Source organism: Sciurus carolinensis, chromosome 6 (genome assembly GCF_902686445.1).
Source record: "Sciurus carolinensis chromosome 6, mSciCar1.2, whole genome shotgun sequence".
Taxonomy (NCBI): domain Eukaryota; kingdom Metazoa; phylum Chordata; class Mammalia; order Rodentia; family Sciuridae; genus Sciurus; species Sciurus carolinensis.
The window spans coordinates 62,717,692-62,851,269 of record NC_062218.1 but is presented as its reverse complement, the minus strand read 5'-3'; the positions used below and the strand labels follow the sequence as shown (position 1 = coordinate 62,851,269).

Here is a 133,578-nt window from a genome sequence, read left to right as displayed (position 1 = left end):
ACTGGGAATACAAATCATATCACAATAATAACCCTGAATGTTAATGGCCTGAATTCATCAATCAAAAGACACAGACTGGCAGATTGGATTAAAAAGAAAAATCCAACAATATGCTGCCTGCAAGAGACTCATCTCATAGAAAGAGACACCCATAGACTAAAGGTGAAAGGATGGGGAAAAACATACCATGCACACGGACACAGCAAAAAAGCTGGAGTATCCATCCTCATCTCAGATAATGTGGACTTCAAACCAAAACTAGTCAGAAGGGATAAAGAAGAACATTACATGCTGCTTAAGGGAAGCATAAATCAGCAAGACATAACAATCATAAATATCTATGCCCCGAACATTGGCTCATCCACGTACGTCAAACAAATCCTTCTCAATTCCAGAATTCAAATAGACCACAACACAATAATACTAGGCGATTTTAACACACCTCTCTCACCACTGGATAGATCGTCCAAACAAAAATTGAATAAAGAAACTATAGATCTCAACAACACAATCAGCAATTTAGACTTAACGGACATATATAGAATATACCATCCAACAAAGAACGAATACACTTTCTTCTCAGCAGCACATGGATTCTTCTCTAAAATAGACCATATTTTATGCCACAAAGCTACTGTTAGCAAATACAAGAAGATAGAGATACTACCTTGTACTCTATCAGATCATAATGGATTGAAATTAGAAATAAATGACAGAATAAAAAACAGAAACTTCTCCAATACCTGGAGACTAAATAATACACTATTATATGATGAATGGATAACAGAAGACATCAGGAGGGAAATAAAAAAATTCTTAGAAGTAAACGAAAACAAAGACACATCATATCAAAATCTCTGGGACACTATGAAAGCAGTACTTAGAGGAAGATTTATTTCATGGGGTGCATTCAAAAAAAGAAGTAGAAATCAACAAATAAACGACTTAACACTACAGCTCAAAGCACTAGAAAAAGAAGAGCAGACCAATACCAAAAGTAGTAGAAGACAGGAAATAGTTAAAATCAGAGCCAAAATCAACGAAATCGAAACAAAAGAAACAATCGGAAAAATTAACAAAATAAATAGTTGGTTCTTTGAAAAAATAAATAAAATTGATAAACCCTTAGCCACACTAACAAAGAGAAAGAGGGAGAAAACTCAAATTACTAAAATTCAGAATGAACAAGGAAACATCACAACAGACACGAGTGAAATACAAAACATAATTAGAAGCTATTTCGAAAATCTATACTCTAACAAAACAGAAAACCTCGAAGACATCAACAAATTTCTAGAGACATATGAACTACCTAAACTGAACGAGGAGGACATACACAACTTAAATAAACCAATTTCAAGCAATGAAATAGAAGAGGTCATCAAAAGCCTACCAACAAAGAAAAGTCCAGGACCAGATGGGTTCTCAGCCGAGTTCTACAAAACCTTTAAAGAAGAGCTCATTCCAATACTCCTCAAACTATTCCATGAAATAGAAGAGGAGGGAACCCTACCAAACTTGTTCTATGAAGCCAATATCACCCTGATACCTAAACCAGACAGAGACACATCGAGGAAAGAAAATTTCAGACCAATATCCTTAATGAACATCGATGCAAAAATTCTCAACAAAATTTTAGCAAATCACATACAAATATATATTAAAAAGATAGTGCACCACCATCAAGTGGGTTTTATCCCAGGGATGCAAGGTTGGTTCAACATTCGGAAATCAATAAATGTCATTCACCATATCAACAGACTTAAAGTTAAGAATCACATGATTATTTCAATAGATGCAGAAAAAGCATTCGATAAAATACAGCATCCCTTCATGCTCAAAACACTAGAAAAAATTGGGGTAGTGGGAACATTCCTAAACATTATAAAGGCAATCTACGCTAAGCCCATGGCTAATATCATTCTAAATGGTGAAAAACTGAAAGCGTTCCCCCTAAAAACTGGAACAAGGCAGGGATGCCCTCTTTCACCGCTTCTATTCAACATCGTCCTTGAGACTCTAGCCAGAGCAATCAGACAAACCAAAGAAATTAAAGGGATACGAATAGGAAAAGAAGAACTCAAACTATCCCTGTTCGCTGATGACATGATTATATATTTAGAGGAACCTGGAAATTCCACCAGAAAACTTTTAGAACTCATAAGTGAATTCAGTAAAGTAGCAGGTTACAAGATCAATGCTCATAAATCCAATGCATTTTTATACATAAGTGATGAATCTTCAGAAAGAGAAATTAGGAAAACTACCCCATTCACAATAGCATCGAAAAAAATAAAATACTTGGGAATCAATCTCACAAAAGAGGTGAAAGACCTCTACAATGAGAACTACAGAACACTAAAGAAAGAAATTCAAGAAAACCTTAGAAGATGGAAAGATCTCCCATGTTCCTGGATAGGCAGAATTAATATCATCAAAATGGCTATACTACCTAAAGTGCTATACAGATTCAATGCAATTCCAATTAAAATCCCAATGATGTACCTTGCAGAAATAGAGCAAGCAATTATGAAATTCATCTGGAAGAATAAAAAACCTAGAATAGCTAAAGCAATCCTCAGTAGCAAGAGCGAAGCAGGGGATATCGCAATACCAGATCTTCAACTCTACTACAAAGCAATAGTAACAAAAACGGCATGGTATTGGTACCAAAATAGACAGGTAGATCAATGGTACAGAATAGAGGACATGGACACAAACCCAAATAAATACAATTTTCTCATACTAGACAAAGGTTCCAACAATATGCAATGGAGAAAAGATAGCCTCTTCAACAAATGGTGCTGGGAAAACTGGAAAACTATATGCAATAGAATGAAATTAAACCCCTATCTCTCACCCTACACAAAACTCAACTCAAAATGGATCAAGGACCTTGGAATCAGATCAGAGACCCTGCATCTTATAGAAGAAAAAGTAGGTCCAAATCTTCAACTTGTTGGCTTAGGATCAGACTTCCTTAACAGGACTCCCATAGCACAAGAAATAAAAGCAAGAATCAACAACTGGGATAGATTCAAACTAAAAAGCTTTCTCTCAGCAAAGGAAACTATCAGAAATGTGAAGAGAGAGCCTACAGAGTGGGAGAATATCTTTGCCAACCATACCTCAGATAGAGCGCTAATCTCCAGAATCTATAAAGAACTCAAAAAACTCTACACCAAGAATACAAATAATCCAATCAACAAATGGGCTAAGGAAATGAACAGACACTTCACAGAAGAAGATGTACAAGTAATCAACAGATATATGAAAAAATGTTCAACATCCCTAGTAATAAGGGAAATGCAAATCAAAACTACCCTAAGATTTCATCTCACCCCAATTAGAATGGCGATTATCAAGAATACAAGCAACAATAGGTGTTGGCGAGGATGTGGTGAAAAAGGAACACTCATACATTGCTGGTGGGGTTGCAAATTAGTGCAGCCACTCTGGAAAGCAGTGTGGAGATTCCTCAGAAAGTTTGGAATGGAAACACCATTTGACCCAGCTATCCCACTCCTTGGCCTATACCCAAAGGACTTAAAATCAGCATACTACAGAGATACAGCCACATCAATGTTCATTGCTGCTCAATTCACCACAGCCAGATTGTGGAACCAACCTAGATGCCCTTCAGTTGATGAATGGATAAAGAAACTGTGGCATATTTATACAATGGAATATTACTCCGCAATGAAGAATGATAAAATTATGGCATTTGTAGGCAAATGGTCGAAATTGGAGAATATCATGCTAAGTGAGATAAGCCAATCTCAAAAAACTAAAGGACGAATGATCTCGCTGATAAGCGGATGAGGACATATAATGGGGGGTGGGAGGGGCTAGCATTAGGTTTAGGGTTAGGTTTAGAGTTAGGCTAAGGAGAGCGGTAAGAATGAAGGAAAGAAGGACTGTGTAGAGGGAAAAGAGGGGTGGGAGGGGTGGGGGGGAGGGGAAAAATAAAATAAACATCATTACCCTATGTAAACGTAAAAAAAATAAAAAAAAAAATAAAAAAAAAAAAAAAAGCTAGCCTCAGCAACTTAGTGAGGCCCGAAGCAATGTAGTGAGAACTGGTCTCAAAATAAAAAGGGCTGGGGATGTGGCCCAGTGGTTAAGTGCCTCTGGGTTCAATCCCCAGTACTAAATAAATGAATAAATAAATAAGAAAATAACAAAGAGCTTGGGATATAGCTCAGTGGTAGAGCATTCCTGAGCTCAATCCCCATAACAACAACAACAAAAATGGGTATTCTCCGCTCTGCCTTTGAGTCTGGGGTTTGGCCATGTAATTTGCTTTGGTCAGTAGAATGAGGTGATGTGCCAGAAGAGGGAATCCCTTCTAAGCTTAGTTCTCAAGAGGACTCAGTAGTATTCTTGCTCTCTGAGATTCCTGCTATTGTCATCTGCTGGACTCAGGAGGAGAGTGATTTCCACATGGAACAGATCCATCCCAGCTAAAATGCTCCACAGCTAAGTCCAGCTAGAACAAAGGCTCCAGGGAACCCTCAGAAACATTAGCAATGCCAGTGGTGATCAGTCAGCCCCCACATCACCCTCAAGCTTGTAAGAAATAATAAGTTGTGGTTTGAAGTCATTAAACTTTTGGGTGTTCCCTAGGCAGCAATAGCAAATTGATGCTCAGCCGGACTAAAGTCATTCCAGGAGCTGTGAGTTTCAGCAGATGGAGTCCAAATACCTGAGATACTACAGATTCCGCAACAGAGGAATACTGTCAACTCAACAAGGACTAACTTATGTCCAATGTCTTTTAAGAAGTCATTAATTATTTAATGAACATCTACCTGTCATAATTTACATTTACCTGATCCTGCTGCCTGATAGCACAGAAGAATGTCTGGGGAGTCACAGCATTTCAATAGTTCTGATTTATTGCTCCATATTATCTTGGTCAATTGCCCATTACCTGTTTCCTCCCCTAGAGGTCCAAGAAAAAAAAAAATACTGAGTGTGGCATTAAAACACTGGAGTGGGGGCCAAGTAGAGCAGGTCAGCCTAGCAGCTGTGTGGTCACAGCTCAGAAATGGGTAGCACTTGCAGCGTGGCTGACCAACTGATTGACAAGCTGACCAACTGACTGAAGAGCAGATTGCAGAATTCAAAGAAGCCTTTCACTATTGGACCAGGATGATGATGGAACAGAGGAATTGGAAACTGTAATGAGATCTCTTGGGCAGAATCCCACAGAAGCAGAGTAACAGGACATGATTAGTGAAGTAGATCCTGAATTTCTAACAATGATGGCAAGAAACAAGAAAGACAGACAGTGAAGAAGAAATTAGAGAAGCACGCCATGTGTTAGATAAGGACGGCAATGACTGTATTAGTGCAGCAGAGCTTCGCCACATTATGACAGACCCTGGAAAAAAGTTAACAGGTGAAGATATGACAGACCCTGGAGAAAAGTTAACAGGTGAAGAGGTTGGTGAAATGATCAGGCAAGCAGCTATTGACGATGATGGTCAAGTAAACGATGAAGGGTCTGTACAAATGCTGACAGCAAAGCGAAGACATTGTACAGAATGTGTTAAATTTCTTCTACAAATTGTTTATTTGCCTTTACTTTGTAACTTATCCGTAAGAGGTTTCCCCCTACAGTCAAAAAAGTATTCCTGTATAGTAATCAGGACTTCATTCCCCCATTTTTTCTTCCCTTATCTTACTGTCATTGTCCTAAAACCTTATTTTACAAAATTGATCAAGTAACATGTTGCATGTGGTTTACTCTGGATATTTCTAAGTCCTTCTGCACATCCAGACTTTAGATGGAGTTTGTCAAATGAGGAAGCACTCGAGTTATGCCTCTTTTGAAAGTTTTTTCTTCCTTTAGGAATTGTCAGCATGTTGTTGTTGAAGTGTGGAGTTGTAACTGCGTGGACTATGGACAGTCAACAATATGTACTTAAAAGTTGCACTACTGCAAAACAGGTACATTATCAAAGTACTAATACACAATTTTTTTTTGTACTGCTGGTCTTGTACCAGAAACATTTTCCTTTATTGTTACTTGCTTTTTAAACTTTGTTTAGCTACTTAAAGAAAATCTGCTTATGGCACAATTTGCCTCAAATCCATTCCAAGTTGCATATTTGTTTTCCAATTTAAAAACTAGAATTTACCCCCAAAATAAAGATAAAACACTGGAGTGATGGTAAAGGAAGCCAAAGAAAACTCCACCCCCAATTGAATGTAAATTCATAAATTTATTTTTTGATTGTATAATGATTTAAAAAATTATTAAGAGGGGCTGGATATATATCTCATTTGGTAGAGTGCTTGCCTTGCAAGCACAAGGCCCTGGTTTCAATCCCCAACACCGCAAAAAAAAAAAAAAAAAAAAAAAAATTAATAAGCTGAGTGTGTTGTGCACACCTGTAGCCTAAGTTACTTGGAAGGGAGAAGCAGGGGAATTGTTTGAGGTCAGCCTGGTCAACACAGCCAGAGCACATCGCTAAAGCACAAAATATGGGCTGGGGATGTAGCTGAGTGATAGTGTCCTTCACTGGGATGGGGTAGGTGGAGGGTGGAGTCCCTGGGCTTAATCCCCAGCACCATTAAGTAAACACATTACTATATTATAAATGTTCCAACACTTTCCTCTCCTCTCTCTTCCCCTAGTAACGAGAATGCTGACCCTCAGAGGACAGTCTGTTTCCATAGGACTAATCCTAGGTCCGCCAGGTGCAAGATCAAAGATTTCTCCTGGAGCTGAACCTCTCAAACTCTCTTTGGTGAAGGACTATGTAATAAAATATTCCAATTCAAGTTGGATTGATGTATTTGTAATATGCAACAAAATGTGTGAGTTAACTGGGCGGGGAGGGTGCATAAAGAACATGAATGCAGAAGCACAGCTGGATACTATGAAATGGGCCACCTCTGAGAGTTTAAGAGGTGCAAATTAAGTTTGGAGTTCTAAAAAAGTTATGATTTGAACTGTGCTTCTTTGAATGTGACTGGCTTATTTCAGGCAGAAAATTGCCAGTATTGAAATTGGCTACAAAAGACAAAAATTAGCAATCCTGCATCACTGTTAAATTCTTTTTGAAGGCGTTCATTACACCAGGAGTGGTGGCACATGCCTGTAATCCCAGGGGATAACATGCCTGTAATCCCAGGAGGCTGAGGTAGGAAGATCACAAGTTCCAGGCCAGTCTTGGCAATTTTGTGAGGCCCTCAGCAACTTAGAAAGACTCTGTCTCAAAATAAAAAATAAAAAGGACTGGGGCTGTAGCTCAAAGTTAAGCCCTGCTGGGTTCAATCCCAAGTACTAAAAACAAAACAAAAAAATTTGCTCAAGTCAGTCCATCCATGCTGAACTTTAATATCCCTTGGTAGGAACATAGGTAATATCTTTGGCCAAAACCTGTAAAAAACATTTATTCAAGACCTTAAATAAATCATTCATTTTCTCAGTTTCCAAACAGCCTGTGAGTTGACCCACTCTAATTTCTGTTGATTGATTGATTGATTGATTGATTGATTGATACTGGGGATTGAATTCAGGTACGCTCAACCACTGAGCCACATTCCCAATCCTCCTCATTTTCAATTGTGAGACAGGGTCTCCCTAAGTTGCTCAGGTCCTCATTGCATTACTGAGGCTGGCTTTGAACCTGTGATCCTCCTGCCTGTCTTCCCAGTGGCATGCACCACAAAGCTGGCTTCTGAATTCTATTTTTAAAACTTTTTTGGAGATAGACACTGCTAGGTTGTTAACCTAGTAGCCATTCTCCCCACCTCCCTACAAGGAACTCACATTTTGTTTAAGGTGGGAATACACATAACAAAGTCGGTATTTCTTATCCTTCTTAGCAGCTCGTTGACCATGTGACAAAGTTATGGCCAATGAGGTATAAGTAGAAGTCTAGAGGTGAGACTTCTGGGAACGCTAACAGATTCAGGCTTTTGTTTTAACTTTCTTTTCTTCTGATTCCCCTTACATGAAAGGTGGATATTATATTTTGGGTAAAGCAGCTATTTTATGACCAGGAGGCAATCATGGAGGTGACCACCATGATGAATGAGAGGAAGCTGAGATGTTAATAGTACCGTGAATTACCAGTCTCTGGACTTCCTCTTAAGGAAAAAAACTAAACCGTATTTGATTCAGTTACCATATTGGATCTTCATTTCATTCAGCCAAAGGGAATGCTTTGTTAGATGTCTTAGTAATTTTTAATAATTTTTAAATGACTAAACTACTCACTATACTAGTCTCTAGACATGCTTTATGAGAATTTCAAATTCAAAGAATGATTGCTGAAGCCAGGTGCAGTGGTGCACGCCTGTAACCCCAGCAGCTCAGGAGGCTGAGGCGGGAGGATCACGAGTTCAAAGCCAGCCTCAGCAATTTAGCAAGGCCCTAAGCAACTTAGCAGGACACTCTCTCCAAATAAAATATAAAAATGCTGGGGATGTGGCTCAGTGGTTGAGTGCCTCTGGGTTCAATCCCTGGTACAAAAAAAGAAAAAGAAAAGAAAAGAAAGAAAGATTGCTGACGTTACATTTAAGAACCTTTGCCTGTCATGGCACATGAATATAATTTCAGCAACTTAGTAAGACCCTGTCTTAAAATAAAATCTTTTTTTAAAATAAAGGACTGGAGATGTAACTAAGTGTAGAGATTAACTTGAGTTAAGTCCCCAGTAACACACACACACACACACACACACACAAAGAGAAAGTGGTGGTGGGGGGGGAGGGTTTAGAATATGCAGGGCTCTTCTTGTCTGTCTTCTCTCTTCATTAATGTGAATAATTCAGAAACCTTCCAATCAAAAAACATTTCAATTGGCTTGGAGTAAAAGTTTTATTCCCCCAACACTTTCTTCTAAAGTAAAATATTAATTGACAAGTCTCCAGCAATTAACTTAAAATTTGCATTAACATTAACATTAAACTTTTTGTCTAATGTTTAACATTTCATTCAGCCAAACGTTAAACTTTTTGTTTAATGTTTCCTAATAGTATGACATAAAAATGCTCCTGTTGTGTTTTGAAGTTTTTGGTTTTTCTTCTTCCCCTTTAATCCAAGAAATGGTGTCCAGAAGAAGTGTAAATGCTAGAAAAAGGATGCTGAGCTGGCATGCAGTGGTGCACAAATGTGACCCCAGCAACTTGGAGGCTGTGGTGGGGAGATCACAAATTTGAAGTTAGTCTTGACAGGTTGGTGAGATCCTGTCTCAAAATTTTAAAAAAGTGGGGGCTGGGGAGATAGCTCAGTTGGTAGAGTGCTTGCCTTGTAAGCACAAGGCCCTGAGTTTGATCCCCAGCACCCAAAAAAAAAAAAAAAAAAAAAAAAAAAAAAAAAAAAATTTTAAAAAAGTAAAAATATAAAGGGCTACGGGTGTGGCTCCATGGTAGAGCATCCCTGGGTTCAATCCCCAGTACCACAAAAGAAAAAAAAAAAAAAAGAGGAGGCTGACTGTGTGTGTCTGTGTGCATGTGTGTGTGTGTGTGTGTGTGTGTGCGCACATGTGCGCACACTCAAGCACATGCATGTGTGTATACATGGGTTCCTTCGAAAACTGCAGCTTGTTACATTTGCAAATACCTGTTTGATTCAGACTTTTGAAAATGAGCAGTAAATTTTTTTTGTTACCCTAAAACTTCTCCAAAAAAATAAAATATATCAAAAAATGAGTAGTGGAGGCTGGGAGTGTAGCTCAGTGGCAGAGTGCTTGCCTATCATGAGAGAGGCTCTGGGTTTAATCCCAGCACCAAGGGGGAAAAAAAGTGAGTAGTGAACAAAACTCACTGAGTAGTGCTCAGTATATGCTGCTCAATTGAATTGAAAAAACATTAAGTGCAAAAGAAAGCAATTATTTACGTATAGATAGCTTGAGTGGCATTGAGATCACAGAGCTTACAACCTCAAAAAAGTTGTGAGAAACTGGGTAAAGTGGTGCACACCTATAATCCCAGCGACCTGGGAGGCTGAGACAGAAGAATCATCATGTGATTGAGACCCTGTCTCAAAATAAAAAAACAAAAAGGACCGTGGATGTAGCTGAGTGGTAAAGTGCCCCTGGGTTATATCCTCAGTACCAAAAAAAAAAAAAAAAAAGAATCAGAGAGCCGGGGCATGGGAGGATAACACCTTTAACCTGGGTCTGCTGATATTCTTCATCTTTTTTTTTAAATATATATATTTTTCAGTTGTTGATGAATTTTTGTTGTCTTTTTTATATGTGGTGCTGAGAATTGAACCCAGTGCCTCACACATGCTAGGTAAGCGCTCTACCACTGAGCCACAACCCCAGCCCCTCCTCTTTAACTTTATTATTAATGTGGATACATTTTCAAGAACTCATTCAAAGACAAAATAGAGAAACATTATCTGTTGAACAAATATTAAGGAAACACTATGTCCCAGACCTGTTGCTAGGTTCATTTCACTATAATGGTGAGTTGAAAACAGGTTCAGTCTCTCATCGTTTAGTCTAGTGGAGGAGACATCCAGACATTTGTTAGAAATCACACAACTAAAAGCACAGCTGTCAAGTGAGATTATCAGCATTAGAACCCCATCATTCATTGAATGCACATCATTCCAAGGAGCACTGTCTGAAAACACAATGGGAGTTATAGTTAAAGGACAAGAATGATGATAATTAGAGAAAATAGAGGAAGGGGATGATAGCAACAGATTCTTCAACTTTACTAACTAAATGATAAGTTTTTTTTTTTTAAAGGCAATTCAAATTCTCTTTTAGAGGATCAAAACAGACAACTATGACAGAATACTCTCTCGTTAGGGAAACAACATCTCAAAACATTCCCCACCATAATCCCACATCTGAGCAGTTATGTTCACATTAGGTTGTTTGGAAAGGTAAGAATGTTAGACCAGTTTCATATAATAATATACAAAAGTAATACATTAAACTTAGGTTTTAAAATTTATAACATTAAGATAATACAAGATTTTTTTTTTTTTTTTTTTTTTTTTGCTGTACTGGGGATTGAACTCAGGGCCTTGTGCTTGCGAGGCAAGCACTCTACCAGCTGAGCTATCTCCCCAGCCCTAGTATAAGAATATTATACGTTAAAATATAACAGTTAATATCATAAATCATATAACAATTTTATCAGAAAATAATAATAGTATAGCATTTATAGGTTAACAAAATCCAAATATAACATAAAATGCTATAAAAAATTTTATATCATTATAACCATGATAAGAAGAACAATTAATACAGAATGATTTTCCCCTATCTTGGAAGGGTCTGACAGTCAATTCTCCCTGTTATGAAAGATAAGGGAAGGAATAGGTTCTCAGTCTAATGTACTTCACTCTATCATGAAAGAAATAGACTAGGTTTGAGGAAGAGAAAGAATAATTCTAGGAAAGTTTAGGAAATTTAAAATAAAGCAAGTCTTTTTTCTAAGACTATATGCAGGGATGAGGGAAAGAGGAAGCAGAATTTGTGACTGGGCTGAAGGCCAAGAAAAGTTGTTCAAATATATAGAGCATGATGGTGCATGCCTGTAATTTCAGTGACTTGGGAGACTGAGGTACCAGAATCCCAAATTTAAGGCCAGCCCAGGTAAATTAGCAAGATTCTATCTCAGGATGTTAAAAAAATAATAAAAGGGTATGTAGTTCCATAGTAGAATATCCATGGGTTCAATTCCCAGTACCATGAGGAAGGAGATGAAGGAGAAGGAGAAGAGTAGCTAGAAGCTATGGTTCAAACCTGTAATTCCAGCAGCTCAGGAGGCCTAGGCAGGAGGATGGCAAGTTGGAGGCCGAACTCAGCAATTTAGTGAGACCCTCAAGCAACTTAGCAAATCCCTGTCTCAAAATAAAAAACAGAATGAACTTGGGATGTAGCTCGGTGGTAAAGTATTCCTAGGTCCAATCCCCTGTACTCCCAATGTGTGGGGGTGGAGTGGGGTGGAGAACACATCACTCAGGAAGACTGGGTGGATGGATCTGAGAAAGAAGCACCTCTGTGAGGCTTATTGGTCCTGGGCCCAAGAATGTCTTGGGAGCTCAGCCATCACCTGCAGTTGATCTGCTTTCATTTAAGACTAATTCTTTGTCGGGGTTTCGGCCGGACCCCTGGCCCTAGGTGGAGCCTGGCCAAGATGGCGCCTGGCAAGCTGCCAGTGCGGTTGAAAAACTGCTATTCTGCACGTATACAACTAACTTCACCTTGAGGAAGTCTCAGTAATTGGTCAGGGCCTCTGCATGATTCTTGCATGATTCTTAGGTGCTTCAAGTTATACCCATATACGTCTATCTTCTCCCCACATATCATGAATATTCTAATTAGTTGATATAAGCTATATAAGTGACAATAACTTCCCTAAAAGAAGGAAGAAGAATCTGCTGTTAATAAAGAAGTTTGCCACCCATCACGTCTCCGGGTCGTTCTTGCTGGCGAGAGCGACAAGTGGTGCTGAAGCCCCGGGAATCTTACGTGCCGCGGAGAGGTGAGTGAGGTGAGCAACGGATCGGTGAAAGTGTGCACCCAGATCTGTCAGTGGACAGGGAGGTTTCCTAGAGACGAGAATATTGTGATTGCGATAAAGTTCCTAGGAACGAGAGGTGAAAGTTTCCTCAAAAAATGGGGAACAAGGTTGCTAGATATCGAATGGAAGGTCCCTTGAAAGAAATTCTTAAAGCTAACGGCACTTCCTTAAAGACAAAAACCGCTCGGGCATTTTTAAAGCAGGTAGAGGAGATTTCACCTTGGTTTCTGGAGGAAGGATTGTTAACTATCCCACAGTGGGAACACCCGGGGGAAGATTTAAAGCGCTGTCCGGTAACGCTCCCAGGGACGTTAGCAGTTTGGTCATTAGTCAGAACTTGTTTGCGTTCCCCTCGGGAGGCGTTACAAAAGGCAGTTGCGCAGGGAGAGGAAGTGTTAGAAAAGGTAAAAGAAGAGTCACAAAAGGGCTCTGTTAGCGCTCAGTCAGATTCTGATGAGAGCGAAGAGGGACTCTCAGAAATGGAGTTAAATAAAATTAGTAAAGAAACAAAGTGTTCTCAAGCTGGTTCAATTAGTCAACAGACATTAAGGGAATTGGAGGGCATAGGACAGCAGCTAGAAGACAAAAAAAAGGCGTTACAAAAGGCTTTACAAGAGTTGAGCTTACAAAAATATATAGTGGCGCAGTGGAAAAAAAAAAAAAAAAAAAAAGGAGAAAGTACAAACAAAACCACAAACAGAGCACAAAGAAAAAAAATCAGTTTAGGGGAGGGTCCCCCTAGGCAGAGAGCTCAGCAGCTCCATTCCTTAAAAGTAGTAAAAAGTAATGTTTTGTGATTTTCTGCATTCAAACCTAACCTGATTTCTCAACCAGGTAAAAAAGGGTTAAAAAGTCCTGGGTAATCCTTCCTCCCCCTGCCTGGCCTTGCTGAAGCCACATTGGAATGTGGCTACAGCGTCTCAAGGAGAAAAGGGGGGTAGCCTGAAGATAAGAAGAAAAGAAAAAAAAAAAAAAAGAGAAGTGTCCGTTTTAAACTCCTGGGCCGCTACACAAAACTAACTTATTCTTCAGGATTCTTGTTTTGTTTTGTTTTTTCTTTAATGCTGTATTTTTGAGCTCATAATTTTGATCCTGCATACCTAGGTTAATGATTTTTTTTTCTTTTTGATCAGTTCTATTTTTTATTCAACTGAAGTTTTTGAACAGCTGTTTCATTGCAATGAACATTTACCTATAAAGTTACAAGGCCTTTGATTTTGTGTTATGTGTTATGTTGTGCTGTCTAATGTCATGTTTTGTCTGCATCAAAACTGAGCGCTCTTAAAATTAAAATTTAAAAATGGATCCAAATACTTTTATTCACATGATTTAAAAAAGGTTCAATTTAAATTGGGTAAACTAATGAAAGTAAAATATCTTTAAAAATAACTTGCAAGTCTCCAGGTGGTCAAACTAATGAAATGTTAATGTTAAACAATGTCTAATATCAATTGCTTCTAGGACTTTTCTTCAGCAGGAAAGAGACAACGGATCCTGTTCAGGACACTTGTCTGATATCTCGGTTTTTATAAAATAAATAAATTGGAGTTAACATGTATGGGATTACTCAAATGTGTTTGTAGAGACGTCTGGTTAATTTACAAAGTTAAAATGCTAATTGTTAAATAACATCAAGTACTTTTAACTCCTTAAATTACATGGGGTATCATACTTAAACATTATTGGTGTTTTCATAGGTTGGTAAATAAAAAGGGTTTAAACTTGCTTTGTGTCATCACTAAACTAAAAACAAGGTTATTAGAAGTTATGTCCTAACAAGTGGAATTCTATATATAAAGGGTCCCAAAAGTTTCAACTGTGTTTCAATTAAGAGTACTATAAACAACAAAATATTTAATCTTATTAAAATAGAGTGATTTATCTAAATTCAAAAATTTCATAAGAGTTGTTTCAAAATGTGAACAAAAAGGTGTCAACAGATAAAATAAATAAATAAATAAATAAAAGGTTTTGGGTATAGAAATATATTTAGTAAAAGGTAAAAGGAAATGTTTCTGGGTAAGAAAGTCTGTGTGTAACAAAGGACAAGTTTCAACAAATCTGTGTGTAACTAAGTTGGTTGTATGTATGTAAAACAGCTAAAGCTATTTAAGGTTTTTCCTAAGGTAAAATACTAATGTTCTGATATAAGCCAAAGTTCAATCTATATGGTAAAATGACATGGTAAAATGACAAAGTTTTCTTAAAAACACCAATTCATTCTTAACTTTGTGTCTCTTAAGTTTTATTCTTTAAAACAATTGTCTTAAAAATAGGGGTTTATACAATTATGGTTAAGCAACTGTTAAAGATTGTACTGCATTATAAAGTCTAAATTTTTCTTTAAAAACTAAAATTGGTAAGAACCAATTCCTCATTAAAATTAAAATAACTCTAACCACAGATGTACCTTATAACCCACAAAAACAAGGTATTGTTAAACATACACATCTCACCCTCAAAAATGCTCTTTATAAACAAAAAGGGGGAATAGAGGAGACCTTCAGGTCCCCTAAAGATAAACTTTCTCTTTGTCTCTTTGTTTGGGGTTTTTTAACTCTGGGTAATAAGGGTAACTCGGTGCTTTACTGGAGCTGCGGCTCAGTTTGTGTGTTTCCACGGAATAAACTAACTTACAACCTCTTTTTAGTCTCTTAGGAGGAACAGTTCAACTATGTAACAAAACAACTGCTTCTCTCAATTGTACTTCAGATTTGTGCTATCTCTCAATGTTAAAATGCTTCTAGGTTCCTGCTGGCAGACTTAATGTGTGTTCCTACCTTCCTACCAGTCCCAGTTTCTGTTACAGATGATGAATTGCCAGTATTGCTTTCCAGAAACAAGAGAGACTTTGGAATCACCGCAGCAGTCATTACCACCATAGTTGCATCAGCGGCAGCAGCCACTGCGGCAGCTGTAGCCTTAACTACGTCTGTACAATCTGCAGCCACAATCAATAAGGTGGTTCAACAGACTGCTACTGCCTTATCTACTCAGCAGACAGTGGATCAACACTTAAAAGCAGGGATTCTTTTAGTGAACCAGCGAGTGGACTTACTCCAGGAACAAATGGACATCTTGCAGGAACTGTTAAGCGTAGGATGCATTTATCACCTAAGAGGACTTTGTGTTACACCCATAGCTTATCATAACTTCAGCTATGCAGCAAATTTGTCTAGAATCTTGTCTGTTCAGCTACGTTCCAACTGGTCTTACGAATTTGATAATCTTACTGCTATTCTTAGATCTCAAATTGCTAGCCTTAATGCTACTAGAGTTGATGTAGCTCCAATGTCTGAAGTGCTAAATTGGTTATCCTCCTCTTTCAGTTTTATTAAGCAGTGGGCTGGTACGGGAGCATTATGCATGCTTATGATCATTGCTGTTATCTTCCTCTCACGCACTATCATGCGTGTGCGCCAGAGTCAAGCGAGAGATCGTATCATCTTCCATCAGGCCATGGCTGCCCTAGAGGCCGGCAGCTCCCCACAAGTGTGGCTCGCAAGGCTGGACCATTGACCAGACGGGTAAGGAAGGCGGTGACTCCGTACCGACCTAAGACAGGAGCTGTAGCATGCTCTACAGTTATCCGATGACGGGTAAGGACGGTAGTTGACCACTCCGCCTAAGACAGGCTTGGTCCCGAGCTTTTCTTTTAAAAGAAAAAAGGGGGAACTGTCGGGGTTTCGGCCGGACCCCTGGCCCTAGGTGGAGCCTGGCCAAGATGGCGCCTGGCAAGCTGCCAGTGCGGTTGAAAAACTGCTATTCTGCACGTATACAACTAACTTCACCTTGAGGAAGTCTCAGTAATTGGTCAGGGCCTCTGCATGATTCTTGCGTGATTCTTAGGTGCTTCAAGTTATACCCATATACGTCTATCTTCTCCCCACATATCATGAATATTCTAATTAGTTGATATAAGCTATATAAGTGACAATAACTTCCCTAAAAGAAGGAAGAAGAATCTGCTGTTAATAAAGAAGTTTGCCACCCATCACGTCTCCGGGTCGTTCTTGCTGGCGAGAGCGACAATTCTTCACTGTCTGTCCCAGGGGACAGTGATAACTGTTCTCCCTGGGGTCCATGAGGGTGTCATTCCTCCATCATCTACCCCCACCAATTGGCTAAGAACATTTGCAGCCAACACTGTCTGCCCACTTCAGTACCCAGTGCACATAATACCACGGACGCCAAAGTGGGGGGAATGACTAATGGGTCTGGACTGGGTCCCAGTGGAGCAGGGGTGAGGGAGCATCTACTTGGGGAAGTGTTGCTCAATGAAGGCACCTTGAATCTGTAGATGTCTTTTCTCCTACCTTTTTCTCTCTGATATGGAACAATATTTATTGAAAACTCTCTTATAATAATTAAAAATATTTACAGATATAAAAAAGGAAATGGAAATCATTCAAAGCTGAGCTAGGGCTGTAGTTCATCGGTAGATCAACTGCCTAGCATGCATAAGGTCCTGAGTTCAATTCCTAGCAAAAGAAAAAAAATTCAAAGTATTCGAATGCAATGGTTTTATGTTTACCTTTTGGATGTTTCAAGAGCCTTATAATGATCCTATTGTTTGTTGAAATATATGGACTGTCCCAGGTGAGATGGCAAAGGCCTGCCATTCCAGCTGCTCAGGAGGCTGAGGCAGGAGGATTTCAAGTTCAAGGCTGTTTCCAGTCTATGCAGTTTAGCAAGACCTTCTCTCAAAATAAAAAATGAACAGGTCGAGAATGTAGTTCAGTGGAAGTATCCTTGGGTTCAATCTCTAGTACTAAAAAGAAAAAAAAAAAAGAAGGAAAGAAAAGAAATAAATATTTGAATCTCAACTGGCTGTGGTGGCACATGCCTGTAATATCAACAACACAGGAGACTGAAGCAGGAGGATTTCAAGTTTGAAGTCAGCCTTAGCAACTTAGCAAGGCTCTCAGCAATTTAGGAAGACTCTGTCTCAAAGCAAAATAAAAAGGACTGTAGATATGGGTCAGTGGTTAAGCACCCCTGGGTTCAACCCTGGCGACAGATAGATTGATCTATAAAAATATCTATCGATCTATTTTTCTATCTACCTACCGACCTATCATCCATCTGTCTATCTATCTATCCTTCCCTCCCTCTGGCCTTGCTTTAATTTAGGAGGATTCAATCTGAGGTCATATGAATAAATATTAAATCACCAGAGTAAATAGATTAAATTACTGAAGTAATTTCCTTAAAAGCACTATGATGGGCTGACAGATCTGGCTGCATGAGAACGTTATAGGCCAGACTCTAAGGGAAATGACTGAACAGACTCCATTTTGCTCTAAGACTCCATGTTATGTAGGAAATAAGCTTCCCCCATGAGAACACCCCGCCTCTGTGCCCATCATTGTTTACTTAGTGTGATATGTTTAACAATACAGAATGATAATTCCTATGTAAAGAAAAATTACTCTCAGGGGCTGGGGAGATAGCTCAGTCGGCAGAGTGCTTGCCTTGCAAGCACAAGGCCCTGGGTTCAATCCCCAGCACCCCCCCACAAAAAAAAAAAAAAGAAAAGAAAAATTGCTCTCTTTTGATTCTTATTGCTCCTAAACAATGTACCATGTGAACACTGATTGTGTGGATGTTAGTAACCATTCTTTAGTTTGTACCTAGGAAGGGTCATTTTAACCCACTTCCCTCTCTGTCGATGATCTCACGATTTCAAATCATAGCAACAGACACTTATGATTGTTGTGATTTTTGGTATAAGAACCCCTACAACCCTATGGTCGGGGCTGTTCTCCCAATAGCCATTTTTTGGGGGCATTGTGTGAGACAGTCAGCCGGCCGGCTTAATAAAGACTCTCAAATTTGGATTTCTCAGTGGTGATCAGTCTGTTCTTAAGTTGCGCCCCATAACAGCGCAGACAGAATTTTTGTGAGTCTAACAATGTCTTTGTTATCATCATAAACTTTTTAAATACAGCTATGGTATTTTGTTCACCATTAAATATATCTAAGCCAGGCATGGCCATGCATGCCTGAAATCCAACAACACAGAAGCGAGGCAGGAGAATCAAGAGTGTGAGAACAGTCTGGACAACATAGGAAGACACTGTCTCAAAAATATGTGTATATTTGAATATTAAAATACATGAATAAATTAAGGCTTATCTCAAAAGTTATAAAAAATTAGAAGAGAATGAGAAAGTTGAATATTTATGCAGCTCATTAGGTTTATAGAGGATCCCAAATTGTACAGAATCAACTTGATCAATTAGTACAATGGTTTAAATATGACAGGGCAATGAGTTGGGTAGTAAATTAACTTCTAGAGACAGGCTAACTCAACCTCTATTCTGCTGCACACTAGCTGTGCCACTTTGGACAAATTACTTGAGTACTCTGGGTTTCAGGTTGCCTCATCTGTAACCCGGAGATTAAATAATAGCACTTTATATAGAATCCTGGGATAATGTAGAGCAATAATGTGTGCAAAGTACTAAATTTGGAACCTGGCACATTGTAAGTTTGCAGTGAATATTCATTATCATTGTTTTGTTTAACAAATATTTACATCATGCTTGCTACAAGCTAGGCACTGTTCTAACTTAACGAAAATTTATGTGCTAGGTGCTATTTTAAACACTGTACAGATATTAATTCATTTGATCCTCATAACAGTCCTGTGGGATAGGTACTATCATGATCATGATCATGATCATCACCTCACATAGATAAGGAAACTGAAGTCCAGACAGTAAGTAACTTGCTTGAGACAAAACAGTCAGTAAGAGTAAGAGCCAGGAATGCAAATTCAAAGAATCCCCTTCCACAAACTGTGTTTCCCCCACACCCTGTCTGGCACTGGGATTGAACCCAGGGACGCTGTACCACTGAGCTACACCCCCAGGCTTTTTTATTTTGAAGCAGGAGCTCTCTAAATTGCCCATTCTGGCTTGGAACTCAGCCTCCCTGGTAGTTGGGATGAAAGGCAAGCGCCTACCTCTGTGCCTGGCCAGAGACCACGCTCTTAACTAAGTCAGGCTTCATCATCATCCTTGCTGTTATCGTCACTGTCATTTCATCATCATCATCATCATCATCATCACCACTATCATCTTGAACCATAAACTGAGGGTGATGCATGAGGCATTAATGTGTACATGTTAATTGGTTATTAAAATTTTGTCTACATAAAAAATGTTTTCATAAAATATGTACATCACTCATGTAAACTAAATTATATTTTAAGTAAAAATTTGGACTTGCAAATGAAAAAGTACATATGGAATCATTCTAGAAAGGTTAAGAAGATTGTTAGGTCAAAAAACTGTAAGAAGGGATGGGGTTGTGGCTCAGTGGTAGAGCACTTGCCTAGCATGTGTGAGGCACCAGGTTCAATCCTCAGTACACATAAAAAATAAATAAATAAAATAAAAGTATCATGTCCATGTACAAGTAAAAATATTTTTTAAAAATTATAAGAAAACTTAGGGCTCATTCCTTCTCTTCTTTTGTTTGTTTTGGTACTGAGGATTTAACCCAGGGGTCCATTACCACTGTATCACATCCCCAGCCCTTTTGTTTTTTGAGACAGCAACATTAAGTTGCTTAGGGGCTTGCTGAGGTGCTGAGGCTAGTCTTGAATTTATAATCCTTCTGTCTCAGGCTTCCGAGTTGCTGGGATTACAGGCATGCGCCACTGGGCTTAGCTTCCTTCTCTTCTTATGGGCTTGCTACAAAAATCATTCCATTAGTATTTCCTACTTGTGCTGGGCATGCCTGTAATCCCAGCAACTCCAGAGCTGAGAGAGCAGGATCACAAGCTGGCGATCAAACTCAGCAACTTAGCTAGGACCTGAGCAATTTAGTGAGACCCTGTCTCGAAATTAAAAAATAAAAAAGGGTTAGGGATGTGGCTAGTAGTTAAACACCCTTTGTTTAATGCCTGGTACCAAAAAAAAGGAATATCTCCTTGCCCTCAAGTTAACAGAATGACCAAATACAACACACTTTATAAGCTATTCTAAAACAACAAAAAAACTATAGAAAGGTAAATTATAATTACTTATATAATAAGTACTTATAATTACTATAATTATTATACCCCAACAGAAACCACAGTGTTCGTTTGAATCAATTATGAGTGGACACATGCTGCATATGTTAGCACAAAAAGAGAGACCGAGTCAGCTCTTTTATTCAGGAACAAGGTCTCACACAGGAACGGGGGGTGCAGGAATGAAATGGCCTCATGGAACTCAGCTTCCTGGTGGAAAGTGAGCCCCCGAACAAAGAAAAGGACTAGGTTTACATAGGTTGTTTTGAGGGGTGATCTATGAACATATGTCTGTTTTGCTTCGTCAGGCATGTGGGCCTTTCAGTCAAGGTCTGTGGACAGGGCCTAGAAAGGATTTTGCTTTGGAGGAGATAATTCCTCCTAGAGACTATTTTATTTTGAGGATGAAAAAACATCCTCTGTGCCTGCAGCCAGCATCTGGAAAACATTTGTCTTGGGAGATGAAAGCTGTCAATGCACGGCCTTCGTGTTTACTCCCTTTTCTTTTCTCAGGTCTCATTATTTTGGGAATTTCCTATTCTCCATATCCATTAGCATACACATCCTTGGAAGAAATCCCAAAACCTATATAATATTCAGTCATGTTGATTGTCACTGGGGAAATGGAATCACCACTTTGACAGGGACTTAAATTTTCTTGAACTTTTTTTTTTTAACTGAGAACAAATAATGATATTAAAAAGTAGCACCAGAGCTGGGGTTGTAGCTCAGTGGTGGAGTGCTTGCCTGGCACATGTAAGGCAATGGGTTCAGTTCTCAGCACCACATATAAATAAATAAAATAAAGGTCTGTCAACATCTAAAAAAATTTTTTAAAATAGCACCAAACACAATTTGACCAGAGGGACAATAAAGAATTCAATGTCTGTGCATTTCAGTAACACCCACCCATAATTCCAGCTGCTAGGGAGATTGAAGCAGGAGAATAAAAAATTTTAGGCAAAGTTGGGAATTTAGTGAGACTCTGTGTCAAAATAAAAAGGGCTGGGATGTAGCTCGGTGGTAGAGGGCTTGGCTAGCATGTGGGAGGCACTGAGTTTGAGCCCTAGTACCACTAAATAAATAAATAAATGAAATGTATATTTTCAAAAGTTCCAGGCACAGGTTTAGTAACTTATTTACAGTATTGGATGAAAGCACCCAGAAACCACTCCAGACTCGGGAACTCAAGCAAGAGATTTTATTAAGCGGATAGGCAGAGTGCCCACAGGGTGAGAGAGAGAGAAAGTAAAAGAGAGAGAGAGGGAGTGAGAATGAAAGAGAGAGAGAGAGACAGAAAGCAAATGAAAGTGAGGAGGGGAGAGAAAGAGAGAAAAGTGAGAGAGTGAGAAAGAGTGAGAGTAAGAGTGAGTGAGAGAGTGAAGCAGAGAGAGAGAGAGAGAGAATGGCGGTGGAGTTATTTTTAAGTAGTGGAATTTCACGGGCTAATAACAACTGACTAGGGAGTTCACGGGCTAACAATCTGGGTTGTAAAGTGGTGTAGGGGGGCAGAATAATGGTGGCGGCAAAATAGCAGATCTGATGCTAGTATTCCTCCGTTTTTGTTTTTATTGAAATCGGGTGTATCTATAAAATGATGGTCTTTCTTCTGTAGCTTCTTCCTGCTGGTTAGGAGCAAAGAGTTTCATTCCTGTAAAAAAAAAAAAAAAAAAATTGGGAATTAGGGAGGGCTTTAGGTGGGGGCAGAGTTTTTGGAACCGGAGGTGTCAATAGTCAATTGTGGGGCTGGAGTTGTGGCTCAGTGGTAGAGCGCTTGCCTGGCATGTGTGAAGCACTGGGTTCAATCCTCAGCACCACATATAAATAAATGAATAAAATAAAAGTCCATTGACAACTAAAGAAATAAGAAAAAGAAAAAATAGTGAATCACAAGTCTCAGCTTTGGGTGTCAGGGGCTGGTAGTCTTGAAGGAGAAGCGATTGATTGACTGATTGGTTGGTAAACTTGTGTATTTGATCTTGTAGGAACTTCTGTAGGCAATTTAGCAGGCATGGTCCTGTTTAGGAAGATCTGTAGACCTTAAAACGACCAAAAATTTCTGACTCTGGCAGTTTAGTTTGTGCAATAGCTATCTTAAATTTTGACTAAGCTATATATTATATCCCTTGTATGAGATCACAGTATTTTTACAACAAAAAACAATCTTTTGAATATAACTTTAAATAAGCTGAAGTCTGGCTTATTTTGGAGCCATTCTCACATGCAGCAGGGTGGGAGGCAGAGTCTTATCTCAGGTAAGGCAGGGCTCTTTACAACTCTTAGGTAAAGTGTTCAAGTTCTGAAGTTGATCTTTGCCTCCTCTTTAAACATCACTTTACAAAGTTTACATGTATTGTTTCCTGAGTCTATGTGAATGTTAGTTAACCCAATGACATTACATCCAAAACATAAATCAAGGAAAGGCTGAGAGAGCTTTTAACTTTCCTTTTATGTGGTAAAGTGGCAAAATGCTTTCATGTTTCAGGATATTAACCTTTAAACAAATCAGGCTCTAACAGGTCCTGTTATAGAACACTAAATGATATAAATAAATTCCCAATACTATTCTTATTGACACAAAGAGGGACGAGAGCAAAGACAAGGTTTGAACATAGAGAATCTTTACCCACTTGCTGCTGCAGTGACAGAAGTTGTATAAGTCCTATTCTCCTGCCAAGAGGAGTCATTATCTAACTTATATTGGGGTCAGAAAATGAGCCTGTGAAGTTTGAGTTCTGGAGTCAGATGGAGAGGTCGAATGTTTTTGAGGAGACAATCAAGAGGGTAAGTGTCATAGAGAAGATTGGGCAGAGTCCATGGCTAAGAGTTCTCAGGAAGCCCAGAGAAGGGAAACAGGAGAGAAAGGGGCACCCCCACAACCTCTCTGATTTCCCACGTAGGAGCAGACCATCAGTGAAGGTCACCAATGTCCCTAACAGTCTGTGGCTGAAACCAAGGGAGACCCTGCCCCAGCACTGCCGTAGAAGAGCTCTGAAGACTCACCACCAGCAGAGGGAGGGCTGTCCAGAGTCAAATTCCTATCTGTTGACTCCTTTTTGTTCACATTCTGAAAAACTCTTATGAAATTTAATAAGATGAATTATTTGTTATGTACAGTACTCTAATTGAAACACAGTTGAAATTTTTGGATCCCTTTGTATATAGAATTATATCTGTTAGGACTTAAGTCTTAGTAACCTTGTTTTTAGTGATGACACAAAGCAATTTTAAACCCCTTTTATTTACCAATCTATGAAACACCAATAATGTTTAAGTATGTTACTCCATGGAATTTAAGGAGTTAAGAGTACTCGGTGTTATTTAACAATTAGCATTTAAACTTTGTAAATTAATCAGATGTCTCTAACAAACACATTTGAGTAATCCCATATATGTCAAATCTAATCTACTTATTTTACTGTAAAAACCAAGATATTAAGATAAATGTATTGAACAGCATCTGCCTTCTCTTTCCTGTTGAAGAAATGTTGGTTAAGAATGTCTGTTAAATTCAGATGTACAGATAACATTGGAACAGACCACCTTTGAAATTGAGAGCAGCATCCTGATAACTTATTTTCAGCATCCCCAACTTCTTCACGTTCTGAATGCAAACTGAAAAACTACTCCTTGGCCAAACTGGTGCCAAGGAAGCTGAAGTTGACACAGTCTCTGGCTACACAGCCAAGCTCAATCTGTACATGTGTATCTTCTGGCTTTTATTTCTATAAATTGTAACCAATTTGTACAGGGCCTGGAGAGAAACAATCTAGCTGCGTCTCCCCAGTTTGGTCAACAGGCAGAAAATTCATCTTTCCTTTTTATGTTGCTTCCTTATTTCTTATGCATTGAGGCAGCTGAGTCTTGCCAGTAAAGGTTGCTGGCCAGGCAGGTTCCCTGGATGACTGCCAGTAACAGCGTCACCACCTAAAGTTGAAGCAGAATCTGACTGGGCCCGGAATTGTCTATAATCTAGTTACTTTGGAGGCTGAGACGGTGGGATCAGATCAGGAACTTCAAGGTCAATCTGGGCAATCTGGTGAGACCCTCACTTGATATAAGAAAAAACGGGCTAGGTAGGTGTAGCCCAGTGATAGAGCATTTGCCTAGCATGCACGAGTCCTGGGTGGAATCCCCACTACAACACCACCAACAGCAACAACACAGGATCTGGCTCACTTCAGGGGTCAGTTTGAATTGAATTCTTGCCTATCTTGGAGAAGGGAAAGCAATAATCAAAATTTGGAAGTGCAACATGCCCTCCGTTTCCCAAAAGTTTTCAGCTGGTGTGCCCCCAGCCACCCCCATGCTCTAGTGGAACTCAGGGCATGACCCATGCTAGGCGAGCACTCTACCACTGAGCTACACCCCCAACCCTAGTTTTCACCTGTTTATTGTCAGGGGCTCACCAAACCGTCTTTGAATCTTGGGGTCTCAGCAGCCCCTCTACATTATTAAACCCCTGTGAGTCTTCTGTTCTGCCACCTTCAAGAAGCACCAGGCCCCACTTGCATAATCTGCCACACCTGTTTATCCTTCTGACCTTTAGACCTACTAACATGTACATTTTTCTCTTAACCTTTTCAACTTTTAATGGGCTTGAGACTTTTCCTCTAAGTACACAGATTTCTGGAGACTGTGTGGGCAGCTCTGAAATGGTGAATAAGCAAGAAACGAATCAGAAATCCAACCAAGGGAAACCCTGGAAAGGAAGTTTCCAGAGCTATTTCTACCTCTACCCTGCTGGCCTCTACATCTCTGGTTGTGCTGTTTCTTCAGAGTATTTACCTACCCAGGTGACAGACACCCTGTGGGCTATTCTTGACTCCTCCTGCAGAGGAAATTTATTCATTCTCAGATCCCTGAGAGCAGTTTATTTTAGTGAAACCTTAGTGTTCCCCGCTTCCCCACGCTGCCTCATCCCTGTAACTGGGGATTGAATCCAGGGGTGCTCTACACTGAGCTACATTCATGGACCTTTTTGTTTGTTTACTTCAGGACAGGATCTCCCTAAGTTGCCCAGGCTGGACCTGAATTTGAGATCCTCCTGCCATAGACTCCGGAGACCCTGGGAGTACAATGAGCTACCATTCTTGACTGGAGTTTTTATTATTAAATGTCTTCCATGTGTTGTCCTGTGACAATAGGTTTTGTGTCACAATTTCTGCCTAATTATATATTTAGTTGAATTTCCACTACGGTGTTGTGGGAATTAGACCAAAGGCAGTAAATGCCACTCAGTGGGCCAACTCCAACTTTATTTTATGAAGTTTATTTTATGCTGGCGGGCCCAAAGGAGATCAGACCCCAAATTCTGGGCCCCCATCTCCAGTTTCTCACAACATTTATAGGCTATCTGGTGCCATAAAATTTCTAGTCTACACCCCAGAAGGCCTTGCACAGAGTTCCTAGCAGAAAACATGTTTAGAGAAGTGGTGTGTGATAAGAACTGGCTCCTCTCTAAGGCCTTTGATAAATTTCTAGCCTCAACAGGGGAATTTACATAGACTTAGGGGTCTGTGATGTTAATTAGGTTTCCTGAAGAAGGGGTAACTAAAAGGGGAGGAGAACTCACCCTTGCCCCCAGGAACTAGTTTTCACAAAAGTGTTCTCATAGTTTATTTTATATCCAGTCCTGGTTTGTCAACCATCACAATAGGATACCTTAAAGTGCCAAAACTGAAGCAAATTCTTTTGATTATAAAATTGATTTTATTTGTAGAATATTTGAAAAATTCTTGGGAAGCAAAAGGAAGAAAATTCAGTTGTCTTTTGGTTCATATCTGAGAGCAATTGTTAGTATTTTGTACTATTTACATTGACTATTTAATCACGTGTAATAAAGGGATATTTATAAAGACCAGAATGTTGTTGTAGTACATTCTATTTCTAAATTTCCTTTTCCTTTCTGTATCTTGTTGCTACCTCCTCATCATTTGTTTTCCTACCATGTTCATAGGAGCTGTACATTTATATGATGGAAAATTATAGTTTGGTTATTAAACAGGGAGTTAATATGTAACTTTTTTTTTTTTTTTTTTTTTTGGTGCTGGAGATTGAACACTGAAGTGCTTTACCACTGAGCTACCTTGCCAGACGTTTTTATTTTTTATTTTGAGACATGGTCTCACTAAGTTGCTGAGGCTGGCCTGGAACTTGGGATCCTCCTGTCTCAGCTTCTGGAGTTGCTGGAATTGCAGGCATGTGCCATTGTGCCCAACTCAACACTTACTTCTAAATTCAAAGGTGTTGCTATAAAACTGAAAGTTTTTAAAAAATAAAGATAAATTTTAAAAATGAACGTGAATAAATAAAAGCTTTTGTTTGGAGAATGGGGCCATTTTCTGTAGTTTTTGTATAGAACATATCCATACTACCCACTTTCAATTTGGTGAGGAAAGTGGAAAATGTAAAATATTTTTAAAGATGCTGAATGAGTTTTCCTAGATTGTTTTCATGTTTATCTACATTTATTAAATAATAAATACTGCTGGTATAAACAGGTAAGATGAACATGACTAGGTCTTGACTGACATCCTGCTGAACTTTACAGAGGTGCAGATTGTCCAGACCTAGGGTTTTATAGGAGAGTAGATAAAGTTTGTGAATTTGGTAAATCAGACACTAGAATTAGGACAACACCTGCCCTCCCGAGTGTGGATATGCCCTAAATAGGATGTGCCCTGGTGGTGAGGATTTCCAGTGGTTTTCTAGTTAATTCTCTCCAATTGGAATAAATACATGAAATCCACAGCATTAACTCTTGAAGGGGTAACTGAGTATTTAAAGACTTTTGTACACATGTATGTGTGTGCACAACCATGCAGTGTGTCAGTGAAGAATGTCAGATTGTTTTCCAAACAATTGTGCTGAGTTATACCTGTTTTAATGTTTCCTCGTCAACTTTTGGTTCAGTAATAACAACTGAAAAGTCCATAAACCTTGCTCAGCTGGATAGATGAAATTTTTAATTGCATCTTGTTTAAGTTGGCATTCTCTTGAGGTGGAAATGAATATTTATTTTATGTCCCGACCCGCGGGACATCAACGCGGACGGCAAACCTAAGAGAGAAGGAATGAAGGGACAAGAGACGCAGGGAGAGACAGCAAGACAGGAATTCTGATCAAGCTGCAAATTTTTATTGTTCACACAGGGGTATTTATATGCTCAGGGAATGAGGGGTATGACGAGGTGCAGCCTGGTTGGCTGTGTTCTTCTATTGGGCTCCTGATAGGCTGCAAGTTCGCGCCGGCGGGAAGGTGAGGTTCGCAACGGCGGGAAGGTGAAGTCCCGGAAGAGAAGCAGGGATGGCACCATAGGCGCCATACTGTCAGAATTATCAGCCAGGAGGTGGGAGGGGCGCTGCTGCTTATTGTAAAGGTCAGAATGTTCTCAGAATGAGAACTTCTTGGTCCCTGACAATTTTAAAGGATGACACTTCTTCTCAATTGTCTTACATAGCTTCTGCTCACTTCTCCTTTCAGGTGTTTCTTTTGTCTGTTAATTTTCACCTCCTTATAAACTAAGTGGATTAAATTTTGTCCATCATGGACAGCAAGATGTTTAACATTATGTTTCCTTCTGTTATTTAGCAAGAGTTGGAAATATAAACTCATTTTAATAGAAACCTAAGAAAAATACACTCCGAATTGTAATGTTAAGTATGGATGATTTCAGTGGGTTTTCCCCCCATTTGGTTAACAGTTCTTCATCTTCATTTGATGTGAGCATCTAGATTCTCTAAGACCCAAGCCCAAAACAAGAACTGGCATATTTTTGGCACTTCTGAGGTAAATGATTGCAGTATAGCATAAGGGATAGCCTGTCGTTTATTTTCAGGAATTGCATTACAATTTGTCTTCCTGTAAATACTAATCACTAAAGTACTTTAGATGAGTCCTATTTTCAGACTCTGCTGTTTCTTTGGCCTTTAAGACAAATCAGAGTTTTAATTAAAAAGTCTTATGCTACCTCTTTTCATAGAACCCACACTATATTTTGTAGGGAAGAAGCATGAAGAGGGAAATGTTTAAGGGGATGAGTTCAACATCTTAATTGGAGCACCAATTTGGAGATTAGTTATAGCATCAGCTATCTTTGGTCAGGCATTATTTTTAAATGAATCTAAGTACTTATTTATCCAGCTATTCTTTTTCTTGGACATTTATTATTACTTTAGTGCTTCTTTTGAATATCTGCCTTTCAACATCCACACCCTGTTTGAAAGAGTGTACCTTGCCAGGTGCAATGCCACACACCTGTAATCTCAGCAGCCTGGGTAGGAGGATGGCAAGTTCAAGGCCAGCCTCAGCAAATAGTGAGGCCCTAAGCAACTTAGTAAGACCCTGTCTCCAAATTTTAAAAAAGAGCTGGGAATAGCCAAGCTAACAATGCTTGAATTCATTTCCTTGAAGGTTGTTGCAAGGAGATCCTCAGTTTCTAGTTGACTATTGGCTGAAGGCTGACTGCTGTTCCTTGCTTCAGTGGCCTCTTCACATGACTGTTTACTTCACAGACTGTTTACTTCATCAAAGTGTGCAAGCCAAGGAACCAACTTCTAGCAAGATGGAAGTCTGCTAGCAAGATGAACATGATGAATCTTGTGTTATCTAATTGTGGAAGTAACAGCCTATCACCTTTGCTACCTTCTACTGACTAGAAGCAAATTACTAGATGAGCCCACACTGGAGCAGTAGATTACTTGGTGTGAATACCAGGAGACAGGAACCATTGGGAGCCCATTAAGACTCAGTTTATCACACTGTATAATTGTTATGGGGCACAACTTAAGAACAGACCCATCACCACTGGAAAGTCCCAATTTGAGAGTCTTTATTAAGCTGACCAGCTGACCGTCCCACACAATGCCCCAAAAATGGCTATTGGGAGAACAGCCCCAACCATAGGGTTGTAGGGGTGCTTATACCAAAAATCACATCAATCGTAAGTGTCTGTTGCTATGATTCGAAATTACACATTAACATCATGAGATCATCAACAGAGGAGGAAGTGGGTCAAAATGACCCTTACCTAGGTACAAACTAAAGAATGGTTGCTAACATCCACACAATCACTGTTCACATGGTACATTGTTTAGGAGCTATAGGAATCAAAAGAGAGCAATTTTTCTTTACATGGGAATTGTCATTCTGTATTGTTAAACATGTCACACTAAGTAACTGATGATGGGTACAGAGGCAAGGTGTTCCCATGGGAGATGCTTATTTTCTACATAACGTGGAATCTCAGAGCAAAATGGAGTCTGTTTAGTCATTTCCTTTAGATTCTGGCCTACAACATTCTCATGGAGTCAGATCTGTCAGTCCATCACAGTAATATAGTTATTGTAAGAATTAAGTAGTTAATACTTAGAAGAAAGCCAGTCACATAGCATGTACTCTGTAAATACTGTCTATAAGTGATATTAACATCATTAGTATTAGTGAATTCTTATGAAAGATTCTATACAAGTAATAAATATAGAAATGCCTCCTATTACATCTCTTCACTTAATAAAATGAAAATACCTTGTTTTAGGTAAAATCTTAGGCAATTATAGTGAATGGGACTTTAGAACATCAGCCATGGCCCCCTTCTTCCTGCCGGGAGAAGTCTGTATTATTAACTTTAAATAAAACCTACTTAATATGCTTGCCTTGGCGTGCTTCTCTACTGTTCAATCTTCAACATTAGAGGGAGCAGAACTCGTCACCGGTAAACGGCGGTATCGCCTTTATATTCTCCAAAGAAGTAGCCTAAGAGATGAGATGCTTGTGGATTAGTAAGTATCTTTTCTATCTGGTTTGGGGATATCCTGAATGTACCCTCTTCCTCTTCCCCAACTCACATGCAGCTGGACTAGACGTGGGCAGGAATTCCAGTTAAGCAATCTCTGGAGTTTTGCACTTCCAGAGAGCTTTGTGCTCCTGGTTTGTAGACTTGGGTCGGCAGAGCTCTTCCAGACCTCCTGCAGGGGACCATAATGCAATGATTTCTTCAGGAAGGTTTAGCTTTGACAAATGGAAAAGTGACTCCCCTTGGAGCTCAACTCGTTTTGGGGAGTGGTGGAAAGGGGTAAGTAATCGTTAGTGTAGAGGTGATTTCTTTAACTTGATCAGTGATGCCAGTCTGCCTTCATTCATCCTCAGTGTTTTGCATTACTAGATGTGGTAAAGCCATGATTCTGCTCCTCCCCATATTTTTGGGAATCATTTGGGTGTCATTTATTATGATACTTAGTGTGTTGTTTCCTTTTTGTTCTTATGTGATGGTGTCTGTCTAAGTGCCTTGGCTTGCCTTGAGCTTGCAATCCTCCTACCTCAGTCTTCTGAATACCTGCATTACAGTTATGCCATGGCGCCCAGAATTTAACATGTGATTTTTGAACATTCCTTCCCTAGGCCTCTGATTAATGCTTTAGTCTGAAAGGAGTCTATTGTGATGTTGGCCTGTCCTAAGCGGCCACACAGCACTTCATGGTAGATAGTCTAGGACCCCACTGCCAAGGGTGCCCTGCAGTTCTACTGCTTACACCAGGTTTTGGGTTCAGGTTGGCATCCGGGGCCAGATGGACACTTCCAAGGGAACAAGGATTGTTGCTCTGCAATGAGCCCAGACCACTGGCCTTTGGGAGGCACCTCTTGGAGAATTTTGGAGGCCAGTGGGTTCCTCTGAATGCCTAGCCTTGGATGACCTGGTTTTTGTTAAAATAGAAATTTCACTTCTTTCTGAAAGTGTTATGGGGCACAACTTAAGAACAGACCAATCACCACTGAGAAGTCCAAATTTGAGAGTCTTTATTAAGCCTGCCGGCTGACTGTCTCACACAATGTCCCCAAAAAATGGCTATTGGGAGAACAGCCCTGACCACAGGGTTATAGGTGTTCTTATACCAAAAATCACATTAATCATAAGTGTCTGTTGCTATGATTCGAAATTACACATTAACATCATGAGATCATCAACAGAAGGGGAAGTGGGTCAAAATGACCCTTTCCTAGGTACAAACTAAAGAATGGTTGCTAACATCCACACAATCACTGTTCACATGGTACATTGTTTAGGAGCTATAGGGATCAAAAGAGAGCAATTCTTTATTACATAGGGGTTGCCATTGTGTATTATTAAACATGTCACACCAAGCAACAGATGATGGTCACAGAAGTAGGGTGTTCCCATGGGAGAAGCTTATCTCCTACATAATGTGGAGTCTCAGAGCAAAATGAAGTCTGTTTAGTCATTTCCCTTAGAGTCTGGCCTATAACATTCTCATGGAGTCAGATCTGTCAGCCCATCACAAAAGGAAGTATCCTAAAATAAGTTTTCCACAGAAGAGTTCAATTACTGTCTTTTTTCCTCCCTCCCTCCCTTCCTTCCTTCCTTCCTTCCTTCCTTCCTTCCTTCCTTCCTTCCTTCCACTGGGGATTTAACCTATGGGTGCCTTACAACTAAGCAACATCCCTAGGCCTTTTATTTTTTTTATTCTGAGACAGGGTCTTGATACATTGCTGAGGGCCTTGCTAAGTTGCTGAGCTGACTTTGAACTTGTAATCCTCCTGCCTCAGTCTCCTGAGTCGCTGAGATTATAAGCATGACCACCGCACCCAGCTGTATTTCTTTTTTGAGACAGAGTCTTGCTATGTTGCCCAGGCTGGCCTTGAACTGGCCATCCTGCTACCTCAGGCTGAGACAGGAGGATTGAGTTCAAAACCAGCCTCAGCAACTTAGTGACGCCCTAAGCAACTTAGTGAGACCCTATCTCTAATTAAAATATAAAGAAAGGGTTGAGTATTTGGATCAGTAGTTAAGGGCCTACATTCAATCCCTCAGACCAAAAAGAAAAAGAACCCCCCCACCCCCAAATTTCACTGTATCTCACCTGTTTTCCAGGCACATTGAAAGATGCTACAATTGCCAAATAGAGACAAGGCCACAAATGTAAACATTAGGAACCTGCATCTAAATATTGACCTCACAGCCTCAGGAACACATTTCATAAGGTCAACACCCATTTGAACCAAACAAGAGTTTAACACATGTCCAAATGAATTCTATAACCAACCTCATGGCTACTAGCTAAAGGTCAGAAGCACTCAGCAACCAGACAGGTGCGCTGAAGAACATTAATATCTGATGGCACCTGTACAAATTACACAAAGCATCAAAAAAATTAAAAACTTAAAAAATTGAAAAAACTTTAAAAAAATAAAAATTTAACATTTCTTATTCTCATGAAAATCATTAGAAAAATCATTGTATCAGCAATAACCTGGTATAAAAGATAAAAAACAAATCCCTTTCACAGTGGACAAAAAATTTCAAATCCACATGAACAAACTTAACATAAAAAGTATGTGGAGCCAACTTCAGTGATGGGCACATGCAGTGACTGGAGCCAAAGAAAGCATTCACACCAGGTCCCCATTGATCACAGCTGCTCTTTACAAGGTTGGCCTCCTCCCCACACCTCTTCAAAAATCTTTCCCAACAACTTAACCTTGCTCCCAAAGTTTGTGATATTGATCAAAATCACATTTATTATGATATCTTGTTTTCAAAATTAATGGTCTTTTTGGTTCATACAGAATATGTGTTCACTCCAGTCACCACATGTACCCCTCACTGACTTTGGCTCCGCTTATTTTGTATGTTAAGTTTAGTCCCAAGGATTTGAAGTTTTTATGTCTATTGTGAAAGGAACTTAATTTTTATCTTTTATACAAGGTTATTACTGATCCAATGATTTTTCTAATGATTTTCATGAGAATGAGGAATGGTGAATTTTCATTTTCTTTTTTGTTGTTATTCTTTGTGTAATTTGTACAGGTGCCATCAGGTATTAATGTTCTTCAGCACTCCCGTCTGGTCACTGAGTGCTTCTGACCTTTAGCTAATAGCCCTGAGGCTGGTTACAGAATTCATCTGTACCTGTGTTAAACTCTTGTTCAGTTCAAGTGGGTGTTGACCTTATGAAACGTGTTCCTGATGCAGGTTCCTAATGTTCACATTTGTGGTCTCGTCTCTAGTTGGCAATCGTGGCCTCTTTCAATGTGCCTGGCAAATAAATACCTGTAGGTGAAGATGAGATATATTGAAATTTTCTTCTGGGACATTCTTTTCTTTTTTCTTTTTTCCTTGGGGATTGAACGCAGGGACACTTAAGGACTGAGCCACATCCCCAATCCTTTTTAATATTTTACTTAGACACAGGCTCTCACTGAGTTGCTGAGATTGGCTTTGAACCCACAATCCTGCCTTAACTTCGTAAACTGCTGGAATTACAGGTATGAGCTACCACTCTTAGCCTGGGGCATTATTTTCAGGCTTTTTGGTCAGTGTTATTTTTTAAACCTCTGCCATTGTTATAGTTGTTTTATTGACAGATCCACCCAACACAATCATGGCATTTTCCTCTGTACTTGAACTTCATTTCATTTGGGAAATGACTACCTGTGGGTAACATTTGAACTGCCACATGTTTTTCTAAGTAAGGTTTTACTGGAGCACAGTCATGATCACTTGTGATCATGGCTGCTTTCTTGGCACAGGAGCAGAGCTGAGTAGTGGTGACAGACTGGATGACCCTCAAGGCTGAATTATTTACTGGGTGGCCCTTCAAGGAGGCACTTTTAGTTGATGCATTCCTGTGTCCTTCTCCTTCCCTAGGAAAAGCTTGTGGCCTGTGTCAGGTTTTTGTCACTGAGACCAAAATACATGACTTAGAACAACTTAGAGGAATAAAAATTTATTTTGGCTCACAGTTTCAGAGGTTCAGTCCATGGTGGACTGACTCCATTGCACTGAGCCCAGGATAAGGCAGAATATCATTGTAGAAGGACATGATCGTTTTTCTCCAAGAGAGGGGAAGAGGCTGATATTGGACAGATGAGGCTGGACACCCAAGGAATTTTCAGGAAGCAGGTTTATTTAAGTTGCAGTGGTCCAAAAGGGCTAATGCCTGAAAAGTCTCTGGAACCCAGGTCTGAAAATTCTTTTAGATTTATACTCAGTGGGGGTCTACATCCAGTGGGTGGTTACATAGCAGTTACTCTTTATCTCATGTTTTTAGGTTAGACAGAAGATTCATAAATTTTTGCCAAGGAAAACAGAAATAGTAACTTTTTCACAGCAAGCTCTTTTGAGGCAGAATCCATTACAACATTTGTCTGCAAACTTGGCATTTAGAACAAAAAGGAAGCTTCAAACCACAATAAACTCTCTACAAAAATCCTGCTGACAGTCTTTGTAAAAATCTTGTTGACTACAAAACTACAATATATGGTACATTTGTAGTGGGGGTCTTTGGAAAAGCTTAATCATGGTGAAGTTCTTTTTGAGTGGCTACATCATTCCCCCATTTGATGCTCATTATTTAATCCTTTAAATCAAAGAGTATCATCATCTTTTTGTATTTCTTTCAACAATTGCTTCTATAGTAGACCTAATAGTTCTAATGCAAAGGGATCCAAACATGGAAGCAATAAGCAAGTTAACTGTATAATACCTGCTATGCCAATTAAACTTTTGAATCCACCAGGAGTAGAAAACCATCCTCCAAAGTGTGAGCTTAGATCCTAAGCCTTAATACCCTTCCAGGTTTTAACTGGTTACGTGTGCTGGTTTTCTGATATTGCTAGCTATGTCTTTGACTGTCCATTATCATCTATTTGGAGACAATAATCTGAACTGTTGAACTTTACACATACTCTTCCCTCTTCAGCCAGCAGATAATCTGATAGTCAGTTTTGATAGCTGACTGCATCTGGGTTTGTTGTGTGGCTAGGAGGTCAAAAGCTGTAGCAGTTTAATTAATTATAATTTCCAGTACAACTTGGAAGGGAATAATCTGGTTTAGCATATAGGCAGGAGTTCTATAGCCCCAGCTGCTGTCCTCTGCCCAGGCAGCAGGACCATAAGTGGCAATTATCCTCTGGGGTGACCAGCTGTTTTCACCCCAAGTTTGTTGATCTTCAAGGTCAAGTTCATCACCAATGAACCTCCTTTTATTTTTGGCCCTTGGCCTTCATACAAGTTGATTCCTAAGTCTTTTCCAGTTCTATTTGTCAGTAGAAAAAAATTCTGGTCTAATAATAGTACAGGCCCCCCTCCAATTTTTTGGGAGTATATATGTGTCTTTTCCCCACAGATCCAAAACAACCCATCTGGGGCTTTCCATTCAGAACAGACTGGATTATACCATAATTTATGGATCTCAGGGACACCCCCAAAAGAACTGACCCAGTGAGTGTCTGAACTGGTGCAGTTAAAAAGAGCTCGTTTCTTTCAGGAAGTTTTACATTTGAGGCTGCTTGGTTAATTCTAACCAAGTAGTTTTCTTTGGCCATCAGGTGACATTCCAGAACAATATTCTGTTACATGGGGTTTCATGGGCACAATGGGTGTGGTAGGGTCCATTCCTTTCCAGGTACTTTTTTTTTTTTTTTTTTTTTTTTTGCAGTGCTGAGGATCGAACCCAGGGCCTTGTGCTTGCAAGACAAGCACTCTACCAACAGAGTTATCTCCCCAGCCCCTTTCCAGGTACTTCTCAAGTGAGAATCCAGCCTTGGGGTCTTTCACCCTCTTGTTTAGTGCAGGTCTTATTCCACGCTAATAGGGAATAAGCATCTAAACTTATTCCTGTCTGGGGACATTCTTCACTCATGAAGGGTCCTCAACAGACCCAACAATTTTTAACCCCAAGAATTTTGACTATTCTTTCTGTTAGGTCCAGAAAGGAATTCTTTCCCAAAAAGGGAAGGTTAAGATTTGGGCTTAAGGGGCTGGGGAGATAGCTCAGTTGGTAGCGTGCTTGCCTTGTAAGCACAAGGCCCTGGGTTCAATCCCCAGCACCCCAAAAATAAATAAATAAATAAATAAAATTTGGGCTTAAACTTGCATATAGTTTAGCAGCTGGACCAGGGCTTGTGGTAGAGCTCAGGGTGATTGATTTTTGAATCAGAATTCTTATTCCATGTTAGAAGCTGAGGATCCAGGGGCCAGCAATACCAAGTTCCCTTAGTGGGAGGGAAAATTCCTGGGTAAGTTATGTCTCCTGCATACTGGGATTTGACCCTAGTTATATGGACTCTTTTTCCTTCCCAGAGACAAGTGGCCACTGAACTACAGCATCTCTCTGGTGGGACAGGTCCTAAATATATATTTTGGTTATAATGAATTAGTTGAACACATGGATCATTATGGTAAAAAGATGTGGCCGTAGTGGGGAAGAGCCCTCTAAGATTATCAAAGGAAACCATACTAAACGATAGATTAACATTTTCGCTAGCATAGGTTAAACTGTGTAAGTCAATAAAGTCAAATTAATATCACCAACCAAATCCTAGAAAACCTATGTAAGCAAAGTAAAAAAGTACAAATAAAATTTTGTTATTAAGAGTGCAGTCAGCAGGAATTACCTCGATCAGTCTTGTAATAAAGACCAAGGAAAGGACTACATATATGTCCAGAAGTAAGAGGTGGCAATGCATTAGAGTATAAGAACTGTCTTAGAGGACGAAACAGTTCATTTTGATACCGCCAATTACCGGTGACGAGTTCTGCTCCTTCTAATGTTGAAGATTGAACACTAGAGAAGCACACGCCAAGCAAGCATATTAAGCAGGTTTTATTTAAAGGTAATAATACAGACTTCTCCCGGCAGGGAGAAGGGGGCCATGGCTGATGTTCTAAAATCCCAAGAAGTGAGCGCACCCGACATCTTTTATAGGTTAAAGTCTCTTTTGTTCTCCAGTTTTCTCCCCCCTTATCTCTCTCTCCTTCCTGCCTATGTGACTAGGCCTGGTTTTGCATTAAGTGAGAAGCCATGGGCAGGGGGAGGGCCAAGGTGATTCAGGCAGGTAAGGGCCCAGGGGCATTAATTAGCAGCTCCTTGCTTGCAGTCCTTGATAAAGGCAGGTAAATTTGGTCATCAATGGGCTCCGGAGATCCTTGACATTCCATTCTTCCAGGGGCAGTCTCCAACTTCCAGAGGCAGATGGCTTCATGGCTTCATTTCCTCGAATTGACCCGATTTCCTATTTCTACACTAACTACCTGTCCTTAATTCTGGCTTCAATTTGTCCTGTTAGTTTATCTTCCACGGTGCAATGATCAGCTAGGCCCTGAGTGGCTGAAGCAGGACTGTTGTTTCCCCAAGCTTTGGCTGTGCACAGGCTAGTCAGCTTCCGGAGTGACTAGAGCAGGCTGATGTCCTTCTGATCCTCAAGCTTGTCCTGTGTGTCCTTCCTCCAGATGGTCAGCTTAAGGGGTACAGTGGGGTCTGGATTGTACTTTCAGTCCATAGCTGAAGACTTGAGCCTGGTGTAATGAGTCCCGGGGCCTATCTGCAACTTTTACTGCAGTTGGGGTGGATAAAATAACCATGAAAGTGATACTGCTCTTTACTGGTGACGAGTCCTGCTTCCTCAGGTGTTGAAGTATAATGCCAGAGAAGCACGCCGAGGCAAATGTAGAGTGGAAATGCAGCTTTATTAAAGGAAAGTAAAAGCAGACTTCTCCCGGTGGAAGAAGGGGACCCAAAGGCGGAATCCATGGGAGGAGCAAATCTTGTCCTTTTTATGGGTTTTATTCTCCCATTCTCTTCCCCTTATCTCTTTCCTTCCTGCCTACGGGATTAGGCCTGGTTTTGCAGGTGAGATGTAAAAAGTGAAAAGCGGATGGGGCAGGGGGAGGGCCAAAGTGATTCAGGCAGGTAAGGGCCCAGGGGGCATTAATCAGCATCTTCCTGCCTGTAGTCTCTGACAAGGGCAGGTAAATTTGGTTATCAATGGGTTCTGCAGGTCCTTGACATTCCATTGTCCCAGGGCGGTCTCCAACTTCCAGAGGCAGATGGCTTTCATGACCTCCATTTCCTAGATCTGACCTAATTCCCTATTTCTACCCTAACTGCCTGTCCCCAATTCTGGTTTCAAAAGGATACTTCCAAAGAGGTTTTCAGGGTTGAATATTCCATTCTTTGACCTAGACTGAATCTCCAGGCCTTAAGGAGTGTGCATCTGTGGTCAAAATTACCAGCAACCTTCCCTGACCCGTTGGTTGAGAGTCTGTAAGGTTTTTGCTAAAGCTTGAAGCCGTCTTCTTAATGTTAATTCTCCTATTTCCTGCAATCACCTGATAAGTGGGGAAGGTCCTCCATACATTATCTCATAGTGCTCTCCCATCTCTAAGAGGACCCTATCCAGTTCTCTTAATGGGAGAGGATCTAATTCTCAACAGTGCAACAGGGAGGATTTCATCCCAATGCAGGTGAGTTTCCTGACACAGTTTACCCCATTGAGCCTTTAAAGTTCTATTTGTTCTTTCTACTTTGCCAGAACTTTGTGGCTTATAGGCAGTATGTAATTTCCATCTAATATTTAAACTTTGGCCAATAATTGTATCACCTCTGCCACAAAAATCTGGCCTGTCATCTGAGCCAATGGTTAATGGGATGCCAGATCTGAGAACAATTTCCTGGAGGAGCATCCTGGCTACCTCTTGAGCCTTTTCAGTGTGGGTTGGAACGGCTTCCACCCAGCCAGGATAAGAGCACACAAAAACCAAAAGCTATTTATATCCTCGCGGACATGGTAGTTCAGTCAAGTCTACTTCTAGGTTCTCAAAAGGTGCTCCTTCTATAGCTTGGATTCCTGGTGGGTCCCTTGGCCCCTAGTTGTTGTGGACACAGGTTTCCCATTGTTCACAAATCACCCAGGAGATGCTTATCAGGGGTGTGGGACATAGTAATGCTGACTTGGAATAGTTTCAAGTGCTGTTTGACCAATGTGTGTTTCCCTTTGAAACTTTTCTAGGAAGGCAAGAGCTAGTCTCAGGGATGGCTATTCAGACATCAGAATCTCCACCATCCACCTGGAAGATAACTTCCCTTTTCAGTCTTAAACCAATTATTTTCCTACTGGGATTATTTTGGTTCCAATCCTGTTGAAGCCAGAATTAAGGACAGGTAGTTAGTGTAGAAATAGGAAATAAATCGGGTCAATTCGAGGAAACGAAACCATGAAGCCATCTGCCTTTGGAAGTTGGAGACTGCCCCTGGAAGAATGGAATGTCAAGGAGCTCCGGAGCCCATTGATGACCAAATTTACCTGCCTTTATCAAGGACTGCAAGCATGGAGCTGCTAATTAATGCCCCCTGGGCCCTTGCCTGCCTGAGTCACCCTGGCCCTCCCCCTGCCCATGGCTTCTCACTTAATGCAAAACCAGGCCTAGTCACATAGGCAGGAAGGAAGGAAAGATAAGGGGGGAGAAAACTGGAGAACAAAAGAGACTTTAACCTATAAAAGATGTAGGGTGCGCTCACTTCTTGGGACTTTTAGAACATCAGCCATGGCCCCCTTCTCCCTGCCGGGAGAAGTCTGTATTATTACCTTTAAATAAACCTGCTTAATATGCTTGCCTTGGCGTGCTTCTCTAGTGTTCAATCTTCAACATTAGAAGGAGCAGAACTTGTCACCGGTAAACGGTATCACTGTTAGAGGATTAGGGAGATCTGAACAGTGTGTAAGACTAGGAGCTGAGTGTTCTGTTGGCTTTTCATAAACTTTTCATAAGCTGGAAATCTTGCTTCTTGGTCTGCCCTTTGGTGGCCACAGCAATGCAAAACCACAATTTTTTTGCGGGGGGGGGGGCCCTACTGCATCTAAAAGATTAAGAAATTTCTGGCCATACTTTATGCCTTTTCCTCCTGAATGAATTAACCCCTTTTCCTTATATAAGGCCCCATAAACATGAAAAGCGGAGAAGGCATAATTTGAGTCAGTATAAATATTGCCACAGATTTCTGCTGTCAATTGGAGTGCTTGGGACAGAGGGAATGGTTCTGCCTTTTGGGTTGAAGTTCCATGAAGCAGAGGCTGTGCCTCAACAGTGGAGTTCAGAGTGACCACTGCACATCCAGCAAGACTTATTCAACCTTCTGTAAAGCTGCTTCCATCTGTGCAGTACTCCACATAAGGGTTTTAGAGGGGCTGCTCTCTGAGGTCTGGTCTACCTGGATAACACTTCACCCATGACCTCAATGCAGTTGTGATCAGGCTGTCCAGTCCCAACGGGCAGCAGAGTTGCTGAGTTGAGAGTCCGTTCTGAAAACTTCAATACGGACAGGTGGATTTTCCCATAACATGCCCTGGCAGCTGATCATCCTCTCATTAGTAGCCAATACTGTTGTTTGTACTCTAACAGCATCAGTACAGAGTGGGACTACCTGGACTGTTAGTTACTGTACCATAGTCAGTGTCTGCCTCCCACACCAGAAGAGCCTTGGCTGCAAGGGCCCATCCATAGACAAGGTAGCCAGCCAGCCTTGAACCACAGATTCCAGCTGTTTAGAAGATAGGCCACTAGATGGTGCCATATCCCCAGTATTTGAGTTAGGACTCTATAGCTGGAGCCAGAATTGAGGACTGGTAGTTAGTGTAGAAATAGGGGATTGGGTCAAATCGAGGAAATGGAGGCCATGAAAGCCATCTGCCTCTGGAAGTTGGAGACCGCCCTGGGAGAATGGAATGTCAAGGACCTACAGAGCCCATAGATAACCAAATTTACCTGCCCTTGTCAGGGACTACAGACAAGGAGATGCTAATTAATGCCCCCTGGGTCCTTACCTGCCTGAATCACCTTGGCCCTCCTCCTGCCCATTGCTTCTCACTTTATGCAAAACTGGGCCTAATCATGTAGGCAGGAAGGGAAAAAGATAAGAGGGAAAGAATGGGAGAATAAAGCATATAAAAAGGACAAGATTTGCTCAACCCGTCCGCCTTTTACTTTCTTCCCCCCCCCCAGAAGTCTGCTTTTACTTTTCTTTAATAAAGTTTACTTTCTACTCTACACTTGCCTCGGCGTATTTCTCTGGCGTTATACTTCAACACCTTGAGGAAGCAGGACTCGTCACCGGTAAAGAGCAGTATCACTTGTATAGTACGGATAAGGCACTAAGTTTGATCCTCAGCACCACATAAAAATAAATAGATTAAATAAAAATATTGTGTTCATCTACAACTAAAAATTTTTAAAAAATAAATTCTCATCACTTAAACGGTTCTAGTTCCTTTAGTTTCTTTCCTTTTTAAAAAATGCTTTTAGTTGTAGATGAACACAATACCTTTATTCCTTGTTCAGTGGTGCTGAGGATCAAACCCAGTACCTCACATGAAGGAGGCAAGTGCTCTACCACTGAGCTACAGCCCCAGCCCATAATACTTGTTTTTAACACAAGTATTTGTGGCATGTAAAAAACTTTCCATCCATAAATTTAAATGTGAATAAACATATTCAGGGGCTGGGGACATAGCTCAGTTTGTAGAGTGCTTGCCTTTCAAGCAGAAGGCCCTGGGTTCAATCCCCAACACCACCAAAAAAGTAAATAAATAAATTAAATAAATAATGTATATATATATATATATATATATATATATATACACATATATATAAACAATTTATTTATATACTATAAATAATAATTTAGAATTTATTTATATATTCAGAAGGTTGGTAACTTAACATTGTGCTTTACTTGTTTTCCTGAGTGATGCCTCCTTTGTTTCTTAGAAAACATCTTTTGTTTTTTTTTATTCCCCCTCTTCTCCAGTACTAGGGATTGAACCCAGGAGAGTTCAATCACTGAGCCACAACCCCAGCCATTTCTTTTTTTTTTTTTTTTTTTTTTTTTAACATCTTATTGAGAGACAGGGTCTTGGTAAGTTGCTTAGGGCCTTGCTAAGTTGCTAAGGCTGACTTTGAACTTGCAGTCCTCCTGCCTCAGTCTCCAGGGCCGTTGGAATTATGGGCAAGCACCATGGTACCATCATTTTAAAAAAATTGTTTTGGTAGTTGTAATATGGACAGAATGCCTTTGTTTTGTTTATTTCATTTTCGGTTTCCAGTTTGAATGGTTCCAGCTGACGATATTCAAATATCACACGATTTACTTGTTTCCACTGGAGACCATGCGCACCACAGTGTTCTCACAGCCAATTTTCACTTGGGCTACAATTGATGGAAAAAAATAAAAAGTTTCCAAGCAGGTTAGAAACCATAGTCAACTCATTGGTGTTGACTTGATTATTTAAACAACGAAAGCCAGGCGATAAATCTTCATCTTACATATTGACCCACTGTGGTTTTTATTATAGTATATAATTAATTAGAATCCTGAAGTTGAACTCAGCCTTTCTCCTCGTGTGCAAGAACACTGTGAGACAAAACTGGCTGGAAAGAGGCAAGAGAACGTCTCCAGGCCTTTTTCTTATTTTCCTGCAAGCCTAGGGTGGTAAAGAAGGTGAAGGCAACCAGTTATTTCTGCGCAGGGGTTCTGGGTCAGAGTTTTTGATTGGGACAATACTGCCCTCCGGGGAGAGGTTTGAATTTTGCAGGAAGTTTATGGTTATTGATACGGCCATTACCGGAGACGAGTTCTGCTTCCTTTAATGTTGAAGAGACATTAGAGAAGCATACCAAGAGAAGCATATTAAGCAGGTTTTACTTAAAGGTAATAATACAGACTTCTCCTAGGAGGAAAAAGGAGGCCATGGCTGATGTTCAAAAGTCCCAAGAAGTGAGCGCACCCTACATCTTTTATAGGTTAAAGTCTCTTGTTCTCCAGTTCTCTCCCCACTTATCTCTCCCCTTCCTGCCTACAGTGACTAGGCCTGGTTTTGCATAAAGTGAGAAGCCATGGGCAGGGGGAGGGCCAGGGTGATTCAGCCAGACAAGGGCCCAGGGGGCATTAATTAGCAGCTCCATGCTTGCACTCCTTGATAAAGGCAGGTAAATTTGGTAATCAATGAGCTCTGGAGATCCTTGACATTCCATTCTCCCAGGAACAATCTCCAACTTCCAGAGGCAGATGGCTTCATGGTTTCATTTCCTCGATTTGACCCGATCCCATGTTTCTACACTAACTACCTGTCCTTAATTCTGGCTTCATTATCACAATATCTGGGATCGGGAAAGGAAAGTACGGCTGGATTTTTTTTCTTTTTCTTTTTCTTTTGGTACCAGAGATTGAACCCAGGGGCCTTTTACTACTGAGCCACATTCCCAGTCCTTTTTATTATTTTTTTTTATTTTGAGACAGTCTTGCTAAATTGCTTCTGGCCTAAGTTGCTGAGGCTGGCTTGAACTTGCAATCCTCCTGCATTGGCCTCTTGAGTCACTGGGATTAAAGGCATGTGCCACCATGCCTGGATGATATTTATATAGGTGAAAATATCACCTTTTTATCACTTTCTGAGTTTAGATAATAACTGACTTACACATTAAGAATCATTTTGGACCAGGGCCTTTGTTCCCAGCTGCTGTGGGGTCGGGGTTGGGCAGGGCAGCGAGGCCAGCGGCAGCCTTCCCCAGCGCGTTTAGTCCCAGTCACCCCTTGGGGGCGGGGTTTGTGGGGGGGAGCCACCTCCTGGGCCAGCTGATGTCCCAGGCGCTACTGCCCCACCCGACCTGAGAGGAGGAACCAGCAGGCTGGGGGCCCTGGTCCTCCCGGTGCTGCCAACCCAAGGCTACCTACCCCTGGGCACTCAGGCCAGTGTCGGGAAGACCAAGGATGGTTAGACACACTATTTCCCACGATTTGACATGGACATTGGGGGAACTCTAGTAAAGTGCTCGTATATTTCGAACCTATTGATATCACAGTAGAGGAAGAGCAAGAAGAAGTTGAGAACTTAAAAGGTATTCGGAAATATTTGCCTTCTAACGTAGCATATGGGTCCACTGACATTCCGGATGTACACCTTGAACTGAAGGATTTAACACTTTTTGGCCAAAGAGGGAACTTGCACTTTATCAGATTTCCAACCCACGACCTGCCTACTTTTAGCCAAATGGGAAGAGACGAAAGCTTCTCAACATTACAAGCAGTGCGGTGTGCTACAGGAGGTGGTGCTTACAAGTTTGAAAAAGATTTTCGCACAATTGGAAACCTCCATCTGCACAAACTGGATGAACGTGACTGCCTTGTAAAGGGCTTGCTGTATAGAGATTCTGTCAGCTTCAAGGGACAAGCAGACAGCTATTATTTTGCTGGGGGCAGGGCTAAATGATTCAGCCAGGCAAGGGCCCAGGGGGCATTAATTAGCATCTCCTTGCTGCAGTCCTTGATAAGGGCAGGTAAATTTGGTAATCAATGGGTTCTAGAGATCCTTGACATTCCATTCTCCCAGGGGCAGTTTCCAACTTCCAGAGGCAGGTGGTTTTCAAGGCCTCCATTTCCTCCATTTGACCTGATCCCCTATTTCTACACTAACTGCCTGTCCCCAATTCTGACTTCAGTGGGCAGTGAATTACTGCTACCTCTTTGAGTAAATGAACAGCTTCTAACAATTTTAAGATCTGTTCATAGTTTTTTATAGATGTTCCCCCCAGTTGTTTGAAATTCTCTTTCCAAATTGCTGCAAGTGCATGCAGGATTAGGTAGGCATATTTAGAATCAGTATAAATATTAACTCTGTTGTTTCCCTAGCTCGAGTGCTCTTGTTAGGGCTATCAATTCTGCAAGCTGTGCACTTGTGCCTAGTGGCAAAGATTTTGCCTCTAAGGTATGATGTAGAGTTACCACAGCATACCCATCCTTGTGTTCTCCTTGTTCCATGAAGGAACTCCCTTCTGTGAACACGGTGAGGTCTGGATTAGACAGGGGAAGTCTTTGAAGGTCTTCTCAGCTGAGCAATTCATAGCTAGGACCTGTTGGCAGTCACATTCAGGATTTCCCTCTAATGTTTCTGGGAGGAAAGTGGCTGGGTTTAAATTAGAGCAAGTTCTTATCTGAGTTATGGGTCCTTCTAGAAGTAAAGTCTGGTATTTTAGAAGGCGACTGTCAGAGAGCCATAGTCCTCCTTTTGTATTTAAAATCCCTAAGAAATCATGGGAAGCGTAGACAATGAGATCTCCTCCCAGGGTGATTTTGATTGCCTCAGGGACTAGTAGGACTACTGCAGTAAACTATTTACAAACAGCACCACGTTAAGTTCCTTTCTGAGATAAGCTACTGTCTGTTGAGCAGGCCCATTCCTCCTTATTAGTGTCAGCCAGGCTAAATTTTTCTTCAGTAGGTAAACTGAGAACAGGGGCTTGGAGTTGTTGAGAAAAAGGTGACATCTGTGCAGCCATGTTGTATGAACAAGCCATTTCGGGAACTGGCCCATAAATCCCCCCAGGAAAGGGCGCGCAAGTATTACTGAAGCCAGAATTAAGGACAGGACAGGTAGTTAGTGTAGAAACAGGGGATCGGGTCAAATGGAGGAAATTGAAGCCAGAATTAAGGACAGGTAGTTAGTGTAGAAATAGGAAATCGGGTCAAATCGAGGAAATGAAGCCATGAAGCCATCTGCCTCTGAAGTTGGAGACTGCCCCTGGAAGAATGGAATGTCAAGGAGCTCCGGAGCCCATTGATGACCAAATTTACCTGCCTTTATCAAGGACTGCAAGCAAGGAGCTGCTAATTAATGCCCCTGGGCCCTTGCCTGCCTGAGTCACCCTGGCCCTCCCCCTGCCCATGGCTTCTCACTTAATGCAAAACCAGGCCTAGTCACTTAGGCAGGAAGGAGAGATAAGTGGGGAGAGAACTGGAGAACAAAAGAGACTTTAACCTATAAAAGATGTAGGGTGCGCTCACTTCTTGGGACTTTAGAACATCAACCATGGCCCCCTTTGCCTTGGCGTGCTTCTCTAGTGTTCAATCTTGAACATTAGAAGGAGCAGAACTCGTCACCGTTAAATGGTGGTATCATTACCCTCAAGAGCCAATACAGGACAGTTCTTAGCAACTTGATGAGACCCCGTTTCAAAACAAAAACATTTTTAAAAGAGACTGAGAATGAAAATCAATGGGAAAGCACCCCTGGGTTCGGTCCCCAGTACTGGGTTGGGGGTGGTGCAATAAAAGCAATACTCAAAAAATGTAAAATACAGTTTTTTCCTTCAACAGTCTAAAATCTAATTATAGAAGCCAGACATTCAGACTTTAAGTAGTTGATAAACGAGGCAGAAGAAATGATTAAGAAATGATTAAGACAGTGCTCCAACATGTAGGAATTAGAGTAATTTGAAAGAACTAGGCCTTCGTCTGGACTTCAATTACAGTAAATATTTAAGTGAATTAAAGGGAATGGGGAGGGCATTTCGAGTAGTGAACCACCCTGGGGGCATATCTAGAGTCATCTAGAGTCACTATTGAATCTGATTTGCTTAGAGATGGAACTACTGTTTTGTAAATGAAAATTCTCTCTCTCTCTCTCTCTCTCTCTCTCTCTCTCATATATATATATATATATATACATATACACACAAAAAATTATATTCTGTATATTTATTACATATTAATATACATTTATTCATATGTTAATGTATATACTTATTTATATATATATATAATATATATATATGATGGATGTAACAATTTACCTCACACACTTATTGCTTCAAACAGCATGAATGCATTCTCTTAAAGTTCAGGAGGTTAGACCCGTGAATTGTAGGGCAGCTGTCAGGCCCAGTGGATATGCTGTGTGCAACCGTGGTGCCCCCTGACCCAGCCAGGATGCCCCAGACCCTGTCCTGAGCTACGTGGGTCTGAAAGCCACTGGGAAAAGCTCATCCAAGGCCCATCCCAATCCCTAGGCACCATGCTGGACATGATCTGGGTGAAGACGAAGGACTTCTCTCCCTGGTTGGCAAGAGGAAGCGGGGACTTGCCAAGGGGTCAGTGAAGACGCTCCGGGACTGGCTGTACTTGCACCGACACAAGCCCTGCCCCTCAATTCTGGAGAAGCTGAGCCTTTCTGGATGACCAACCTCTCAGTGCTGCACGATGTAACTGGTTCATCAACCTCTGGTGGCGTCTTCTCCCAGACATGCTTTAGAAGGACGGCAAAGACCTTAATCGGTTTACCATTTCCCGTGATGGTGGTAAGGCCTCAGACGTGGCCCTGCCAGGTGGTAACAGCCCCGCAGTGCTGACTGTAGCTGTACCGGCCCCCAACCATGTGCTCTATGCTGCTCCACGCAGGCCAGCAGCTCTCCCAGGTTGCTGAGATTACAAGCATATGCCACGGTGCCCAGCTCTTTTTGTGTACTTCTTAGTAACCAGAAAATTGCACACACATATGTGATCACCTCTAAATAAATATGCAATTCAATGTGAGAGCATTTTTTATTTTTTGCCTCCTTTTTAAAAATTTTGTTCTTTTTAGAGATACATGACAGTAGAGTGTATTTTGACATATTATATATATATACGGGGTATAACTTATACTAATTAGGATCCCTTATTGTGGTTGTACATGATGTGGAGTTTCACTGGTGGTGTATTTATACATGAACATAGGAAAGTCACATCCAACTTATTCTACTATCTTTTCTGTTCCTATCCCCCCTTTCTTTTATGCCCCTTTGTCTAATCCACTGAACTTCTGTCCCCACTCCCATTGTGTGTTAGCATCTGCATATCAGAGATAACATTGGACCTTTGGTTTTGGGGGATTGGCTTATTTCACTTAGCATGATAGTCTCCAGATCCATCTAGTCATTCTTTTTATGGCCGAGTAATATTCCATCACATATATACTCCTCATTTTCTTTATCTACTCATCTATGGAACTAGGTAGGTTCCATGGCTTAGTTATTGTGAATTGAGCTGCTATAAACATTGATATGGCTGTGTCACTATAGTATGCTGATGATTTTTAAGTCTTTGGGTATATACTGAGGAGTGGGTTAAGTGGATCAAATGGTGGTTCCATTTCAAGTTTTCTGAGGAATGCAAGAGCATTTTAAAAGTCAAAATTTTTAAGAATAAGGCTTTGGGTACAGCTCAGTGATACAGTGCTTGCCTAACATGTGCAAGGCCCTGGGTTCAATCTCAGCATTGCAAAAAATAAAATAAGTTAAAAAATTAAAACCCCAGATTATTGTCATTTGAAAAATGATCATTGAACTCACTGATGAAATTGTAATGCAATTTAGGGAGGAAACAGTTCAATTGTCGAACAGCTTTCCAAGGAAGCAGCACTGTATAAAGAATGGTATCTCTATGCACGTTTTAATGGCAAGTTAAACTGCAATGGAAATGGATGTTGCAAATGAGTTAGACTTACCTACAGATGAATAGAAACATACCACTTTCTTACTAGCTTGAGGAAGAGATCAGCCTGCTTGCTAAGTAAAATGGATAGGTTTATTGTTAGTGCTTGAGAAGTGGGATAAACTCTGAGAGGTCCCAAATTCACAATGCTTAGCTGCTGCTTTGTGCATGTTTTATTGAATTCAATTTTGTTCTTTGGAACAGAAAACTCAGCCTTTAATAAATTGCCACAATACTACTTAGTATTACACAATCAAGAAAATGATCTTGAGGGGCGCACACCTATAATCCCAGTGGCACAGGAGGCTGAGGCAGGAGGATTGTGAGTTCAAAACCAGCCTCAGCAAGGTGTTAAGCAACTTAGTGAGACACTGTTTCTAAATAAAATACAAAATAGGGCTGGGGATGTGGTTCAGTGGTCTAGTACCCCTGAGTTCAATCCCCAGTATCCACCCCTGAAAAATAAAGAAAAGAAAAAAAGAAAATCAGTCCTTCTGTCACAGAATGCACAAACTTACCGTTGGAAAAATAATAAGAGTTCTTGAGCCTCTTAAGGAAAGCAGAATGAGCAGTAATGCAAGTATGGAGTGAGATGAGAGGAGATTCTTTGATGCTCTTTTAACATAGTTCATTTTCTGATGTACTGATCTGCTGACCCCTGCTGACCCCTATGTAAGAGAGCATCAGTCATCTTGACCCACTGAACGTTAATGATTTGGGTAATTATCAATTCCATTTGCTTCTTCCTTTTGACCGTGCAATTGCACTCCAAGGATAGAGAAATTTTGCAGCTGTGTCTGAAATTGAGCAGAAAAAGATTGATCTCATTTAAAACACTTGGGTAAGGAGAGGAGCGAACAGTGTGCTAGTAAGTAACACTGGCCCTGCTGGATGTCTGCATGGACTCCAGATGAGATCCAGGCCTTATCAACAGTCATAGCCACAGTCTCTCATTGTGGCTGCTTGCTTCTCTTGGTCCCCTGAACACCTATACAGGGCAAACCAGACGGAGTCCCTAGAAGGAAAAAGTTTATTTTTCTGCTTCCCTCAAATTGGCAGCCAGGCTGTACTGCTCCTGCGTTAGTCTTCCACACTTCATCAGCTTGTCTGCTGTCATCGCCCACTGGGTACTGTACCCTGGGAAAACTGTCAGGCATATCGGCTGAAGGGATGAGAAATAAATTGCATCCTTTAAATGACAACACAAAAAAACATTTCCTTATAAACTCACAATACCAGACACCAGCAAGTGTGTGGATTGCTTCAATTATTTACCCCTAAACTGTTCAAGAGCCTGAGCACGAAGTTGGCAGATTTCAGTGGAAGACAGAGCGTAGCTCTTAGCAGCAGTGCTCTGAGCCTCTCAGTGTGGCATGAGTGTGGAGCTGTAACTCCAGAGCCAAGGCGAAAGGCCATCTTCTCATTCTGGTCCTATTATTTTGTGGCTGTGTCCTGTTAGCAGTCACCAACTTCTTCCTCTGTCTTCCCACGGCATGTCTTTTGTGCTTTTCCTGGGTCATTCTGCCTTTAGGGTAATTTTGGTTGCTTACATTGGGCCTCAGCTACTACTGAAGATTAAGCTCCTTGACAGTCAAGAATCGATTACTCATATTGGTCTCCCTCGGGACATATCAAAGCTCCGTGCACATACATGTTCACTGGGTATTTACTGAGTGAATGATGGCAACTGATTGGATTGTTAACTTTCAGATTCCTGTAGTGCCAGCTCCGTCATGGCCTGGAAGAGTTACTGGTGGATGCTTACCTAGGATCCTTACTGTATCCTTAAAAAAATATGTAGAATGTGATTTAAAAAGCTATACTTATCCGTCAAATCTGCCTTATTTTATTTTTTGCCATGCTTGGGATTGAACTATGGCCTTGCACATACTATGAAGCACTCCACCCCTTCCTAATCCCAAGTAAATCTATTCTTCCCCCACCCACTTATTGTGAATTAGCATCTGTATAACAGAGTAAACATTTGGCCTTTGGTTTTTTTGGATTGGCATATTTTGCTTAGCATGATGTTCTCCAGCTCCATCCATTTACCTGCAAATGCCATAATTTCATTCTTCTTTAAGGCTATGTATGTATACTACTTTTTTTTTTATCCATTCATCTGTTGAAGGGCATCTAGGTTGGTTCCATAATTTGACTATAGTGAATTGAGCTGCTATAAACATTGGTGTGGCTGTGTCACTGTAGTATGCTGATTTTAAGTCCTTTGGTATAAACCAAGAAGTGGGATGGCTGGGTTGAATGGTGGTTCTATTTCAAGTTTTCTGAGGAATCTCCATACTGCTTTCCATAATGGTTGCACCAATTTGCAGTCCCACCAGCAATGTAGGAGTGTACCTTCTCCCCCACATCCTCACCAACATTTATTCTTGTATTCTTGATAATTGCCATTCTGACTAGAGTAAGATGAAGTCTTAGAGTAGTTTTGATCTGCATTTCTCTAATTGCTAGAGATGTTGACAATTTTTTCATGTATTTGTTGATCAGTTGTATTTCTTCTATGAGGTGTCTATTCAATTCCTTAGCCCATTAATTTATTGGGTTATTTAGGTTTTTTTTTTTTTTTTTTTTTTTTTGGTGGGGGTGTTCTTTATATTTCCTGGTGATTAATGCTCTATCTGAGGTGCATGTGGTAAAGATTTTCTCCCATTCTCTAGGCTCTCTCTTTACATTATTGATTGTTTCTTTTGTTGAGAAGAAGCTTTTTAGTTTGAATTCATCCCATTTATTGATTCTTGATTTTACTTCCTTCCTTTAGGAATCTCGTAAAGGAAACCAGGTCCTAAGCCAACATGATGAAGATTTGGGCCTACTTTTTCTTCTATTAGGTGCAGGGTCTAGAAATAGAAAATAAATAAATAAATAAATAAATAAACAGAAAATCTCGAAGACACTGACAAGTTTCTAGAGACATATGTCCTACCCAAACTGATGCAGGTGAACATACACAATTTAAACTCATCAATTTCAAGCAAGAAATAGAAGATGACATCAAAAGCCTACTGACCAAGAAAAGCCCAGGACTTAGCTGAGTTCTACAAGACTTTCAAAGAAGAACTAATACCAATACTCCTCAAACTATTCCATGAAATAGAAAAGAAGAGAACCCTTTCAAACACATTCTATGTGGCTAGTATCACCCTGGCTCCAAAACCAGATAAAGACAAATCAAGGACAAATCAAGGAGCTCAGTTGGTAGAGTGCTTGCCTTGACAGCACAAGTCCCTGGGTTCAATCCCTAACACTGCAGAAAAAGAAAAAGAAAAAGAAAAAAAAAAAAAAAACGCTGTCTCAAAATTAAAAAAAAATATTTTAAAAAAGACACATCAAGGAAAGAAAATTTCAGGTCAATATCCCTGATGAAAAAAGAAAAAAAATGAAAAAAAAAATATCCCTGATGAACATAGATGCAAAAATTCTCAATAAAATTCTGGCAAATTGCATACAAAAACATGTTAAAGAGATAGTACACCATGATCAAGTTCATCCCAGGGATTCAAGATTGCTTCAATAGACAGAAGTCAATAAATGTAATTCAACACATCAAGAGACTTAAAGTCAAAAATCATATGATCATCTCAATAGATGCAGAAGAAGCATTTGACAAAATATAGCACCTCCTCATGTTCAAAACACTAGAAAAACTAGGGATAGTAGGAACATACCTCAACATTGTAAAAGCTATCTATGCTAAGCCCAAGGCCAACATCATTCTAAATGGAGAAAAATTGAAAACATTCCCTGTAAAAAATGGTACAAGACAGGGATACCCTTTTTCACCATTTCTATTCAACATAGTCCTGGAAACTCTATCCAGAGCAATCAGACAGATGAAAGAAATTAAAGGGATACAAATAGGAAATGAGGAACTTGAACCATCACTATTTGCCAATGACATGATTCTATATTTAGAAAACCCAAAAAATTCCACCAGAAAACTTCTAGAACTCATAAATGAATTCAGCAAAGCAGCAGGATGTAGAATTAACACCCACAAGACAAACGCATTCCTAAACATCAGTAATGAACCAACTGAAAGAGAAATTAGGAAAACTACCCCATTCACAATAGCCTCAAAACAAAACAAAAAAAAATCTTGGGAATCAATCTAACAAAGGAGTGAAAGACCTCTGCAATGAAAACTATAGAACACTAAAGAAAGAAAATGAAGAAGACATTAGAAGATGAAAATATCTCCCATGCTCTTGGAGATGCAGAATTAATATTGTCAAAATGACTATACTACCAAAAGCGTCACACAGATTTAATGCAATTCCTATTAAAATCCTAATGACATTCTTGACAGAACTAGGAAAAGCAATCATGAAATCATTTTGAAAAATAAGAGAACCAGAATAGCCAAAGCAATCCTTAGCAAGAAGAGTGAAGCAGGAGGCATCACAATACCAGAACTTAAGCTACACTACAAAGCCATAGTAATAAAAACAGCGTGTATTGGCACTATAACAGACACATAAGCCAATGGTACAAAATAGAAGACACAGAGACAAACCCACATAAACACTATTATCTCATACTGATACCGCTGTTTACCGGTGACGAGTCCTGCTTCCTCAGGTGTTGAAGTATAACGCCGGAGAAGCACGCCGAGGCAAATGTAGAGTGGAAAATGCAGCTTTATTAAAGGAAAGTAAAAGCAGACTTCTCCCGGGTGGAAGAAGGGGACCCAAAGGCGGAATCCGTGGGATGAGCAAATCTCGTTCTTTTTATGGGTTTCATTCTCCCATTCTTTCCCCTTATCTCTTCCCTTCCTGCCTGCGGGATTAGGCCTGGTTTTGAAATGTAAAAAGCGAAAAGCTGATGGGGCAGAGGGAGGGTCAAGGTGTCTCAGACAGGCAAGGGCCCAGGGGGCATTGATTAGCACCTTCTTGCCTGCAGTCTCTGGCAAGGGCAGGTGAATTTGGTTATCAATGGGTTCTGCAGGTCCTTGACATTCCATTCTCCCATTGCAGTCTCCAACTTCCAGAGGCAGATGACTTGATGGCCTCTATTTTCTTGATCTGACCCGATTTCCTATTTCTACACTAACTGCCTGTCCCCAATTCTGGCTTCAATACTAGACAATGAAGCCAAAAACATTGGAGAAAAGATAGCCTTTTCAACAAATGGTGCTGGGAAGACTGGAAATCCATATGTAGCAAAATGAAATTAAGTCCCTATCTCTCACCCTGCAGGAAGTTCAACTCATTCATCTGTTGAAGGGCACCTAGGTTGGTTCCATAGCCTAGCTATTGTGAACTGAGCTGCTGTGGACATTGAGCTACATGTACTCTTAGAAGGAACCATTACCCAGGGATTTTCCTGTATCCAACCACACTTTGTTCAAAACATATTTTCCACAGATAATTTCTCAGATGTGGCTTAGGAGAACTTGATCATGCTATAAAAATTTCAAAACAATTATCTAAGTGGAGGATAATAGGACAATTGAGAACATAATTTACAATACCTTGAAAGCATTACCTAATCCCAAAAGACTATAATTCTATGGTCAAAATGTCCAAGGTTAAAAGAAGTTTTTCATTCCTATTACTTAATGTTTCTCAATTTTCTGCATCAGTAAAGTTCTTTGGGACATTTAAAATCATTCTTGTGGGCTTGGGTTGTGGCTCAGTGCTGGAGCACTTGCCTGGCATGTGTGAGGCACTGGGTTCAATTCTTAGTATATAAATAAATTAAATGTCCACTGACAACCAAAAAAAAAAAAAAAAAAAAAAGAAAAGAAAAAAATTTAGATGTCATGAAAAAAGGTACAGCCAGAAAATAAGAAAGAACTGTGGGAAATTATAATTGCTGAAATTTTAAAATACTATTGGAGAACCAGATGTGGTGGTGCATGCCTATAATCCCAGCAACTCAGGAGGCTGAGACAGGAGGATTGCAAATTTGAGGCCGACCTCAGCAACTTAGCGAGACCCTGTTTCAAAATAAAAATAGAAAGGGTCGTCCGTGGTAGAGTACCTCTGGGTTCAATCCCTTATAAGGAAAAAAAAAAAAAAAAAAAAGGAAGAGAAAAAATTCTATCAGTGAATTGGAAAGCAAAAGAGGAAATCCAGAAAGTAAAGCAAGGACACTGAGAGAATATTTATGAGGGGGAAGAAATGGAAGCAATCGATAAAATTCCCACCTGAAAAGTAAGAATACCAGAAAGGATGAAAAAAATACAGACAGAAGGAAATTATCAAATAAATAATAGAAGATAATTTCCCAGGGTTGATGGGAGACCCAAGTGCTCAGACTGAAAAGGTCTGTGGATTTCCTAGTACAGTGAATATGGAAAGACCACCTAGAGGGGCTGGGGAGATAGCTCACTCGGTAGAGTGCTTGCCTTGCAAGCACAAGGCCCTGGGTTTGATCCCCAGCACACCAAAAAAAAAAAAAAAAAAAAAAAAAAAGACCACCTAGATACAATGGTTTGTAATTTTATAACCCCAAGAAAAAAAGAGAAGATCCCGAAAGGTACCAGAAAGACAGAAACTTGTCAGGGTTAAAGACTCACACTAGCAACATAACTATTAACCAAATTGCACAAAGAGAATTTTTTCCTGTTGTGGGAATTGATGTTTTATTTTTCCTTTTTGGTCCTGAAAGGGTTAGTTCACTAACTCTGTTGACTCAATACCTTAGCACATTTACTGGTGACTTTTTTGTGTGCAATTTTTTTTTTTTTTTTTTTTTTTGAGTTTTAGTTCCTCAAATGTTTTCTCAGGACTTTCCATTAAAGGACAAGCACAGAGCATTTGTAAGCTGTAAGTTTTCTCATTCTCTTTCCAATTAGTCGGCTTTCTCCTTCCGTTTGACCTTGACTCTGGACAAATTTCAAGGTAAGTAAGTGACCTCTCTGGCAAAGAGACTTTTCTTCTACATTGAAACTTATGACCCCCTTCTTTCTCTTGGTCTTGTTTCTCTCTTTGGAGGAAGGCTGGTATGGAGGAAAAAGGACAGGTGCTGAAGTTACATAAGCTTGAGTTTAAATCCTAGCTCCATGGCATATTTGCCTCAATGGCATTCTTGGTTTTTATAGTCAAAGAGCATTGGAGAGGGCCTTGGAAATCATGTCTTCTCCCCAGAAATGACCTCACAGCCGGCCAAATTGACCACCAAACTTGTTGAGTCAATATAGGACTGATCTCAACTAGTTTGTTGCATCCCTATGCTTATTTATTTCCAGGGAGGTCTGTAGCTTTGGTGGCATTTGATGGACAAACCTGAATGAAAGATACTATTTATTAACATGGTGCTGTGCTGGGCTGTGAGACAGACCAGGGGCCAGCCTTGTACCATCTTGTTTATGTTTCCGCACCTGGTTACGCATCCTAGTTTGGGCCACCTGGACTCAGAGGGGTATAAAAGACCCCTCTCAGATGATTTATGGTTTATGCCTTATGATTATGCATCTGTTAATGGAATTTGAAGGTGGTAGATCTAAAACCAGAAGAAGTAACTAAATTGATTAAAAAAGAAATCCAGATACAGAGGAATTCTGTCAAGAATATTATATATTGACTGGCATTGGCGAAAGTGAAAGTAAGAAAGAGTCCTAGTTACCAAACCATGACCACTTCCTTCTGTAAAGGGAAAGAACGTGATGCCAAAAGAGAGTTGGGAAGAGGTTTCTTTTGATGGGACTATGACCCTCAACTTATAGATGATCACTAAAGAGACTCTATAGGGTAAGACATCAAGAGACAACTAAAAATAGAACTATTCAAAGAGCTAAGTAAATTGCGGAATGATACAGAGAGATTCTTGAACTATTGCTAGTTTATTTATTTTTTGTTTGTTTTTTGCTTTGTTTTTCATGGTGCTGGGGATTGAATGTAGTGATGCTCTACCACCCCTTTTTTTTTTTGAGACGGGTTCTTGGTAGTTTCCCAGGCTTGAACTGGTAGATCCTCCTTCCTCAGCCTCCCAAGTCATTGGGATTGCAGGTGTGTGCCACCATGCCCAGCTAAAGTAGATTTTATACATTAATGACAAAGGAGTTCTTCCTCTTTTAAAGTACCGTCAAATGTACTTTCACATGAAAGGGCATGCTTGGTCTTGATAACAATCTTCAATTTGCTGCAGCTTTTGTAGAAGTGTGGGCAAATTCCAAACTGGATGAGCTGGAAAAAGATTGGAGTACATGAAACATCTTGTAAAGGGGAACTGTGAAACTCCACCTGCAGGTGAGGTTATGGAAATGTAGCCTTAATGTTATGCCTTTGGCTTAAGCGATGCTGTGGTAAGAGGTCCTCCAAATGCTCAGACTATGTGACTTGAATGTGTGGAGACAGTTAAGAAAGGCTGTTGCCGACCAACTTGCTCATTTGATCCCAGTTGTGCTGAATGAATAAAAGATGAAAAAAACGCCTGTAATCCCAGCTGCTCGGGAGGCCGAGTCAGGAGGATTGCAAGTTCAAAGTTAGCCTCAGCAATGGTGAGGTGCTAAGCAACTCAGTGAGACCCTGTCTCTAAATAAAATACAAAATAGGGCTGGGGGGGAAGTGGCTCAGTGGTAAAGTGCCCCTGAGTTCAATTCCCCACACCAAAAAAAAAGAAAAGAAAAGGAAAAAGATGAAAAAATCCTCAGGACAAGTGAACCACATGAGAATGTTCAGATGGATAATTACAAATGATATGAAATGGCTGATTGTACCTCAATGGTATAGCACGGGCCTAGCTGTACAAAGCCCTGAATTTAGTTGCCAGCACTGAAAAACAAAACAGAACTAAGAAATGACATGAAAAGGGAGGAAATAAGGGGAGTTACTGCTGGAATTTCAACATACTGCCATAAGATGATTCATTATAGTGGTTAGTCTGTCTGTTCCATTAACTCCTTAAACTGTGAAAGAACCACAATGGATTTCTAATTTATACTAGCCTCGACGAATTAAAAACTGTATGATGACAGGAAAGTGAAATCTACGGTCCTTCTAAAAAATGTGAGGGCTGGGGTTGTAGCTCAGCGGTAGAGCACTTGCCTAGCACATGTGAGGCACTGGGATTGATCCTCAGCATCACACAAAAACAAATAAATAAAATAAAAGTATTGTGTCCATCTACAACTAAAAAATATGTAAAAAACCAAAAACAAAACAAAACCAAAAAACCCAATGTGATGTGAAGAAGAGGTCACTTGGTGTTGCTCCCACTGTGGACCTGATGACACATGCACTGTTATGGACAAAATGACCTGCAGGTGGTGAAAAAATTTTACTGGCATTATTGGACCACAGTGCATAATGTATTGTCATACTTAAACCTACTGATGAAGGTAAAGTGCAATTAAATTAATTAGTATGATATGAAAATGTAACTATGGGTTAAGAACAAAAAATGTCTACACAAAATCTTATACACAAATGTACATAGTAGCATTATTCATCATAGCCAAAAAGTATAAATAAGCCAAATGTTGCTGAATGGATAAATAAAATATGGTATATCCATATAGTGGAATATTATTTGACAACAAAGAAAATATGAAGTACTATGCATGCTACAACCTGAATGAATCTTGAAAACATTATGCTAAGTGAATGCAATCAGACATTAAGGACCACATATTGTATGATTTATATGAAATGTCCAGAATGGGCAAATCTAGCAGAGACAGAAAGTAAAAGGGTGGTTGTCTAGGGCTAGGAGGGTTGGGGGAAAATGGGAAACAACTGCTAAGGGGCATTTCTTTCTGGGGTGATGAAACTGTTTAAAAATTGATTGTAATGAGGGTTACATGAGTCTGAATATACTATATATTCAGAATTATATGTTTTAAACAGGTGAGTATTATGGTATGTGAATTACATCCTAATAAAGTTGTGATTTAAAAAATGAAAGATGACAAGAATTTATGAGGAAAAAAACTTGTTGTACAATAACTGTAATTATAATATTTCCTTGATATATTATTGGAATGGATGAGACGTCTGAATGGGGGACATGTCCCTCACCCAAGCCTTTCAGGAAAAGGATTTCATGAAAATCTGGTCTTCATATGATTTTATTTGGAGATGCTAGAATGGAACCTTTAGAATTACCTAAGCCTACTCAAGTGTTTAATATGAAGCAATGCAGGATATTTGGGAGATGTCAGGAGATTCAGCCCCAGTTAAGGACATGTTAAATGCAGTTGTAATAATGATGATGAATTCTTTGAAAAAAAATCTGGTATGGCCTGTGATAAAAATTGATGATACAGGATATTCATTGTGGACTATAAAGAATGTAATACAGCTGTGCCTCCAATATCTTCAACCATGTCTGATATGGTTTTAAGAATGCAATATGGCCAGTCATGGTGGCACACACCTATAATCCCAGGGACTCAGGAGGCTGAGGCTGGAGGACCACAAGTTCAATTTTTTAAGGCTCTAAGTGACTTAGCGAGACAATATCTTGATATAAAAAATAAAAAGGGCTGAGGATGTGGCTCAGTGGTAAAGCACCCTTGGGTTCAATCCCACATGTAAAAAAAAAAAAAAAAAAAAGTACATTGAAGACGCTTATTTATTTATTTATTTATTTAGGTATAGGGATTGAACCCAGGGACACTTAACCACTGAGCTACATCCCAGCCCTTTTTTATTTTTTATTTTGAGACAGGATCTCACTAAATTGCTGAGGCTGGCCTCAAACTTGTCATCCTCCTGCCAGGATTACAGGCATATGCCACAGTGCCTGGCTGAAGAAATATATTTATTAATGTGATAATATTTTATAATTTTTAGTTAGGATAATAGCTTAGAAAATAAAATGTATCACACACAAAACCATAAATACAGTGGGTCACATATAGCTTGGGTATAGAGTTCTGCAATTTAGAAAGTGAACACAATCAGAAAGTGAAAACAATAAAAATAATAACTTTTTAAACATCTAAGCCAGAACTGGGGATATGGTTAAGTTGGTAGAGTGCTTGCCTTGCATGCACAAGACCCTGGGTTCAATCCCCAGCACCACAAAGAAATTTTTAAAAAATTAAAAATCTAAGCCAGATATATTGATGCACACCTGTAATCCCAGCTATTTGGGAGGCTGAAGCAGGAGGACAGAAAATTTGAGGCCAGTCTCAGCAATTTAGCAAGACATCTTTTTCAAAATGAAAAGTAAAAAAGGGCTGGGGATGTAGCTCAGTAGTAGAGCACTCCCAGGTTTAACCCCTAATACAGAAAAATGAAATCGAACAAACAAAAAAAAGCTGAATAATTTTATTAAATCACCACTACTGGGCTATGCAGTTTTGTATATATTTTCGCTTAACACAAATGTAAATTTATGTCCATGTTACTGCATTTTTCCATAATTGACATTTGGAAGGCTTCATGAATGGAGCTAGGTCTGTCTGTCTCTCTTGTTGCCGGATCCCTAGTGCCTACACAGTGCTTGACACACAAGTAGGCATTTAGCAAATATTTTCAGATTGATAAAGTGGATGGGTACTGACATTTTATAATTGTTCGAGCAACAATTTTGCCTTGAAAATCCAGGTAATTTCTGAATTCCTTCCATTTCTGTCTTCTTCAGAAACAATGAGCAAATGCTGTTGCCACTAAAAGCATACCATAGCAAATCAACCTACATTGTTCCCTTTTTCAGAAAATGGCCACCGAGGGGAAGGCCTCTAAGGAGAGGATTCCTGCATTTGACTATGATTTACTCCCAGAGCTGAGTACCCTTCTGGGCATAGATGCAGTTCAGATGGCAAAGGAAATGGAAGAAAATGAAGAGGAAATCCGAGCAAAAATGCAGAAAGGTTTTAACTCAGAAATGCGCAGTGAAGCCAAAAGGTTGAAGACTTTTGTGACCTACGAATCCTACAGCTCATGGACACCACCCGAGATGGCAGCCGCTGGGTTCTACTTCACTGGGGTAAAATCTGGGGTTCAGTGCTTCTGCTGTAGCTTGATCCTCTTTGGTACCAGCCTCAGGAAATTCCCCATAGAAAACCACAAGAAATTCCATCCACATTGTGAGTTCCTTCTGGGTAAAGATGTTGGTAACATTGCCAAGTACGATGTAAGGGTAAAGAATCCAGGGAAGAAGCTGAGAGGGGACAAAGCAAGGTACCAAAATGAGGAGACCAGACTCGAATCCTTCAAGAAATGGCCGTTTTATGCCCGTGGGACATCCCCACATGCCCTCTCAACCGCTGGCTTCGTCTTTACAGGTACCTTGAAATCTTTTTCTGAAGTGTTTCTCTAAGTGTTTATTTAGCTTCCATATTTTGGTTGCATTTCTCAATATTTTGTGAACCCTCCCTTGCTAAGATATACACAGATATAAAGTCTGTTTTATTAAAATTGAACTTCAAGGCTGGACATGATGGCCTATAATCCCAGCGACTTGGGAGGCTGAGGCAGGAGAATGGAAAATTCAAAGCCAGTCTCATCAATTTAGCAAAGCCCTAAGTAACTCAGTGAGACCCTGTCTCTAAATAAAATATAAAAGGGACTCGGGATGTGGCTCAGTGGTTAAGTGAGGTTCAAAACTCGGTACCAAAAAGAAAAAAAAAGAAAAAAAATATTGAACTTCAAGCAGCAGATGTTAGTGCATGCCTGAAACCCCATCAACTGGGGAAGCTGAGGCAGGTGGATTGCAAGTTTGAGGCCAGTCTCAGCAATTTAGTGAGAAACTGTTCCAAAATAAAAAATAAAAATGGCTGGGGATGTAGTGTAGTGTAGTGACCCAGGGTTCAGTCCCTAGTACTGCAAAAAATAAGTAATATGTAAATAAATAAAATTCAAGTTCAGTAATTTTGCTTTGATTTGCATTTAGCACAATGTGTATTAATTTATCAAATATATATAAAATAAGAATGCTACTGGTCCTTAAATTTGACCTTAGATAATACTGGTTTTGTTGTTGTTAGTAGTAGTAATAGTAGTAGTAGTAGTAGTACTGGGGATTGAACCCAAGGGTGCTTAACCACTGAACGCATCCCCAGCCTTTTTTTGTATTTTATTAGAGACAGAGTCTCACTGAGTTGCTGATGCTGACTTTGAATTCGCAATCCTCCTGTCTCAGCCTCCTAAGTTGCTGGGATTACAGGCATGTGCATCATGCCCAGCTTCTATTTTTTTTATTTTGAGACCGCATCTTGCTAAGCTGCTTAAGGTCCCAATAAGTTGCTGAGACTGATCTTGAACCTGTGATCCTTCTTGACCCAGCCTGCCAAGTCACTGGGATTACAGGTGTGCCATCACCCCTGGCTTGTTGTGTACTTACTCAAACATATAGGGCAAGTCGCGTTTCAGAGCATGGCACTTCGCACTGCCTTAGCCATGCCATAGATGCTATGATGGATGTGAATGGAAATTATAAGAACAGCTACCATTTACTGAGTACCTCCTTCATGCCGGGCACAGAATGAGCATTAATTCTAATCCAACCACTATGCCCCCTTTCCTCGCATTTCACAGCTGTTTTCATTTTGCTCAAAGAATTAAGAAATGTGCTGCGTTTCTACAGAAATGGCACAGCAAAAGGAAAACTTAGATCTTCTCACTGATGTTTGCCGCTTCTCCATCATTTTGGTTCTGAAAGGTTGAAGAGCAAGATGTCATTCATGCCAGCCCTGGGAAGCACCTGGGGCAACATGTTGAGTTTTAGAGCCTAGAGTCCTCCGTGCAGGGTGGCCATGGCCAAGGGATCAGTTTCCAGGGCTCAAAAGTGGTCATTTAAGGCAGCAGGACTGAGAACGAGATTCAGCCAGACAAGTTATGAGAGGACAGGCACACTGGAGCATGTCCTGTTCACGCACAAAATGATCACCTCTGGTGGCATTGCCTGGCTAGCAAAACATTTTCTTTCACATGTAGGTAAAAGGGACACAGTACAGTGTTTTTCCTGTGGTGGATGCTTAGGAGACTGGGAAGAAGGAGACAATCCTTGGAAGGAACATGCCAAGTGGTTCCCCAAGTAAGTAGATAAGTGTTTTCCGATAAAAGTTTTCAGTTTTGAAAAAAGATCAGACAAAATGAAAGACAAAAGAGCCACCTTGCTGGAGTATCAGTTTTGATCTTTCCCTATCCAAAATTGGACTACCCCAGAATTATTTAAGCAGGAAAGGCGTGGTCACAATGTGAAAAATTTTGAATTATGTCATTTTAAACAGTTTTTAAATGTTGTTTTATTATCCCCAATACAAAGATAGGTTTTGCCAACTTGAAGTTTCATGATTTGCCTCAATTAATAAACAAAATATTTTGCATAGAGATGGTGGAAAATGGTTTATAGAGGAAGTTAGAAAGTAAATAACAATGTTTAAAACAGAATTACAAATGGTTTCACATACTGCTGATGTATACCAAATGAAAGTGTTTCATCTCATAAACTCAAGAAAAATTTTGTTATTTGCAGTGGTCTTTACTTAAAAAGGAAATGAATTTTGATTATTTTACTACTATATTTATTAGTATCTTCTACATGACTTTCTCTGTTTCTACCACATACTGATTCATTCCTTTAAAGTAAACTTTAATTGTGGAAAATTTCATACAAAGGTAGAATAGTATAATGAACACTTGTTAACATATGGCTAAATCATATTTCATCCACCTCCTGCCCATCTTCCCCTGCAAATAATATTAACTAGGTTATTTTAAAGTGAATCCCAGCTATTACATAATACATTTAATATTTTAGTATGTAACTGAATTATGAGTGCCTTTTTTAAAACCATAATCACAATATTATTACTGCTCTTTAAAAAAGATGAACATTAATTCCCAATGTCATCAACTCTCTGAGTCAGTAATCAATGCTAATCTCTCTCCTCTTGGGATTTTTAATTTATATATTTCATCCTTCCCTGTCTTTTTTTCCTTGTCGTTTATTCATTAAAGAAGCCACATATGGCTGCGGATGTAGCTCAGTGGTAGATCATTTTCTTAGCTTGTGTGAGGCCCTGGGTTCAATCCCCTGAACTGCCAAAAATGGAAATAAAAAAAGTTGAAAATCACACAAACGATGTAGGAACTTGTTTGAATATATATAGGAAAAGGTACAAACCGAACAGTAGATACCCTTGGGTTTGGTTTGTCTGTGGGTAAGGTGGTGTGGGACAATTTGAAGATCTAATTTTAAATAACTACATATATTTTCAGTATAGAAATAAAAAAAGAATTACATCAGAACAGTGATAATTCTCCCAATTCAGTTTCAGGGTAAAATTTTTTGACAGCTTTATTGAAAATCCAATAATTCAATATATTTTAATAAATATTCATTGTGATACAGGACCACTCTATCACAGTATTGGGGTAATTTTTAATTATATTTTTATTATAGATGTGAATTTCTTCAAAGTAAGAAATCCTCCGAGGAAATTGCCCAGTATATTGAAAATTACAAGGGATTTGTTGATGTAACGGTAATTTAGAACACCAAAGTTTTTTCCAACTTGTCTTTGATTGCCTATAATATCTGAATCACAAGGTGGGAGTGGCATTCTTTTTATGTCATGGGTTCTATTTCTTTTTTCTATCCTTTCATTCCCAGCTTCTCTTCTGCAGAGTGAAGAAGGGGGAAATCACATTCTTTTGTTAATTGTGAGCCCTTAGACTTTCTTTTTCTGGGACTGGCTTTTAATTGCCTGCCTTCCTGATAGTCTTTGCTCTCTTACTGCCGTCCCTTCCCCCAGCTTCTCGGAGCTTTCCCCTTGCAAATGCCTGAGTAAGTTCTTCTGATCAGGCACCATCACCCACAGAGGGTCTTCCACTTGGTTACTTAGCCTCAATCAGTAAGGACTTCCTAGTGGCAAGTACAGGAAACCCAACCCAAACTGACATAAACAAAAAGGAATTAATTAATTCCAATGTCATGGCTAACATGACACAGAAGCCTGGAAGCCAGCAAAGAACCTGGACTAAAAGTGGGGAGGAGGGGTGCTTCTTCAGGCAATTTTCCCAGAAACATCTGTTGCTAAATACCTAATGCATTTCTGAACTTAGTTTCCTTCCTCTGTCTTGTACTTCCTCTTTAGTCAAAATGAATCTGTGGTCTCTAAATGCAATTCTGTTATTGAGCCAAGTCTCTTGAAAAAGTGACCCTGACAAGGTTTCCTGTTGGGTATGTTACAGAACTGGGACCTTCTGAAAAACTGAGCCACAGCAAAGACCCCCCTCTTCAAACTCCAATTCTTGACCTAAAGTCAAAAAGATTTCAGACATGTCACTCAACATAACAGGAATGAGTTTATTGACAGGATAAGAAAAGGGGAAAGGAGACACTCTCAAGGGAGACAAAGAGGAAAAGGACAATTTGCTTCCCCTGAACTCCAGTTTTATTGGATCCCAGAGAAGTTTCCAGAAAGTCCTGCCAGGTCCACCTCTTGACTTTTGACTGACAGCAGGGTAACATCAGACTTTCAAGTTCCCACTGCCGTGGCAACTCTAGGTCACCTTGGCCCATGCTGACCAGTTCTAATTGGCTCCTTAATCGTACATTGTCACAGATTTTATGGTTAGGAGGAACTATCTTAATTTCCCGGAGTTTCAGAATCTGGTCACAGAAGTCTCCTCCCCAGGTTCCTCTTACCAACATTATTTAGGTCCTGCATTTCTCCCAGTGAATGGGTAGTTTGTTGAGGAAAGTGACATATCCTATCCACTGAGATCAGGCAGGGCTACCCACAAATTGCTTCTTTGAAAAGAAAGCATGTGGGGGTCAGCACAGTGGGCCCATCCTACAGAATTATTCTCTTAGCCTCATGTTCCCACCATTCATGTCTGTCTGTCCCCTAACAGGTATAGGTAAACAGTCACTAAAAACATATTCAGCATTAAGAGAATTAATTAAAAGAATGTTTTTCCAACAACTCTGCCTGTTTATTTAATGGATTCTTCATGGTGTGGGGAGGGGGGTTCTTCAGTTCTTATTTACATATAGGTATAGATAAGCTAAATAATCAATAACATGAATTTAATTTTCCTCAGGGAGAACATTTTATGAATTCCTGGGTCAAAAGAGAATTGCCTATGGCTTCTGGTAAAAACTCAGACATATTCCAAAGGCTTTGCTTGCTTATTTCTTTTACTTTTTTGTTCCCATCTTTTTTTTTTTTTTTTTAAACCCTCCAGTTTGCTCCTCATTTTACAGCACTTTATCTCTCTCTCTTTCTCTCTCTCCCTCTGTCTCTGTGGTACTGGGAATTGAACCCAGAGGCACTTAACCACTGAGCCATATCCCCAGCTCATTTTTTATATTTCATTTTGAGACAGAGTCTCACTAAGTTGCTTAGGGCCTCGATAAGTTCCTGAGGCTGGCTTTGAACTTGTGATCCCCGCTTAACTTCATTCATTTTCTTAAGAGATTTCCGCTCTTATGGAGTGAATTAGGTTTAGTATAGATGAACATAGGGAAAAACAGTAGGATTCGTTCCTTAACTGCCACTTCTTTGAAAACAACTAAAATTTCTAGATAAAATGTTTGGAAAACAATTTTAAGTGGCTCAAAGTACTGTTAAGAAATTAGAGCCAGGCATGATGGTGCACACTATAATCCCAGTGACTCGGGAGGCTGAGGCAGGAGGATTGCAAGTTTGAGGCCAGTCTTAGCAACTTAGCAAGGTCCTGTCTCAAAATAAAAAATAAAAAGGACTGGGGGGCTGGAATGTGGCTCAGTGGTAGAATACTTGCTTAGTATGCATGAGGCCCTGGGTTCAATCCCCAGCACCAACAACAACAACAAAAAAGGCTGGGAATGCAACTCAGTGGTAGAATATCTCTGGGTTCAATCCCCAGTACCAAAAAAAAAAAAAAAAAAAAAAAAAAAGTTAAGTGGAACATGGGAGCAAGCTTTCATCTTAAGGAAATTTGCAGAACAAAGGTAAAATAACTTATTTTTCAAAGCCTGTTAGCATGCTGAAGATAGGAAGCAAAGCTTAGGGCTAGTCTGAGGCAGAAAGTCTAATGGAGACCACCAAGAGTATATATCCCAAAGAGTAAGAGATATAACTGCCTGTTAAGGGGCTTACAAGGAAAACTTCCTTTTTTAAATCTTGACACTGACTTTGGAAGGAAGGGAATTTACTCTAGCTTTTTCTTATTTTATTCTGGTGTTAGATGATGAAGAAATAATTTAAAAATATATTTTATTATGTAAAATTTCAAACGCATACAGAAATTAGACAATTGAATTTATACTCACGCGATATCCAACATTCTGCTTCAGCCATTCTTACAAGTTGTCAGTCTTGCTTCATTCATATCACTTTCTGCTTTCCTCGCCTCCCCGCGTTGTTTTGAAGCAAACTCAACATGTCAGCTCACTTTGTCTGTAAATATGGAGGGATAACTCAAACTCTGCGTTACCAAAGCTTATGGTCTCACCCTCTTTTTTATTCAAGCTTATTGCAATGACAGTGTCTTTGCTAATGAAGAACTACGGCTGGACACATTTAAGAATTGGCCCCACAAATCACGTCTGAGAGTTGCAGCTCTGGCTAGAGCAGGTCTTTTCTATACAGGTGAGTCAGTGGTTTGTGCCGTCTTGCTTCTTCAACCATTTAAATCCCAAATAGACTTTATGATTCTAGACTTGCTATTCCTGCTCTTCATTCCTTCCAGATCGCTTTTCCTTGCTGCATCATAAACCTTTCTCAGTTTTCCATACTTTCCTTAGGAGGTAAAACCTTGAGGTCTGAACTAACAATGAATAGAAGTAGTCTGGGATAATTATTGCATCTTTTCCTTTTTATATATTGTTTTCCCCAGTCCCAGGAAACTGTCACAGAACACTCCTGCTTATCATTTCTTTAACCACAACTTAGGTGGACATAATTTACTATAAGAGGAGCTAGGAAACCTAATATTTTTCTTGGGTAGCAATGTGCCCAGTTAAGAATTGAAGTTTCTATTACTATAGGAAAATGGGAGAGACTGGGGATGTGGAAAGCAACCTTCACTATACTCTGCTTTGAAAAGAAAATCAGGAAATTCATCTTTTGGATGAAATTCATGATTTGGAAGCATGAAGAATCTTCCACCAGTTCCTTGTATTATCTAGCTTGTGGTCATCAGGCAGCTTCACTCTGCAATCCACAAAGCTTTTTGCCCTCAGTCAAATCTTTGCCTGAGGTACAATGGGGGAACAGGTTAAGAATATTCTACCTTTCCTAGGTACCTTGCTGGTCTTCCTCAGACCAAATGTACCTGAGTTACAACAGAGTTTCATTTAACTGTTTAAATTTTATTTTAGGAACAATAAATGTAACAGGGCAGTTCAGAATAGGGAAAAGTGTCACTTTATCTAACAGACATACTTCATTGGCATAAAAAAACTTATTTTTTTTTAAAGTTCACAGGCTTTTATTTATTTATTTTTTTACATTTATTATGCCATGAATTCATAGGGAACAGTTTCAGCAGCTCAGGCTCCTTCCCATTTTTTGTCACAAAATGTGCTTCTCTGGGTGGAGCAGGCTGGCGTTTCAGCTGAACCCAGGTACCTTTCTCTTTGGCTTCCTTCTTTTTCTGATCATTTTCCTTCATACATTTCAGGAAGCTGTCTCAGCTCTTAGATTGCTTAATGTGCTCAATACGCACATTCATTCTCTTGGCAAGCCCTTTACTTGCTTATTCACAACAATGCCAACAGCATGCTGGGTAACATTGTAGACTCACCCAGTTTTGCCATGATAACATTTATGGGGCATTCCTTTTTGAACAGTACTCATTCCCTTAATGTCTACAAGATCACCTTTGTGCATATATGTGGCCAAAGGAACAACTCCATGTTTTCTAAAAGGCCTAGATAACATATATCAGGTTCCTCTCCCCTTTTCCTTTGTGTTCGTCATTTTGGCGAATTACTGGAAGATGGTGGTTCTGACTGAAAAGGCATAAAAAATCTTAATGCCTCACAATCTTAAACCTTTGGAAAGAGAGGTGTTTACCCTTTCTCCTTACTCTGCCTACTGTGTTTTTCTCTTGCCAGTTTCCCTCAAGCCCCCCGCCCCCCTCCCCCATCCCGTATGCTCACCCTCTTCCTTGTCTGGCCTTTTTAGGGTTCTGCAAGCTCTTGGACCTCATATTTTTGGCCAGACATAAAGGGAAGCTTTCCTTTACCCCAACTTTACAGCACCTGCAGGAATCCAAGAGTGGGAGGAAGCTTCATTTCCATGGGTTCATTTCATTTAGCAAATCCAAATACTTTCCTTCCAAAGAAATATAGACTCATAGGAGACTTGGCCCTATTTCTAGAAGAATAAATTTGGCAGTAATTTCCTCATTTTCCCCCTGAGCTCCAAATATATTCTTTCTGATTTAGTCATTAAACAAATAGATTGCCCAAAAGTGGTGGGCACTCTTCCAGGTTCATGAGAAGCAAAACAGACAAAAATCTTTTCCCTTGCGGGTCTTCAATTCCAGATTCAAATCTCTCTGTTGATAGGAGAATGGGGCCAGGAGAGGACATTCATCAAAGTCCATGGTGCACAGCAACATTCAGGGACTACCCCACTGCTGATTATCCCATTGATGGACCAAGAGTCCTATACAGAATACTGTCTTGCTGGTGACTCAGCTTAGGACTTTGCCACAGAATCCAATTGGATGAGAATAGGATTTTGCTAATAAAGGTTTGATGGTTATTATCTGGTCAGTTGACAAATGCACACACCATTGACACTGATCAAGTTTCCTTACTTCCAGGTATAGAGGACATGGTCCAGTGTTTTTCCTGTGGAGGATGTTTGGAGAAGTGGAAGGAAGAGGACGACCCATTTGAAGATCACACCAAGTATTTTCCCAAGTGAGCGGGATGAATATTTAGTGTCTATGACTTTGAATGCACTTTAAGAACTGCCCCCCCCCCTTATTATATCTGTGGATGAAGTGTTTACTTGCTCCTCTGATTCAGACAATGAAGGACATGTCTTCATGTCTTCCATCCCTTTGTTACCATGACACCTTCCTCTCTATCTTTCCTCCCATTATAGTTATGTCTTGGTTTGGGTTAGATCAATATTTTTACTTCACATGTTTATATTATTACAACTATATAAATACTATGCAGAGCTGAAACTTGTAATAAATGGTGGCTTATTTTCCTTTCCTGACATCTCCTCTTTCCCCCAGTACTCAGTTTGAACCCAGGGCCTAGCATAAGCTAGACACATCCTCTGCCACTGAGCTACATTTCTAGTCCATTTTTATTTTTTAAGACTAAGTTGCTGAGGCTGGCCTCCAATTTGTGACCTTCCTGCCTCAGCCTCCCAAGTAGCTAGGATTACAGGTGTACACCACCTGGCCTGGCTTGTACATCATTTTATTTTGTAGGAAGAAATAATTGCCTTGAGATCCTTATCAACACATTTTCTGTTTTTATTTTTTTTTTAATCTGTTACAGTATAATTATGTACTTAGCTTTTTTTTTTTTTTTTTTTTTTCCTGTGGTGCTGGGGATTGAACCCAGGGCCTTGTGCTTGCAAGGCAAGCACTCTACCAACTGAGCTACCTCCCCAGCCCTGTACTTAGCTTTTTATGCACTTAGTACCAGTTCATCTTCAAATTCTCCTAAATGTTTAGGTATCTTCTCAGTTATTCTGATCTATCAAATATCTCATCATTTTCATCTCCTTGAAGGAGTTTCTCCCAAAATGTCTTGACTTGCTCCAGTATGAACTACTTATCCTATAATCATCCTGGTATCTTTACAATCATCCTGGAGATTCCTCTCCTGTGTTGTTTCTGTTTCCTGGATCTAATCTCATTCTCAATTTTCTTACTCATTTTGGAGGAATACTCCACCACATACTCCCATACTCTGGGAAAGATTACATAAGAGAGATGTATGATTTTAGTTTGAATATAACACATGTATTTGAATGTGTGTGTATATTTCCTTACTTTCACAATTTTTGGTAGTTTAGTTAGGTATAGGATTCTAGACTGGAAGTTATTTTATTTTGTCTTATTTTTTGGTACTGGGAATTTCACCCAGAGGAACTTTACCACTGAATTATTCCCCTGTTTTTCCACTAAGGTTTTTTTTTTTTTTTTTTGGTTCTTGGATTCATAGATGGAATTTTTTCTATTTTTGATTCTTTAAATTAATTTTATTTGGTTTTCTGGATGAACATTAAATATGCACTCATCCCACCAAATGGCTTTATAAACCATACCCATTTCTTTCTTTCTTTCTTTCTTTTTTTTTTTTTTTTTTTTTTTTTTTTGTGGTGCTGGGGATTGAACCCAGGGCCTTATTCATGCCAGGCAAGCACTCTACCAACTGAGCTATATCCCCAGCACATAATGTCTTATGTGATTATGATACTGACAGTCACTGAAAAATGTTAGTTTTATACTTAATTCTTGTCACTAAAACTCTGCTTTTTAAAAGCATAATGCTCCAGGCACATGCCTGTAATCCCAGAAACTTGGGAGGCTGAGGCAGGAGGATCACAAGTTCAAAGCCAGCCTCAGCAAAAGCAAGGTGCTAAGCAACTCAGTGAGACCCTGTCTCTAAATAAAATACAAAATGGGGCTAGGGATGTGGCTCAGTGGTCAAGTGCCTCTGAGTTCTATCCCTGGTACCAAAAAAAAAAAAAAAAAAAGAAAAAAAGAAAAAAAAAAAAAGCATAATGCAAGTGTTTAATTTACAACAACTATTGTAAAACTTATACCTTCTATGATTAGTTGTCCGTTTCTCCAAAACATGAAGTCTGCTGCAGAAGTGATTCCAGACCTTCAGAGCCATGGTGAACTTCCTGAGGTAATGGTAATAAACACTACCACCTGTCTATTTCATCAGTCTGTGATCATGTGATTGAAAGCTGTTATGAGGGCTGGGGAGATAGCTCAGTCGGTAGAGTGCTTGCCTTGCAAGCACAAGCCCTGGGTTCGATCCCCAGCACCGCAAAAAAAAAAAAAAAAAAACTGTTATGAACAGAAATTGCTCTTTATAAATAAGTAAATAAATAAGTTCTACAACTATCTACTAAGTCCCTATCAAGTGCTAGGCACAGATGGGGTACAGAAAGTTCCTTCTACTCTGGGGCTCAGACTCTTTCAGGCTTAGAGTTGATCAGTTCCAAGCTAAATGGATCTCACCTGTGGTCTTCATTTGGAAGATAGTAAGGCCTGACTTCCTACTTGGCCTTTTTTTTAGGAATGATTGCCCAACAAAATCATAAATCCAGATAATACGTTGACCCCCTTTAAGCTGAGAAATCCTACTTTGTTCTCTGAGGTATAAGCCAACTATCAATTTGATAGATACAAACACATACCACCTTATTTTGAGACTGTATAGAAAGCATGTTATGTTTATCATCCCACAGAAAGAAAACAAAGTAATTTTCTGTTCACTTGATCCATCTTTTATATTTGAGAATTAAAAATTGACATTGAAACCAGGTATGGTTGTGCATGCCTATTACCTCAGCTATTTGGGAGGCATAAGCAGGAGGATGGAAACTTTAAGGCCATCCTGGGAAGCTTTGAGATCCATCTCAAAATAAAATTTTAAAAAGGTCTACTAGAGCTGTAGTTCAGTGCATGTGCAAACTCCAGGCTTTAATCCCCAGTACCACAAACAAACAATAAAACCTAATTCAAAATGACATTGAAGCTGGGCACAGAGGCGCAAGCCTATAATCCCAGCAGCTCCAGAGGCTGAAGCAGGAGGATCTCAAGTTCAAAACCAGCCTCAGCAACTTAGCAGGGCCCTAAGCAACTCAGTGAGACCCTGTTTCTAAATAAAACACAAAATAGGGCTGGTATGTGGCTCAGTGGTTGAGTGCCCCTGAGTTCAATCTCTCGTAACTCGCCCCCCCCCCCAAAAAAATGACATTAAGATCAGAAGTGACTGTTTAAGCATGATGATTGGGTTTTCACGTCATTTTGTGAGAGGTGTCTCCCTCAAACCTTGTTACAATGTCAGTACATTACTCATTTGACATAAAAGGGTGAGGGATGTGACATTGAAGCCAGGAGTGGTGGCGCACGCCTGTAATTCCAGCAACTCAGGAGGTTAAAGCAGGAAAATCACAAGTTTGTGTCCAGGCTCAGCAACTTAGCAAGACCCTGTTTCAAAATGAATAAATAAATAAAGGACTGGGGAGCTGGGGCTGTAACTCAGTGGCAGAGTACTTGCCTCTCACGAATGAGGTCCTGGGTTCGATCCTCAGCAACACATAAAAATAAACAAAATAAAGACATGCTGTCCATCTACAACTAGAAAAAAAATTTTAAAAAATAAAGGACTGGGTCTGCAGCTCAGTGGTAAATTACCCCTGCATCCAATCACTAGTACCACAAAAACCAAAAATTTTTAAAAAGTAGCATTGAAGAAAAAAGTTTTGAGACACATAAAAAGCTTATTTTTACTTTTTAAAATAACTTAGTTTTTACCTTTTTTTTTTTTTTTCTGGTGCTGGGAATGGAGCCCAGGGCTTCACACATGCTAAGCAAGTTCTCTGCCACTGAGCTACACCCCACTTAAAAATAGCTCATTTTCAAAAGAAAGAAACATAAGTCCCAGGTGTGTAATAATAAACATGTATTTTTTGTGGGGTGCAACTTAAGAATAGACGAATCATCATTGAGAAGTCCAAATTTGAGAGTCTTTATTAAGCTGGTCGGCTGACCGTCTCACATAATGCTCCAAAAATGGCTATTGGGAGAACAGCCCTGACCATAGGGTTACAGGGGTTTTTATACCATAAATCAGTACATCAATCATAAGTGTCTGTTGCTATGATTCAAAATTATAAACTAACATCATGGAATCTGAAATTATTAGCAGAGAGGGAAGTGGGTCAAAATGACCTTACTTAGGTACAAACTAAAGAATGGTTACTAACATCTAAGCAATCACTGTTGACATCACCGTTAACATGGTACATTGTTTAGGAAACTAGAAATCAAAAAGAGAACAATTTTTCATTATATAAGAATTGCCATTTCGTCATTTTGTAGTGCCGAACAAGACATGCTAAGCAACTGTTGACGGGTACAGAGGCAGGTGTTCCCACAGGAGAAGCATTTCCTACATAGCATGGAGTCTCAGGGTAAAATGGAGTCTGTTTAGTCATTGCCCATATAGCCTGGTCTATAACATTTCCATGGAGTCAAATACGTCAACTGTCACAGTATTCAATAACTAAGGACAGAAGCTGCACTTAGTGATTTTTTTTCAGGGTTCTTCTTGCTCTTCACACTATGATTCTGATTATCTGAAAAGTATTCACCATATATGTATCATTGTCATGGTTGGGATATGAAGTATCCTCCAAAGACTCATGTGTTTAAGACTTAGTCTTCAAAGCAGCACATACAGAGGTGGAGTTTTGGGGAAGTGATTGGATCCTTAAAGCTCTGACCTAATCGATGGATTAATGCATTGATGAGTTAATAGTTTGCTGGCATTATTGGAAGTTGGTGGAAACAACAGGAAGTGGGGACTAGTTGGAGGAAGCAGGTCACGAGGAGCAAGGAAGGGTACATCTCGTCCCTGGTGTCCCTCTCTCTGCTTTGTGGTTGCCACAAGATGAGCAGCTCTCCTCCACCATGTCCTGCTGCCATGATGCTTCTGCCTTGGAGCCAGCCAGTCACAGACTTTGAAACTGTAAGCCAAAATAAATCTTTCCTCCTCCAAGTTGTTTTTATCAGGTAATTTTTCCCAGTGATGGAAATCTGACTGACACAGTGTCTGGGAACACACAGACAATCTTGCAGATGTTTGCAGATGGTTAATTATTTTGCATTTGGAGCACTTCTTTTAGCATAAGACATTTGAGGGTGGGCTGTGTTTAGAAGATGTTGGGTCCTCAATAATAATATGCTGCCCCTCTCTCATATGCAAATTTTGATCTAATAAAGAATTTTATTTTTCAAAGGAAACTACAACTGAAAGCAATCTTGAAAATTCAGAAGCAGTTAATTCTACAGGGCCAGGTAAGAACTTGGAAGTAAAATGCTTATTTAGGAGGTAGAGTAATAATAATAGTAAGAGTTACTCATTGATAATATAGGTATTGAGGCTTAGTTGATTAATTCATAATTAATCATCACAATAATCCCTGTGATGCAAGTACTATTATTAGACGCAGGAAACAGACACAGAAAGGTGAGATAATCTATCTAAGATCAAAAAGGCAGTAATAAGTAGCAGAGGTAGAATAAACCCGTGCATTGTGTTTCACTAACTCACTGTGCTATGTTGCCCGTCTCCATAGTAGAGTGAAAAGCCTCTAAGTTGGGCAATTTAAGCAGGAATCCTAACTGAACTCCTTAGTTGTCATTTCAAACCATTTAGAACTTCAAATCTCTTATCTATGAAAAGGTGATACCATCTCTTGGAATGACCGTGTAAGATTAAGTGAGAATGTATGTAAGGCATGTCTTTACTAATTATAGACGTTCATAAATGAATGAATGCGGGGGCTGGGGAGATAGCTCAGTTGGTAGAGTGCTTGCCTTGTAAGCACAAGGCCCTGAGTTCGATCCCCAGCACCCAAAAAAAAAAAAAAAAAAAAAAAAAAAATGAATGAATGCTGAGAAAATACAGTCATTAAATTAAAAAGTTGCCAGAAAAAATCACTGGAATATAATGTCACCTGTGTTCTAGATAACAAGTTATTCTAGATTTAGTCTAAAAGTCCAGTGATAAAAGAATGACTGAATTTTAAAAAAAGAACTTGGAAGTAGCACATGGGATTGTATGTATGTGTAAATATATTTATATGCAAAGATTTGGAAAAAAAAGTATTTGTAATTCTTCAAAGATCTCATAGACAGGAGTGGCATTGAAATGGAGACTACTGAATATGAGAGAAAGTCAGGTTCCTCTGGCATTTCCAGAGTAAATGCAGGACTGAATCCATGGTAGTCAATGTGTTTCAGATACAAACTAGTATTTGCATCTAGTATTTGTATCTAGTATTTGTATCTTGCTAGCACCGCCCAGCAAGTTTCTTTCCTGAGGTTTTAAAATAGGAAAGTATAGAATTCCAGGGTGCTTCTAATAAGTATATTTCATATCTAGGTCCCCACGTCAAGTAGGGTATTTGAGTACATGCTCTCCACTTTCTAGTTGGGTGGAAAAAGCTAGAAGAGAATCCCAAACTAGGGATCATGGACAGCTGTGCAAGGTCCTAGTCCATCTGTAGTAGATAGGCAGAATCATGTAGTGAAAAGAATAATTGTATTAGGATTGAGAGAGATATGACTGTGAATCTCAGCTGTGCCCACCTTCTTCTCTCCTCAGAAGTGGCACAGGGTGAAACCCAGTGGTTTCAAGAGGCAAAGAGTCTGAGTGAGCAACTGAGAGCAGTCTACACCACTGCCAGTTTCCGCCACATGTCTTTGCCTGAACTCTCTTCCAAACTAGCCACTGACCACTTGCTGGGTTGTGATCTGTCCATCATTTCAAAGCATATCAGCAGCACTGTGCAAGAACCCATGGTGTTGCCTGAAGTCTTTGCCAACTTGAAATCTGTCATGTGTGTGGAAGGCGAAACTGGTAGTGGAAAGACAGTCCTACTAAAGAAAATAGCTTTTCTCTGGGCATCAGGATGCTGTCCTCTGCTGAACAGATTCCAGCTGGTCTTTTACCTCTCCCTTAATTCTACCAGACGGGACCAGGGGCTAGCCAGCATCATTTGTGACCAACTCCTAGAGACAGAAGGAACTGTTACTGAACTATGCTTGATGAACATCATCCGGCAGTTAAAGAATCAGGTGTTATTTCTTTTGGATGATTACAAAGAAATGTGTTCATTCCCTCAAGTCATAGAAAAACTGATTAAAAAAAACCACTCATTACGGTCCTGCTTGTTGATTGCCATCCATACAAACAGGGCCAGGGACATCCGCCGATACCTAGACACAATTCTAGAGATCCAAGCGTTTCCCTTTTATAATACTATCTTTCTATTACGGAGGCTCTTTCCACATAATATAACCCGTCTGCAAAAGATTATGGTTCACTTTGGAAAGAATAAAAATTTGCAGGTAATTCAGAAAACTCCCCTTTTTGTGGCAGCAATCTGTATAAACTGGTTTCAATGTCCTTTTGACCAGTCCTTTGATGATGTGGCTGTCTTCAAATCCTATATGGAGTGCCTTTTCTTAAAGCACAAATCTACAGCTGAACTTTTCAAAGCAATTGTGTCTTCCTGCGGTGAGCTGGCCCTGAAAGGGTTTTTTTCATCTTGCTTTGAGTTTAGTGGCGATGATCTTGCAGAAGTAGGGGTTGATGAAGATGAAGATCTAACCATGTGTTTAATGAGTAAATTCACAGCCCAAAGACTGAGACCAGTCTATCAGTTTTTAAATCCAACATTTCAAGAATTTCTTGCTGCGATAAGGCTGAATGAACTCCTGGATTCAGATAGGCAGGACAATCAAGATTTGGGACTTTACTATTTGAAACAAATTAAGTCACCCATGATGGCTGTATATCCCTATGAGAATTTTTTGAACTATGTCTCCAGCCACCCTTCATCAAAGGCAGGGCCAAAACTTGTGTTTCATCTGCTTCATTTGGTGGATAATAAAGAATCATTGGAAGATATGTCAGAAAATGATGACTACCTGAAGCACCGTCCAGATATTTCAGCGAATATGGAATTTTTTAGGATAATATGGCAAATGACTCCAGACTCTTACTTTTCCCTGGTTTCAAAACATTTATTGGTTCTTGCCCTAAAAATTGCTTATCGAAGCAACAGTGTTGCTGCATGTTCTCCATTTATTTTGGAATTCCTTCAAGGGAGAACACTGACTTTGGATGTACTTAATTTACAGTACTTTTTAGATCACCCAGAAAGCCTGTTATTGTTGAAGAGTATTGTTGTCTCCATACAAGGAAAGAAAAGGACAAAATTTCCAAATTTTTCATCCCTGGAAGCATGTTGGGACAAATTACAGGCACCAACTATAGATCAGGACTATGCTTCTGTCTTTGAATCTATGAAAGAATTTGAGCAAAATATAGCTGAAAAGGAAGAGAAGATAAACAGTTATCTGGATTTACAACACAGGGCACTACCAGACATCAGTGCTGGCTACTGGAAACTGCCTTCCAAGCAGTACAAGATTCCCCTGCTGCAAGTCCAGGTGACCAGTATGGATGCTGTGGATCAGGAGATGCTCAGGGTTCTAATGATAGTTTTCTCAGCTTCACAGCACATTGAACTCCATTTAAACCACAGTAGTGGCTTTATTGAAAGCATCCGCCCAGCTCTAGAGCTGAATAAGACCTCTGTCACCAAGTGCTCCATAGAGCAGTGTGAGCTCTGTGCCCCAGAACAGGAGCTGCTTCTTGCCCTGCCTTCCCTGGAATCTCTTAACATCTCAGAGACAATCCAGCTACCAGGTAAACCTGAATAGATTTGGGGTGACTATTCCAATGTGACATTTTATTTTCTCATTCTTAGTTTTAGGTAGATGAAAATTCCTGAAGGCTTGAGAACAAAAGTGCTCCTTGACAGAATGGATATGAAATAAACTTTCACTAATTATTTGAGTCAGTAGTATAAATTAATGAAAGACCCCTGAATAATAGAATGGTTTTCAGATAACTGAGATAAAATTAACAAAGGAAGATAGATGTAGTGGCACATGTCTTATAATCCCAGTGACTCTGGAGGCTGAGGCAGAAGGATCACACGCAAAGTTGAGGCCAGTCTGGACAATTTAGGGAGTCTCTGTCTCAAAATAAAAAATGAAAAGGGATGACAATGTACCCTCTCCAGGGCCCCTGGTTTTATTCTCCAGTTAAAAAACAACAACATTAATATCAATATTTAACTAGTGAGCGCTCTTTGTAAACAGATGTGAATTACTTGTTATTAGCAAATAATGATCTATATATAAAACGATGCTCGAAAATTACCTTCATGCTAACTACCTGATAAAAAAAAGTGCTTGACTTCTCCACAGAGGAAAAGGATAAACAAGAAATAATGTCTCTTATTTATTTGTGTCTTCTAAGCAATATTTGATCATTTCAGTGTAAACATTGTCTACCTCTCATTAAATTTATTCCTTTGCACACATATTTTTTGATACGATTGTAAATGGCATTTAATTTTTTTTCATTTTCTAATTGTTGCTACTCTTAACTTTGACTTTCAGCAGTTTGACTTTTATCTAGTGCTTTGCATATATCTTGCTTGAGGGTCATTCAACTTTTTTTTAATTCTGTGGGTTGATAGGTATCATTAAATGTAAAAATAGTTTGACTTTTTAAAATACTTTTACTATGGTAAAATATATATAACAAAATTTTCCATTGTAACAGTTTTTGTTGTTTGTTTGGCACTGGGGATTGAACCTAGGAGGGCTTAACCACTGAGCCACATCCTGAGCCCTTTTTATGCTTTATTTTGAGACAAGGTCTCATGAAGTTGCTTACAGTCTGGATAAATTGCTGGGACTGGCTTTGAACTTGCAATCCTCCTGCCTCCCAAGCTGCTGTGATTACAGGCATGCGCCACCATGCTCGACCATTTTAACCATTTTTAAGTATACAGTGACATTTAGTATATTTACAATGTTGTTTAACCATTACCACCATCCAGTTTCAGAAATTTCATCATCCCAGATGGCAACTCTGTACCCATTTAACAATAACTCCTTCTTCCCAAGAGTCCCTGGTAATCTCTATTCTATTCTCTGTCTTTATGAATTTGCCTACTCTAGATATTTTATGTAAGTGGAATCATATAATATTTGTCCTGTTGTGTCTGACTTACTTCACTTTGCATAATGTTTTCAAGGTGTCTTTATAGTATAGCATGTGTCAGACCTTCATTCCACCTTTCTTTTTTGTGTATTTCCTTTTTTGGGGGGGGGGTAATGGGGATTGAACCCAAGTGTGCTTTACCACTGAACTGCATCCCAGCCCTTTATTTTTTATTTTGAAACAGGGTCTCTCTAAGTTGCCGAAGTTCACACTAAATTGCTGAGGCTGGCCTCAAACTTGTGATCCTCCTGCCGCATTCTCTGGAGTTATAGGTGTGCACCACCCTGGTGCTTTTCTTTCTGTCTTTCTGTCTTTCTTTTCTTTTCTTTTTTTTTTTTTTTTTTTTTTTTTTTTTTTCAGTATTGGGGGTTGAACCCAGTGGCACTCAACCTTTGAGCTATTTTCCAGCCCCCCACCTCCACTTTTTCCCTTTTTTCACAGACTCAGATTTATTTAGGAAAGCAGTTACACATTTAAGAGAGAATGCAGGCTGTGTAAAGGGAGAGATGTCTTTTGGGGTAAAGTAACAAGTATACATTCAAGGGAGAATGCCAGCCATCTTAACAGTGAGAACTTTGCGGGGTAAAGAAAGAACACACATTCAAGAAAGAAGTGAGGCATCTCCAAAGGGAGAGACAGCCTCTGCTCTTTTTTATTTTATTTTGAGGCAGGTTTCACTAACTTGTCTAGACGGGCCTCAAAATTGCTATCCTTCTGCCTAACATTGTTGAGTAGTTGGGATTACAGAACTGTGCCATTGAATCCAGTCCCTTTATTTCTCTTTGTAGCTGAATAATATTCCATTGTATGTATATATCATATTTCGTAGAGTCATTGCTTCCTCAACGGACACTTAGGTGATTTCTATCTTCTGCTACTGTGAATAATGCTGCAATGAACATTACTGTTACAAGTATCTGTTTGAGGCCATGTTTTGAATTGATTTGGGTATATACCTAGGAGTAGACTTGCTGCTTCATATGATAATTCTGTTTAGCTTTTTGAGGAACTTCCAAACTGTTCTTCAGTGGCTTTATCATTTTATATTTCCACCAGTTATATGCAAGATTTCCAGTTTCTCCACATCCTCAGTTTTTCTTTTCTTTTGTTTTGCTAATCATAAAGCCATTTTATAGATGTGAAGTGTTATCTCATTGTGGCTTTGATTGCATTTTCCTAATGACTGAATGATGTTGAACATCATCTTTTCATGTTCTCGTGATGACTGTATATCTTTTTTTGAGAAATGTCTAGTCAAGTTCTTTGCCCATTAAAAAAAAAAATGTTGTCATGTTGTAGAAGTTCTATGTCTATTCTATATATCAAACCCTTATTAGAAACATGGTTTGAAAAATATTTTCTCCTGTAGATTGTCATTTCACTTTATAATGTCCAGTGCACAAAAGTTTAAAATTTGATGAAGTCTATTCATTTATTTATTTATTTATTCATTCACTCATTCATTCATTCAGAAGTGCTTTTGATGTCATATCTAAGACTCCATTGCCAAGTTCAAGGTCAGGAAGATTCACCCCTATGCTATCATCTAGCAGTTGTATGATTTTAGCTCTTATATTTGTCATGGATCCATTTTAATTAATTTTTGAAAATGTTTTTACATTCTCTTGCTTGTGCAAACTCAGTTGTTCTCAAACCATTTGTTGAGATGTTTTATTTATTTTTGTAAGTCCAAAGAGTCACACAGTGCTTCCCATATAGAACATAATCAGTAAATGCTGCAGATAGCAGTATCTGCATATGTGTACTTTCTAAAAAAGAAATTTTTATGGTATCTGACAGGTTTTCATTCAAAAATGTGAAAATAGTTGATGAATCAAAATGAAAGTTTCAACATTTCCATTTGGAGCACTGTAATAATGAGAAACTGTGTGTCACTTTCCAGATCAAATCTTTCCTAACTTGGACAAGTTCCTGTGCCTAAAAGAACTGTCAGTGAAGCTAGCTGACAAACCAAACGTTTTTTCAGTCATTCCTGAAGAATTCCCAAACCTCCACCATATGGAGAAATTAGTGATTCATATTTTAGCTGAAAATAATTCTTCCAAACTAGGTAAGGATGGCTCAATTTACTTGTTTTTTACATCAGTTAGAAAAACTACGTTAGCCAATAATTTAAGAATTAAAATTTCTCTGGGCTTGAGAGTTCCAGGACCTCCTGTTGATACTAAAATCAAAGAATGCTCAAGTCCCTCATTAAAAATGCTGTAGTATTTGCATATAACTTACCCACATCTTCCTATATACTTTTTTTTCAGTATTGGGGATTCAACCCAGGGGCCCTCTACCACTGAGCTGTATCGATGGTAAATTATGGGAATAGCACTCTTTCTCATTAAGAAAGCAGAGAGTTCTTTGTAATTATTGAGTCTTTACTACATTCTTTGAACTGTTCTAAGCACTGCACAAATATTAATTTATTAATCTTCATACCTAGTCTGTGAGGTAAGGTACTATTATTATTGCCATTTTACGAATGGAGAAATTGGAGCACAAAGAGGTTAAGTCATTTGCTCAAGTTCATCCAGCTAAGGAAACATATATTGAAATACAGAAATTTTGACTCCTAAGTCTGACCTCTTAATCCTTAACATCCTGCCTCTCCAAAATAGTTTGATTCTTTTATTTTGCTTCTGTTTAAGTTGTTCTTACATTGCAGCTTGCACATTTGCCCACTCAGCAGGGTGAAAATGTGATTGGTAGCATTTTCCTGTTTCTAAACATCTTATCCTTATAGTTAATGGACAGTTTGTGCAACCATCCTTTTAAAATACATCATTCGAAAAATGACTTAGTCACTATCAGTTCCTTAATTTAGTAAGTGCTGAACACTAAAGACTAAAGAAATGTAAAACTCCATATGAAATTGACATATAGAGTTACATGCAAAAATTCATTGCCGTTGAAGCTGGAAGAGATAGTTTTCTTAAATTTGCCAGCAATTTTTGGATCAAATTTAGGTTTTTGCTTAAAAGTTGTCATTCTTTTATGTTTCTTCATATAAGATTTCTATTGTATAAATGCAGTATACAAACTTAGAGACAGAATGGTAAAGCTGAAGGTGACCTCAGGGAGCCATTTGTTGCTGTTGTTTTTGTTTTTTAGTGCTGCTGGGGACTGAACTCAGGGCCTTGCACCTAGCTATACAAGTACTCTACCACTGAGCTATACCTTCAGCCTTTTTTTTTTTTTTTTTTTGCCTTTTTTCTTTTTGAGACAGTCTCAGTACATTGCTCAGTCTCAGTACAGTGCTCAGACTGGCCTTGTGATTCTCTCTCTCTCTCTCTTTTTTTTTTTTTTTTTTTTTTTTTTTGCGGTGCTGGGGATTGAACCCAGGGTCTTATGCTTGCAAGGCAAGCACTCTACCCACTGTGCTATATCCCCAGCCCCGGCCTTGTGATTCTCTTGCCTCAGCATGCCAAACAGCTAGGATTACAGGCAAGTGCCACACCACCTGGCTTTTGAGTCCTAATTTTGTAGGAAAGTAAACTGATTCCCAGAGAGGGTCAGTAGCTCTTCCAAGTTTAGGTTGCTTGTCAGTCAGTTGCAGAACTTGAACATAAGTCCAAAGCAACCTGATTCTTAGATCATTATACCATGGTGCCTTGTTTTAATTCAATATTGTTGGAACAAAATAATAAATTACAAGGTTATTTTGATCAAAATTTATAGTTTTCTCTAATTTCTGAAAATTCTTGATATTTTACAGTCACATTGATTCAGAATTCTCCTAACCTTCATGTTTTCCATCTGAAATGTGAGTCCTTTTCGGATTTTGAGTCTCTCATGACTGCACTCACTTCTTGTGAGAAACTTGAAGAAATTTGGTTTTCTGGATCATTTTTTAAAGCCATCCCATTTGGTAAGAACTATAATCTTAAAATTTTGATTTAAGATGTTTCTGTGGAGAAAGTCATATTAAAAGTCACTCTAAAAAGTCAAAGTCTATAAAATGCAGTTGATGTCAAGGAACACTTGATACTTGATCTTAAATGAATTTCTCAAATAATAAAGTGTATTTGTACAAGTTTAAATATTTTTATTTTCAGAATTATTTTCTGAGCAAGGATTTGTATCCTCTTAGTCAAACCAATTCAGTCGGAATTGTTCTATTAATGTTGACCACTTCTCAAGTATTCTTTATTTAAAGATGTTACTCTGTTGTAAGAAATATAGGTGATACAACTAAATTTTTATTTTCCCTCGTGTAGTCACCATTTTGCCAAATTTTATTTCTCTGAAGATATTAAATCTTGAATACCAACAATTTCCAGACAAGGAAGCATCTGAAAAATTTGGTATGTTTTCAAAGCAGTTCTTTTTACTTATTTCTTATTCCCTCCCTCTCTCCACCTCTTCAAAATTCTTTCTCCTATTTTTAATTAGCCACAACAAAGCAAGATACGTAACTTTCTTTGTCCTTCAGTATCCCCTAGATTGGTTCTAGTTATAATATTTGCACATAACCTACACATCCAACTGAGCTATATCCCCAGCCCCTACCCCTCCTTTTTTTTTTTTTTTTTTTTCAGTATTGGGGATTGAACATAGGGACCCTCTACCACTGAGCTACATCCCCAACCTTTTTTATATTTTGAGACAGGTTCTTGCTAAATGGGTGAGGCTGACCTTGAATTTGTGGTCTCCTGTCTTAACTTCCCAAGTAGCTGGGATTGTAGGTGTCACCACCATACCTGGCTTTTATATACTTTAAATCAATTTTAGATCACTCATAGTCCCTGAAGTAATGTAAATGTTATATAATAGTTGTGCTGTATTGTTAGGGAATATTGACAAGGAAATATGTCTTGGAAAAAATGCCTTGAATTTATAATCTTCCTGTCTCTGCCTCCTGAGTAGCTGGGATTACGGGCAGGCACCACCATGCCTAGCTAAATTTTTAAATTTTCTGCCCAAAGAGCTAGTATGGTTCCTTTCAGTGGGTGGCTGTCTTGGCTAATCCATTCAAGAAAGATCACTTAGTATAACTCAGAGAAGCCTATTTCCATGTGCACTGATGGTATCATTAGCAGTACATATTAAGGCTGTATTTTTGGATCACACCTTGCTGGTGTGAAGAAAGGACAAGAACCAGAACTGTGGCTGAATTTCTGTAGATGGTCCCAATACAGCTATGGGTGACCCATCTTGCTTTCAGAGACACAATGAGGCAAAAGGCCCAGATCTTAATTTCTAGTGATTTGGTGGTTTTTAGTTTTGCTTTTTGTTATTGTTTTTGGTGCTGTGGATGAACCCAGGTCCTCACCCTATCACTGAGCTACATCCTCAACCTTCAGATCTTGACTTTTAAATTCTGTCTTTCCATAAAGGAACCATTGTCAATGGAGCAATGGGTCATTCAAGAACTGGAACTGGGAAAGCCTGGAAGTTTGTTTTATGCTAGAAAATGTTCAGAAAACTTTAGTGTTTGGAGAACTTTTAAAGAGATCCACAGTATGGCATGCCAAGGAGGGGTCAAAGTGGAAAGAAAGGTTATCAGAATGGTAGATGGTGAGGTTTTAGTACCCAGTGTGGATTTCCTCAATGTGGAAGTCATTGAAGATGACAGCCAGAGGTGGGATGGGAAAGAAGGGGGCAGAAGGCATTGCAGAGCTACCAGAGTAACCTACACAGCAGTGGAAACTTCACCATAAAAGAGGAAATGGGGATATGATAGGCATCCTAGACTTCAGGGCAGTAGAAACTGATCAGGGGAGGGTGGAGGAATTTCTACAAGTGGGGACAAGGATCAAGTTGTATGCTGACCCCTTTCTTTTGCACATGGAGAGGATGAAGAATGACCTCTACACTACATGGGGTCTTCAGATAGTGCATACTTTTTAGGTTACAGATTACTGATGTATGGGAATGAGCTGTACAAAGAGAATTGCTTTTTTTGGTGTCTTCTGACAGCCTATACTTTAGGTTCTCTTAATCACTTGGAAGAGCTGAAGCTTCCTACTGGAGATGGGATTCGTCAAGTGGCAAAATTGATCATCCAGCAGTGTCAGCAGCTTCAATGTCTCCGAGTCCTCTCCTTTTACCAGACTTTGAATGATGACAGCGTGATGGAAATTGGTGAGCTATTTTTAGAGGACGTGTTTCAGCTCACTGGAAGCCAGGGGGTTACTCAAGCTTTCTGCTGCGAAATATCTATAAAAACATTTGCCTCTCCTAAAGTTTTCAACCTACTTCCTCATTCTCACTATCATATTGTTCCTTCGGTGTCCTTCTGTGGATTTAAGTTCATCCTAGTCAGATTTGGAAATTCAAGAATGTCTCCCACAAGTCTGTGTTCCCTGTGTGTGTGTGTGTGTGTGTGTGTGTGAGAGAGAGAGAGAGGGAGAGAGACTGGGGATGAAGCCAGGGCCTCACGCATGTGTGCTAGGCAAACAGTCTACCACTGAGCAACATCCTCAGCTGAATTGGTTCTTGATAACTAGTGTTTCAGACACTGACCAAATACTCTCAAAGTACTTTTCTTTTCAGTTGAAGACTAATATACATACAGAAAGGTATAAAACTCTTTAAGTATACAACTCAATGATTTTTCCAGTGAACATACTTAAAAATACCCATACCAAGGTCTGGGGAGATAGCTCAGCTGGTAGAGTGCTTGCCTCGCAAGCACAAGGCCCTGAGTTCGATCCCCAGTACCGCAAAAAAAAAAAAAAAAAAAATACCCATACCAAGTATGGGTAACAATGAGGCAGATTAGCACACAGAACATCAGGGCCGAGTGTAGTTCAGGGGTAGAGTGCATGCCTGGCGTGCATGAGACCCTGAGCTCAAGCCCGGGCACTTCACACACATACATGCATACACACACATGCACGAACATATTTGGCTTATTATGAATACTGCCTCTAGGAATATTTTTATATGTGGCCACACATTTACTATTTCTGTTGCTCTTTATGGTCTCCTGTGCTTCCTTTCATGAGGGGTCACATTCCTTCTGTCTGAAGACTCCTGTAGTGTCTCCATTCCAGTGGGTTAGCTCATAATGAATTGTCTCGTGTTTTGATTGTCTGGAAATGTTTTGTGTTGGCTTCATCTTTGACGTGTATTTTTTTTCAGTGAGTATAGAATTCTGTTTTGGCACTTACCTTCTCACCTTTCTAGCTTGCACTGTTTCTGTTGTTTAGTGAGCTGTCTGCTTTTATGTCATGCCATTTTTTCTCATTCTGGTGGATTTTAAGATTTTTTTTTTTATTTTAAAGAGATGGTGTCTTGCAGCCCAGTGTGGTAGTGCATGTCTCTAATCCCAGTTACATAGGAAGCTGAAGCAGGAGAATCGCAGGTTTGAGGCCAGTCTCCTCAATTTAGCAAGACTCTGCCTCAAAATAAATAAATAAATAAATATTTTCCAGCATTGTTTATTTTTATTTTTAAAATTATTTATTTATTAATTTTTTACAGACTGCATTTTGATTCATTGTTCACAAATGGGGTACATCATTTCATTTCTATGGTTGTACACGATTTAGATTCATACCATTCGTGTAATCATGCATGTACATGGGGTAATGATGTCTGTCTCATTCCACGATTTTTCATACGCCCCCTCCCTCTCATTTCCTTCTACATAATCTAAAGTTCCTCCATTCTTCTCTCACTTCCCCCAGACCCCCATTATATATCATTCTCCACTTATCAGGGAAAACATTTCAGCCTTTGGTTTTTTGGGATTGGCTTATTTCACTTAGCAAGATATTCTCCAATTCCATCCATTTATTTGCAAATGCCATAATATTATTATTCTTTATGGCTGAATAATATTCCATTGTGTATATATACCACAACTTCTTTTTTTTATCCATTCATCTGTTGAAGGGCATCTAGGTTGGTTCCACAATCTAGCTATTGTGAATTCAGTTGCTATAAACACTGATGTGGCTGCGTTACTGTAGTACGCTAATTTTAAGTCCTTTGGGTATAAACCAAGGAGTGGGATAACTGGGTCAAAAGATGGGTCCACTCAAGTTTTCTGAGGATTTTCCACACTGCTTTCCAAAGTGGCTGCACCAATTTGCAACTCCACCAGCAATGTAAAAGTGTGCCTTTTTCCCCACATCCACTCCAACATCTATTATTGTTTGTTTTCTTGATAATAGCCATTCTAGTTGGAGTTAAGATGAAATCTTAGAGTTGTTTTAATTTGCATTTCTCTAATTACTAGAGATGTTGAACACTTTTTCATATATTTATTAATCACCTGCATGTCTTTTTCTGTAAAGTGTCTGTCCAGTTCCTTGGCCCATTTATTGATTGGGTTCTTTGTAATTTTGGTGTAAAGCTTTGTAAGTTCTTTATAAATTTTGGAGATAAGTGCTCTATCTGAAGTGTGTGTGGAAAAGATTTTCTCTCACTCTGTAGGCTCTCTTTTCACATTGATTGTATCCTTTGCTGAGAAAAAACTTTTCAGTTTGGGTCCATTCCATTTATTGATTCTTGTTGTGATTTCTTGTGCTTTGGGAGTCTTGTTAAGGAAGTCTGATCCTAAGTTAACATGATGAAGATTCAAGCCTACTTTGTCTTCTATTAGGTGCAGGGTCTCTGGTCTAATTCTTAAGTTCTTGATCCATTTTCAGTTGAGTTTTGTGCAGGGTGAGAGATAGAGGTTTAATTTCTTTTTTTTTTTTTTTTTTTTTTGCGGTGCTGGGGATTGAACCCAGGGCCTGTGCTTGTGAGGCAGGCACTCTACTAACTGAGCTATGTCCCCAGCCCTTTAATTTCATTTTACTGCATATGGATTTCCAGTTTTGCCAGCACCATTTGTTGAACAGGCTATCTTTTCTCCATTGTATTTTTTAGTTCCTTTGTCTAGTACGAGGTGACTGTATTTATGTGGGTTTGTCTCTGTGTCTTCTATTCCATACCATTGGTCTGCCTGTCTATTTTGGTGCCAATACCATGCTGTTTTTGTTACTATTGCTCTGTAGTATAGTTTAATGTCTGGTATTGTGATACCTCCTGTTTCACTTTTTCTATTCAGGATTGTTTTGGCTATTTGAGATCTCTTGTTCTTCCAGATGAAGTTCATGACTGCTTTTTCTATTTCCATGAGGAATGTCATTAGGATTTTAATTGGAATTGTAGTGAGTCTGTATAGAGCCTTTGATAGAACGGCCATTTTGACAATGTTAATTCTGTCTATCCAAGAACATGGGAGATCTTTCCCTCTTCTAAGGTTTTCTTCAATTTCTTTCTTGAATGTTCTGTAGTTTTCATTGTAGAGGGCTTTCACCTCTTTTGTTAGATTAATTCCCAAGTATTTTTTTTTTTTTTTGAGACTACTGTGAATGGAATGGTTTTCCTAATTTCTCTTTCAGAGAATTCATCACTTATGAATAGAAATGCATTAGATTTATGCCTATTGATATTATATCCTACTACTTTGCTGAATTCATTTATTAGTTCTAGAAGTTTTCTAGTGGAGTTTTTTGGATTCTCCAAATATAGAGTCATGTCATCGGCAAATAGTGACAGCTTGACTTCTTCTTTGCCTCTTTGAATCCCTTTCTTTGGTCTATCTAATTGCTCTGGCTAGTGTTTCAAGGATGATGTTGAATAAAAGTGGTGAAAGAGGGCATCCCTGTCTTGTTGCAGTTTTTAGAGGGAATGCTTTCAGTTTTTCTCCATTAAGAATGATGTTGGAAAAAAAAAAAAAAAAGAATGATGTTGGCCGTCAGCTTAGCATAGATAGCCTTTACAATGTTGAGGTATGTTCCTCTATTCCTATTTTTTCTAGTGTTTTAAGCATGAAGGGGTGCTGTATTTTAACAAATGCTTTCTCAGAATCTATTGAAATAATCATATGATTCTTAACTTTAAGTCTATTGATGTGATATATTACATTTATTGATTTCTGGATGTTGAACCAACCTTGCATCCCTGGGATAAACCCCACTTGATCATGGTGCACTGTCTTTTTAATATATTTTTATATGCTATTTGCCAGTATTTTGTTAAGGATTTTTGCATCTATGTTCATCAGGGATATTGGTCTAAAGTTTTCTTTTCTTGATGAATCTTTGTCTGGTTTTGGTATCAGAGTGGTACTAGTCTAGTAGAATGAGTTTGGAAGGGTTCCCTCCTTTTCTATTTCATGGAATACTTTGAGGAGTATTAGTTCTTCTTTAAAGGTCTTGTAAAATTCAACCGAGAATCCATCTGGTCCTGGGCTTTTCTTGGTTGGTAGGCTTTTGATGGCTTCTTCTATTTCGGTGCTTGAAATTGATCTGTTTAAATTGTGTATGTCTTCCTGATTCAGTTTGGGAGGATCATATGTCTCTAAAAATTAGTCAATGTTTTCGATATTTTCTATTTTGTTGGAGTATAGATTTTCAAAGTAGTTTCTAATTATGTATTTCAGTGGTGTCTGTTGTGATATTATCTTTTTCATCACAAATGTTAGTAATTTGAGTTTTCTCTCTTCTCTTTGTTAGTGTGGTTAAGGGTTTATCAATTTTTTTTTTTTTTTTTTTTTTTTTTGTGGTGCTGGGGATTGAACCCAGGGCCTTGTACTTGTGAGGCAGGCACTCTACCAACTGAGCCATATCCCCAGCCCTATCAATTTTGTTTACTTTTTCAAAGAACCAACTTTTTGTTTTGTCAATTTTTAAAATTGTTTTTTGTTCCAATTTCATTGATTTCAGCTCTGATTTTAATTATTTCCTGTCTTCTACTACTTTTGGTGTTGTTCTGGTCTTCTTTTTGTAGGACTTTGAGACGTAATGTTAGGTCATTTAGTTGTTGACTTTTTATTTTTTTAATGTATGAGCTCAATGCAATGAACTTTCCTCTTAGTACTGCTTTCAGAGTGTCCCAGAGGTTTTGATATGTTGTGTCATTGTTCTCATTTACCTCTAAGAATTTTTTTTTATTTCTTCCCTGATGTCTTCTGTTATCACTGCATCATTCAATAGCATATTATTTAGTCTCCAGGTGTATGAGTAGTTTTTATTTTATTGTTGTTATTTTATTGTTGATTTCTAATTGTATTCCATTATGATCTGATAGGATACAAGGTAGTATCTCTATTTTTTTGTTTTTACTAATGGCTTCTTTATGGTATAGCATATGGTCTATTTTGGAGAAGGATCCATGAGCTGGTGAGAAGAAAGTATATTCGCTCGATGATGGATGAAATATTCTGTAAATGTCCATTAAGTCTATATCACTGATTGTATTATTTAGTTCTACAGTTTCTTTGTTCAGTTTTTGTTTGGAGGATTTATCCAGTGGTGAGAATGATGTGTTAAAGTCACCCACTATTAATGTGTTTTGGTCTATTTGATTCTTAAAATTGAGAAGGGTTTGTCTGCTGTACATAGATGATCCATTGTTTGGGGCATAAATATTTAAAATCATTATCTCTTGCTGTTTTATGCTTCCCTTAAGCACTATGAAATGTCCTTCTTTATCCCTTCTGACTAACTTAGGTTTGAAGTCCACTTTATCTGATATGAGGATGGAGACCCCTGCTTTTTTACCGGGTCCATGTGCATGGTATGTTTTTCCCCATCCTTTCACCTTTAGTCTGTGGATGTCTTTTTCTACGAGATGAGTCTCTTTAAGGTAGCATATTGTTGGGTCTTTCTTTTTAATCCAACCTGCCAGTCTGTGTCTTTTGATTATTGAGTTTAAGCCATTAACATTAAGGGTGATTATTGTGATATGATTTGTATTCCTGGTCATTTTGGCTTATTTTTGATTTTTAACTTGACTTGGTTTCTCCTTTGATTGACTTTTCCTTTAGGGTAGTTCCTCCCTTTGCTTACTTGTATTGTTGTTTTTCACTTCCTCCTCATGAAATATTTTGCTGAGAATGTTCTTTAGGGTAGACTTTCTCTTTGTAAATTCTTTTATCTTTTGTTTATCATGGAAAGATTTTATTTTATCATCAAATCTGAATGTTAGTTTTGCTGGGTATAGGATTCTTGGTTGGCATCCATGTTCTTTCAGAGCTTGAAATATATTGTTCCAGGCCCTTCTTGCTTTTAGGTTCTGGGCTGAGAAATCTGCTGAAATCCATATTGGTTTCCCCTTATAAGTAATCTGATGCTTTTCTCTTGCAGCCTTTAAAATCCTATCTTTATCTTATATGTAAGGTATTTTCATTATAATGTGTCTTAGTGTGGATCTATTGTAATTTTGTGCACCTAGTGTTCTGTAAGCCTCTTGTATTTGATTTTCCATTTCATTTTTCAGGTTTGGGAAATTTTCTGATATTATTTTATTAAACAGGTTGTTCATTCCTTTGGTTTGTATCTCTGTGCCTTCCTCAATCCCAATAATGCTTAAATTTGGTCTTTTCATGATATCCCATAATTCTTGGAGGTTCCATTCATGACTTCTTAACATCTTCTCAGTTTATTCAACTTTATTTTCAAGATTAAATATTTTGTCTTCATTGTCTGAGATTCTGTCTTCCATGAGATCTATTCTGTTGGTGATGTTTTTAATTTGGTTTATTGTTTCTTTCATTTCAAGTATTTCTGTTTGGTTTTTTTTTTTTTTTTTTTTCAGAATTCTATCTCTTTGTTGAAATGTTCTTTTGCTTCCTGAATTTGCTCTTTTAACTGTTTATTGGAGTGATCATGCATTGCCTGCATTTGCTCTCTTATCTCGTCTTTTGCTTTTCAGATCATTTTAATTATGCAGATTCTAAACTCTTTTTCTGTCATTTCTACTGCCATGCTGTCATTGCATTCTATCAAAATAGCATCTTGGTTTGTTAGGGACACTTTCTTCCCCTGTTTTTTCATATTGTTTCTGTATATTCCCCTCCAGCAGTGAAGATCAGAGGTACTGAAGTTTCCCCTACAGGCTTAATATGACCCTGCAGTTCTCCAGTACCTCTCCTTTGAAGGGGAAATCAATATTAGTAGCACCCAATACAGAGAAAATGCAATCCTGAACCAGATAGCCCCTACAAAGTCTTTAACATTATTATAATAAACAGAACGAGTTCGATTATTATTTACAGTATTTCTTGTTGTGAACGAAGAGGATGGGGAAGGGTGTAGGATGTAAGTGAGTAAATAGAGGTACCTGTCAAAGGGCCTCCGATTTCCTGTAGGTGTCTCAGGAAGTGAGTCACCCTTCCAATGATGATGGCCACACCTTCAGGAATAATTCAAAATGCCTGCACCAGCCTTCAAAGAAGCTGGGGAGGCCCAGCAAAGGGCGGGGCAGGCACAATGTCCAGTGTCCCTCTGTGGTGTGGTGGGGGTCGGGTAGGCTCGGTGACCGGAATCCGTCCGCAGTGTGTGGGGTGGGCAGGCTCAACATATAGCATCCAGTATCTGTCCCTCCAGCATGGTTTATTAGATAGGCTGTCTTTTCTCCTACATATTTTTTGGCACAAAAATCAGATGTCTGGGGCTGGGGAGATAGCTCAGCTGGTAGAGTGCTTGCCTCGCAATCACAAGGCCCTGGGTTCGATCCCCAGTACCGCAAAAAAAAAAAAAAAAAAAAAAAAAATCAGATGTCTGTAGCTATGTGGGTTTATCTGTGGGTTTATCTATGACTTCTATTGTGTTCCACTGGTTGGTGTATCTTTGTATGCCCATACCATGGTGCTTTTGTTACTATGGCTCTATAATATAATTTGAAATTGGGTATTGTGATGCTTCCAACATTGCTTCCCGCCCCACTTCAATAATGGGGATGGAACCCAAGGGCACTCTACCACTGAGCCCTTTTTATATTTTGAGACAGGGTCTTGCTAAGTTGTGCAGACTTTGAACTCACAATCCTCCTGCCTTAACCTCCCAAATCACTGGGATTACAGGTTTCACCATCACACCCAGCTCCTGAGTTGCTCTTTTTGCTCAGGATTGCTTTGGCTATTCTGGGTCTTTTGTTCTTGCACGTGAATTTTAGGATTGCTTTTTGTAGTTCTGTGAAGAATGTCATTAGTATTTTAATGGGGATTGTATTGAATCTATATATTGCTTTTAGCAATATGGCCATCTTTGGGGCTTTTAAAGAGATATTTAAAAATCTTATTTTCGTCATTTCCTACTTTCATCATGATGGTGGTGGTGGGAAAGGAGGCTAATTCAAACACCCTAGTCTATCATTATTGAAACAGAAGTTCTTCTGATTTTCTTTTGTTTTTGTAGCCAAGGTTGCAATCAGTGGAGGCTTCCAGAAACTCGAGAACTTAAATCTTTCAATCAATCATGAGATTACAGAGGAAGGATTCAGAAATTTCTTTCGGGCACTGGACAACCTGCCAAACTTGCAAGAATTGACTATCTCCAGACATTTCACAGCCTGTATCAAAGCTCAGGCCACCACTGTCAAGGCTTTGAGTCAGTGTGTGTCACGCCTGCCAAACCTCACCAGGCTTCAAATGTTAAGTTGGCTCCTAGATGCAGAAGACATGGCATTGCTTAATGCCATGAAACAAAGACATCCTAAATCCAAACACCTAATTATTATATGGAAATGGATACTGCCATTCTCTCCAGTCATTCAGAAATAAGCAATTCAGCTAAGAAATGCTGAATCAAGAAATATTTTGGCTGGGCGTGGTGACACACCTATAATCTCAGTGACTCAGGAGGTTGAGGCAGGAGATTTGAAAGTTAGAGGCCAACCTCTGCAACTGCATGAGACCCAGCCTCAAAATAAAAAATAAAAAGGGCTTGGGATGTGGCTCAGTGGTTAAGTACTACTGAGTTCAATCTCCAGTACCAAAAAATAGAATAAAAATAAAAACCTAATTATCAAAAGTTTTTTTTTTTTTTTTTTTTTTTTTTGTTCCAGGGATTGAACTCAGGGGCACTCAACCACTGAGCCACATCCCCAGCCCTATTTTGTATTTTATTTAGAGACAGGGTCTCACTGAGTTGCTTAGTGCCTTGCTTTTGTTGAGGCTGGCTTTGAACTCCCAATCCTCCTGCCTCAACCTCCTGAGACCTTGGGATTACAGGTGTGCGCTACCATGCCCAGCTATCAAAAGCATCTTACTAAGTTTTATATACTAAAGAATATTCACTAAATGTGTAAGACTTATAATAATGATAATTTTAAAAGTCCACTCACCCATCCCTGAGTCCAATACTTTTGCAGTCTATGAATGATTCTCTCTGGCTATAAACTAGCCCTACAATCAGTATTACAAAATGAACCCTCCATTGTCAAGGTCCACAAGGAAGGGGTGTGAAAGGCACACGATCTATCTCAAATCCACAAGATGGAAGAAGTGTTCAACTTGGATAAAAAATGGTTAATTTAAGGATTTAATCAGTTTTGCACAGAAATGAGACAAGAGTTGACTTTAACACAGGATTTGGATGAATCTCTTCCAAGAGATAATTTTTAAACTTAGCAAGATTTCTTTTACATATTCAGCCTTGTTATAGTTAGTTTGCTTATACGATTTCTTTGTACATTGCCAATGTGAAGAAGAGATACAGTTTAGGGAAAAATGCTTTTATTCCAGAGGCTTTTGAGAACTCAACATAAGCTATAATGCCCTTATGATTTCTTATGAATCCATTCCAGTCAGTATATATGATATAATCTCATTTTTTTTTAAACAAACTCTTGGGGCTGGGTGTGTAAGTCAATGGTAGAGTGCTTGCCTAGCTGTGCACAAGGCACTATTTGGTCCCAGCACCACAAAAACAAAATTTAACAAGCCTCTTAATATTTATAGATGCATTACAGATTTCTGAATACATTAATTAGCTTGATTTTGGTAATTATTTATCATTTCACAATGTTGAAACATCACATTGAATACTGTTATAGTTTGGATGTGAGGTGTCCCCCAAAAGCTCACTTGTGAGATAATGCAATAAGGTTCAGAGGAGGAATGATTGTTATGAGAGCCTTAACCCATTCAGTAATCATCTGATGGGATTAATTGGGTGGTAACTGAAGGCAGGTGGGGTGTGGCTGGAGGAGGTGGGGCATTGGAGGCATGGCTTTGGGGTATATATTTTGTATCTGGTTAGTGGAGTCTCTCGCTCTTTGCTTTCTGATCATGTGAGCTGCTTCCTTCTGCCACACTTTTCTGCCATGACGTTCAGCTTCTCCTGGAGCCTCCCGGAATGAAGCTGACTATATCTGAACTGCGAACTCTGAAACTGTGAGCCCTCAAATAACTATTTTTTCTCCTCTACAATTGTTCTGGTTGGGTCTTTTAGTCTCAGCAACAAAAAAGCTGACTAAAACAAATACCCATGTTGGTACAAATTAAATATATATATAAGTTTTGTCTGTCAATTATACCTCAATAAAGTTGGGGAAAGATTTCTGGAAGAGTATTTAATACCAATTACCTGGGATGTGAGACAGAGGCATTTTTTTTTCACTCCCTTTATGTAGTTGTGTGTGTGTGTGTGTGTGTGTGTGTGTGTGTGTTTTACAATTGCCTATAATATTATATTTTAAATAAAAAACAGGGCATGGTGGCGCACACCTGTAATCCCAGCGGCTCAGGAGGCAAAGGCAGGAGAAATCATGAGTTCAAAGTCAGCCTCAGCAAAAGCAAGGCACTAAGCAACTCAGTGAGACCCTGTCTCTAAATAAAATACAAAGAAGGGCTGGGGATGTGGTTCAGTGGTCAAGTGCCCCTGTGTTCCATTCCCAGTCCCCGCTCCCCCCAAAAAATGGAGGGTTGCCAAAAATAATAAAATAATGATAATAAAATTTTTAAAAAGCTTAGCATTCAAAACTTAATAGGGTTCATCTGAAGAGTCAAACTACTTTAAGACAATATAGGTTGTCTTCTTGCCTGCAAATTAATACTTCTGTATTCAGAAACATTTTATATAAAATATCTGCCTCTAGTCAGAAGAAAAAACAGAAATCTGGGGAAAAGTTTAAAGAAGTAGTAACTCTACATAGAGTTGGAATAATGGGGGTTGGGTAGTAAGGAGTAAGACAACTTAGAACAAACCTTAGGTTAAGGAACCCCAGGGTTAAGATTCAGACCTTGAGGGGCTTGGTGGTGCAGGCCTGTAAAACCAGTTGCTCAGGAGGCTGAGGCAGGAGGATTGCAAGTTCAAAGCCAGCCTCAGCAACTCAGGGAGGCCCTGTCTCTAGGTAAAATATAAACAGGGCTGGAGATGGGCTGGGGTTATAGCTCCGTGGCAGAGTGCTTGCCTAGCACATGTGAGGCTCTGGGTCCAATCCTCAGCACCACATAAAAATAAAGGTATTCTGTCCATCTACAACTAAAAATTCTTTTTCAAAAAGGGGACGCTGGGGATGTGACTCAATGGTTGAGAGCCCCTGGGTTCAATTCCCTGGTATCAAAAAAAAAAAAAAAAAAAAAAAAAAAAAAAAAAAAAAATCCAGACACCAAGGAGACAGGTTTGCTAGGGCTGTTTAGTTGCAGTGTGTGGAGGTATAGGCTTGGGGCATTTTGTTGAACAGGGTCCAGGGGTGGTGATGGGGTGGAGAGGGTTGTGTGCTGCTAGCCACTTGGTACTGCTGAAGCTGGGCTCTGCAGCATCTGCCTGTAGGAGCACATTGGAACTAGGAAAAAAAGCCCCTTGCTCTGTGGTATTCCACTACTGAGAAGGCTTTACACTGTGCCTGTTGACAAGGTAAGGTTTTAGAGGGTCTTGATCTATTACTGCAGGACAAGCAGAAAAGACTGAATTTAGACATGAGAGGCAATAACTTGGTAACTGGTGTAACTCATTAATAGTGTAGATGGAAAAGAACCTAAATTTCTGTCCCCTTGATTGCATATTCCAACCCACTCCACCTTCCTGCATCCTTCCCCTGTGTTCACATGGAAAAAAAAAAATCCCTTTCCCTTTTTATTTATTTAGTTTTCTGAGAGAGGAACTCAATGTTGCCTATGTTGTCCTTGAACTCATGGGCTCAAATGATTTTCTCACCTTGGCCTTCTGAGTAGCTGGCACACAGATGTGTGCCAATGTGCTGGGCTTGCAAAATCCCCTACATTCTCAACCTCTTTTCCAAACATTCTTGCACCTTTTTGGATCTAACTTTTTTTTTTCAAGCTTTTTTTTTTCCTTTTTTTTACCATGACCCACAGTAAAAAATAAATTTTACATCCAAACACACATACATGTATACAAGTGTCATAAAAATAACTTACTAAAATAAAGCTGCCAAGTATGATTTTATTAATATCCAGAAATACGTAAGAATTACAATTACGAAAATCCAGAAATACATTTTCCTTGAAAGAGTTGTTTGCATGTGCTGGTAAGTGAATGTCCTTTCACCCCTAGTTCTTTCCCAGGCTTTTACCTCCTTCATTCCACTACCATGGCTGTTTTGAGCATCATGAATGACTTCCACATTGCCCAATTCAGTGCTCATTCCTGTCTTCATCTTGTTCTGTTAGCAGCATCTGATCTATTGGTAGCTTTGATATAGCCTGTTACCCCTCCCCCTCTTCCTCAAAACACTTTTTTCCACTGGTTTTTCCCTCATTCATTGAGAGCTCCATCTCAGTCTCCTTGGTGTTTCTCTTTGATCACTAACCACTGGGGGTATCCCAGGGTTCTCTGACATCATATTTACTTGTGATCTTGGGGATTGAACTCAGGGACACTCTACCACTGAGCTACATTCCAGCCTGTTTTACTTCTTGAGACAGGGTCTTGCTAAGTTGCCCAGACTAGGCTTCAAATGTGATCCTCCTACCCAAGCCTCTGGAGTTGCTGGCATTTCAGGCGTGTGCCACTGTGCCCACCTCATCCTCTCAACTTAGATATACTTCCTCAGTTATCTCAATCAGTTGAATGGCTTTAAATTCTCTGTCTCCACTAATTTCTCTATTTCTATCTCTAGCCAAGACCTATCCCTGACCACCCCTGTAACCCTGGGTACTGGGGATTGAACCTAGGGCCTCACACATGCTAGGCAAATACTCTGTCACTGAGCTACACCCCCAGCCCCTCCCCTCGTACTACTGGAATCACAAATTTCACAGCTCTAAAACCAAAGTCCTATTCTTACCCTTTACAAAAATAGTCCAGACTTCCTTCTCATTAAACTTTCTTCTTCCAGTTGTTTAGCCAAAACTCTTGGTGTCACTGGAGTCATCCTTGACTCCTTTTATATTCTGCATATAGCCTACTAACAAATCCTGATGGCTTCACTTGCAAAACACACTCAGATCCAACATTACCCATTGGTCCTAACTAGCCTACTTCCTTCCTTGTCACCTATGGTGTATTTTCAACATGCAGTCAGAAGGCTTTCTGTAAGTCAGATCATACTATACCTGATTGGAAATCTTCCACTGGCTCCCACTCAAAGTAAATGCTGAAAACCTTACAATGGCTTACATATAGCCTGACCCTTGGCTACTTCTGTTTCCCGGTCTTCCAAATTTCTCCTCTTTCCCTCTCCAGCCATATTGGCTTCCTTGCTGTTCCCTGAACATGCCACATACACTCCTGTGCAAGGTCTTTGCACTTGTCATTTCCTTTTCCTGGGAGATTCTTTCTTGCTTACGTTTGGATATGGTTTGAACATGTCCCCCCAAGGGTTCATGCACTAAAATATAATCCTCGGGCTGGGGAGATAGCTCAGTTGGTAGAGTGCTCGTCTTGCAAGCACAAGGTCCTGGGTTCAATCCCCGGGCACCACAAAAAAAAAACCCAAAAAATATAATTCTCACTGTGTGGTATTAAGAGCAGAAACTCATTCTGACTCCAGGGTTTAGAAATGGAGGTGATTAGGAATTGATAAGGTCATCAAAGTGGAGGCCCCATGACTGAATCCTGGTGGCTTCATAAGAAAGAGAGAGACCAAAAGACCTATGCATGTACTCCAATCTCTTGCAATGTGATGTCCTTCTCAGGCCATCACCAGATGTGGCCCCTTAACCCTGGCTGTCGCCGCCCACAGCCCACAGCAACAATCCCGCGGATATTTGTTACCGCCTGCAGCAACAATCTCGCGGGTATTTATCAGAGGTGGACTGGAAATAAACTACTTCTATTCCTGAGCTGCTTCCTTGTTGCTTGCTTATTCTCTAGCTTATAGAGGGAGAGAAGCTTGCTTGATTTTAGAGGAAGAGAGGCTTTGAGAGGGAGTTTTAAAGAAAGAGGCTTGCTACGCTTTCAGAAATCTATTTCTTCTTGGAGTTCTGCTGCTTCTTCTTAGAGGTGCATCCTGCATCCTGTGAACTGAAGGTGTGTGCTAGAGGTGTGTGCTAAAGGTGCTATCAGAGGTGCTTCTTAGTGGTGCGTCCCGCGTACTGCGATCTGTAACCTAGAGGTGTGTTCTTAGTCCTCCGCTCTGCAATCTGCCATCTGCCATCTGCCTTCTGCCTACTGCCCGCTTATATTCCCTCCAGGAGGCGGAGGGTAGGGCCACGCCAGTTAAGCGAAAATCAGGCAAGGAGCCAGCTGCCCAATCATGGCAAAGGTCAAAATGAGCAGGCACGAGCAGGAGCACTCAGGAACACATGTGCACCCGTTGTGTGCAGTGGACTAACTTGAATATGGCCAATGATAAAGCACCTGAGTGTGCCTATGTTAACCGACTTCCTCACTGCCGATGTGATCAAAACAACTTCTGGCTGGCTTCCAGGCGCCATCTTGGCATAGTCCGCATGGCATAGCCCCCAACACCTGGCTCTCCTGAAACTGTGAGCCAAAATAAACCTTTTATTTTTTGGTACTGGGGATTGAACCCAGGGACACTTTGCCACTGAGCTATATCCCCAGGTCTTTCTATATTTTGAGACAGGGCCTCACTTGCTGAGGCTGGCCTTGAACCTGCAATCCTCTTGCCTCAACCTCCTGAGTTACTGGAATTACAGGTGTATGCATAGACCTCTTTTCTTCACAGCTCACCCAGTCTTTGTTTCTGGTGTGTTTTTTCATTTGGTGCAATACTATTATACATAATAGTGGGATTCATTATGCCCTATTTGTATGCTGTTTGTTTTTGAGATGGGTCTAGCTACGTTTCTCAGGCTGACCCTGATCTCCTGGGCTCAAGCAGTCTTGCTGCCTCAGTTTCCCTGGTGGCTGGGACTACAAGTGTGTGCTGTTGCACCTGGCTGATATTTTTATTGGCAAGAGAAAAGGACTGACAGATCCCTATAGCTGCTGCACCTACAACTGTGCCTAGCGAAAAGACAAAGTTGAATAAATATTTGCTGGAATGAATAAACAGAGTCTGGTATATTAGGTATTAAGGGAGGTAAAAATCCAAAAATATCTTGGAAAGCAAATCAGCTGTGTTCATAATTATTTAATTATTTCTGATGTTGAAACACCTTTATTTTATTCACTTATTTATATTTGGTGCTGAGAATCAAGCCCAGTGCCTCACACATGCTAGGCAAGTACTCTACCACTGAGCCACAACCCCAGCCTCCTACGTTCATATTTAAATTAAACCGGTCACATACCTTAGATAATTAAAGTATGCTGAATGCATAAAATATTGGTCAATAGTCATGAAAAATAATAAAACTCCACTCACTCTATACAAGAAAACTTTTAAGTCATAAAACATCTCATTTGCAAAGCTTACACATCAGGCATTGAATATTCATTTATTAAACCAATATGTATGGGGCAGCTAATATGCTAGGCACATATGGAGTTTTAGTTTGCCTAGTCAAAACATCTGAAAGGAATAATATTTATCATATTAAATCCTTCCTCCTCCTCCTCCATTAAATGGAAAAGGGTGTATCCTAGGTGTATAGACACCAATCCTTAGACTAAACTGAAAGAAGAATTAAGTGGAGATGGTGCATGAACTAAATAGGGACATGATGCAAAGAAAACGGCATAGCAACTGGGTTAGGCAGTATACATGGTGAATATGTGGAAGAAGACAGAAGAGACAGGAGAAGCTGAGAGACAGACAGATGAGAGAAGGTGAACTCTTAAGAAACAGAACATAGTCTTGGTTCCTGACTAGCCAGTCTAGGCCTCAACTTCAGCTGCCTTTGTTTCCTAACCTTGGATTATCAATAGAACTATTTTACAATTTGTTCCTTCTTTACAGTATTATTACCCTTTATCCAAGTAAGACTGAGTAGTTTTCTTTATAAATCTTTAGACAGACTCAACTTCACTGTATATATTCCAAAGAAAAATATTCATATATTCAAGGTTTCAAATTTTTTCATTTATTTTTAAAGGCAGTAATAAAAAGTTTAATATCCTAAGAGAGTTACAATTACACAATGTGCTCAGTAACAATTTTGACAGACTGACTTTAATGCACTGAACATGACCTTGAGTTTCTTTAATTATTCACATTCCCTTGTTCGGTTCCTCAAACTGATTATTCCCTAAAAATACCTTGCTGGTGACTTAGGTATAGAACACATACAGAGGAAAATGTAGATAATGGTGCCACCCAACCAAGTATCCGTGAAGATAATCCATGAAGATAAGGGTGAGACTTTTGTTCATATCAAATAGGGAACATCAAAATACCATTCTCCTTGGGAGAGAGTTGAACCTGAATTTGAAGAAAAAAATAAAGACTGGGTCCAATTACAAAATATAAAACCCTATAAAATCATAAAGAAGTGAGAAAATATAATATACTCATCAAACTAGACTAAAAATATAAAAATGTATATTTGTATAGAACACAAAAAATAAAAATATGCCAATATAAAGACTTAATATAGGGAGGGTGGCAGTGGGGAAGAGAAGAATAAAGAAACTTTGGATAGTGTAGAGGAAAATGGGGTGGGAGAGGGTGGGGGATGGAAAGATAGTAGAATGAAACAGACAGTATTACCCTATGTAAATGTATGATTACATAAATGGTGTGAATCTACAATGTGTACAACCACAGAAATGAAGTTGTACCCCATTTATGTACAATGAATCAAAATGCAGTCTGTAAAAATAAAAAAAGACAATATAAAATAATTTCAAAAAAATTAAAGGAATACTAGTATTTTATTTGTCCTACTAGAATTAAAAACATCACAAAACAATTATCAAAACCTGTGTTAAAAAATTTTAAAAATGATTATAACAGCACAACTTTTTTTCACTTCTCTTAACCACAACATACTAAAACTAGAAAGTAAACCTAACCACCTAGAAATTATAACATTAAATATTTCTAGAGTTGAAAACAAAACTCAAAACTTTAGAATCTCAAATCAGTCATGGTGTTGCACAGCTGTAATGCCAGTAACTCAGGAAGTTGAGATAGAGGGATCAAAATTTCAAGGCCAACCTGGGCAACTTGGCAAGTCTCTATCTCAAAATAAAATTTTTAAAACAGCAGGGGATTTAATTCATTGGGGTAGAGTCCTCCTGGTTTCAATCCCAGTACTGTAAAAAAAAAAAAAAAAAAAAAGGAAAGAAAAGAGTGGAAAACTGACATATTCAAGGATAAAAGAAAATATGGGAGGGCTGGGGATACAGCTCAGTTGGTAGAGTACTTGCCTTGCGAGCACAAGGCGCTGGGTTCAATCCTCAGCACCACAAAAAAAAAAAAAAAAAAAAAAAAAAAAAATCAGAAAATATGGGAGTCTTATCAGGCTAGTTCATTCAACAGAGAGCTACATAATACAATATTTTGTGATAAAATCTGAACCACTAGCAGGGTACCTGAAGTACCAGCTACTTGGGAGGCTGAAGATGGACCACTGCTTAAGCCCAAAAGTTTGAGATCCAACCTGGGCAACAGTATTATGCTCATAGTTTATTTATTTAAATATACAGAATATGAAAGGGTTTATAGTTTACTTGGCTAGAATGAAGGGATGAATATTTGTACTTTCCCTAGGAGAAATTCAATGCAATTCTTATGCTTCTATGTATGTTGCCTTTTAAGTTGCAAGATGATATTGTATTCTGCTTAGCTCATAAAAAAGTGATGGACTAACTACAAGATCCTGGGACATTCAGAAAACTATAAAAGAACAAAAATTAAAACCAAAAAAAAAAAAAAAAAAAAGATTAAAGTGCTATTTTAAAAATTCATTTATTTATTTTTTATTTATTTATTTTTTTGGTGGTGCTGGAGACTGAACCCAGGGCCCTGTGCATGCTGGGCAACTCAACCAACTGAGCTACATTCCTAGCCCCATGATCCTGTTTTAAAACAAAACAAGAACAAAACTGAACCATCCCATTTTGCTATTTTATTAAAAAAAATATATTTGGACTGATCCCCTATTGGTATTTATGAATGTAAAAATGTTTTGCTGTTATGGAACAAAGAAGATAATTATCATCTATCTGTTTTTCTTCTCTCTCTTTTTTTTCCCCCCCAGTGCTGGGGATTGAACCCCAGAACTTTATGTAATGTTAGACAAGTGCTGTACAACTGAGCCACATCCCTAGGTCTGGTCTCATTTTCATCACCCATCAATACACATAATCTTGTTTTGTGCATATTTTTTGTTTTTGCAAGAATGAAAACAGTATGATTTATTCAAGTGTAAAGAATACAAATGGAACTCCAGCAGGGGAAAGAGGGAACCCTATAGCAGGTTGTCCATTTTATGTGTATTTTGTTTAAAGACACAGTATTTAACAAATATTATGATTCATTAACATTGGACTCACTCCTCCCAAAAATATAACTCATGCCCAAAGTTATAAAAAAAAGTTATTTAATACAAGCATTTTCTCTGTAAAACACATCACAGTGTTCTTCCACCTAGGGATAGCACATCAGCAAAATGCATGTGGGCCATTTTAAACAGAAAAATCACAAAAAGAAGCCACAAAAACGAGAAACATGGGGTATAAATAAACTGCTTTTGAAAAAGATACTTGCTTATAGCACAGGAGCTAAAACAAGAAAGCAGAGCATCGTTCAACCCCCAACCAGAAACCTCTGTTGGGTACTCAAAACTTTTCCCTCTTCTGAGCATATTCATGAATGGTCAAAGTATCATGAGTATTGATCTGAGGCTTAAAAATAAATTTAAGCAAGTAGACAGATGAGCAAATACAGAACCCACAAATAATGGGGTTCAATAATCAATTTTATAAGCAGCCTGGTATGGTGGTGCACGCCTGTAATCTCAGTGACTTAGGAGGCGGAGGCAGGAGGATTACAAGTTTGAGGCTAGCAACTAAATGAGACCTTGCCTCAAAACACAGCTGGGGATGTAACTCAGTGGTAGAATCCTTGTCTACCATATGCCAGGCCCTGTGTTCAATCCCCAGTAATACACACACACAATCTTAAAAATATTTAAAAAGAGTAAACATAAATATCTGAAATAATTGGGAAAATAAACACACAGAGAAAAAAAATTAACATAGCTCTTAAACACAAGAAACAAAATACTGACCCTCAAAATAAGATAAATTTTAAAATCATAAATACTATGAGATGACCAATTTCAACTACTAGATTAATAAAGATAGGGAAGCTGAGGCAGAAGGACTGCAAGTTCAAGGCCAGCCTTAGCAATTTAGTAAGGCCCTAAGCAATGTAGTAAGACTCTGTCTTGAAATAAAAAATTAAAAAGGCTAGGGATGTAGTTCAGTGGTAAATCCTAGGTGTCAAAAAAAATTTAAAAATTAAAAAGAAAAATACAAACAGACTGACAAAGATCCAAAGGTTTGGTAAACTATTGGCTAGATTGTGGGAAACAGGAACTCTCAATGTTGGTGGAAATATAAACTAATACAACCTCTACTGATAGTAATTTGTCAAAAATTTATTAAAATTCTAAATGCATATCCTTTTCAACCCAGCAGTTCTACTTCTAGATACTTAATGTTAAAGCTGTATTCATTTCTACAAAAAGAACTATGTAAAAAGAATATTGACTATAGTATTAAATATTAAATGACTGGAAACCACTTCAGCTCTTTTTTTCATTCTACACCCTCAATCTCAACCTAAACTTTCATCCACAAAAACTTGATTAAATACTATATACATCTCCATATAAAACACCCTGCACTGTTTAAAAGAATAAGATGGTTTTACATAGTGATATGGAGGGCTCTCTAAGATATATTGAGGAAAAAGCACTTACCTATTAAAGAATACTGTATGAATTACCTATAAAAATAAAAAATTTAAAGTTTAAAGGGAGAATAATATTATCTCATACTAGATTTATTTTAATTACATATTTTAAAAACTTTAAGTTTTTTAAAAAAAAACTTATCTTGGGACACAAATTTAAAAAACACTATGGAAAATCTCCCTTATTTCCCAGTGTCTTCTACTTCTCCAGAGGTAATTCGAGTACTGCCCTGGCATAATTAATGTATATACACACAAACATAAATATATATTTATGAAAAATAGATTAACATTATATACAAGTTCTGCCTCTTAAATTTTTTCACTTAAATATAGATCTATCAGACTAATTAGCAAAGCAACAATATTACTTCTTAAAAAACAATTTAAAAGGATAACAAATTTAACAAAAACAAATTGAAAGAATAAACTGAATAATGTTCAAAGAATAGATTCAAACTATTTTAGAACTTTTATAAACAAGAACTGAGACTACTTAAAATAATGCAGGTGAAGCTACAGTAATTAGTTAAATGTGCAGAATGAAGATATTATTAATTGTTCTTTTTAGAGAAGCAATATGACAACCTTATGTTTAGAATTACTTAGAATCTAGGAACCCATAAACAAAATTAATGAATATACAAAATCACTTCTATGAAACAAAAGAGCTGAAAAGAGATTTCCTTTTTTCTTTTTGATCTGGCGATTGAACCCAGGGTACTCTACCACTGAACTACATCTCCAGTCCCTTTCATTTTCTATTAAGAGACAGGGTCTTGTAAATTTGCCAAGGCTGTCCTTGAAACTATGATCTCCAGCCTCAGCCTTCAGAGCTGCTAGGACTATAGGTCTATGCCATTGTACCCAGACCAAAATAGATTATAGCTATGTAGAAATGTGTATCAGTAACCCCAAACTTTTACATCTAAACCTTATGTACTTGGGAATTATATAGTATCATCGGGTAGTACATTTGTTTTAACCACAACAAACTCATCTTTCAGAAAACATGAAACAAACGAAATTTGTTCTATTCTTCAGGGGTATGTAGCTCGATGTAGAGTACTTGCCTAACATGTGCAATGCCCTGGGTTCTATTCCCAGCATCAGATGGAAGGAAAAAAAAAAAAAGGAGGAGGAGGAGGCAGGGGAGGAGAAGGAAGAAAAAAAGAGAAGGAAGGAAGGAAATTGTTCTAAAATGGGAAAAGTGATAATGAATTGGGTCATCCAGCCAAATACTCATGAAAAAAAATGATGAAATATTTGTTAAAACCAACTAGTCTATAGAAAAAGGGAGTAGATGGAGGTGTACTTGTCTTCTCACTACAGATTACAAAACTGGGCACAACATATACCATTATATACCATGATTTGCAGGTACTAGGTAACAGATGGTGCAGGGCTATGTTGAGAAAGAGAAACCTTTGACATGAACTTTGCATTCACCCTTTCTGGCTGACTATGGTCCCGAGGCTGCTGCCTGGAAATGGAGTCTGAGATTGCTGATATTCCTGAATAGAAGCCAGGTCTCCAGTTCAGGCCCTGGACTAAGGCAGAATCTGAGCAAGCAGGGTGTAGAGGGTAGGAACTTGAAAGTGCTGCAGAAATTTTGGAAGGTTTTCACTTAGATCCTTGCCCAATTCTAAATTGTATGTGTATAGGACATGTCTCTACAGGGCCTGGTAAAAGCAGTTGCTAGGGAGCCAGGTACACTGTAGCTGGTGCAGCAGCCGGGGAACCACCACCAGCCAGAAAGTATCTATGCAAAGTTCATGCCAAAGGTTTCTCTTTCTCAAACATAAGGAGCCAGGTGTATTGTAAGTTCAAAGCCATCCTTAGCAAGGCTCTATCTCAAAATAAAAACGAAATTCTAAAAAGGGCTGGGGATGTGCTCAGAGGTTAAGTGCCCCTAGGCTCGCTCCCCAGTACCAAAAAAAACAAAATAAAACCAACCAACAAACAAAAAAAGCAGTTGCTGGGGAGCTGACAGCTGGAGAGTTTAGAGTTCAATGATCTACTGTGTGGTCCAGTGCAACTCATTTTACCTCTGTGAATCTGTTTTCTCATCTGTAAAATGGGATAATAGTATCTAATTTAATGAATATTATAAAGATTAAACAAAATAACTAAGTACAGCATACAGAAATCAAAGTATAGCTAATATGATTACTTATAAAGGTAAGAAATTTTTCATGTGGTTGTTTCCAGTTTCCTTTACAATAAAACCCAAATCTACTAAAATATACCTAAGAGTCTATTGAGACCAAGATTTATAAGATAAGGTTTTATTTGTTCTCAACTAGAAATCTTTATTGAAATGTAAAGGCTCATTAATGCTTAGGTATACTGCTTCACATTTGTCATTTTTTACTCAGTAACCAAGAACTTTCATTTAAAACAGAATATAGCCCAACCCTAAATCAAATGCCATTTTTAAAGGTACAATTTTTGCGCTACAATCATATGAAAAGATTAAGACTACAAGAATCAGGAATGCTTTACAAAAAGCTTTTCCAAATATATTACTTAATATCCTTAAAATATGCCTCATAAGATGGGTGCAGTGGCACACACCTGTAATCCCAGTTACTCAGGAAAGTGAGATAGAAGAATCACAACTTTAAGGCCAGCCTGGGCAACTTAGAACACCTTATCTCAAAAGTTTTAAAGAGGGCTGGAGGGTAGCTCAGTGGTAGAAAGAAGGACAAACCAACAAACAAGAAAAAGAATAACATATGCTGCATGCATTATCTCAGAAAGTAGATAAACTCACATGCCTTAAAAAATTGTGTAAGAGAGTGCGTACTGTATAGTTCCATTAAATGAAGTTCTAAAATAGGCTTATTAATTTTTTGCTCACAGAAATCAGAATAGTGGGGGGTGGGTAAGTGTGAATGGCGAGAAAGGTGCACAAAGGAATGTTCTGGGTTGAGGTTCTTTGTCAATACTGATTCGGCTTGATATAAATCTGCACGTTTTATCATATAAATATTATATCTCAAAAAAAGTACAGGAGCTGGGATTGGTGGCACAAAGCTGTAATCCCAGCAGCTCAGGAGACTGAGGTAGGAGATCTCACGTTCAAAGTCAGCCTCAGCAACTTAGCAAGTCCCTAAGCAACTCAGTGAGATCCTGTCTCTAAATAAAATACAAAAAACAGCTGGGGATATGGCTCAGTGATTGAGTGCCCATGGGTTCAATCCCCAGTACTCAAAACAAAACAAAACAAAACAAGTACTGGAAAATAAATGAGTGTTTTCTTCAGTTCTCTTAATTCTCTTGAAGGCCATTTTTCACACAGAAAAATTACTTAATGCCCAATACTTAGTAATATAACTAAATACTGATTGTCTTCTGTTTGCTGTATATAAAACATGGGCTTCTCAGTAGCAGGAGTTGCTCTTCTTAACTTTCAGAATCTGATTTCTGAACTGAATATATTGTTTTTCCATTTGCCAGGAGCTTCAAGCACCACAAGACTTAAGTTCATAAAAACAAACATTAACCCTGTGGTTTCTTTCTGCTAAGAGTAACCATGCAGAAAAGCTAAACTTAACAACATCACTCAGATAAAGTAATCACTGGATGATCCTTTGAGATAGGGCACTTCTGCACATCTCTTCTGAATGTAGGTATTGCCACAATAGCTGCTTTGATTTTATTATTAGGACTACTAGACATATACTGTGGTTGATGGCTTTGTTGTTTTTTGTCTGTACTTAAGGGGGAAGCTGCTTCATTATATTTAAGTATTATTTTAAAATAACCTTAGGTCAAACAGTATTATGATTAACTCAACTTTCAAAACCATTCACCTAACAAAGGATTTGTCAGAAGAAATAACCATCAGTTGGGTGCGGTGGTGCACACTTGCAATCCCAGTAACTTGGAAGACTGAGGCAGGAGGATTTAAATGTGAAGCCAGCCTCAGCAACTTAGCAAGACCCTAAGCAATTCAGTGAGACCCTATCTCAAAATTAATAATAATAATAATAAAATGGTATGGGGATGTGGCTCAATGATTAAGTGCCCCAGGATTTAATCCCTGGCACCACTTAAAAAAAAAAAAAAAAAAAAAAAAAAAAGACAAATATCTTTAATCTAGCAAGAAACAGAACAAATGCCCAACTTCTTCATAATGAATAAAAGACTGATCTGAAAACAATTCTGAAATTTCTCTTTTATTTACCATTTTCTCTTTTTTGACATTCCTTCTAGACTAGGCTCAAAACCTCTTCTGATTTCAAATATTGCCAGATATTGTAGATACAGTGAATAGGATATAGCTTTCCACAAAGGAAAGGTGCACATATATGATCAAGAATGTCTATGTGGAAAGCTATGTAATTTAAAAAATATATTAGAAAACTGATTCAAAGAGGGAGAATTACATGGATGAGGACTAGTGGGTAAGATGGCTGGGTGGCATTAGAAATAGAGACTCAAGCCAGATGCACACACCTTTAATCTGAGGGACAACAGAGGCTGAGGCAGGGAGAATCATGAGTTTGAGGATAGCCTCAATAATTTAGCAAGCACCTGTCTCAAAATAAAAAGTAAAATGGGCTGGGGGATGTAACTCAGTGATAGAAGGACCCTGAGTGTAATTAAAAGAAAAAAAATGGAATAGAGATACATTTGAACTATCTTATGCCTCTAAACACACTATGACCTGAAACTTCTGGCTTTGTACATTTATACAGAATGGTCTAACTCATTTCATACCCTGCCTACTTTTTCTATTTACCCTTTCAGATTTTGTTGAATAACCCAGGTAAAGAACTTCAACTGAGGTTGTGGCTCAGTGGTGGAATGCTTGCCTAGGTGTGAGGCACTGGTTCATGTCTCAGCACCACATGTATATAAAGTCCCCAGACAACTAAAAAAAAAATAAAAAAAAAAAAAAGAACTTCAATTGAATTAAGACAACATTAACCAAAAAATGGTTAATTATTTTTTTAAAATTTCTTTTGTTGTTTTGCAGTGCTGGCAATACACATTTAAATATTATTTATATTATTTTAAAAGTACTCCTCCTAATTTTTGTCCCCAAGAAAGGATAACAGATTGAGTTGGTATAGTATATTCTTGGTTATCAAAAATACTCATGTAGCTTTGGGATTTTGAATTGGTGAATATGATGTATGGAAAAGCATGATACACACTATGATCTCAATCACACAAAATGGGATATCATATATGTATACACACAACCTAAAGGGACACGTCCAACTAAGCTGCTTGTTCTTTGCTTGTGTTTTTATTTTTCCTATAATGTGCACATTAACTTTTAAAATAAATGCTATTTTAGAAACAAACAAAAAAAAATCACTCCTCCTAAGACTACATCTCATATTCTGAAAAACTGAAAATATGATTTTCAAAAATTTGAATTTCAGAGAAACATGAAAATCTCTACCAAGAATCCTGCCAGATAGTGCAGATACAGTGAAGAATAGGATATACCCACAATCTCTTACCAATGATTACAAAACAAAAAAGTTTATCCTAAGACTATGACAAAATAGAATCAAATTACTACATATATCAAGGTGTTTACTGTAATGCTATTCAGACTGGCAAAATCTACTGCACTAAAGGAATAGTGGCATACTAAGTAGGTAAAGACATACAAAATGTGACTTATGGCAGACAGACACACATGCACGTGTGTGGGCAAAATGCTATGATGACATCCATTTCAAAATGTGGGCAAAAAGTATAAAAGAGAACTCAGTGATAGAGCATTTGCAGAGCATGACTGAAGCCCTAGTTTGATCCTCAGTACCACAAAAACAAAACCAAGAATATAACCAAAATAACCCAGAAAGTGTACAATAATGTGCAAAAAAAGAAATACAATGACATACACAGCTAATTTTTGCTGATTTTTAAAAATTAAATATATTTATTACATACTTTTAAACATACAAAAAATAGGAAAATAGTACAGTGAATATCCATATACACACCAGTTAGATTTTTGCCATGTACGTTTCATACACAAACACACTTGGTGAAACCACTTAAAAATATTTTAGAGTCACTATAACATTTCATTTCTGAATGCTTCAGTGCACTAATTAAAAGACATCACTCTATGAACAAGTTTTATCACAGCTGACAAAATCAGAAATGATCTAATATTTAAATCCAATTCATATTCAAATTTTCCTCAGTGCCCCCAACTCAAGGTTTTTACAAATGGCTTTTCAAGCCAGAGTCTGTTCAAGGCTGTTACACTGGGGCCTGGAGACACAGATCAGTGCTACAGTGAGTGCTTAGCTTGCACAAGGTCTTAATCCACAGAACCAGAAAAGAACTCACATTACGTTAGTCTGTTATATCTCTTAAGTAACTTTAAATCAAGAACAGTTACCCAATCCATCTCTTTTCTTTCCTGATATTTTGAAGAAATGAGACCAGTTATCGTCTATAACATTTCATATTATAAACCTGTTTAACAGCTTCTTTATCAATATCTTTGAACTTGTTTCTCTATCCCCAATATTTCCTGCAAATAGGAAATTACACCTCAAAGCCTGATTAGATTTCAGTTAAACTTTCTTGAAAAAAAAAAAAAAAAAAACTTCATAGGTAATGCAGTACACTTTATACTGCATCACAAATTAAAAAGCTGGCTGTTTGACCGCTGTCATTCATGCAAAGTGTCACCAAATCCTGAGGATCTTTTTTTTTTTTTTTTGTAAACTATGTTTTGTCTACATGACCAACCAGCAAGTGTTTGGTGAAATGACATTCTGACACCAAGATAATTCTAGTGGGGATGTAGATCAAATTTTATCTAATAGTTTTGGCATCAAAATATCTTTAACTTTTCAATTTTTTAACATTTCAGTTTTTTAAGATATTCAAAAAACATTGCTTTTCCACAAATCATAAAATTTATACAAAAGATTCACTTTTATAATGATGGCAGACTTACTCCTTAATTGAAATGTGAGCACCTCCCTTCTTTTTGATTTTGTCTGAAACCCTGTAATAAAAGCAAAATAAAGGAAGTTAAAAGAACAGCATACACATTTTATTTGTATTTACTTATACTTTATAGAGATGTTAAGAAAGAGTATCATTTTATTAATTTTAGTTAACAAAATATCATAAAATAAGTTTATTGGCTTCCAACATGTTTTTAAAGTGATTGATTCCAAAGTAAAATATTAAGTTTAAAACATTTTTTTTTAAACTAAGGTCAGTTATGTTCCTAAGCTCCCTTACACTTTTTGTTAAATAAAAGGTACAGTGACCTAAAATTACTTGTATCACACCCATTTATTAAAATAAAACTGGGATGTGGGTGTAGGTCCTGGGCTTAGAACATAGCATCACACAAAAAAATTTAATTAAATTAAAATAAAAGCATTAAAAACTAGCACTCAATAAAAATGTAAAAGATAAAAACAAAACAAAACCCAAAAAATCAATACTTATATTTATTATTGTTTCTCCTGGTCAGACCTAGCCCAAATGTCTTAGCTATCCTTCTTTCTTGCTTTCAATGCATTTTATCTTTCCTAAGTGTGCACCACTTAGAGGCTTTCTACTTCATTACCAACGTATACCTATGAGGTCAGAAGGTCCACTGGAACTGACTTTTTACTAATGAGAACAGGTTAGAAACTATTTTATGTTTTTCCAATAACATTACTCTTTTATTTTGAGATAGGGTCTCATTAAATTGCCGAAGCTGATCCTCCTGCCTCAGCCTCCTAAATTGCTGGGATTACAGGTATATGCCACTACACCTGGCTAAAAATAGGCATTTTCAAAGTGCACAGGTAACAATGCATGTGGAAATAAGAATTTTGGAAAGTCAGTTGGCAGAGTCAAAAACTAGAGCTAGAGCCAGGCACGGTGGCACACACCTGTAATCCCAGCTATTCAGGAGGCTGAGGAAGGAGAATTGTGAGTTCAAAGCCAGTCTCAGCAACTAAGCAAGGCCCTAAGCAACTTCCAAGACTCTGTCTCTAAATAAAATACAAAAAAGGGCTGGGGATGTGGCTTAGTGGTTAAGTGCCCCTGGCTTCAATTCCTGGTACAGCACACTGCCCCCCCAACCAAAAAAATAAAAAGCTGGATGTGGTGGCACAAGTTTATAATTCCAGCAACTCAGGAAGCTGAGGCAGGAGAATCACAAGTTCATGTCCAGCCTTAGTGAGATCCTGTTTGGAAAAAAACAAAACAAAACCAAAAAAAAAAGGGTTCAGGGTGTAGTTCAGTGGTAGAGCACTCCTGGGTTCAATTCCCAGTTCTTTGACCTGAAAATAACACTTCTAGACATCATAAGGAAATAATACGCAAGACACTTAATAAATAAAAATGGTTACTATCAGAATAAAAAGTTGCTGGGGCTGGGGATATAGCTCAGTTGGTAGAGTGCTTGCCTTGCAAGCACAAGGCCCTGGGTTCAATCCCCAGTACCCAAAAAAAAAAAAAAAAAAAAAAAAAAAAAAAAAGTTGCTAATGTTCAACAACTGAGAAACTATGAACTTATTCTGAAACAAGTTTATCATAAACCATGCACTGTTCTATATTCTACAGAGATCCAATGTTACAAAACAGACAAGGTCCCTGTTGTTGTGGACCTTACATTCCACTGGAAGATGACAAATAAGCATGAAAAATTATAACAGGGAGTGAATGACAAATGCAACTTAGAAATGTAAGAGGGCTAAAATGATAAGAGAATGAGGAAGTACCATTTCTACACTGGGCAGGGAAGGTGAAATTTAATTTGATATCTGAATCATATCAAGACAGACAAATGAAATCTGGGTAGTTTTCAGACCAAAGAATAGAGAGCAAAGAGACCTGAATTTGTTTTTACTACAGTGTTAGTGGAGTGAGTAAGAGAGAGCATGGAATGAGATGTGAGTAAAGAAGCTGGGAAGATACACATATTATACTCTGCAAACCAGTGTGAAAGGTTTGGCTTTTAACCTAAGTGTGACTAAAAGCTATTGGAGGGTCTCAAAGGAGTAGCTATGATATACTTTATATTTTAAAATATAAATAAATTTGTCAGGGTGAGAGATGAGATTTTTAGAAGCAAAGAGAGTTGATGATATGACAATTCAGAATATACAAAGAGTTATTCACACCCAACAATAAAAAGACAAACTTTACCCAAGTAAGAAATTAGGCAAAGAATTTGAACAGAAATTTCTCCAAATAAGATATATAGCTAAATAAATATAAGACAAGATGTTCAACATCATTCAATTAGGAAATGCAAATCAAAATAAGGGATCATCTCCTACCCACTACAGTGGCTATAATCAAACACAGAGATGATAAGAAGTGTTGAAGAGGATAAAAAGAAATAATTCTTGGAGCTGAGGTTGTGCTTAGTGGTAGAGCACTTGCTCTGCCATTTAAAAAAAAAACTAAATGAACAGAATAAAGGTATTGTGTCCACCTACAACTAAAAAATATTAAAAAAAAAAAAAAGAAATAATTCTTTCCCTTCCCATGAGTTATTCCTATGGAATATAAAATGGTGCAGGAACTTTGAAAAAAATTTGGGAGTTTCTCAAAAAGTTGAACATAAAGAGTTTTCATGAGTCAACAATTACACTTGTAAGTATACCCCAAAGAACTGAAAATAGGTTCAAAAAATTTTACAAATTTTCACCACAGTATTATTCAGAGTAGCTCCAAAAAGAAAGTAACTCAAATGCCCATCAATTGATGAATCGTAATATATACATATATATAATGGATTGTTCAGCTATAAAAAAGAATAAACTATTGGTATATGTTACGACATGGATGAACCTTGAAAACACTGTGTTAAATAAAATAAGTCATACACAAAAGACCATATGTAGTATAATTCTGTATACAGGACATATCCAAAACAGACAAATCAGTGGAGACAGAAAGCTTAGTGGCTGCTAGGGCTGGGAAAAATGAGTACAGGGCTTGTTTTTGGGGTGGTGAAAATGTTCTAAAATTGATTATACTGACACAGTTGATTTACAGTTAATATATTAAAAACCTAAAGTTTTGATTTGTATACTTTAGAAGAGGGAGCTATATGTCATGAGTATTATATCTAAATAAGACTTTTATTAGAAAAAAGATAATATTCACAGCAACACAATTTTTAATAGCCCCAAATTGGAAACAAGTTTGGAAGACACACATTATACTCTGCAAACCAGGGTAAAAGGCTTGAACATAAATATTCATCAGTGCTAGAATGAATTAACACACTATAATATGTTCATTCAGTGAAATGTAACCTAGCTACAACCACACATATTAATGTAGATTCATCTCACAAACAAAACACTTAACCAAAAAAGCCCAGCCAGCCAGGGCTGGGTGTAGCTCAAGAGTACAGTGCTTGGCTAGCATGTGCAAGGCCCAAGGCTTGGCATCTAGCACTGCAAAAAAAAAAAAAAAAAAAAAAACAAAGAGAGAGAGAGAAAGAGAGAAATCTGTTTCCCCATTCCCTAAAATTCATTTTATTTCAAATCAAAGCAGAAAAGCTACTAAGATTGAAAAATAATTTAAGGGGAAATATTGGAGAATGATACTAGTCAAATTATATTGTTAAATTGTGTGAATGTATATGTAACAACAAATCCCATCATTATGTATAATTATAATGCACCAATAAAAAAAAAAATGGAGAGAAAAATAATTGAGCCAAGCCTAGTGGCACACACCTATGACTCCAGTGACCTGGAGGCCTGAGAAGGGAGGATCGTAAGTTTGAGGCCTACCTGGGCAACAGAGCAAGACCCTGTCTCCCAAAAAAAGAAAGAAAAATGCTTGTCTGTTACTTACCATATAATAGCCAGTATGATAGCCACTCATATACCAAGAGATTAACATGCTTCCCAAAGCATCAGCATCATCAAGAGAATCTGGACATATGGGAGGTGGTGGGGGAATTATCTGGAAAGGGAAAAAGATTTATCTTAAATTTAGCAAACGAAAACAAGAGGTCTGGAGATCTGTTTTATACAGAGAATGCTGGATATTAATTGTATCTCTCCAACATCTCATGACATCTTTTATTTAAGTTTTTTTGTTTTTGAATCTAGTATCGGAGACAGTCCCAGTAATAAAAAGACCAACAAAATTAAATTTAACAAAGATCAAAAGATATTAGTGATTATCCAAGTATATCTACAAGGTAGAAAAAAACACCCTATATAAGGAGTGAATAAGTCCTTTCTTTTCCTTTTTTGGTGGTGCTCTACCACTGAGCTATACCTACAATCCTAAATCCTTTTTGTCCTTTTTTGGAGGTACTAGAGATTGAAACCAGGAATGCTTTACTACTGAGCTATTACCCTGGTCATTTTTTTTTTTTTTTTTTCAATATGTGTTTAGTTACAGTACCTTTATTAATTTTTATGTGGTGCTGAGGATCAAACCCAGTGCTCACACATGCAAAGCTAATGCTCCAACACTGAGCTACAACCCCAATTCCCACCCCCCTTTTAAAATTTTTTTATTTTGGGACAGGTTTCACTAAGTTACCCAGACTGTGCTTGAACTTTCTATTTTGGGCCTCAGCCTGCTGCGTATCAGGGGGAAGGTGTGGAGGCCCTTTTTAATAGGAGCTACCTCCCAGAGAAAGATACCAACTTTAGCCAGGGAAGAAAAGGTAATATATAGTTCAGAGTTGGGGCTCTAAGAGCACTGTCTGGGTAACAGAAGGGGACTCAAAACAAAAAACTGAGGTTTAGTTCAACATTTTTCCCATTATTAATGTGGCCCAATGGATGATCTAAGATGATAATTTCTCCCCTATATTCTGCTAAAATCCAAACTATATATGAAAGCAAAGTTTAATGTGAATTCTTTTGTACTTACTGGTGGTCCAGAAGGAAATGGAGGTAGCCAACATGATAAGAAGTGGGGTGGTGGAGGTGGTGGAGGACCACTGAATTTTAGACCTGGCTATAAAGAATATTTCAAAGGAAAATTAGTTTACTAATTTCAATGAAAGGAAAGGATTCAAACCCAAAAGAAAAATAAATTACCAAGAATAATGTTATATCATACATATCAAAAAGATTAAGTGGAATTTCTTGTACTAAATCCCAGAATCAAAGAGATTCATAAGTCAAATAACAACCTCTAGATTTTTCTCATTTCTTTTCTAGATAAACGTTTAGGAAATAAAATCAAAGTAAGGAAGATCTGTAATTACCTAATAAATCAACAGTGCATTTAGCAAGCTATTTCAATCATAAAAGATTATATACTCTCCCCTACTTTTATTAACTACATTATATAATCTTTTTATGAAAGTCCTGTCATACATGCTTAGAGCAGAGCACATACTGAGAAAGCCAGCAAACCTCTCACTGAACAAAAATCAGTCCCAAGACCAAAGATGCATAATTTAAGAGCTTTGATCATTTTAGACTTAAGAAGCTCTAATAATGCTCAATTAAAAAAGCTACCACAAAAAAAATCTTAAGGAAAATCTTGATTTTTAAATTATTATCTGAATACCACACTCTCCAAGGAAGAAATCACTGCTTTACACAAAGAACTCGATAGGGACATACACTTGTGTTCTATAACTACCCAGCCTATAATAAAACTTTTTTTGTGTGATGCTGGGGATTAAATCTGGGTGCTCTACCACTGAGCTACATACATCATCCTAGCCCCTTTTATTTTGTTTTTTAAATTCCAAGACAGGGTCTTGGCTAAGTTGCCCAGGCGGCCTTGAACTTGTGATTTTCCTGCCACCACCTCCTGAGTCCCTGAGATTACAGACATGTGATACTACACCTGGCATAAAAATAATGTTCATTTAAAATGATTAGTTGGGCTGGGGAGATAGCTCAGTCAGTAGAGTGCTTGCCTTGTAAGCACAAGGCCGTGGGTTCAATCCCCAGCACAAAAAACAAAACAAAACAAAAAAAAACCAAATAAAATGATTAGTGACTGCCAGGCTCAGTAGTGCATGTCTGTAAATCCCAATAACTTGGGAGGCTGAGGCAGAAGAATTTCAAGTTTGAAGCCAGCCTTAACAATTTAGCAAGAGCTGAAAGAACCTAATGAAACTCTGTCTCAAAATAAAAAACGAAAAATGAAAAGGGCTGAGGATGTAGCTCAGTGGTAAAATGCCCTGGGTTCAATCCCCAGTACCAAAAAAAAAAAAAAAAAAACAAAAAAAAAAAAACAACAACAATGAAAACAACCCAGTTATAACTGAAAGGGCCACAAATTAAAATAGTCTAAATCCACAAAAAAATTTGGGAGCTCCTTGGGAATCTACGTAAGATATAAAAACTGTACTCTTTTCCTCCTTAAATATCTGATATGGGTGACATGTGGAACTATAGCATATCATGCAGATGATTACACAGTATTATTATTATTATATTTCACATATGTATTATATCTTCTAACTTAAAGTGACTAAATTATTAGTCTAATACCTACTACTTCACAAAAGTAGTTTGGTAAGTCTTTCGATATAAACCATTTTGCATCATTATCCTATTTTCTTTTCAAAGAATTCTCACAAGTGTATTTATAACATCTAAAGAGAGTTATCAAGGACGGTAGAATGAGACAGATATTATTACCCTACGTACATGTATGAAAAAAATATTAAAAAATAAATAGAGCTATCAAAGTTTCATAGGGAAGCACTCAATGGAGGAGTTAAATGTACCAATATAAATTATTTCTGGAAACCTTTTCTGGGCAATAGGTTTACCTTTCCTGGTCCCAATCCTGACCCTGGCATTGGGGGTGGTGGAGGGAGAAAAGAGTCCCATGGAGTTGCTTTTGACTTGATGTTATTTGATTTATTTCCAGGAGACCTAGAGGAGTTTTCACTTTCATCTGTTGAAACTTGACTTTCATTTTCATTCTTTAAAAAGAAAAAAAAAATTGTGTTATAAAGGTGTCATTAAGAAAAATGACACCTATAGTCCCAGCTACTTGGGAGGCTGGTACAGGAGGATTACCTAAGCTCAGGTGATCAGCATGGGCAGCACAGGGAGGCCCAATGTCAAAAAATAAATAAATAAAAGAGAGAAAAAGAAAGAAAAATGTAATGTTTCAGTGGATCAAACTGATAACTTGGTATGTAGTTATTGCTTTTTGTTTTGTAAAGAATGGGGTCTAGCTATGTTGCCCAGGTGGGTGTTGCACCTGGACTCAAGTGATCATCCTGTCTCAGCTTCCTGAGTAGCTGAGATTACAGGCATGTACCACCACACCCAGCTCAGGAATTAAAATTTTTTGTATCCTTACCTCCTGAGCATTGTGTTCTATATTATTAGCTACTTCAGAGGTTGGGGAAAGCAGATCAGACAGATTTTGCTCCTCTCTATTTCCATATCCAGTGTAAATCACAATACAGGTTTCTCTCTTAAAATCAACTGAAGCAATGGTAGCTGGGTAAATACAGCCATCTTCTGACCAAATGGCAGAACACTTGTCACCAACTTTCCACTACAAATCAAAGACACACACACAAACACGCACACAGTTATTTCTTGAAAGAGAGTAAACTGCAATCTTATTTAGATGGGGTGGGCTGACAGGTAAAGTGAAGAGTCTCTAATTAACTGGTTTGGAAGGCAGAATGATCTAGTGAAAAAGGTTTAGGACCAAAACCATGCAAATCTGAATTCCAGCCTTCACGTTTATATAATCATGGACAAGGTTCTTAAACACTTTAAGTATTCTTTTCGCCATCTATACAATGCCTATAATATAGTCTACTTCCATACTGGTGTGAAGAGAAGCAGGGAAGTATATAAAATGCCCAGCACCCAGCACTCTGTGCCTGCCACAGAGCCAAGTTAACTCTCTTCTTCTTTGGTAAAGATGAATAGGTTGATTAAGAAGGTATCTTCCAAGTCAACTGTTTTTAATTAACAGAAATGACTTTAACCCAGAATTTTTGTCTCTCTAGAAATAAAGACTTTAGTGTTTTTGAAGAAAAAAAGATACCCATCTCTCAGCTTAAGAAATAAACACTGCTGGTTCAGTATAAGACCCTCAGATACTCCTCTCAAATAGCCTCATCTTCTTTCCTCCACTCTATCCACAAAGTAAACCTTGTCCTGATATTAGTATTTTTCAATCCTATCTAATATTCCCTACACTTTTATTATTGACACGTGTTCCTAAACAGTAGAAAGTTTAAATAGTTGTTTTAAAAGTTGCAAGATCACATGTCAATAGAAAAAACTGTACTAATTAATCATTCAAGTTAAAGGTATTTGACACTATTTAATAAGGACAGTAACAAGAAATCCTTTGAAGTTAAATTTCAAAGTTTTAAAACAACCTGTTTCAAGGGTGTTGCAGCATTCTTCTTCTGGCTTTTATTCTTCTTAACAGGTTTTCGCCTAGGTGTGCTCTTTGGTTTATCTGAAGTTTCACAAATGTCACCATTCTTTAGAGCATGCTATGAAAATAGGAATAAAAATGTATACATTATAGAGTGATACATTTTTTAAAAGTCACAGTATAACTCAGTTACCACTATAAGCTAGTTTCAAGGCCCCATCACCTCAGAAAGCCTACACTCCTTTTCATCATCTCACAAACTATAGGAACTGCCCATGAAGGTGGTGTCCACTTGAATACCAGCTCTAAAGACTCCCATAATCAAGTCTTCATGCTCTCAGACTCTGTAACAGTAGACAGTTGCTATTACAGTTGATCACCTCTTCATTCTGGATATTCATAATTTAGATGACACAAAAATGTAAGGCCCTAATGCTTTAGTTATTTTTCTGACCAAGTCTTACACATTCCCAAAAGGAGTGGGCCATCCTTCTTTACCTGCTCAAGGTAATCTATTCCCATTAGTTCAATTACAATCTTTACAGAAACAGACTTCCAAAGCTACTATCCAGCTCTGAATTTCCTCCTTAGATCAACCCAACATTTTGAGTTATCAATTTCATATCTTCACACTCAAAGTGTGAATAAACCTGAACTACCTTTTCCCCAACCAGCTATTTTCCTACTTTACTCAGACTACTTCATCCTGTAATATTACCAACCCTATCCCACACTAAGTTCCAATCTGTATTTTACAGAACTTTCTTTGTAACTCTTCCCAACTCAACTTCTAGTTTCAGTGTATAATGGAAGGCATAAAAAAATATAGAATTTGGATGCAAAGATGACATAGGGTCTGATCCTTATCTCATGCTAAAAGTGTAATTATGGAAAGAAGTAGACTCTCTGCCTGGTGCTCTGCAAAAATGTAGGTTGTGTGTGCTCATCCTAACCTCGATGATGGATAACCAACCAATACTTGGTGCTCAATAAGACCAAATATTCTGAACAGTGGAGAAAGTAAAGATGTTAAACTATATAAATTTCTTATTTCAGACACACAACCAGACTTTACCTCCTAAAAAATATGTATAATCTTACCATCAGGAACACTTGACACCCAATTCATGGGATTTGGAAGGATTAATTTAATTGGGACTAGGGATGTAGATCAGTGGTAGAGTGCTTGCCTAGCAGGTACCAAGTCCTAGGTTTAATCCCCAATACTGAGGGGGGAAAAAACAAAAACAAAAACAAAAAAAAAAAACCACTACCACCACCAAAAAAACCCAAACCCAAAATACCAAAATATGTAAAGCACTTAAAACTGTGCATAGAACTTTGTCACACTATATAGGTCTTTATTATTATATTGTACTACTGCTATTTATGTCATAATTATTTAACTAAGAGCTTATTAAATGTTTAAAACTATAATTCAGACTGTCCTTTTCCTACTTATCTGAACTAGAGAACATTTTCCTTTTTCTTTCTTTTCTTCCCTCCCTCTTTTTTTTTTTTTTTTTTTGCAGTTCTAGTGATAAAATCCAGGAGTGCTATACCACTGAGCTACACCCCAGCCTTTATATTTCTTATTTTGAGACAGGGTCTCAGTAAGTTGCTTAGGCTGTCCTTGAACTTGGGATCTTCCTGCCTCAATCTCCTGAGTAGCTAGGAGTAGAAACATGTGCTACCATGCCTGGCTAAATTAGAGGATTTCTATAGTTTGATATGATATAAAAGGAACAAATGTTGAAAATATTATTGAAATTGCTTTTGCAAAAGGAATGACATGTAGATAAGCTATCAACTTCCAAAGGAAGATATTATCTGATTTAACTTACCCATATTTTATTTATTTATTTTCTTGTATTAGGAACTGAACCCAGGGTGACTCTATCACTGAGCTACAACCCCAGTCCTACCTTAATTTTTTTTATTTTGAGCCAGGCATGGTGGCGCATGCCTGTAATCCCAGAGAGTTCAGGAGAAATTAGAGTTCAAAGCTGGCCTCAGCAACAATGAGGTGCTAAGCAACTCAGTGGGACCCTGTTTCTAAATAAAATACAACATAGGGCTGGGAATGTGGCTCAGTGGTGGAGTGCCCCTGAGTTCAATCCCTGGTACCCTGCCCCCTCAAAAAATATTTTGAGACAGGGTATTGCTAAGTTGCTGAGGCTGGCCTTGAACCTACCTCAGGCTGAGTCAGTGGGATTGCAGGCATGCTCCACCACACCTGGCTAACCTATATTATTATCTGAGCTTCAAAATGAAAACAAGGGCTGGGTATATGGCTCAGTTGGTAGAGTGCCTGCCTCGCAAGCACAAGGCCCTGGGTTCAATCCCCAGCACCACCAAAAAAAAAAAAAAAAAAAAAATAATAATAATAATAATAAGTACTTCAATGTCTTGCTGTTATTTTTCCCAAATGAGTAACATGAAGAAATAGGGTACCTGTTCCCTATTTCTTACCTTACCTTAAAGGAAGCCACAGCTTTATCATAAGCTTTTATCAATGCTGTATCATCCCAAATGTCAGAATCATCACTCTGGGAAGGCAAAGGAATAGAAATAATTTATGTTCAGATACACTTTTTCTAAAATGTATGTTAGTACCAAGAGCCATCTTAATCCAGACATAATCAAGCATATATGAAGAACTCTCAAACCTTAGCAAAAAGGAAACAATCCAATATAAGAAAAGGCAAAAGACCTGAACTGAAGGAGATATGTACATAGCAGATAAGCACATGAAATAAAGATCAACATCATTAGTCATTAGGAAAAGACTCATTAAAACCCTCAGACGCTACTACATACCTATTACCACATCTAAAATTAAAAAGACCAACCATACCAAATGTTTGCAAGGATAAGGAACAAATGGAACTTTTATATGCTGCAAGAATATAAAATGGTACAAACATTTTGAAGAGTTTGACAATTTCTGAAAACTTAAAATAATCTACCCCATATCCAAGAAGAAAATGAAAGGATTTTTTCCTAAAATTAATAAACACCAATATTCAGGGGAAATCTATAACAGCCTCAACCTGGAAACAACCCAAATGTTCATGAACAAGTGAATGGAAAAAGTACAATATACACATACAGTGGAACACTACTCAGCAATAAAATAGGATAAACTGACATATACAAAATGGATGAAAATCAAAACAGTTATGTTGAATAAAAGAAGCCAGACAAAAAAGATACTGTAAGATTTCACGTTTATAAAATTCTAACAAATTCAGACTAATCTGTGGTGACAGAAAGTGTATCAGTGAGAGGAAAAAAAGAAGATCAGTGGTTGTCTGGGGATAAAAGAAAAGGAGGAATGGGAATGGAACATCATAAAGGAGGAATCCAATTGCCCCAAGGTCCCCTTGCTATAAGGAAATCCAAACCAGCCTACACATTTGAGACCAAATAGAGAAATCCTGGGACTACATGAAGAGATGTTCTGCTCCTCCCTAGCTGCTTAGTCCCCAGCTACTGTAGCTGCAACTACAGGTATGCTACCACACGAGAGCACTGAACAAGAACTGCCTAGCAAATTCTTGACCCACAGAAACCCTGAGTGGTTAAAACAAAACAAATCATTATCGTTGATAAGCCACTAAGTTTTGAGTGATTTGTCACATAGCAATAGTAGCCAGAAGTCTGGTAACTCCCAGCAGCTCAGGTTTCTCAAGTTATTCCTCATGTCCTGCCATCTTCTATCACTTCTTAACTCCTGGAACAGCAACTGTGCTCTCTTAAGCAATCAGTTAAATCTCCAATCTTTAACCTCTTTTCTAAACATCCCTATCATCTTGCTCTAACTAAAATCTGCCTTTCCCTGAGGATGCCACTTCCCTTGCAGTCATCTCAAATGGCACATATGTTCTCCTCCATACTCTTCATAGCACTATACCAGAAGTGGGGGAGAATCTTCCTTGTTCCTTACTTCCATTTCCAGATTATTCTCCTTACTATCTCTCTAAAAATTCCCAATCAGTTGGGCGCAATTGCACATGTCTGTAATCCCAGTGACTTAGGAGGCTGAGGCAGAATCACAAGTTCAAGGCCACTCTCCCACTCTCAGCAACTCAGTGAGGACCTATCTCAAAGTAAAAAAAATTTTTAAAAGGGCTAGGGATGTAGCTCAGCGGTAAAGCACCTCAGGGTTCAATCCCCAGTACCCTACCCTCAAAAAAATTCTGTCAGTCTCCACTGTCTATTATCTTCAAATTGCAGTCATCTACAACTTAGTAAGTCGCTTTTCCTCCTTCTTTAAAGTTTACATCTCGGCATTCTAACACTAGTCTTATCATTAATTTGTGGTGATTTAAATACAGAAGTAAATTATCCTTCCAATACCCTAATCCTATGAGTCTTTAAACTCCTCTACCAACAATGTTGGACATACTCAAACTCAGCTAGCTTTTATAGTCTTTTTTTATTGTGAATGGTAACTACAACCCTGTCTATAAATTCAATTTCAAGAACCCCACACTCTGATAATCACCCTTTAAGATCTGCAATTTATTACTTCTGGAGCCTGATGATAATCATTCCACTTCCCTGAGACTGGCAAGCCTCACATTTTTTAACTGTCTCTCAGTTTTTTTTTTTTTAAGTTGTCAATGGATATTTATTTATGTATTCATTCATGGTGCTAAGAATTTAATCCAGCACCTCACATATGCCAGGCAAGTGCTCTTCTACTAAGCCACAACCCCAGCCGCTCTCAGTATCTAATGTTCTCACTTCCTCTTCTAGCCAGCCTAAATTCTATGGTTGACACTAATATAACCCATATGTACCCCTCTCTCTCTCTTTTTTTTTTTTTTTTGTATTGCTTGGTATTGAACTCAGGGCCTCATTCACACTAGGTAAGCACTCAAACACTGAGTGAGCCCTCCCCTCACTTCTTCCTACCTACGTGACAAAATTAAAATACTGTTAATTTCAACTCTTGGTTTATTCTGTGCCTTCCCTCACACACGTGAACTTAGCTGGAGAAAAACAGCTAAGTCTGGTTTCCCCTGACTCATGACCCCAAATCTAAAGTAGGCTTTATATTGCTTAGCCACATTTACACTAAATTTTCCTACTCCAACACTAATCCCCTCTCCTAGAGAACTACTTCCTACCTTTTCTCATCTCAATTCTTCAACACCCCCTCCCCCATCCTCCCACCTAGCTGATGACCTTGCCTCTTTCTCTGAAAGGCAAGAAGAATCAAGAGAACTTTCACAATTTCCTGCCACCACGTCTGCCCCTTCACAGATCTGTATCCCAAATAACTACATAAATTGTCAATGCTTCTAAGGAAAACTCATCTCTCTTACCTACTTTACCTATTGCTCCAGAATTCTATTCTCTTCCCGAATAATTTTTCCAACTTTGCTGAATCTTTCCTATCATAACCCATAAACTGAAGCATGTTACTTCCATCTTAAAAACAAAAACCACAATTTTAAACCTTTAATTCACACCCCCTCTATCTATTGCCTATCTATTTATTTTATTGCAATAAAATTCCTTGAAATATTTGTCTTTTCCCACTCTCAATTTCAATCAGATTTCACTCCCACCATGTCATGCCCAAGACCGAGCTATGGGATCTTCCCTAGATAGATTTGCTCTACTTGGAGCCTTCCCTCTTCCCCATCTCAGTAAACAGCAACTTTGCTTTTGACTGCTCAGGACAATTTCAGTGTTATCCTTGACTTTCTTCTCTAAAACGTTCTTATCGAATCCACCTGCAAAACCTGGTCCCTCTGATTACAAAGAATATCTAGAACCCAAATCCTTTAGTTTAAATCCACTGCTAACACGCCGATCTAGATCTGGATCGTTTGAATAGACTCCTACCAGGTTTCCCTGCTTCACTCTGACCCTGCCCCCCGATCCCTACTCGGGTCAGGAAAAGGTAGAAACATCAAGATGCAGTATGGCCTCGCCTCAAAGTCATCAAGCCCCCCAGGATGCACAAGGAAGGGGCCTGCGGATGGGACTCTCAAGAAAAGGGGAGGGGAAAGATGTAGAAGCAGGTGGACCACAGCACCAGTGAACAAACTGGTTAGACCCTGCCCGGAGACCAAGGCTACCAGCACGCCCCGGGCGCGCGTATCGAGGTCGCGCGGACTGTGACCTCACCTGGCCTGTGCCGCGCCGGAACAGCACCGAGTCCTCCTGCTCTGGGACGCCGCTGCTACCGCCACCAGGGCCCATCGCCATGGCGAGCCTTCTGGAGGATGCGCGGCGTGGGGCGCAGACCCAAGAGCGACGACTTCCGCCGCGAGGGCTTCTGGGACCGGAAGAGCACCGTGACCCAGAGGGCGGTCTGGAGGGCTCTTCAAGCTGCCTTTGAGTTACCACCCTCGCAGCTTGGTGGCGCGGGGTTTTGTCTTCTGTCTTTTCTCTCTTAACCTTTTGGTTTTGCTTTGTTGTACTTTTGTAAAGTGATTCCATCAGGGTTTTTTTTTTTTTTTTTTGGTTTATTTTATTTTATTTTATTTTTTGTACCAGAGATTGAACCCAGGGGCGCTTAACCACTAAGCCTCATCCCCAGTCCTTTTTTTATTTAGCGATAGGGTCAAGCTGAGCTGCTGAGGCTGACCGCTCCCGGCCAGGGTTTTTTGTTTTGCTTTGTTTTAAACAATAAATCCTCAGAAAATGTTAGTGGAAGGTAGTTAAGAAAATAAGGGTAAGCAGCCTAGCGTGGTGGCTCACTCCTATAATCAATCCCAGCTAGTTAGGAGGCTGAGGCAGGAGGATCTCAATGTCAAGTCAGCCTCAGCAGTTTAGGGAGAACTTAAGTAACTCAGTGAAACCCTGTCTCAAAATAAAAAGACTGGGATATAGCTCAGTGGTGAAGCGCCCCTGGGTTCGATCCCTGTTTTAAAAACAGGATTTTTTGTATTTGTTTTTGTTTGTTTTTAAAGCGAGCTAGAGGGCTGGGATTGTAGCTCGGTGGTAGAGAGCTTGCTTAGCATGTCTGAGGCACTGGGTTCCATTCTGAGCACCGCATATAAATAAAGATCCATCAATAACAAAAAATATTGAAACAAAAAGCAGGCTAGAATGTAACTCAGTGTTAAAGCGCTTGCCTTGCTTGCGCAAAGCGATCCCTGGCTCCAAAAAAAGAAAAGTTAAAAAAAAAAAAAAAAAAAGGGGGCTGGGGAGATAGCTCAGTCGGTAGAGTGCTTGCCTTGTAAGCACAAGGCCCTGGGTTTGAACCCCAGCACCCAAAAAAAAAAAAAAAAAAAAAAAAAAAAAGTAATCAGCTGGGGAGGCTGAGGCAGGAGATTGGCAGGTTCAAGTGCAGCCTCAGCAATTTATCGAGAACCTGTCTCAAAAGTAAAAAAGCTGGGTGCCAGCCTGTAATCCCGGTGACTGGAAAGGCTGAGGCAGGAGAATCACAAGTTCCAGCCAGCCTCAGCCTCAGCAACTTAGAGAGACACTGTCTCCCATTAAGAAAGAAAAAAAAAAAAAAAAGAAATCAAAAGAACAGAGGTGTAGTTCAGTGATAGAGAGCCCATGGGTTTAATCCCCAGTTGCTGCTCAACCCAAAAAGGGATAAAATATTGTATACATTGTCTTGAGCTAGCTATACCATCAACATAAACTGGATACATTTGTGTCTTTCCACAGATGTCAGAATAAATTTACAAGCTACATTACTTTCATTCACTTCAATTCACAGAAATATGATTCACTTGGTGTTGTGACAGGTGATCACAGGTTCTTGTATTCCAATCTTAATTACTAATAACTATAACATTCAAGTCACACATCATGCTTTACACATGATATATAGGTTACAGAATGGCTAAGAAAGGTTTAGGGGAGCTGTGGGTAGTGACATCTATAAGCTCAGCTACTTGGGAGGCTGAGGCAGGAGAATCACAAGTTCAAAGCCAGCCTCAGCAACTTAGGGGGTAGGAGGACTGTCTCAAAAAAAAAAAAAGGCTGGGATGTAGTTCAGTGGTTAAGTACCTCTAGGTTCAATTAAAAAAAAAAAAAAAAAAGGTTTAGAGGATCACAGAATTTCAAGAGGCAGTACCAAGAGCAAAGGCAAAGACTGGACACAAAAAGCAAAATAGTCACTGTAGGTGATCAGAAAAGTTTCTAACCAGGAACCAGCCAAAAAACTTACTAGTGTATGTGAGCTATTTGGGAACTGGCTCTAGGTGAGGGTTTTGACTGTAGGCAGTTCTAAGTGAGCCATGGCAAGCAGGAGGATCTTGCTGTGCTGGATCCCTGGGGACAGAATCAGGAGTTCACTACCTATTAACCTCATGAGTTTGTGTGTGCCTCTGTGTCCAGTCTTGGGGTGTGTCCCCTTTAATGGGTTATGAGGGAGTTTCATCTGGTGAGATCAATAAGCTCCTGTGTCTGGCATTTATGATATGATTTGATATGCCCAGGTGTCCATGTGTTCCTGACTTAATTTGATAAGTAGGCATAAATAAATCATTAACTTGTGCCTTATAGTTAACCTGAGCAGATGGTGGTTGTTTGTTTGTATAAACAAAGCATAGAGTCATTCTACCATGGTGCTTGTACTCAAAATGGAGGAACTCATTGCAAACTGCTGCTTTGTAAAATGGAGCAACTCAGGGCTAGGCATAGCCTGAAACTGTTGTTCTATATATCATGGAGTAACTCAGACCAGGGCACAGCCTTCTGTCTACATATTGTCTAAGGATCTTTACCCCCCTACACACCATCGTGCATGTCAACCCATGCTTGTCTTTACATGGATCAAACAGGTTTTTCATTTTTATTTTTTAATCAAATGGGTTTTTTTGTCAAGTTTAAAAAAATTTTTTTTAGTTGTTGATGGACCTTTATATTTTACTAATTTATATGTGGTGCTGAGTATCAAACCTAGTGCCTCACACATATAAGGCAAGTGCTCTACCACTGAGCCATAAACCCAGCCCCTCAAACAGGTTTTCTAGTATCCTATTGTTTGTTTTGGTTCTGGTGATTGAACCTGGAGCCTGGAACCTGCCATGTACATGTTGTACCACTAAGCTACAACCCCAACAGGAATCAAACTCAGAACCTTGTGCATGCAAGGTAGGTGTTCTACCACAAAGTTACAACCAAGGCCCAGTGTACTTTATTAAACTTCTAGGGTTGTCAGATTACTTTAATTCACATATTATAATGCTTGTGTGTGTGTGTGTGTGTTTTCTCATGCACTACTAGAGATTTATCCCAGGGGCATTTTATCACTGAGCTAAACCCCCAGCCCTACTTTGAGACAGGATCTCTCTAAATTGCCATCACTGGCCTTGAATTTTCAAACTTGTGATCCTCTTGTCTCAGTTTCCATAATCTGTGGGACTGCAGGTATGCACTACCAGATCTGGTTATATATATTTTCTAAGCCCAGCAAAGGAAGTTCGAGGGCTCCTCCCTAAATGTCTTGAATTTCTATATGTATACAAAGTACCAAGGTTAGGCGGGCAGCTCAGTGGTAGGGCACATACTTGGCATTTGTGAGGCCCTGCATTTAGTCCCTAGTGTACACACACTAACACACACACACACACACAGAGTTGGGGGAAGGGAGAATGGGGTGATGTTGGTCAAAGAGTATAAATATAGTGACCACAGTGGTGCTGTTCACCCGGAATGTGGCGATCATTTCAGAATGTATTTCAAAACATCAATTTGTACATATTAAATTATATAATTTTTCCAGGCATGGTGGCACATACCTGTAATCCCAGTGACTTTGGAGGCTGAGGTAGGAAGATTGTGAGTTTGAGGGAAGCAAGTTTGAGGGTAGCCTGCGCAATTTAGCAACATCTTGTCTCAAGATAAAAAATTAAAACGGTTTCTCTCTGTTTCCTGGCTGCTATGTCCTGAGCTCTTTTCCACCCACATTGCCTTCCGCCATTTATGTTCTGACTCTCCTCAGATCCAAAACTATGGAGTTGGCCAACCATGGACTGAACCTCTGAAATCATGAGCCAAAATAAACTTTTCCTCTTCAAAATAAAGAAATATATATATATATATATATATATATATGATAAGTATCTCATATGGAGATATATAATATACATATATATCAGATATATATACACATATATATGTATATATATTGCTAGATATGGTGTCACAAGTGACTTGGGAGGCTAAGGCAGGAGGTTTGCAAGTTCAAAGTCAGCCTCAGAAACTTAGTGAGGCTCTAAGCAACTTAGTAAGACCCTGTCTCAAATAAATAAATAAAAAGGGCTGGGACTGTAACTCAGTGGTAAAGTGCCCCTGGGTTGACCCCAGTACAATAAATAAATGAGAATAAAATAAATATGGATAATTCTTTTGAAGTTGGGTATTTGAGCCTAGGACCTCATGTGTCTGTACAATTTTATATATCCAAAAATTAAATTATCACAAGATAAATAATTATTTGTGTGGGGGGCTGGGGATCGAATTTAGGGCACTCCACCACTAAGGACCCACAGCCCTTTAATTTTTTTTTTTTTTTTTTGAGAAAAAGGAAAAAGAAAGTTTATTGCTTTGTTAGCAAAGGAGAAATGAAGAGGACTCCTGTCCCAAAGGCTGTGATCTGTCCATGAGCAGAAACAGGGGGGCTTTTAAAGAGGTGTTCTCTATTGGAGTTCTAATCCACTTGTTAATTTGGGAGACAGTAATTTCTGAGATCTTCTGGTACCATCCCCAAAGTCTGGATTACTTGTTCCTGTGGTGGGTGGGGACAGATAACTCTGCCTAGGAGGGGGAAGAAAGGTAATCCTGTTTTTCCTGAGAATAGAGGGGGAGAGATCAGGGAGGAGCAGGGAGAGACTAGGGGAGAGGAGGGAGAGAGGAAGAGAAAGAAACATGTCCATTTGAAGAATAAGTTGCAGTGGCCGAGCAGCCAGGGCTGTCTTCAAAGGATAAAGTGGACCCTGTTACAGTGCAGGCTTCTGGACCCGCAGAGAACCACGTGGTACTCATGCAAAAGAAGTTGTGTGCAGACATCGTCCTCAGACTCTTTAATTTTTGAAACAGGATATTGCCAAGTTGCCCAGGCTAGCCTCAAACTTATGATCCTCTTGCCTCAGTCACCCAAGTCACTGGGTTTATGGGCATGTAATCCACTGTGGCTGGCCCAAAACCTTTTCTTCAGTAATTCTTGGAACTTCCCCATGATCAAATCAAAAAGTTTCAAATAATTAGTGATCAGATTTCCAATTTGAATAATATATTTTGGAGTTATCACATGGGATAAACAAACGACAAGCCTAAAACCAATTAATTTCTTACTGTAGTTCAGGATGTAGAAGATCAGAAAGATGGCAACGATTGATGTACAAGGATGATCACAAAACTGTTAAAGCAGCAAAAGTTGAAGTTTCTTAACTGGATGTGGTGGCACATACCTGTAATCCCAGCAACTTGGGAGACTGAAACAAGAGGATCACAAATTTGAGGCCAGACTTAGCAATTTAGCAAGACTAAGCAACTCAGTGAGATGCCATCTCAAAATAAAAAAAAAAAAAAGGGCTAAGGATATAGCTCAGTGGTAAAGCTTCCCTGGGTTTAATCCCTAGTACCAAAATAAATAAATAAACAAACAAATAAATAAATAAATAAATAAGACATAACAGTAGTACATACATGTGAAGATTAAATGCAATAAAAAGCATAAGGCAGATAAGAAATACTGCATAGTACCCAAGGGAAAAACTGAAGCATCCATGTTTATATGAAAAGATACTTAACCTCTAGAATCAAGGAATTTCAAATTAAAAACTAACCATATTCCACTCAGGTTGGTAAAAGTATTAGAGATTAGTACTTGATATGATCAAGAGTATGGATAAATAAAGGGTTTCCCTCTTGTTGAAAAATAAAGATATAAAATAGGAATCCTACCTTTAAAAATCCATTATTTTGGAGCTGGGGAGATAGCTCAGTTGGTAGTGTGCTTGCCTTGTAAGCATAAGGCCCTGGGTTCAATCCCCAGCACCGCAAAAAAAAAAAAAAAAAAAAATCCATTCTTTTTTCAGGGAGAGGGCGGGTTTACTGGGGATTGAACTCAGGAATACTTGGCCACCAAGCCACATCCCCAGCTCTAGTTTTTGTATTTTATTTAGAGACAGGATCCGAGTTGCTTAGTGCCTTGCTTTTGCTGAGGCTATCTTTCAATTTGTAATCCTTCTGCTTCAGCCTTTGGAGTTGCTGGGATTACAGGTGTGGGCCACCATGCCAGCTCAAAAATTCACTCTTAAAGAAATAAAAGCATGGTAAATGGAGATTAACAAGTATGACCCTATATATTACAGAATTACTTGAAGTGGCAAAAGTTGCAAATATTCCAACTGGGTGCAGCTGGGCATAGTGGCGTATGCCTATAATCCAAGCAACCCAGGAGGCTGAGGCAGGAGGATCACAAGTTTGAGGCCAGCCTCAGCAACTTAATGAGGACCTAAGCAACTTGGTGAGAACCTGTCTTAAAAATAAAAAAGACTGGGATGTAACAAAAGATATAAAGATCTCAATTTTTTTTTGAGGAGGGGACTGGGGATTGAACTCATGGGCACTTGACTACTCAGTCACATCCCCAGACCTATTTTGTACTTTATTTAGAGTTGCTAAGCACCTTGCTTTTGCATGTGTTAGATAAGCACTCTGTCACTGAGCTAAATCCCCAAATCCCAGTGCTTTATTTATTAATTATTTTATAAGAAGAAAAGGTTTATTTTGGCTTACAGTTTTGGAGGTTCTAGTCCATGATTGGTCAGCCAAACTGCACAGGGCCTCTGGTGAGGCGGCACATCCTGGCAGAAGTGTGTGGCAGGGCAAAACACCGCTCACCTCCTTGCCAGGAAGGAGAGAGGTGGATATGGGGAGAGACAGATATCAGGGTCCCACAGTTCCTTTCCAGGGCAGGTCTCCAGT

At 38.9% G+C, this 133,578-nt stretch overlaps 2 protein-coding genes, 2 non-coding genes and 2 pseudogenes across 12 annotated transcripts; 4 read left to right on the top strand and 2 right to left on the bottom strand.

Moving 5' to 3' along the window:
- The first annotated feature begins 4,529 nt into the window (after positions 1 to 4,529).
- LOC124986325 (uncharacterized) lies at positions 4,530 to 44,602 on the top strand (annotated as a pseudogene).
- A 10,798-nt stretch (positions 44,603 to 55,400) lies between these two features.
- Naip (NLR family apoptosis inhibitory protein) lies at positions 55,401 to 93,986 on the top strand. Of its 7 annotated transcripts, XM_047556948.1 has the most exons (16): positions 55,424 to 55,505; positions 56,752 to 56,852; positions 60,268 to 60,838; positions 62,490 to 62,589; positions 63,961 to 64,042; positions 65,607 to 65,658; positions 67,019 to 67,138; positions 69,324 to 69,423; positions 71,310 to 71,385; positions 74,513 to 74,570; positions 75,883 to 77,994; positions 81,269 to 81,436; positions 83,093 to 83,245; positions 83,595 to 83,681; positions 85,297 to 85,461; positions 93,519 to 93,986. In XM_047556948.1, the coding sequence occupies exons 3-16, from the start codon at positions 60,271 to 60,273 to the stop codon at positions 93,881 to 93,883; spliced, it is 4,206 nt and encodes a 1,401-aa protein (XP_047412904.1). In that variant the 5' UTR covers positions 55,424 to 55,505; positions 56,752 to 56,852; positions 60,268 to 60,270; the 3' UTR covers positions 93,884 to 93,986. The 7 variants fall into 7 exon arrangements, with proteins under 7 accessions (XP_047412903.1, XP_047412909.1, XP_047412905.1 ...); XM_047556947.1 differs by lacking the exon at positions 56,752 to 56,852 and having other exon boundaries at positions 55,401 to 55,505; XM_047556953.1 differs by lacking the exons at positions 56,752 to 56,852; positions 75,883 to 77,994 and having other exon boundaries at positions 55,401 to 55,505.
- Trnat-agu (transfer RNA threonine (anticodon AGU)) lies at positions 66,277 to 66,350 on the top strand. Its single transcript has one exon. It is a non-coding gene; the product is annotated as a tRNA-Thr (tRNA).
- LOC124987643 (60S ribosomal protein L21-like) lies at positions 68,005 to 68,473 on the bottom strand (annotated as a pseudogene).
- On the top strand, positions 72,470 to 72,573 carry LOC124987768 (small nucleolar RNA U13). Its single transcript, XR_007109277.1, has one exon. It is a non-coding gene; the product is annotated as a small nucleolar RNA U13 (small nucleolar RNA).
- Positions 93,987 to 101,477: 7,491 nt separating the features above from the next.
- Smn1 (survival of motor neuron 1, telomeric) lies at positions 101,478 to 126,933 on the bottom strand. Of its 3 annotated transcripts, none has more exons than XM_047556900.1 (10): positions 126,808 to 126,933; positions 123,138 to 123,209; positions 120,659 to 120,778; positions 119,614 to 119,814; positions 119,072 to 119,227; positions 117,202 to 117,288; positions 116,164 to 116,274; positions 112,292 to 112,342; positions 105,350 to 105,375; positions 101,478 to 101,838 (listed from the first exon to the last, which is right to left on the bottom strand). In XM_047556900.1, the coding sequence occupies exons 1-8, from the start codon at positions 126,886 to 126,888 to the stop codon at positions 112,295 to 112,297; spliced, it is 876 nt and encodes a 291-aa protein (XP_047412856.1). In that variant the 5' UTR covers positions 126,889 to 126,933; the 3' UTR covers positions 101,478 to 101,838; positions 105,350 to 105,375; positions 112,292 to 112,294. The 3 variants fall into 3 exon arrangements, with proteins under 3 accessions (XP_047412856.1, XP_047412858.1, XP_047412857.1); XM_047556901.1 differs by lacking the exon at positions 101,478 to 101,838 and adding an exon at positions 102,356 to 102,674; XM_047556902.1 differs by lacking the exon at positions 119,614 to 119,814.
- Positions 126,934 to 133,578: the final 6,645 nt, after the last annotated feature.

Coding starts and splice junctions, on each gene's coding strand:
- Naip (XM_047556947.1), top strand. CDS start 60,271: ATGGCCACCGAGGGGAAGGCCTCTAAGGAGAGGATTCCTGCATTTGAC. Junction 64,043..65,606: donor AGGGATTTGTTGATGTAACG/GTAATTTAGAAC, acceptor AATTTTCCTCAG/GGAGAACATTTTATGAATTC. Junction 65,659..67,018: donor AGAATTGCCTATGGCTTCTG/GTAAAAACTCAG, acceptor TTTTTATTCAAG/CTTATTGCAATGACAGTGTC.
- Smn1 (XM_047556900.1), bottom strand. CDS start 126,888: ATGGCGATGGGCCCTGGTGGCGGTAGCAGCGGCGTCCCAGAGCAGGAG. Junction 123,210..126,807: donor TCCGGCGCGGCACAGGCCAG/GTGAGGTCACAG, acceptor TTGCCTTCCCAG/AGTGATGATTCTGACATTTG. Junction 120,779..123,137: donor AAGCTGTGGCTTCCTTTAAG/GTAAGGTAAGAA, acceptor CTATTTTCATAG/CATGCTCTAAAGAATGGTGA.